Here is a 144,179-nt window from a genome sequence, read left to right on the forward strand (position 1 = left end):
CTTGAAATTTCCTGTTTTTCTGAGTGGGCAGTCAATACCCTGCATCTTCATTCACAGGCAGTCTGCAACTAGCTTTTCTGCATATGAACTTGAATGTGATACTGATGCTATAAATACGGTTTTTTCCCCCTTGCCTCCTTCTAGTTGGCAAGCTTTCTTAATTCATCTGGTGCAATGAAGTGCATAGGCTGTTTAAAGCTCCTGGGAAGAACTGTGATTTCTCTCTCTAAACACTGCCGGCAGGATCTTAGCAGCATCTAGCAAACTAGTGGCTAGTCTTAAGAAACCTTTTAGACAGATTATGCAATACTTTATTTTTGTACTTGTATGTTTGTTTAGAATTAAGATTCCTCTAAAGTGAGTTTTGATGAAATTCTGTCCATCCAAAAGAAAGTGACTACCTCTTGAGTGACAAGTGAACCCAATTAATCTATTAATGAACTCAGCAATGTAGATACTGCTGATATCCTTAGGGAGGGGAAAGGATAAAAGCCTGTAGGGGAAAGCAGGGGTGGCCAACGTAGCTCTCCAGATGTTTTTTGCCTACAACTCCCATCAGCCCCAGACATTGGCCATGCTGGCTGGGGCTGATGGGAGTTGTAGGCAAAAAAACATCTGGAGAGCTACCGTTGGCCATCCCTATATCTAAGAGAGGTTAGGCTTTTGTTGAGTTTTTGGAAAAAGTGCACAACTGATATAGCTTTGCAAAAGTGGAGAAACTTTATTTGAATATGCAAAATCCCCCCAAAAGGGGTAAACAAGGTATCCCTTTCCAGGCAAGTCAAAACAGTATTACCTTTCCACCCCCCCTTGAAGAAGCTTCTCTGTTTTTAACTGGAGCAAAACAAGCAGATGACCAGACTCTTTACCCATGCAGCCTTTCACATCACTGTATCTTCATGATGGAGCAGCTGTGCCTCTTGCACTCTGCCTATTATGCACCTCTTAAAGGCATAGGAGCCTTTGTAAAAACTCCACAATAAGGTCTGTTTATCAGTGACTATTTGTAACTTATGTTTCTTTATCTTTAGAAAGCCCAAAGCTGCTTCTATCAAATAGCTATTATTGTTAATATAGCACCATCAATGAGTGTGACAATTTACAAAGTAACCAAAATAATAAGGAATTTTCAGTTACATAAACATTTTTACAAAACAGAATTATGCAATTGCTACATAAAGCGGACTCCATAGAATATACAAAAAAATCTGAAAGATGCTATTTCGATCAAGCAAAAACCTGTCTGTTAACAGATTATTGCATGAAACTCTGCTGAATTTTTTTTTCCTTGCAGTTTCTCAGCCTGGCAGTCTTATCCAATACATGTTAACTCAGAAGTGAGCTGTACTTCAAATTTATCCTACATTAAACAATAGAGGGTGGTTCTCTCAGCATGTAAGTGAAACCTTGCATCCCCATCACTCTGAGGAATGATGAACGCTAGATATCCCACAGGAAGCACCAGCATTTAAAGGAAACTTCTCTTCTGGAGTACTATATCCAATTGATTACCAAACTCCAGAAATTTGTTGACATAACTGGTAATACCCCTCCTGGATCATTCTGTTAAGTGTTAAGTAGCATCTACATAGTTAGAGATATCATAGTAGCATCTTGAGTATTGACAAAACACTTTGGTTAAGAAATTATGTTCATGGTAGAGCTTGTTGACACTCCTAATGTCTTTAATATAGCTACAGCAGAAATTGATTCTTTTTTTGGACTTCTTCTGTGGTCGTTCGCAAGCACCAGTTGTTTCAACTCTGGGGTGACGTTGCTTTCACATTTTCATGGCAGACTTTTTATGGGGTGGTTTGCCACTGCCTTCCCCAGTGATTTACCCCCACAGCAAATTTTACTGACCTTGGAAGGATGGAAAGCTGAGTCAACCTTGAGTCAGCTACCTGAGCCCAGCTTTCACCGGGATCGAACTCAGGCCATGAGCAAAGCTTGGACTGCAGTAGTGCAACTTACCACTCTGCGCCATGGGGCTCCTATGGTCTTTAGCATTATTGAAGGGCAACTTGAAATACCATCAAAATGTGCTGGTAGTTATAGTTCAGAAGTAAATAACATTGAAGACAGCTGAACAAAGTTTGAGTCCAGTGGCACCTTTAAGGCCAACAAAGTTTTATTCATGGTATAAATGTTGATGTGCAAGCACACTTCATCAGATACATTGAAACAGTTTCTTCAGGCCTTGTTTATGGTGTGTGGGGGGGATGTTGCTATCAGGAAGGGCCACTAGAATTAAGATGCATAAGGGCTGGGTGATTATAGCTGAGATTGGTTGCAAGAAAGATCCTGATTGGCAGTAACTTAGCATACAAATACAAGACAGTGATTTACCATCCAGGTGCAGCACAGCAACCCTGTTAATGTCAGGGGTCCGCTCTGAACTGAGGCACTGGAGAGAAGGGATCTGTAACTTCGTGAGTTCTGCGATCAGCAGCCCAGGGGTCACCTCTTCTGCTGAATCACCCTCTTCACTCAAACTGCCTATTCTGTCAAGTGTTAGCAAGATTTGCAACCCAAATTCTGGAGGAGCTGACTTTGCAGAAGAAGCGGCCAGTGAAATTAGCAAGGCAGCAAATGTATTGCGGTATTTGAGCATCAACGAAAGTTTGGGGGAAGGAAGAAGGATGGATTATGAAGGGGGAGGGAAGGGAGTAAAGAAGCACGCCGCCTCGTTCCCTCGGCTTGTAACCCCTCCCCGTCTTTCATCAGCCAGCTTGTTTCCCAGATCCTCTTCAGCCAGCCCCCTGGATCGCAAACAAAAGATTCCCCACGCCAGTTAGTCGCTCTCCAGTTGGATGCAGCCTTTCCACCACCAGAGATTCACGTACCAAGGAGGCCAAGGAGAGGCAGGCAGGTTGCCGCTCCAATGGCCGGCAGTTACCAGCCCCTGAGGAAGCGTGACTTTGGGCATATGGCTCGGGAGCTGCCTCCTGGAGCGCACGGGTGGCGATATTTTCAAACAGCCTCGGCTCTTGGCAGCTGCCGCCTTCTGTCAGTCCTCCGCTCTCCATAATATCCTTCTTTCCCGAGGGGAGGGGAGGGGAGGGAAGCGGGCGCTCAGCCGCCAGTAATCGGTCCTCCTCCACCTCATGCAATCGCTCCCCTCCCCCCAATCAGCGCCTGCGCGCCTACGAACACCACTTTCCTTAGACATCCAATATTCTCGCTCTGAAATCCAGGCGAGGCAGGGGAAGTTCGGCGCGTCTCAAAAGCGGCCAGCCAGCTGCGAAGCAAGGAGGATGGCTGGGCACGGCAAGGCTGCCACCAACCGAGCGGATCCGGAGCCAAGGCGAGCGGAGAGACCAAACTCCCTTCGCTGCCCGGCCTCATCATCCAAGCGAAGGGAGCACAGATGACTTTTAGCGAGAGGATCAAAGTCAATTTAGAAAAAAAGAAAAGAAACAAGGAAGAAGCACGCGCGCGCACACGTCGCTTCCAACCCCGTTTCTCATCCCTTCTGCGCCCTGGCTCAGGTCTTCTTCCCTGGCGGGGCTTCTCCCCTCGTCTAGTCCCTTCACCTGCCAGTGCAGATGCCTCCTAGCAGGGGCTGGGGCGGGGGGAGGTGAGGAGAAATGGGATTGAGATGAGAAGGGCGCTTTCCTTCAGCCACCTCTCCAAAGGCTCCCGGCAGGTTCCCGCCAAAAGCCCAGCCGCTCTGGGAGGCGGCTTCACCGTACATTCGCTGGGGTCGCTACCCAGTGGAATCTCCCGGCCAGCCTTCCCGTCCCCTCCCCTCCCGCCCTCGTAGCTGTCAGCAGCAGCCGCCCTCCCTGCCGCCCCGCTTCCCAGGCGAGCCGGGGTGCTTCTGTGTTGGAAGGGAAGGGAACCGCTTCGACTGGCCGGCGGTCAGCGGCCGGGACTGAGAGGAGGAGGCCGGCGCCGCGGTGACAGCAGCCACGAGTGGCGCTCGAGCCGTTAGTCAGCAAGCCGGCAGCCAGCTCCTCCCCAGAGCCCGAGCAGCGGCGCAACGCCCAGGAGGAGGGAGTGGTGGGGCCACTTTTCACAAACTCCGGCCCGCGGAGCGAGGGGCTGTTGCTACTTGGGGGAGACCTGCGGCAGGAGAGGAGGAGAAAAGCGCCTGCGTGAGAGGCAGGAGGAGCCGCTGCTGCCCAGGGAAGCCGCGGAGGTGAGAGGAAACTCGCTGCGCGCGCCCCGCAGAGACTTTGCCGGGCTCTTGTCGGCGAAGAAGAAGAAGAAGAAAGGGGGGCTGCTGCTGCTGGACGTCGCTGGAGAAGGGAGGCAGGAGCCGGCGCCACAGAGAAGGAGGGGAGCTGCACTTGGGGCTCGCAAGCAGCAGCGGGAGGGCCCCTGGACAATGGCGGGCCGAAGTGGGAGCAGCGATGTGCTGCTCCTCTTCTTCTCCCCGGCCGGGCAGCCGGCTTGCTGAAGCGGGCCCGGAGCGTCCTGGGACCGGCGGCTGGCTGCGTCGCCCCTTCCCGCTGGCCGTCGAGCTGCGCGCCCCAGGTGTGTGGCGGGCTGGCCGGGCCATGGAGACGCCGGCGGAGAACCCGAGCAAGGCGGCGGAGTACCTCAAGGAGCTCAACAAGATCATCGAGACGCAGCAGGAGCTGCTGGAGAAGCAGAAGCTCCGGATTGATGAGCTCGAGCAGCAAGTGGCCAAGCTCTATCACGAGAACGCCCGGCTGCAGGACGAGCACCAGCGGCACCTGGCCACATGCAGCCTGCTGCTCCTGCAGCAGCAGGGAACCCTTCCCGCCCCGCCGCCGCCGCCGAGGGACGGCCAAGACAACGCCAAGGAGGAACAGTAAGCTGGCGGGGGCGGCAACCAGGTGGCCCCTTGGGACTAGGGCGGGGGCGGCGACACCGAGACAGCCCAGCGAAGGCTCCCGGAGCGGGGTAGATGGAATCCCAGCCCTGGAGCCGGCTTCTCGGTCCGGGGGGGGGGGGGGGGCGGGGAGCAAGAGGGGGGCTTGGGGCAGATCTCCGGGACGAGAGGCAGGAGGCAGCCAGGTTCTTCCGGTGGTTTACGGACTCCTACATCAAAACCCGCGTGACGTCCCTTCTCCCGAGGGCCGCTCTTTGCTCTCAGGGGCGATGTTTTCGCCTTTGGGTGCCTGGTGGGGGCGGGGGGGGGGGGGTGAGGAGAGACTCTTTTCTCCCTCGTATTCACGGAGAGGTAGTGGTTGAAAGCTGCGGGTTTCGCTTAATGCGGGTAGGTTTGTGGCTCAGCAGTTCGGTGGGGTTAAGAGTCGACGAGAGGTTGGCTTCTCGCAGAGCTTGCGCGCAGGACAGTGCTGGCGCTAGCGGGCACGGTTCCAGCAGGTGACTTCAGGGAAATGGGCTTGGGAAAGAAGTGTCACAGGACCTAGCTGGTGGCTTCTCTAGCGAAGGCGCTGGATCTGAGCTTGTAGCAGAGTGAAGAGGAACTGCTAAGAAAAGGGATAGAGAGCTGATCAGTACACATGGAAAAGGGTGTCCACTTGCCAAAACTGTGACTAGTTCAAGTTAAACTTGTTGATCTTCGGGAACCCCTTTGCTCTTAATCTCTGTGTCTATTTACAGAGTGCTTTAATCTTTAATTAATCATGTACTGCTTACTGCCTGTGTGGAGCTGCTTAACTGCATTACCGTTTAAAGTAAGGGCCATTTGGGAGTACTTACAGAACTACACCTGTTCACCTCCCCCCCCCCCATTTAACTTGGTAATTAGAAGTTAATGAATTACTTTAGATTGGCAAAACCAGTTTCTTTTAAGAGCACAGTTAAAGTAAGTTCTTCTTGTAAGGTGCTTCAAGAGGGGATAATAAAAGTTTCCTTCTTAGGTACACTTATTAGTTACTTGCAGTCAGTGTTCCCTCTAAGCTGAGTTAGCATGAACTAGCTCACAGATTTTTAGTCTCCAGCTCACACATTTTTGTCTTAGCTCGGAAAGGATGACCCCAGAACACAATAATTATGCAGCAACTCACAACTTTAATGCCAGCAGCTCACAGCTTTAATACCAGTAGCTCACAAAATAGAAGTTTTGCTCACATGACTCTGCAGCTTAGAGGGAACATTGCTTGCAGTAGGTGTAAAAGTCTGGCCTGTTTCTGGGGCTCTAACCTGATGTTTGATTAGGTTAATTGAAAGTTCTTAATTGACTAAAAAAGTTGGTCCTGATTGGGCTGTTCTTTGAAATGATCAGTTTAATGCAAACACTTACAAAAACCACCAAGGATGGCATCTTAGAAGAAGCAGTCCTCCTTTTATTATGTGTGGAGGGAATGCCTTTTTGCAAGGTGATGTCTTGAGTGCTTTTCCTCCTTTTAGAATGTATTCTCAAAAGAAGTATTGTTTTTACTCATATGCAAATATATGCAGGCTTAATTGGGCAAATAATGCAAGCTCATAAGATTAATCGACTAAAGTAGAAGGCTCTTGTATTTGTAAGAGAAATAGAATGAGTTGTGATTAGGTTTATATGTCTCCAGTGTGATGTTTTCTGTGCATTACTGAGACTGATGTGCCTCTTTTCAGTTATAATCACATGGAGTAATATTTGCTTTGTTGTACTGTAAACAAGCTAGTCCATGACAAACCTCTCTTTGTCTTCATCTTGGTAGTTATTTCCTGGATATTTTTTCCCTGTTTCATCTAGAAAACATTTGAATCTGAGCCTTCTGACTGGCACTGGTAGCTATAACTTAATTCCCAAAGCATACAACTTTGCCAGTTTTGTAGGACAGTATTTCCTACATGATTCCATTTGCATTGTGGCACCCAGCAGTGCATTCCCTTGTGCCCACTTTCTTTTTCCCCAAAGTAAAGAATCTGGCTTTCCTCTACCTAATTGGAGCAGTAATTTCTTTGCAAAACTCTTGGAGGCATCCCCAGGAAATACTTGTTTGAAAACAGCTGCCTCCATCTTAGAAAGATGCTTGGCAGGTTACCTCAGAGCACTGTGTGTTTGGCTACAGTACCCATGGATGAAGTTTTGTGGTTGCCTATGGCAGCCATTCTGTGGTGCTGCTGGTGCCCTCAAGTTCTCAGTAGTAGAGATTTTTGGCATAGGAGGTTCAATATAGTAGAGATTTTTGGCATAGGAAATTATAGCAAATAACTACTGCTACAAATTCTAATTTCTTGCAAAGATATTTGAGAATATACAGAGAGGTATTTTAAAATAATAAATTCTAAAGAATATTCTCAGGTCTGGTTTCTGGTCAGAGAGGACAGATTAGAATGGAGTAAGAAGTTTGTCTTGTATTCTTGATATGATATCTGAGAAATTAAGCTCTGTGTCTGGCAACCTGTTTGCTTAATCTCTACCTCATCAAATTCTTGCTTCCAATTTTCTGGAGGGTGTTGCTTTTTTCTTGTTGTTAAGGATGAACTTCCTCATATGGTCAGAAAACTATAACTTGGAAAGAATGTTGCCCCTACTTTTACAAAAGTAGACTTGGAATGTTTATCCAGCAATTGATTTGAAACATATTTTGGGGGAAATCCTTCCAAACAAGTCTCTAGACAAGTTGAAATTCCTCTTAAAACCAATGGATTTGAGGAAATATGTTGCTGTTTAGAAAACAATTCTCCTTTAATAAAAGAGAGTTCTGTACAGACCTTATTGACATAGCTTTAGATGCCCAATTAATTCAGTACCTAAAAATTCCTTGAATGCAGACTCAAAATGGGGCCTCTTTATGTTTTCAGATAGGTGCCTTCCATCCTCCATGCTCCTGCTGCACAAATAATGTACCAGAAATATCATAAATGTGTTGTGTTGTGATAGAGTATTTCTCTTGTCTCTCAAAGGAAGCAGTCTCTGAGCTACAGCCTTGATGACTGAGTCTTTTTAAGTCTCTTAAGTGGATTTGATGTTGGGATCAGAATTAATCTGGGATATTTATGGAATAGTTATAATCTTTCTGAGGTGTAGTCCAAAAGGCTCAGTGGGAAAGTTCAGACTTACCAGGCTTCTGCTGCCTTGCCCAACACGTAGAAGCTGAGCTAGATAGTGGTAGAGCTATCTCCTATAATCTGGATGTACAACTGTAAAGTGCCAAGGTCTCAAGCAGAAAATGCTGGTTTTCTTCTTGGCCTCAGCAAGCCATGTTCTTTCTTTCTGAGTCACCACAAATTGTCAGGAGCTGCCCCCTTGCTTACACCACCTTCAGGGAATGTGCCAGTCTACCTGAATGCATCTGTCTACCTAGGATATTTATACATTGCATCTATATTATAGTGAGTCCTGTTATATAAGAAGTATAGCAAGCTAGTCTAATAAAAGAAACATGGATTGTTAACTGCTCTTAAAATTGCATCCTGTGCCAATTACTATGGCCAGTATAGATAGTGGTTTGAGTGTTCAAGTTGGGAAGCCTGGATTCAAATCCTCACTCACACAAGACAAAGGAACAAGGGAATATACAAATATGTATTGAAAGTGAAATGCAAAATCTATTGGATAGATACCTCATAAGGAAAGATATTAAAACAGATACAAAATGTCATAAGTGGATACCAAGTAGATTAATATGTGATGAGGCTGGCTGATATTTTTGCAGTATTGGCCTCATTTATAGATTCTGTATGTTTATCATTTATAGAATCACAATGTCTGTATGAGATTAGGAATGCATCTAAAATTATCCAATTATGCTAATTTTGGGTCATGTTTTTTGTAAAAAAAATTTTTTTTTGTAGGGTATGAACTGCTATAGAAGGCAGCTAAGTACCAAATTCTGAATGTCATTCTTGAAGTCATTGGATGTCTTTCTTTCTACCCCACCTACCATACAAGGTGATTGAGATAAAAGGGTAGGAGGAAAACCATCCATGCCATCCAGAGCTCCTTGGAGGAAGGGTGGGCAAAAATGAGATGGAGAATCAAACATACGTTTGCTGCAAGGGGATTGACAGTGGCAGAGGGCAACTCTAGTAGTAACTAGAACACCAAAAACCTCTTGACTGAATTCTGTACTTGTTATTGTCTTGCTTTGCAAAGTCATTAAGATCATACATACCAGCATAAACATATTTCCTCAGTTACATTTCATTGTTGTTTGTTGGTTGACTGTGGCCCATTTTCTAAATCAGCTAACTTTCTTTTATGCTTTTTGCATGGAAATCTTTAAATGAATATGGTGTGAGCACAGTTGCTTATGCCTCTGCTTTCCTTTTGGTTGAGTTGATTTTGTCCTCCTCTTAGGTAAGCCATATAATGGTGCACATTGGTGTATGACCTTCTCTTTATGTAATGGAAAGTGGGTCTCAAAGTTAGTTTGCACATTGACATGTATCCTCCTAGCATTAGTGCACATGGTTCCTTATTCATCTTATGGCACAGGAAGTCTCACAATATACATATGTATGTAAAATCTCTTTAAAATGTAATTAGTTTGTGGAAAGGGGGTAATAATAGGACCTGTAGCTATTTTCTGTACCAGAGGAAATGCTGCAGACTTTGTGGTGAATGTGGTTGGCAGGGTGTGCATCATATGAAAGTGGCTGATGTTGCAGTTGGATGTTTGGAGCATATATAGCATCCTCATATGTGCAATATATGAAGAAGAGATTAGATTTATGCCCCAATTTCACTTTGAGTTTCAGAGTGGTTTACAATCTCCTTTTCCTTCCCCTTCACACAATAGACACCATGTGAGGTAGGCGAGGTTGAGAGAGCTCTGACAGAAACTGCTCTTTCAAGAACAGCTCTAACAAAAGTTGTGACTGGCCAAAGGTCATGCCAGCAGCTGCATGTGGATGATTGAGGAATCAAACCTGGTTTTCCCAGATCAGAGTCTGCAGGGCAAATGCCAGGCTTTTTGGCACCCTAGGTGAGGCCCCCCACCCCACCAGCCTCCCCCTCTGCTGGCAGCCCCCTGCCATCCTGCCCTGCTGTCCTGCCTGGCTGCGTCCTTCCTCCCCCACAGGCAAAGCCAGGCTGGAGCTCCAATGCCCCCTCTCCTGCGTGGCGGCTCCTGGTCTTGTGTGGCTCAGCCCCCAGCTACTGCTCACCAGGCAGGCAAGTGGATATCCTCTGGTGTGCCTCCTTCCCTGGCAGCTGCTGCTGCTGTGCCAGCAAGGAAGCCAAATGGGGCTGGGTGGGCTGTGCTGCACTGGGTCAAGTGATCAGTGGTTGGTCTTTCTCCACACTGGTTGTCTGCCCCTACCCCCACAAATCACATGGGGGCACTCAATTTGGCGCACTCCCAAGAGCTTCCATCCTAGGCAACGGCCTAAGGTCACCACTGGTTGCATTGGCACTGAGAGTCTTAACCAATACATGAAAATGAGCCACTGCTACAGTAAGGCAAATAAGTTTGTTCCATCTTTTCATACCTACTTATTTGTTACAATTAAGGAGCTAATGTACATGATTGCTGGGGATGAGTTTAGAATATGAACTAGCTGCTTGAACTCTTCTTCATAAAGACATGCTCCATGATTATAGGAAATGAAAAGGTCTGCTGACTGTGCCCCGATTCTCTGGAGAGGAAGAAAGAATAGTGTAGAGCAGGGGTGGCCAACAGTAGCTCTTCAGATGTTTTTTGCCTACAACTCCCATCAGCCCCAGCCATTGGCCATGCTGGCTGGAGCTGATGGAAGTTGTTAGCAAAACACATCTGGAGAGCTACCGTTGACCACCCCTGGTGTAGAGGTCCTTATTTTTAAAATATTTGCTAGTGTACTGTGCTATTATGTTTAATAAAATGGTTTTGAGTCATAATCTAGCCTGGTGAGTGCATGGTTCGACTTGCTGTCACAAGAATTCTGAAAAGAACCTACAGCAGTTTGGCCTGCTCAGCAGAGTTAAGTGCATATATGCACTGTGGCAGGAACTGCTGTATGCAGTATGCATCCTATAGGATAACCTAATGGCTATTAGCCATTAATCCACTGCTATCCTTAAGTACACAGCATTGTCATCAAATGTCCCACCATTAAAAAACAGCACTACTGGCAAGATAACTTCATTTATGGAGATATATTTATGCATACAACACTCAGATCTCTCACACACGTTCATTTGCTGCATTCCTGGGGGAGAAAACTAGGATTTTCTCCTCAGGACAGCATAAAACAACTTACCACTTGCTGTCAGAAACCATTGCAAGTTGGGAGGTGGGGTATTTGGGTAGTTCCTGTTTGCCTCTGAGATTGTCCTGTTTGCCCTTGGGAACACGGTGTCTGATAAGAGTAATTTAGGTAGCCTGTTGACTACAGAAGCTCATCCTTTGAGAACTAGTTAGTCTCTAAATGCCATTTCATTTCGTATTTGTATTACTCAGTGTGATTTAATAGCTTTTCAGAGGTCTTCAGCTCCATTCACTTAAACTGAACATGCACCTCCAAAATCCAAACGTGTTGAGAATCTTCTGCCAAACAAATGAAGCCAAGAGGTGCTCACTTTTGGCTAGAATTTAGTTAGGGATCCATGAAACGTAACTATAAAGAACTACAAGCAGTAGTGATAATTTATCTGATGTTGTATCATTTCAGCTCTTAAGTAGCTTTGGAGATATTTGACTGAAATATGATGTACTAAGTTAATAACTCTACCATTAAGTTTAGTTTAAAATCTCAAGCAACTTTTTGCACAAAATGTTTCAGCTAAATATTTCAAGCAACTGGTTTTCTTTATGTTAGGTTACAGTAATGTACTCATGAAGTGCTGCCTTTGAAAATGGGCCAGGAACTTGACTTTATCCAACATGCAGTGGCCAGGCTACTGTCAGGGGTAGGATACAGGGATTGTACCAGCTTGTGCTAAAAATATTGCCTGTTTATTTCTAGACACTATTCAAAGTGCTGATTCTTACCTTTAAAACCATATATGGCTTCTGCCATATTGTCCAGCCTGCCAGTCAGGATCTGTCTTATAATCCTTACTCTCTCTGCCCCTGCCATCAGAGGTGAGGCATATGGTAACCAGAGACAGGGTTCCCCCTGCCTCCCTTCGTAGCCCTTAGCTTATGGAATGCCTTTCCCATTGAGGCTTGCCTGGTGCCTATGCTGCTTTCTTCTAGGCACCAGCTCAAAATGTTTTTGTGTATCCCAGCTTTTATTTAATGGATTTTTTAGTACCATTATTGTCTGATCCCCACCGCCCCCCAAAAAACCCTGTTATTTTAAGCTGCTTTGTGTTTTTATGCTGTGGTTGGGTTCTTAATGCTGGAGTTTAATAAATAATTATCTGTGTTCAATTTTATTTTGTAATCCGCCTCAGGCAGATTCCCTGGTGAGGTAGCATAAATATTTGCTAACAAACAATAGAGTAAATGTGGTTCTATTGTCAGGCTTGGCTGTAAACAAAATTCATGTAATATCTTTTATTAGGACCAACCAAAATGACTAAAATGGATTTTATTTCTTGCTCTGGAGGTTGCATGGGAGCAAGTCAGGCAGAGTAGTTCAGTTAGAGGTCCAGAAGTCAGACAAGGCAGAGTTGGTAGCTTAGCAACTATCATATGGGTTGCATCTATGCTTAACAGCCTCTCTTGGCTGGTTATAGAGCCCCATGCCTAAGTGTCATGCTTGCAACCAGTTGCTCAGAGGTTGCTGAGCCCATTCATGGGAAGGACAGAATATAAATCTAAACAAGTAATTGTGCAACTACTCATGCCTCTGGCTGTGGCATCAGGCCAGGAGGTGTGTGCTTTGCTGTCTTGTTTGTAGCTCTGTTCTCAGCCTACGTGTCTGGTGCTCTAAGGGTGCAGGTAATACTGATGGGCTGAGAATGGCCAGCTGAGGTTCTCCTGCTGAATCAGGACAGGGTATCAGTGGCTCTGTGCCAGCCTGACAAGCCTGCAGTTCATTTTCTTGCTGGTCAGCTTCTGTTAACTCAAGGCTGGCTATAAGGGACTCTTCTTCTCCTGATAAGTCCTCACTATTGCTGAGCCCTGGCTGACTCATGACAATGTTCTTGGTCTTTCTGGATGTTAAATTGCTTAATATAATTAACTCGTGCTATCACCAGTTATAGCTGTTATGACTGATTGCTATGCTTATCTGTTTACTTCTGAGTTTTGCATAGAAATGTCGCATACCAGGATTTTTAGCAGTTCAGATTTTTTTCCCCCTTTCCTTTTCATGTACAAACATTTAGTTGCCTGAAGATTTCATTTCATGCAGCTGGCAAAATGGGTCCAAGCTCACAAGCATATGCTGCAATCGATTTCATAGTCTTTAAGTGCCAAAATGCTCCCCCTTTTAGGATGTGCCTTTTGTTTCCCTGCATTACATATGAACATATTAAACAGGTCTTTATTGGAGAACTGACATTAGTTTTTGAGGTAAGGTGAGTGGCTACTAAAACAAGATTTTCTCTGGGTCTCTTTCTGTATCTATTTGCTTGGTGCCAAAACTGTTGGAAGTACTTTTTAATACCTTTTTGAGCCTGCAAGGCACCATTGTAATTCTGATACAGAGTGGTGGGTGCAACCACAAAATAGCTCCACAGGAGGAAGAGCACAAAAGGTTGGCACGTGAGGTTGTGCATAACTCTGAGAGCAATGGTTCATTATTTCAGGCAGAAACTCCATTTAATGTTTTTTTTTAAAAAAAATTAACATATCAATTAAAAATATTTTCTTGTGTACACACAAAATAAGTATACACATTGAGCTCATAAAGAAACCCGGTCAGTTGGATCTGGTTGTGGACTGTAATAAAATTGAACTGAACACTAAGAAACTCACATCTAGCAGTATCTGTCTTCATTTTGCAACCATGTAACCTACCTAGGGTTGCCAAGTCTAACTCAGAAAATACGTGGAGACTTTGGGGGTGGAGCCAGGGGACTTTCCCATTACCTAAAATAAATAAATAAAAATACAGCAGTGCAATTCCCCAGAATACAGTCTTCATTTCTTCTTTCCCCGAGCAGCTGGCTCCCCCCTCCCCCCTCTCTCTTACACACACACAGAGCAGCCAAAATAAACACAGTTTGGAAGCACCCATTTTGTGGTCTCACTTGGGTAATTTACTCACCATGGAAGTTGTATGCTGTACACTCAACCAAGTTTTTCAGACTAACACAGGAAAACCAGAAGTTATCTCTACATTACTGTGCAAAGACTTCTAAAAGGCTGCAAAACAAACAGAGAGAGCTGGCTGCTTCCCTAATCCATTCCCTTTCTTCCAACAGCCACAGCTTGGCTTGCCCCCATTCAGCCTAGCTCCAGAGTTTAAAAGGCACACACACCTTTCAAGAAGCAAGCCCTTCCCAAGTCTTCTAAGCCTTCCGAGGTAGAAAGGCACATGGGGGCTGTGGGGGCTGAGGGTGGGAAGGAGCCTGCTAAACCAGGGAATTCCCCACTGGGACCAGGGGATTGGCAAGCCTGGTTTTGGTTATTTTTCCATTTTTTGTGGAGGGAAATATTAGAAAGTTTGTAAAATCTTAAGAGTTCAGCAAAATCCTCACGGGGGAGGGGGGTGTTGAACAGTGGAGTCCAGAAACAAGTATTTGTGGGACAGAGGGTAAGAAAGAAAGACCATAATAAAAATTAGAGGTACTAGAGCTCCACTTCTTTGAGCTCCTGTCCAAAATGTGGTCTGGGAGGCAGCCTCCTATAGGTCTTCAGAGTAGATTTTTCTCCTTAGCATTGAGAAAATCTTGAGATTTCTTTTTTCTGCTGCATGGAACATAAATGGATCCCAGCTCGTTATACCAACAAAAATATGCAAAATAAAAGGATCGGCATGACATACAAAAGCCTCCAAGTGATATAAGAAGAAAGGCAAAGGTGAGGGGAGAATAGCATGAGTTGCCAACTTCAGATTTAGGAATGGAAGGGCTGGAGGAATTGATCTTTGACTTAGAAGTGTTGTCTCTTTGCTGATATCCCTTCCCCAAAATGTGTCCTTCCAAGGAACTGCCCAAGTTAAAGTTGACAACCCTACCCTGAAGCATGTTAGCAATTTATATATCTTTCTGCAATGATAGGAATTTGGGTTTGATGTATGCATTCATAATACAGTACAATTGCTGTAATAGACCATTACAATAGAACATGTGAAGTATACAGAAACTAATAGAGAGCTTCAGTTCTTCAGTCTGCTTTGTTATCTCTCTGTTAATATAATGCATGGCCTTACTCTTTGACTGTCAGTGATGCTGATGGGAATGTGCACCTCACAAACTAATTTTATAAGCTTTAATAATTCTTCCACAAGTGCATTCTTAAAATTAATTTTAAGATATGGATTCATAATCTTCTAATTCATAAACCTCAGCTGAATCACAGAATAACAATATTACAAACATCTTTTCATAATTAGTGTTGCCTGACAACCAGCTGGAGGGTTTTGGGCGGGGGGCACGGACATTGTGATTAGTGTTGCCAGCCCCTGGTGGCAACTGGAGATCTCCTGCAATTACAATTGATCTCCAGATGACCAGTTGCCCTGGAGAAAATGGCTGCTTTGGATGGTGGATTCTATGGCATTATAACCCAAACACCACCATTTTCCCAGGCTCCACACCCAAAATCTCTAGGTATTTCCCAACCAAACTAAGTATGATGTTGGAAACATCACTACTGCTACAACCCCAAAGTGTCAATAGGTAACTCTAGAAATTACTGGACACTCTGCCTGCAGTGTATCAGCAGCAGAGGTGGAGTGCTTTCATTTTTCTCCCACCATTGCTTGAAGCAGCAACAGCCAACAGCAGTGATTGACAGGAGGCTTAGCCACCCTATTTTATAATTTTATAATAGGTTTTCAATACACTTAATGACAAAGTTACATTTTGATGAAGGGTGGTTGCCAGGTCCCCTCACCCATCCAGCAGGAGGATTTGGGGGGCATTCTGGGGGTAGGCAGGGATGTTGTGCAGGGACCCTCTGGTATTTGGGCGAAACTCTATGGTTTTTTCACCTCCAGAATCATAGAGTTTTCCCAAATACCGGAACATCCCCACCACAATGACATAACTTCTGGGTGATATCATAGCATCAGGGATGTTTAAGGGAGGGGTTCTCCCACTGGACATCTGGTCCATGGCAGAGAGGAGCCCCCAAAACCAGGAGACCCCCCCCCGAGACATTGGGGAAGGCACCTCTATTTTGAATTGTGTGCATTAATGTTGTTAATGTCCTGGTACGCATGAGATTTGGGAAGCTGTTGTGGATAGAGTTGTTCATTGTTTAAAGCATGTTCTACTTCCTACTAGAAGGTTCATATTTTGTCTGTTCTCTGAGTCTCTCTTGAAAAATAGGCTTAATTTACAATATTAGATCATTTTAGTTATTTAAAATATTTATAAACCCACCATTGTTCCAGACATCTGGGACCTAAGTTGGGTGGATGTGGGTGGGATGGTCATGAGATAACACATAGATCACAAGATGGCATACACACCACCCGCTATCAGAATGCTGTAGGAATGTCCCAGCTTTGGAGAGCTCAGGTGCCCTGCATAGTATTGTGGGGTTCCCTCAGTTATGATAAATGAGAATAGGCATAGAGACACAGTGAGTTGGCACAGAATGAAGGATGTTTATCAGTTTTCTTCTAATGAACTGAGTTATGAATAACTCATATATTTCTCTTGAATTTTTCTCTAAATGTGGTTTCTATGATACAACAACCTTCCACCTCTGAAATGAAACAATGTACTTGCTTGGGCCCTTTCTGTGGATGGAAAGGAGTGCCATTTTTGTATAATATCCCCTCCCACAGCAGACATCTGACCTCCCCAGGGGCGGCGCTCGGGTTTTTGCTGCCCCTGGCTGTCCACATAGCTATGCCTTCTCTCCCCCCCCCCCACCCACCCAGGGAGGCTGCTTGGTTCTTTTCATCCTCCTGGCTGCCAGGCGGGGGAAAGGGGCTGCTGTGCCTCACTCTGAGTCTGTCTCCCCTTGCAGGGGAGGCAGCTTCAGAGCGATGCCGCACCTCCTCCTTCCTCTGCCCAACTGCCGGGTAGGGGAAAGGGCAGCGGGACTGCCATGCTTTGCTCTGAGGCTGTCTCCCCTTGCAGGGCAGGCAGCTTCAGAGCGTTGCAGTTCTCCTCCGAGCCCATCTAGGAAACCGGGCTTGGAGGAGAGCACAAACTGGCATGCAGTTCCGCCGCTCTCAGCTTATGGGGTCGGCGAGCAGTGGGAAAGGGCACCCTGCAGGCGAGGTGGCACCTGAGGCAGCCGCCTATCTCACTGACTCCCACGTACCTGTCCTGGACCTCCCACAAACTGTTTCTGGGAGTCCCTTTCCCTCAAGAGCAGTATTTGGATCCACTGGATCCAACCCAATAATGGTACATTTAATAATACAAACCCAATAATTTGTACATTTAATAATAATACAAACATAAAGTTAGAACAAGAACATTTGACAGTAATTTCTGACTTTCCTGACTTCAGGCAGTGATGAAAGATCTTCCAGGACTGACTCTTATGACTCCTGATCCATGGCTTATTTACCAACAACTGACTATGTATGATCATTATAGGGCCAAACTCTGTTTCTCAGTTTTTCTTATGGTACCTTAAAACTGGGAAACTATTCAAAATAATCTGATGCTTGAGCCTTTTGTAGTGAGGTGCATCTATTGTTATTGCTCTTTGCTGGATCATTACTCCTAATGAAGACTTACTACAGCTCAACGTCTTCATTTGTTCATTGTAAGGTTAATTTTAAAGTCATTTACTTACTGCATTTGAACTTAGTGAAGCAGGACTGAAAGCAAGATGCTTGGCATATTGTCTGCCCACTGAGACGCCAAAACTGCCCCAGAGGGAACAGAGAGAAAGAATATTCACTATTAAAATCTCTGCAGGTCCTTCTCTGCATGAAAGAAAGCTTACAGATATTCAGCATTTGGGGTGGGGGGGAGTTTTTCAATTACTTGAACCATCACTGATTATTTAAAAGGAGAAATCAAGAGGCATGGGAAGATAGACCAATACAACCATATCAAATAAACTCTATGAAGTACCAGTCCTAGTGGGACTATAAACCTTTAATTTTTTAAAGAAGTTCTGAGGAATTTCTCTTCTACTCAGGGAAAGGGACATCACATGGCTCAGTAGCAGAACATCTTGGCATGCAGAAGGTCCCAAGTTTGATCCTTGGCATTTCCAGTTAAAGGATCTTGTAGTAGGTAAGGTGTGCCTGAGATTCTGGAGAGCCATTGCCAATCTGACTGGATAGTACTGACTGTGATGGACCAATGGTCTGGTTCAGTGTAAGGTAGCTTCATGTGTTCCTTACAAAAGGTATTCTTTCATGACTGGTTCACATAGCTAGTCTATGTTCTCTCCAATATAGGACCTTTTCCCAAAATGTGATGTTAGGCCCAAGTATCAAAAAATCAAAGCTGGGAGAGACAGAATTCCATTTTGAAGGTGCCATTTCTTGATCCAGCATTTGTCCCTCACCCCTACCCCTTCTAATCAACAGGAACCTTTCACTTTCTGAAACAGAGTTTAAATCCATGAGTTAGATTCAAAGGGTTCCTTCTACAGCTGGAACCAATCCCATGTTTTTGTGTCAGTTTGGGTTGCTGAAGGCAACCAGGCAGTGGGACTCGCCGACACAAGAAGGCCTAGGCCAGTGTCACAGTGGCAAGGGGCGTGACTGATTTAATCAGCACTCCACTAAAATCAATCCCCCTGTTACTGTTTCTGTATTCAAAATTTACCTTTCAGAAAATGGCTCATTAGGCATAGGGGTGGATTAAACAAAAATTGGTTTATTAAAACAAACTGGCAGGGTAGGGTATTGTTATATACATAGGTGTTTAGGATTGAACAAATGTAAACTTGCACACAAAACTTCTGCTGAGGTAAGATACAGTGTTTCCATTAAAGTTACTTAACTTTCTCTCAAGGTTTCACAAATGCCACGTTTTAACTTTTTATGACTGGACTATCTTTCTGGTTAACATTTCCTGTCACAGTATCACACACACATGAGTGCACTAAGCTTTGTTCATATGGGTATAAGACCTCCTTTTGGCACAATTGTTACTATCTGCCCCTTCAGATTAGTAACATGGGCTTTTGGGCATCTTTTGAGGACCTTGTACTGTCATCTCAAAATTTCTTTTCAAAGCCTGATCTGCCAGCCTTTCAGTCTTTTGCCCTTTTGGACACTAAGCTTCATAAAGGGACTATTTCCCCCCTTGAGATGTGCTTATTTGATTGACAAATTTCACTTCTCAGAGCAGTCTCTCACCAGAGTCTCTAATAGTTAAGAACTGCTTCATGGACTCTGAATTACACTCTACCTTGTGACTTTTTGGTCACACTTTTGAGAACATATCCAAAACACCTTGGCTGTCTTTAGTCAGTCTTCAAGTCCCCAACTCTGTAACTGACTTTTTCAACTGCCTAACTGCCACTCTCCTTTAACAGTTCAAAGCAGTCCACCAATGAGAGTGAGTTCTATTAACTGTTAATAAATGGTCCTTAGCATGCATATTGCTGCTGTTCATCACACATAGCAATACCATTTCTGGCATGCACCAGAAGTGATGCTGTCACATTGCCAAAAATGTGGGGACACTCTGGTATTTGGACAAAGAAATCAGTGGTAGAAGCCATTTTTGCTATAGAGGTTTTGCCCAAATACCAGAGCGTCTTCTGTCACTGGTGACACAATGATATCACTTCTGGTCAGTGTTCCCTCTAAGCTGAGTTAGTGTGAGCTAGCTCACAGTTTTTTAGTCTCTGGCTCACAGATATTTGTCTTAGCTGAGGAAAAATGCCCCCCAAGCAAAGTAATTTATGCAGTAGTTCACAATTTTATTGCCAGTAGCTCACAGTTTTATTGCCAGTAGCTCACAATTTTATTCTAGTAGCTCACAAAGTAGAATTTTTGCTTACAAGGCTCCACAGCTTAGAGGGAACACTGCTTCTGGTGTGTGCTGGAGATGAAGTTTATTCTTTTCTTCAGCTCTTGAGGAAGCAAAGGCCTTCCCCTTGTTGCTGGTAAATCCACTCACCAGCCAGTTGATCAGCAGTGAGGGGGCAATGCTCATGGGTGAGGGCCTGACCCTCTATAATGAACGCCATACTTTTATTTTTTTATTTTTAAAAAATCACTAATTTTCAAAAAGAATATCATTCATTATAGAGCACAAATAGAAAGCGGATCTCTGACAGTATTGAATCTACTGGTCTATGCCCAAACACACTCGTTATACCTTAACATAGCTCACTAAATATTACCAAAATAAACTACATCACTTATTATAACTAAGAACTCTGAAACTTGATTAATCTGCCTGCAATCTGGAATTTTTTGTGTGGCTACCATATTCTAGCATTTACATTTGATTTGATTTATTTGATTTTTAGCCCACCTATCCCACAAATGGACTCAGGCAGGGTACAATATATTCATAACAAATAAAATATACATACACATTTAATAACTGTCAACATTTAAAACCACAATCTTTTATACTGAGATGGTGACTAAAATTAATATCATATGTTTTAAGTGATCCAGTAGGCATAACTTTTCTTCAGCTATTAAGGGAGCGAGTCTACATGTATGATCACTTATAGAAAAAGTGAGGGAGACCTGATGGATAAATGATACCTGCTGCCTCATTCAAAAGCCTGTTAAGTAACATTTACATGCCTGTTTAGTAACAGCTGTCCTTGACCAGAGCCAGGGCTTTTTCGGCAGAACTTCATCAGGTGCTGCAGGGGCATGGATGTTACTTGACAGAGAGTTCCACCAGGCATATAAGGCAGAGATGTTCCATTAGTCTTTTGGTTGAGGACAGGAATGATACCATTTTATCTAGCTCTCCCTCCCCCTTAATTTCTCCCACATGCAGGGCAGTAATACATATTGTATTTATTTTGGCACTATTTGATGTTCTTTAACTTGCTTGTTTTATTCTTGGTTTTATATTGTATATTTTGTTATATTGGTGAGTTTTTTGTCAACCATCCTGAGCCCTGTAAACTCAGGGAAGCAGAGCCGAATTAAACCCTGTGGAGGCCCCTAGGCATTCAAAATCTTGGCCCCCCCCTCACAAATTATCTCCAAATATGTTTTTAATTTTACCAACAATTTTAATAAACCCACTTTATTACACAAAACAAACATTAACAATTATTAATGTTATTAAGCAAATTAACATAATTATCATTATTAAATATCATTTTTTTTAAATTTAACTTAACTTAAATATTACTAAACTAAATAACAAGATTATACAATAGCAAATTAAATAGAATATTATTAAACTAAATAACAAGAATTATTAAATATAATTTAATAATTATTTTGCCTTTTGTATTTTCCTGTCAAGGAATGAGGAAAATTTTAGCCTTCTTCTGTGCCTGCCTGCAGATCTAGGAATTAGGCAGTGACCTTTCATTTCATTATCTCCTCCCCCTGGCTAAGCCTTTGGAGAATATGACCGTGTTCATCTTTCCCCGGATTCCTGATCTGAAACAGAAGTCCCCCTAATAACACCCACCTCCCTTGTATCTCCAGTTGATGCAGTCAAGGCCCTAAATAACTGCCTGGCTGTTTTGGCTAAATGGCTAAGAGGGGTGGCCAAATTGTGGCTCGGGAGCCGCATGTGGCTCTTTCACACTTATTGTGTGACTCTTGAAGCCCCTACCACCCTGGTGGCTGACTTGGAGAAGGCATTTCTCTCTTGAAATCACTTCCCCAAGCCAAGCCAGTTGGCAGCTTGGAGAATGCATTTAAAGTTAAAGTTACTTTCTTTCCACCTCTCCCCTCATCCTCCCATCTATTTTTGTCCCTTCCTCTCTCCCTGTCTTGTAGCTCTCAAACATCTGATGTTCATGTCTTGTGGCTCTCAAACATCTGACATTTATTCTATGTGGCTCTTACATAAAGCAGGTTTGGCCACCCCTGCTAAAAGTGAACAACTGAAACTATACCCTGGAAAGACTGAAGTAATGCTGGCTGGGATGGTAGAGGTTCTGAAGGATATTATGCTCTCCACTTTCCATGGGGTTCAGCTGACTTAGAATCCTTGGGGTTATACCAGACCCAACATTTTTGATGAAATAAGTTAAAGCAGCTTCAAAAAACACTCCCTATCAACTTAGCCTAGCTAAATGACCTCCTACCCTGATACTACACACACACACACATGCAAAAACCTCACAGAAACCAGTTTGAAATTGGGAGTCCAGTGGCACTAGCAAAATTTATTCCACGGAAAACTTGGGTGAGTCAGTTCTTGTGTCAAGGCACAGGATTCCTCATGTGGTCTAGACCAGTGATCCCCAACCTTTGTGGCACCCGGGACCGGCACCAGGACTGGCACTCCCACCACAGCCCCAGGGCTGGCAGGATGGGGGCACCAAACATGGCGTTGCACAGCCTCCTCACCCCAACACCCCGTGGCTGTGCAGCCTCCCTGCCCCCTGCCACCGTGCAGCCTCACCCCCCCCCCCCGTGGCCATACAGCCTCACTGCCCCATCTCTCCTTGCAGCGCCTCCTCCACCCTCCATTTTTACAATTTTAAGGCCGGAGAAGCACCATCTTCCCTGGCTCTTTAAAGGCTGACACCCCGCCACTGTCGATTGGCAGGGAATACCTCTGCAGCAGCAGCAGTGGGCGAACTGCTGAAGAAGTGGTGGCAACCTTGTCTCCTTCCCGCTTCCTTCCCACATCCAGGAAGGAAGTGGAGAGGAGGCAAGGGTGACACCGCTTCTTTGGCGGGTTGCCGGCCACAGCTGTGAAAGTTTTCCCTGCCGATCGGCAGTGGGGGGTGGGTCAGCCCTTAAAGAGCCAGGGAAGGCAGCGCTTCACAGCACTGCAGGGGGGCGGGGCAGCCAGGCTTTGTGGCCCAGTTGCTAACAGGCCATGGACCTCTGGTCTAGACCTTGGGCTGGTTACATGCTCTCAGTGTAACCTACCTCACAAGATTGTTGTGAGGAGAATGATATACATTACTTTGGTTCCCTACTGGGCAGAAAGGTGGGATATATATGAAGTAAGCTAATAAATAAAATGATCTGCCCATCTTCAGTAAGAACCCTGCAGAGTAGTCACCTGTTAGTGACACTTTACAGATGGAGAAACAGAGGCACACAGAGACAAGATTTCCTCAATGAAATCATGGCTGACTGGGCTATGAAGTCAAGCAGAAGGTTGCTCCAACAACATCCACTTGCTGCCTGCCCGCCAAGATGATCTCAACCATCTCAGCTGGCTTTTTGGAAGGCTACAGACCATGGATGGATGCTCCCTGCAACTTGCCAGTGCCTCTGTCCCCCCTCCCCATTTTAGCAGACCAAATAACTTTCAGCCCAATTCTACGCACATCTAAGATGATCATAGATTGCTCTCCTCCTATCCTAAAGAGATTACTCCACAAATAAGAGTGCAGAGGACTGAAGACCAAAGCTGCCTCCCCCATCATTCAGAGTCAGCTCTTTTATTCCCCATCTTTAGGAGCTGCGTTTCTAATGGTGAGCAGCACAGCTTTCCTGGGCTCATATGAAATAGTTCCTAATTGGATATAAGCTACAATATATCATATTCATACTCTATGAACAGGCCCAGTGCTGGCGTTTCCAGCATCTTAGGCTGAAATCGCCCCCCCGCCCCCTTTTTTGTAAATATATTTTTCTCATGTCCCACCCCCCACCCCCCATTCTCGGCTTTCTCCCATTTTAAAGCGGGCAAGGGCTGGGAACCCCACCACCACCTTGCAAGGCTTGCAGAACCTTGGCAAGGGTGGGGAGACAGCGGGTGAGCTCAGAGCCACTGGCTTTGAGTGCGCTCACTCCCCGCTCCCCCCCCACCTCGCCAAAGGTCGAAGACAGCAAGTGCTCTGCCGGCTCTGAGTGCCTTCGCTGCCACGCCGCCTCCCCTGACTTTGCTGACGCTGGGTGGAGAGGTGGTGAGGTGAGGGGCCGAGGAGTTTCAGCGAGGTGGGGGGGGGGTGAGGAGCTGGCAGTGCAATTACAGCATGCCAAGCTGCCGCAAGGTTCACCCTCCTGCGCAGCGCAGCTGCATGAGGCACAGAGGTCTCTGGGGAGAGAAGAGCCGCACCCCCCCCCCCCCGGCACAATCACAGCATGCTGCACCCCTACCAGCTGCAAGGTATTCTTATTCTTCTAAGAATGTGCTGGAGGACACTTCTCCCCCCTCCTTTCTGAACCAGAAGGGGGAGGGGGAGCCAAGCCTTCTCCATTGCATTCTTAGAAGAAAAATGATAAGAAGCAAGCCGTCTCGCAGATGGTGGAGGTGTGGCATGCTATGATCATGCTGGGAGGGAGGCGGGAGCAGAAGGGCCAAGGTGCAGTCGATCATGCTGGGTGGGGGGGAGGCGGGAGGGGCCAGCCGATCACGCTGGGAGGGAGGGAGGCAGCCCACGGGAGCCGATGCCCTAGGTTGTCGCCTAGTTCACCGACTCCCACCTGCCGGCCCTATCTATGAATATGAGCGAGCCAGTTTGGTGTTGTGGGTCAGTGCGCGGACTCTTATCTGGGAGAACCGAGTTTGATTCCTCACTCCTCCACTTGTACCTGCTGAATGGCATTGGTTCAGTCATAGCTTTTGTAGGAAAGGGCAGCTGCTATAAGAGCTCTCTTAGCCCCACCTACCTCACAGGGGTCTATTGTGTGTGTGGGGGGGGGGAGATAAAGGAGATTGTAAACCACTCTGAGATTCAGAATATAAGGTGGGATATAAATCCAATATCTTCTTCTGTCTTCTTCCTCTATAACGTCTTCTATAATCAACAACTGCCTGCCCATGTGCCTTCTCCACTGTGGCCCTCACCTTATGGAAAGACCTGCCTAAGGAGGTCAGGAGGGCTCTCTCCTGGCTTTCCACAAATGATGCAAAACTGAATTATTCAAGATTGCTTTTCTATGCTGGCAATAGAGACACGCTGTACTAATTATTTCACAGAGTTACTTAGAAAATTATTGGGGGCTGTTATTATTGGGGGTTGAGTACTGTTCTACAATCACTCCCTGATTGAATCCCCAAATTTGAAAAGGAGACTACATTTAAGCAATATACCAAAGTTTCTCAAGCCCTCTTCGCAGGATTTCCCAAAGTGGAAATTACTCTCAGGTGAGCAAAGGAATTGTGGTCACCAGTCACCACAGCAGCTACAGCATCATTAGGGGAAGGATGGTGGCTCAGTGGTAGAGCATCTGCTTGGTAAGCAGAAGGTCCCAGGTTCAATCCCCGGCATCTCCAATGTGCTTGCTAACTGTGTTTATTTTGGCTGCTTTGTGAGTATGTGTATGTTCATTCACATTCATTTAGTGGAAGTGTAGTCAGCTGCTGGGGAATGAGGAAATTAAGACTGTATTCAGGGGAATTGTGGCAGGCTCTCTCAATTGCACAGCAAAGCTACAGAGCCAAGGTCCTCCATTGGCTGAAGCTGAAGAGGGAGGGGAGAAGAGGGGAAAAGCAAGAGGCTGCTTTGCTCAGCTGCATTGCATGGGAGAAATATAAAAATGGCAACTAAGGATGCAGGTGAGGGAAAAGGAAGCAGATGACTGGCACTTTGACAGGACAGATAGAAGCCCTGTGGGGGATGGATCAGGCCCATGGTGTGCAAATTTGACATTCCAATCTGATGTGTTTCCAGAATGCTCTAATGCAGGGGTCCCTGGGCCACGGACCTGAACTGGTTCATGGCCTGTTAGCAACCAGGCCACAAGGCAGAGGTGCCACACTGCCCCCTTTGCCTGCCCGGGACCCAGGCAGATGAAAGAGGCAGCATGGCCTCACTCTGAGGCTACCTTCCTTTGCAGCCTGCCACCCCTTCTGCCTGGGTCCTGGGCAGATGGAAGGGGAAGAACTCCTGTGATCTTCACCAACCCCTCATTTATAGATTCCCGCCAGTCATCTGATTGGCAGGGAGGGGGAGGCAGATTGGCTGCTTCTACCACCTGGATGCCTAGTGGGGAGGCAGCAGAAGCAGTCCCAGTCTCCCCCCCCATTTAAAGACCCCCATGGGATGGGGTGCAGGCGAGGATGCAGCCTGGGGCAACAAAACCCCAGTGCCATCCCCCACCACTACCAGCCCATGGAAAAATTGTTGTCCACAAAACCAGTCCCTGCTGCCAAAGCGGTTGGGAGCCACTGATCTAGTGGATGTTAAAATCTGGTCAGTAACTTAATGGAGGCTTTAGCAGGGATCTAGAATTCTAGGCTTCACTCAGGTCTTAGACAGGGTCGCTTCTAGGCAGGGCTTTTTTGGTAGAAAAAGCCCAGCAGGAACTCCTTTGCATATTAGGCCACACCCCTGACATCAGCATAGTTTCAGTGGGAACTCATTTGCATATTAGACCATGCCCCTGACACCAAGCCAGCCGAAACTGTGTTCCTGTGCATTCTGCTCAAAAAAGCCATGCTTCTAGGCATCTTCTCCTGCAATTTAACAGGGTACAGTCATTGGGTCCTTGGTTTGCCAGAGAGCTAAGGAACCTAAAAAGGGTTAGAAGATGCAAACTGAATTAGACAGAGTAATCCATAGAGCTCATTTAAAAGCTTTTGATTGCCATTGCATCTGCAGGATCTCTTACAACTCAATTATTCAAAATTGTGCATAACTTGGCAAAGAATGGTTGAACTGGAACCTGATACTGTTACACCTCAACTAACTTTTTATTGGGGAATATTAATATTTCTTAGCTCAAAATGGTGAGTCCATGAAAGGTGAGGTGAGCGAGGATCTCTGTCAATGTTTACGGAGATAGACCACTGAAAATCCTTTGGTTAATAATGGATTTTATTATAGGTATAGGTTTTCAAATAGTTACATCCCAATCAAACAGTTTCAAGCATACAAGAGGAATACAATGGTTAGCTGAATAAGTATGGATGAGGGAAGGTGATACAATACCTAGATCTTGCAGGGTAGGCTTAGTCAGAGGAAACACAAGGCCTCTGGAGGGAGATTTCTCTTGAGAAGAAGGGGGGTGAGGGTAGGAAGGGATGGAGGGAGGAGAGGATGGAGGAATTCCATTTTTTTCCTTTTTCTCTCTAATCTTGACAGGTGGGATTGCCTGTTTTCTAGGGTAAATTACGTCATGTCAAACAATTCAATTACCCAATGAGGAAGCAGAGTGTCACACCAGTGGAAAATCATATGTGGAATATCCAATCAGAGATCACTGTGTCATAGATCCATACCCCAATAGAAGAATTTTAATTACACTGGCCAAATGACTGTTTATGGCCATGTTTTTCCAAACTGATTGCTTTGAAGCTCCCCAAAAGTGATAGATTTTCTCCCTTAGTGTCAAACACGGATAGGCATCCATCAAGTGTTTAGGAGATTGGTTGACTTTGATAGCCTTAGCAATAATTAAAGAAAAATAGAAACTTTGTTCCCTGGCAGAAATGTGAGACCAGTTTACAGGTATACCACACATTCACAACAAGATGGCCACTTAACCTTTAGCCTTTGTGTTTCTGCTGTCTTGCCCTGAAGAATAACAGGACATATATATACAAGCCATTTATTTGTGTTGCAGGAGTCCTGGTAACCCTTATTTTTTATGTTTTGATAACAGGACTTAAAAGGTTTCCAAAAGAAGTGAAGGAACTTTTACAGCTCTGCCCACCATGTGTCCCTCTCTGGGCCTGGAATTCTTCATTTCCAGGAGCAGAAAGATGGATGCTTCTTAGCCATTCAGCATTTGGCCACTATGTCTGTCCATCCTGTTAACCAGACTTGACATCATTCCAGCCTGCCCGGGGCCTAGAAGGAATTGGATTTTTCTCCCTTATGCGCAAGAAAGACCATTCCAATTCAAATGGGCATTGCTGTGTCATATTAATATTCTAGGGTTACATTGCAATATCACATTCCAGGGGTGCATGGCTTGGGAATCAGTACAGGGTTGGCTTTCTGGATATCAATACTAGCTGTGATTATTTTGCTAGGTCCTTTGTAAATATCTCTTTTGGTTCACCTGTGAAATTGGTTTCCTAGGGCCAATTTGTGCATTAACTTTGTAGTATGGCTGCCTCTACAATACCATTCATCCACAGTTGGTTTCAGATATTGTCTTATTTGTATTGATTGTATTGATTATATGTTAGCAAAATCTACCCACCCACCCCTGGTAAGACTACTGATGCTAGCATCTGACTAACCATGTGATCAGGTTTAGCCAGCATAAGGGGTGGGCTATAGAGGCTTCTTGCCATTGTTTTCATGCCATTGAATTTATGTCAGCCAACTGCCAATGTTGATTACCAGCACTGTGATTGTGAAATGTACATTTCATATAATATGTCTTTCACATATTATCTTCTATAATGCATCTGTTGAATAGCTATGCTTGGCTGGGCTTTGCATTGCTCATTATTTAGCCCATGTAGTTTTAGAGTGAACTGGAATGTGCTCACAGGTGAGCCACAACCTCCCTTTTCACTTGGCCTTGAAACGCAGGTGATTATCTGAATTGCTGAAAATAATGGCTTGGAGTTTTATTCTCCTAGAAAGACACTGAGTTACTATGGGGTGGGTGGATTAGAATTGAGCACATAATAATTAAAATGCTTTTGTTGATGCTTTTGCATGCCTGGTGTTGCTGATGTCTTTAACTGCCATGTCTCGAGTATAAGTGTCTGGCCTTACCCTATGAGGTCAGTTCTAACAAAGAATATCTTGCTGTGAACATTAATTTTTTTCAGTAAAGTCCTTATTTGATTCAAATCAAAGAGGCTGGGTTGATGAGAACTGCACAGAACCTGACATGGGAAAGCTGGTGGCCACTGAAAGCGCCATGGTGCTGAGGGCATGAAGCTGAGTTGTAGGAGATGCTAAGGCTCCAGGCTGAGCTCCAAGGGGTTAGATCAGAGGGTGAGTGTCAATTGACACTGTGTAAATGACAACAGTTAATTTACAGAACCTGGTGGAATAGTTGGAAACTTTGATGACTTGTAATACTATTTTCATCTGCATTTTTAATGTGATGGATATCCTAAAATAAAGAATACTTGTCCGAAATGAAACAAATATTGAACGGAAAACCATCTGCTCCATCTGAAACTTTTATGCTATTATTAATAGCAAGAACTTAAAGTCTGTCATTTGGTCTGCTAGATACTATGCTTCATGGTGAAGATCTGCACGGGCTTGAAGCAACTCTGCCGCTTCCATCAGAGTGCTGTAAACTTATGTTATTTGATATTGAATAGACTTAATATTGTCATGCAACTTTCCCAGCAAGTACTACTCAATGGTTTCACAGTAAGTTTGGACACATTATATTTCAGCATCTACTACCATTGAACAAGGCCAGCAAATAGCGCAAAGGTGCTCTGTAGCACACCAAAAGAGGAAATAGCTTTGATGATGAAACGCTGTATCTGAAACTATTAGACTGAGTGAGAGTCTCAGAGTACAAATGAAGCTCTTTAGTTCAGTGTAAGTAGTCTTTCTTTTCTCCCTTCATGTTGGTGCCATTATCATAACCTTGACCATGGCAATCCTCCATATTGTTTTCTTTTAGCATTCTCAAGAAGAGGTTCATAAGCTCTTGTCCAGTTGATTCATGAACTGTCATGAATCCTAAGAAATGTTTTGCCTCCATCTTCATCCACAAATCTCACTGTAAACAATATCTTTTCAGAGTGACTTACATCAGGCATGCAATCTAATATGACAGTGTAATAGTTAGCTTTGTCCAACCTGTTATGTATATTTTAACCCTTTGTTGGCCATAAGGATAATCAGTTCATTCTCATTGGTTTTCCCACAGTAGTGATCAATACACTCCTTTAAAGATATACACTGCAAATTCTTGCACATTACCTCATCATGCTTGCCAAGCAGTTGTTCAAGAGCCAGAAGTTTCCCATTGTTGTCTGTGAAGAGCTTGTCCAAAGGTCCCCAGAATGCCAAGTTAGGTGGTGCCAAGAACACTGCAATGGCCATTAAGTGTTCAAGTTCATTCCTCCAATGCTGAATTTCTTGACATAATATGCTGGTATTATTATTATTAGGGTTGCCAGCTCTTATTATTATTATTAGGGTTGGAAGCACATGGAGATCCTCCAACAAGAGCAAGATATTAAGACTTTTGACGAAGTGGCAACATGAAACGAGTCTATGACTATTTACTCATAGAGTATCGTAACATAAAAATGAACTCTGTTGAATATGCTGTATCATAATACAAAAATGAGCTCTGTTGAAATTGTTATATAGCATTTTTATGGTTGTTAATTCTCTGTGTAAACGATATTTGTGAAATTCATAAGTATTTTTATTTAAAAAGTATTGTAGCCCATATATATCACAATTCTATTTTTTGTATTCAGCATGACATTTTCATAAATATAGCAGTTGCGCATGGTTATTTCAGTTCTATATATTGGAGCAATTTGTTATTTTCAGGGTTCAAAAGAAAAGCGGTAAAATTTTATGTGCATTTAAGCAACCCAGGAGATCATATGTAAGTTTTACAGTTCTGCAGCAGAATAACTTGAGGCAGCAGAAAAGTGTGGGGCTCAAAATGGAGCTCTAAAATTAGACTGAAAAAGAGAGACATAAGAGGATAAGGGCCTCAGAAAAGAAAATTCTGCAAAAGAAAATTCACAAAATCTCCCTCTTAAACTGAGAATACTTCAAGAGTTGATTCATTGAATCAACTAATTATCTGCTATAATATTGCTAGGCTACAGTACTGAACAGCTCTTCTTCCTAGCCTGCCCTGGAAAAGGAAGTGCTCTTACCTTTGGAAGGTAGGGTTGCAAATTCTGATTGAAGCTATTCCTGCATTTTTCCAACTTAGTGTAATGCTGGAAATTCCTGTAGTGAATGGCACTTAATATTCCAGTGCTTAAGATTCAGTAGGTTCCTGGAGATTCTAGACTCTTCTAGAAGATTGGCAACCCTAATAAGAGTGACACTGGTTTAAAAAAGAGAGAGAGAGGTGGAGGCAAAGACCTTAATAAAGGAGAGCAGCACAAAGAAACTGCAGCCCAGGAAGCTTTATTAGAATCCCAGAACTGAAGCAGGGAAAGAGCACTTAAAGAAAAGCAGCACAGGACAGTAGTTTTTTCTGGGTATTTTTCACAGAAATTGCTGGGAAAGGCTGAATAGGTGCTGTGGGGCCTATTACATTGCCAGGTTACAGTGCCTGGTTTTGCAATCTTGCATAAGCTACACGACTTCATAATATTACAAAACTGACCAAAGGAGGGATGCCAAAGGCACACTTGTTCCAGAACACTATTTATCATAGGGCTGGCCCTGGCCAGAGAATGTAAACTTTGAGTTATTGGTGCAGTGAGCATGGGCATCAGATACAGAAAAGTAACTTTCAAGTAGTAATCCACCCCACACAAAAACGCATGAATTTACTCTGGCTATATCTGCAAATTACTGGTTGTCAAATGTAGTGGTAGAATCAGATACAATTTGTGTTTTAAATGGAGAAAAAACTGTAACTTCACAGGCTTTATATCTTGAGTTCTAATAGCAGAAAATAATTGAGATTCCTGTTGAGATACAGACCTCCAAAAGTCATTTGGGATAAAATCTCTTAGCACAACAAGCTCAGACTTGCTTTTGAAAACACTAATCAAATCAACAAAACATGTCTGCCTCAAAGGAACCTATCTTTAGGGAGATAATTCTTTAAATGGCAGATGGTAAAAACAGCACATACATCAAAATATTTCAGACTTCTCTAGAAGTGAAAGAGCTTGATTTGTCCAGTAGCACCTTAAAGACCAACAAGATTTTTGGTTACAAGCAGGCCCAGTGCTATAGTTTCCAGCGCCCCAGGCCAGTTGCTGCTCACCCCTGATTAATTTTGTGTGCTCAAATGACATCATAATGATGTCACTGTTAGTCACCCCCCCTCCCGACTTTGCGGAGGCTACTTGAGGCTTGGGCAGCCTCCGCAAACTCCCAAAGGCAGCAGCAGGCACGCCCAGAGCACGCTCATTGTCCTTCCCAACTTTGTGGAGGTTGCCCAAGGCTCGGGCAACCTCCGCAAAGTCAGGACGGCAGCGGAGCATGGGGGGAGAGGGTGCCTCGTGGTGCCCTTAGGCCAAGTGGCGCCCGAGGTGGCCACCTATTTGGCCTACTCTCATGCGCCAGCCCTGAGTACAAGAGCTTTGACTCTTGAAAGCTTAAACTCTAACCCCTATCATGATTTCCAAATGGAGGGAGAGTAGGCATTTAAAAGGTGTGTGGCCTCTTTAAATGTGATGGCCATAACTCCCTTTGGAGTTCAGTCTTGCTTGTTACAACCTTGTTTCTGGCTGCATCCCAAAGTCTCCTGGCTCTGCTCCCAAAGTCCCCAGATATTTCTTGAGTTGGACCTGGCAACCCTATCCAAGAGTGACCTCTATGGCAGCTAATTCCCAGGTTTTTTTGTATGAGAACTCGTTTTTAACAGCAGCAGCAGCAGCAACAACAAAAACCACAGACCCCTATATGATTGTAATTGTTCCATTTTAAGTGATTAGTACTGCAAACTGTCTTGCATAGTAAAGACCATTTTGCCGGGGTGTCAAAACATGTGGCCCATGGGACACATCAGGCCCACACAGGGCTTAAATCCATTCCCTGGGCATCTTCCCTCTCCTGATTCCATTTCCAGGGCTGCTGCTACAGCCACATAGTAGCTTTCTTTTTCCCAGCTGTCTCATTGGTTCTTTGCTTCCTGTTTCCTGCCTCTTGCCTCTCTCCCCATCCCTCTGTCTGTCTGTCTCTCTCTCTCAAACACACACTTACACAGAGAACAAAAAAAATTGGAGTCCCATCGTGGCAGTTTACGATCAACAACATTTTATTCTAGATATAAGCTTTGGTGTGTAAGCACACTTCTTCTTGAGTGGGTGGGAGGGTGGGTAGATAAGCACACTGTATATTGAGGGATTAAAAAAAAAGATTGGATTTCTCTGTTACTTTCTGGATTTATTTTCTTTCAAAAAGACCCTGATTAGGAATTAGAACATTTGGATTGGTCGTATATTGGCGAGTGGAGTGATTTCAGATGCCGTATGATAATAGCATACATTAGTAATGAGACAGGAAAACTAGGTCTCAGTCCAGTCCAAGAGGATGCATTGTCTTTAGTTTCATTATCAATTTCACTTCAGCAGTCTCTCTTTCTAATCTCCCTTTAAAAGACCGTGGTAGCAGCACCACTGCTTTTAGGTCAGCAACTGAATGTTGTGGTTTCTAATGTCAGATTTATGTCTATTTTTTCTTTGCATCCTCCAGGACTGAATTCTGGATGGAACTGAGACCTAGGTTTCTTGTCTGCTATCTCCACACTTACTACCCCTCTACATATCACACCTAATCCAGTCAAGCCTGCTATTGTCATTCATCTACTATTGCCATTCAACATCTGAAATCAACTTTATAAAGTTTATATCTCCAGTAACGCATGTTACATTTTATGGTATGCATGGCCTGGCCCAACAAAATGACATTTATGTGAGATCTGACCCTCATAATGAGTTTGACACCTCTGGTTTACAGTTTGTGGCCCAACCAAGTGTTTATGGATTGCAGTGTTGAGATATGTTCATACACTGAAATAATGCATAGGAACTATTTCAAGTATGTTTCTATGTAGTAATGTGTCTCTAGGGTTGCTTACATCTTGGCTATTGGGACTGGCTTCTCTACAGTCTCTCCAAGCTGGGGTAGGATTGCATTTCTGGGGTCTCAGTTTACCAGCCCCTCCTGAATGTGGACACCTCTGTGTGCTGTGAGGGTGAAAGTGGCTGCAAAGGATGCTCATAATGGGAGGGGGGAATCTCCAGAGGTCTCAGAGCCTCCTAACCCTGGTCTGTTCTTGGGGCTCTCCACAGAGGCAAAAAAGTTGTTAGCATTGCCAAGAGGAATGCAACCCCCCACCCCAACACTTGTCCCTCTCTGTAGGCACCTGCACCCAACCATGTTGCTGCTGGAGGAAAGAGTGGTGGCTAGCAGAAGTAAAAAGGGATCAATTTCCACTCAGCAGGGAGAAGCAGAGGGGGAGCAGGAGGCCCCTCCAAGAAAGGTTCCCCACACTCAGGATCCTGTGTTTGGGACATCAAGGTGGGCTACCCTCCAAGAGATCAAAAGAGCTGCATGGCCCAGTAAGCAATCAACCTTTCTCTCTTGTGGAGGATGTAGCCTTTTGCCAGCTGCAGTGGTGATGACCAAGGCCTCTGATCCCACAGATGCTGATCCCCCGGAATACTTGGAACACAAGGTCATCATCTGGCCTGTCCTCTCTTGTATGGCCATGAGCCCTGAGTCTGTCTGACACCCAAACCCCAGCAAGGGAGAGGAGTTCACAATCAGCACAAAATGTGGGTCCTCAACTAAGGCACCCAATAGCTAAGCCCCATGGTTTGATGGGAGCAGAGAGACAGGGTGGTTCAGAGCCCTGAGTCTACCTAACACCCAAACCCAACAGGGATAGATATTAAATCAGGAATAAATGAAAGTGCTATGCTTTTAAAAAATTCCCTGGCCCTCTGTCTAACTGTCAACAGCCAACAGAGGAGAGGCTGTGGTGCATTCTGATCCCATAGAGCAGAATGAGAGCTCTGTTATTGGCAGTCAGCAGTGCCTGTTAAGCTTTGGAGGGCTCCAATTGATGTTCCAAGGCTAGAGAATTCTGCCCCTCCTGTTGCTTTGAAGTTCTGAAAACAGTTTAATTGAGTGGAGACAGTCTGTCTGGAAATGCATTGTTCATGAACTGCCCCAAACAGCACAGAAATTCATGAAATGTTCATGCCAGTTGCTCTTCCATGAACATTGCTTTGCAAAGTATGAACTGGCCAAAAAACAAAACAAAACACTTTTGTTCGTGAGCCAGTTCATGCCCATCCCTAGTGCTGATAATGTAGTGAATAATCTAGGAGGCAAAATAAATGCGAAGTCCAGTGGCACCTTAATAAGTAACAAAATTTAATCAGAATTCTGGGGCTTTCCAGGGTTTCCAAACCCATAGGCTGGGAACCACTATTCTGTGGCTTCATACCACTTCTAGGCAACCTCCTCAAACTTTGCCTTTGCCAGGGTTTGCCTGCAAATCTCCAGAAAATTAGGAAGAGGAGGAGATGGAGATTATTGGATTTAAACCCAGACCTTCACTGGGGGTCTCAGACCGGTTGGAGTCTCCTTTCCCTTCCTCTCTCCACAACAGACACCCTGTGAGGCAGGTAGGACTGATAGAGCTCTCAGAGAACTGTTCTTGAGAGAACAGCTCCACTGAGAACTTGTGACTGATCCAAGGTCACACCAGCAGCTGCATGTGAAGGCATGGAGAATCAAACCCGGTTCTCCCAGATTAGAGGCCACGCATTTAACCATTACACCAAACTGGCTCTCAATCTAGTGTTGGTGTGACCTTCTGGGGGTGACTCCTCCTCCTCCATACTTGCTGGGCTACCTTGGGGTGGTCAAGAGGGAGACTCTTCATTCTGGAGAAGCTCCTGGCTCCCTGGTGGCTCCCTGAAGCAGCATGGGCGTTCCCAGATATGTGGGAAGGGAAGCCAACAGACAGGCTCACAACAGAGTTGGGAGGCATGACTGCCGTGGAGGTGAGGGGGGAGGCAGAAACCTGTCCAAATTGGATGGGTTTACTGCCTTTTCATCTGTGGCTCTCCTGGTTTTCCAGACCTATAAGTTTGGAACCACTTTCCTCTGTGGCTTTACCTCCTTCCCTTCCCAAACTTTGCCTTCTCCAGGCTCTGCCCTCAAATCTCCAGGAATTTTTCAACCTGTTGTTGACAATCCTACCCTTAAGTCTTCCATAGAGAAGATGCAGTCCTTGCAGAGACGACAGCAGTGTTATTTAAAAATCTAGTTCACAGTTCTATTGAAGAGTGAAGAGGGCATTATTCCTACTTTCTGTTCAGACTTTTTCATTGCATTAATTCCTTTTTCTTGACTTTTGTTTAGTATATAATGCTTAACTGTCAGTCCTGTCACTTCTTAGTAGCTACTTATTCAAGAGGAGAAAACGTTTGGCTCAGTGTTCTGGTTTGGCTTATAGAGAGTTTATGTAAGTAACTTGAACAATGCATGAATAGCAAAACTGAAGTCATAATCAGCAGTTTATTTGCTCTAGCTTTAGTACTACTCCCATCTTATAAGGAGCAATAAAACAGATCATTTGCCATTGTAAAATTTTTGGATTATGCATACTGACCTTCTGTAAACACAGTTTTAAAGCAAACTTTCATTAAACCTAGCCAGCTGTCTTTCATGTAGATTTTAAAGGTGGGTGCTGTTGTGGGGTTGTTGTTTTTTTACACAATGTGAACTAATTAGTATTTTAGGCTGCAACCCTGCTAGGGTTAGATCTCATTGAATAAACTAGAACTTATATGTATAACTGAGTGCCAGTAGCTGAATTTAGTAATATAAAATGGTAGTTAGTAACTCAAACCAATTCATAAAAATAATATTACTATTCTATGCTCCCTCTGCTGGTTCATTAGTAATGTTCCACTATTTCAAAGATTTTGTTAAAATCTATCTTAATGAATCCAATCCAAACACAAAATCCATGTACAGTCCTATTAATTAATGCCAGCAGTGTGTGAGCTTTTGAGTTGTCTAGAACTCTTCATTGGGCTGGATGTAAAAAAATAGAGCAAGAAAGATGAGAGAAAAAGAAAGGCCATGATCTTGAGGCATAATAAGAAAGATCTTATTCCCATCTTGTCTTTTCACAATCTTGGAAGGAAAGTCAACCTAGCACATAAAAGAGTCAATGAAGAGTCCAGTAACATCTAAAAGACTAGCAAAATTTGTTCCAGTATAAGCTTTGAGCTGTCACAAGCACTTGAAGGTTTCGTGCAGGTTTCCCGACAGTCTTACGAGTGAAAGCCTTGTGAGAGAAGCTTTCTCTTGATGCTGTTTTTGTCCCAAATGACCGAGTTCCTTAGTACATTGTGGTGTTTTCTATTTAGGCACAGTCCTCTGGGAGCTGGTGCTAATTTGTACAATTTAATATGCTATGCTTCAAAGAGGAAAACACTACCTCCATCCAGGGGCAATAAATATCTATCATCTGAGAATGCTGGAGGTTAAACTTTTGATGTTCAGTAGGAGCCAAGAGCTGTATGCTTAATATGCCTGGAAATTAAGGAACCAAGGTTACAGGAGTTTTGCTGGTTGATCAAGTTAATACTATTAACTTTGTTAGGGTATAGTAGGGAGTCAGATTCAGGCTGTATGTAATTTAGAATGAGATTTTTTAACAACTAATGGAAAGCTAGTCACATTAGGACATTAATTTGATAGTTACTTTCATTGGTTTCAATTATAAGGAAAGGAAAGGTCCCCTGTGCAAGCACCAGGTGTTTCCAACTCTGGGGTGACGTTGCTTTCACATTTTCACGGCAGACTTTTTACGGGGTGGTTTGCCATTGCCTTCTCCAGTCATCTACACTGTCCCCCCAGCAAGCCGGGTACTCATTTTACTGACCTCAGAAGGATGGAAGGCTGAGTCAACCTCGAGCCGGCTACCTGAAAACCCAGCTTCCACCGGGGATCGAACTCAGGTTGTGAGCAGAGCTTAGGACTGCAGTACTGCAGCTTTAACACTCTGCACCACGGGGCTCTTACTATCAGTTATAAACTCCCCCAGAAATGCAGTTTCCTCTTCCCTCACCCAGTTGGGATGACATTCTTAGGAACTGCACAAGGCTTACAAACCCAAAAAAATTAATTAAGGATTGTTTTGCACATCTTATTTAAATAGTCACCCTTCTACATTTGTTTCCTTTAAAAAGTGCCACAGATACTGCTTTTGTCATATGAGGGGGTTAGCCCTCAATGTATATTTTTTAGGTGTAGCTCTCAGACTTTGCTGCAAACCTGAGTTTTTAAGAAAATCTATCTTGTCTGTCCATAGCCCCAGTCTCTGGATTTAAATATTCACACATGGTGCTGTGCCCAAAATTAAATATATTGACTATCTGGGGATCTGCAAAGATTTGTTGGGAAATCTGATTTTCCCTTTTATCTCCATTCTCCACTATTTCCTCTTTCCCTTTTCTGACAGCCTCCATATCTTCTCCCCCTTTCTACTTCCCACTCACCAGCCAGCCTACTTTTGATCTGCCCCCATCTTCAGCTGTATTTATTATTTCATTCATACCACATCTTTCTCCACAATGGGGCTGCAAAGCAGGTTACAGCATTTTCCTTTCCTCCACTTTATTCTCACAACAACCGTGTAAGGTAAATTAGGTTGAGAATAAATAACTGTCTCAAGGTTACCCAGTGAACTACCACAGCAAATTTAAGGTTCAGTATTGGGTGTCCCAGGTCCTGGTCTGAAACTCTAAGCACTGTACCACATTGGGTTTTTGGGGTGGTGGTGGCTACTGCTGTTACGGTAGCAAGCAGTGAGATCTGGGTGAGTCATGCAAGTTGGGTGGCAGCAAGCGGCTTGGTGGTTGCTGCCAATCCTGGCTCTGATGAGCTCTCCCTCAAAGGTTAAAACAATCCAGGAAAAGATCCTCCTCCTGCCTTTTCTGGACAGAAACTGAGGCCCCAAAGGCTGGCAATGCTGTTATAGTTGCCTAGCAATGGCCATTGAGGATCTTCATTGCTTGAAGGTATAAGTGCTGCTTCTATTATTTGTGTGTTGGTGGGGGGGGGAGGCTAATCCTCTGATTGATTTTTTTAAAAAAAAGATTTCAGATTATTCAGCAACCCTGTGGATTTTCTCAGGTTTGTAGAAAGATCTACATAGTCTGTTCATAGCTCCAGTCTCTGGATTTAACTATCCACAGATTTGGCTATGCTGAGAATTAGATGTATTGATAGATAATGTGGACAGAATCAGCATCAAACTAAGTCAAGATTTTGTAATAACTACTTATGGACCATAACTGGTAAAAGTCTCATATGTGGGAAATCACAAATAGGCCTTTGGATGGATTATCAACTGTTTTAGTACAGTTACAATCAAGATGAACTATAATGTTTTAACAGCAAATGAGGGAAATGAAAAGGAAAATACTGACTGCAGCAGTAAATGTGGAAGTTGGTGACTTTGCTGGGAAATAAATCTAAGCAGCATACCCATATTTCAGCCTCATAGAGTACTTAAGGAAAGGAACACTTTGTATGTGGTGGTTTTATCTTAATTTCTTAGTCCCTCAAAGAAATACTACAGTTCTGTGTGAGAAATGTTTTCTTTTTGGGTGGGTGGCTGGGAGGATGGAATATAAAACGTTCTGCAGCTTGTGCCTTTGAACCACAAATAGTTTGATTTTCAAATCTGAATGTAATGGAAAATAGAACAGTCCCTATGTGCTATATTCTTTACTTCAAAAGTGAATTAATCTTCATTTTTAAAATTTTCATAATTCTGTGGTGATGCCTTCTTCACAGCAATACACCAACTTCAAAACAATAGGTGATTTGGGTGTGTGAAATTAATACTATTCTGAATGATATCCTTTAGCAACAGGAAAAACTTAATAGTTATACTTCATGGAAACCTTATATGTCAAGGTGGAAACCTCTACAGTGTAATACAACACTGAACCAATATTTTCCAATATTGATGTAAAACATTTTTCTATGTTTGAAATGTTGGTAGACTTTATTAAATGAAAATTCCTTAAGAAATTACTAACATAAGCTACAAAAGGGCAACATTTTATGGTTCATTGCTGGCATGTTTCTCATTGTGGTTACATCAGTAGAATATATAATATGGCAAATTTTGCAATCTCTGTTCCTCAGTCAATATACCTTCAAAATGTTGCTTCCTTCTAATATCCATTGCAGCTGATGTTGACTAGTAATGTATTTACAGCTTGCCTAACAGACCATGGTCTATGATCATGTTCCCATATTTATAGTACTTGCTTAGCAGACCATGTCTATGAAAATGTTCCTATAATAATCATTCATAAACTGTATTCTTCTACTGATTTGCTGGATTGTTTTCAGTGTATTCACAGTTGAAATATTTCTCCATTGTAATTTACACTTCATGCCATACCTACAGGGCTCCACAGAGTATTTGATTAGCTTATGCTTGGCAATTCATAATCTTTTCAAAACACCTTGGGTGTGCATTACTTTATCCAGCATGGTTGGTGCTGCAGCATGCCCAATAATAATTGTTGTTTCTTTTGGCCGTTATATTATATAAGCAAATATTTCCAGAAATACTATGCATGTTTTATGCAAAATAGATATTGGTAGATATTTGCACTGTGTTCTTAAATGTTTAATTGTTTGGAAGATAATATTAGTTTCACACAGATTTTTAGTTAATTCTAATTATTTCTTGTATTGATTATTATGCAGCATTCAACTCAGCTATTGATATTTTCTGTTCCTGTTGCAGTCATATATCTCTTTCTCTGTATTGTTCTGTTAATTGATTTCCCCCTTTCTTCTCATATTTGCTTTATGTTTCTTGCATTTTTAGAATTGTACCAACAGTCTTGTTCTTGTCTGTATTTCTTCTTTCATTATGCTTTTCCATAGGCCTCTTGATCTGAAGAGAGCAGTCTTACACCTAATATTCTTCCCCACCTGAACCCTTTCCACTCTGAAACTTCCTATAATTTGATTGCCTTTTCATCCAACATTCTATCTGCTGTTGCTTCAGCCACCTCCTAGTTTCAGAGGGTAGCCATGCTGGTCTGCAGTAGAACTAGATTCATGTCCAGTAGCGCCTTAGAGACCGACAAACTTTTGGGGGTATAAATTTTTGAGTCAAAACTCCTTTGACTGATTTAAGGGAGCTTTGGCTCATGAAAGTTTTTACCTCCAAAATCTTGTTGGTCTCTAAGGTGCTATTCCTCACCTGGGTAGCTTAGGTTACCTGATCTCATCAGATCTTGGAAGCTAAGCAGGTTTGGTCCTAACTAGTATTTGGATGGGAGATAGGGTTGCCTGGTCTGACTCAGGAAATATCTGGGGACTTTGGGGGTGGAGCCAGGAGCAAGGTTGTGACAAGCACATTTGAACTTCAAAGGGAGTTCTGGCCATCACATTTAAAAATACCACATTCCTTTTAAATTCCTTTATTCCATTGGAAATAATGGAGGATGGGGGCACCTTCTTTTGGAGATCATCTTGAAACTTGCAAGGGGGTTAAGGAGAGACACGAGATGCTATGCTGAAAATTTGGTGCCTCTATAAAAAAAAAGCTTCCCCCAGAGCTCCAGATACCCACAGCTTTATTCTCCATTATACCCAATGGGGAATGATCTCCTTAAGGTATAACAGAGTGCCTAGCAGACTTTAAATCCCCCACCCACTTTCTGATAACCCTGAAGTGGGAGGAGAATCTCCAAACCAGAGGATCCTCTGCCCCCAACTGAGGATTTATGGCAACCAAAGTGAGACTTACGGATGAAAGTGGAAAGGGAAAAAGCGACACTTCCATGTATGCTGTCTAAGATGAGGTCTTAAAGAAATAAAGACATTAAACACCAATTAGCAAAATATCTTAATTTTCTTAATTGTGCATTTTATGAACAATGAAACTAAACAATAAATAAATAAAGCTGGAAAAGAACAGATCCTAATAAATACTTCAGTTCAAGAATAGTTCAACAGGTAAGACTGTTTTTCTTTTTCTTAGGTCAGCCGTCCACATTCCTGATGTGCAAAAGTGAAGCGACCAATGAAACCTTGTAACCTGATTGGGAAGTGTAAGAGAGTGAAAACCTTGACTGGTTGGGCATGCATTAAAGCTTGGAGAAAGCCCAGTGGGCGAAAATGAGGTTTAAACTCCTGGGAAGCCTGTTCAGCTTGAGCTTGCATAAGAAAACTTTGAATTATTGTACACCAGAGAATTTCCCGGATGGAAGTATGCTGTCTTCGTGTTTCGTTGTCTGCTTCACTTTTGCACATTGGGAATGAAGACAACTGACCTCAGAGAAAGAAAAATGGACTTACCCAGGCCTCTGATTCAGTGGGAGCTCACAGGAGCACAGCTCCTGAACCTTTCTGAGAGTTCCACCTCGTCCATTGAATAGTATTGCAGCCGCATAACAATCCCTGGATGAGCTCCACCAACTATTTTTCTACAAAATAACCCCCAATTAAGGAAGTTAAGATATTTTGCTAATTGGTACTTAATGTTTTTATTTCTTTAAGACCTCAATTTAGACAGCGTACACAGAAGCGTCATTTTTTTCCCCTTTCCACCCAACTGAGGATTGGCAACCCTAAGGAAATACTAGGGTCATAATGTGAAGGGAGGCAACTACCTTTGAATGTCTCTTGTTTTGAAAACCCTGTGGGTCACCATAAGTCAGCTGTGACTTGATGGCAAAAAAAGTGCTACTAGACTCAGATCTAGCATTTCCTAATGGTTTCTTCATCTTTAATTTCCCTGATTGATCCTCCTTCCTTTTGATTTTATTTGCTTTCTTACCTTTTACCTTTAGCCTACAGAAAGGATGGCTTTAAATGAGCAATAATAAGTAGATTTACTCAGGAAGCAAGTCCCATGTAATTCAATGTGATTTATCCAAAGAATCAAATCCTATTGAATTATCTACTGACTGAATGTTATTTGCTCAACTTATGTGATACTAGCTGGCTACATATGTTTCATTGTAGGATAAGTTTGTCCTGTCACCACTGCTTTGTTTCTTTCCTCACATTTGACTCTAATATTCAACTCACCTTACACACTTATCTCTGAATGTGCAATATTGTAGTGGTTAAACGAAGTAGACTCTATCTGGATAATCAGGTTTGATTCCCCATTCCTCCATATGAAACCTGCTGGGTGATCTTGTGCCAGTCACAGTTCTCTCATAACTCTCAGTCCCATCTACCTCACAAAGTGCTTGTTGTGGAGAGAGGAAGGGAATGTGATAGTAAGCTGCTCTGAGACTCCTTGAGGTAAAAAAAAAAGTGAGGTATAAAAAACCCTTCCTTCCTTCCTTCCTTCCTTCCTTCCTTCCTTCCTTCCTTCCTTCCTTCCTTCCTTCCTTCCTTCCTTCCTTCCTTCCTTCCTTCCTTCCTTCCTTCCTTCCTTCCTTCCTTCCTTCCTTCCTTCCCATCCAATAATTTTTTCTTAAAATTTTACTTCTGTGTTGATATTTCACCTGATCTAAAATAAAGTCATTTCAGTAGTACATATTTTGTACAGAAGAAAAACATGGTGTATGTTCTATTGCTATTGACTGGTGTAATCCTATTACTTTATATCTCACTTGGCTTCTTATAGAGACAGAAATGCTTTTATCCTTCTGTTGTTGTTGTGTTAAGAATTTTTTAGTTCTTGCTGATTCTGCCAATGAGAACTAAGAATCTTGCTCATCTACTTATTTCAGTTTTCTTTGATATTCAGCTTGGAATCTGACAGCAATGAACCGATAAGTTAGACTGCTGGGAAGAAAATGAAAACGGTTGTCATGATACTGCAATAGTATTCAGGCTTATTTACTCAACACTTTCTTGACTCTTAAAAATAACATTTCCCTTTTTTTAAAAAGATAGCAGGGGAAAATATTTTGGGTGGCCTTCCTTTTGGCTGTTTGTACACATATGTAAATGGTGCTTGGGTGTTTCTGGCTTAAATTATTTTATTTATTTATTTATTTTATTTGTAATTTGTATCCCGCCCTTCCCACCAAGTGGCTCAGGGCGGCTTACAGCATATAAAATCTAACATAAAATATAAAAGTTTAAACATTTAATACATTTTACTTGATTAAAATTTAAACAGTTCACACAATTTACATAGTTAAAATATTAAAACATACAGCAATCTTATAAAACTACACTCGATTTCAGATTTCAGTGCCGGTTAGTTGTAAGCCTGCTGGAAGAGGGCTGTCTTACAGGCCCTGCGGAATTGAGCAAGATCCCGCAGGGATATGCCTCACTAGGATATGCCTCACTTTGTAACTATAGTGGCATCAAGACATCACAACAATCTGTGACTTATTGAAATCCCTGCTTGGTGTACAAATCCTGGTTAGTCTACGAGACATGTATGGTGAGTAGCAAACAGGGTTGAATGAGAAGTTTCAAATGGCACAGGAGCAAGCCAGGTTAAGCCTGTGCTACAGAAGCCACTTGGCTTATCCTGCCCAGCAGCACCAAGAGTGGGTACCAACTTGCTCATTGCTGTCTCCTGAACTGTTGCCATTGTTGGTGCCACTGGGCAGTTCCTGCTATGCTGGCTGAGATTCTGTGTCTTAGTTCTGCTTGCCGGTGACCATCCAAGGGTGATGGCTCACCAGGAACTCTCTCTATAAATTAAATGGCCAGTTTACTGTGGCAGAAAATTAACTAAGGTTTATGAGTGAACTGTTGTCTGTTATTTATGGTCAGAGTTTATTCATAAATCTTAGTTGATCTACTGCTTACCTCCTTTCATGCTTCCCAGCAATATTCCTGGATGCCACCCCAAGCTACCTTGTATTGCCTGACACCCATCCATTCATTATCTGTCTGTCTGCCTGCCATCCATCCATCTCTGTCATTTCCTTTTGAAGCAGGCTCAGGGCGGGTTACAATGTACAGTTTCATAAAATGAACCATACCTAGAATTGCATCAATAAAAACCACAGTGAATACATTAAGATGTCATCACATTGCCCGGGATCTGTTTCAGGTTTTGTAAGTCAGGTCTGATAAGTGGGTTTCCAGGTTGTCAGCCAGAGAGCAAAGCAGTTTTCATGGCAGCATAAGCCAATAGTTGGAACAGGAGGAGCTGATCATAGAGGATGTCTGCTGCCTCAACTAAAAGTCTGATGGAACAGCTCCATTATATGGGCCCTGCAGAACTGTAGGAAGTTCTGCAGGGTCCGGATCTCTATGGGAAGCTGATTCCGCCAGACTAGAGCCAGGGCCAAAAAGGCCCTGGCCCTGGTTGAGGCTAGACAGGTGTCTTTTGGTCTAGGGATTACCAGCAGATGTCGGCCAGCCAATCATAAGACCCTTCAGGGTACATAAGGGGGAGAGGCAGTCCTATAGGTATTTAAGGTCACAGGGCCTTAAAGGTTAGAACCAACACCTTGAAATGGATCTGAAACTCTTATCAGCAGCCAATGCAGTCTGCACAGCACCGGATGAGTGTGTGCCCACAAAGGCGTCAGAGACAATGGGCACATTACTGCATTCTGCACTAGCTGCAGCTTCCAGATCAGGTACAAGGGTAGAGTGTAGAGTGAGTTGCAATAGTCTAATCTGGAAGTGACCATTGCATGGATCACTGTAGCCGTGGGAGGAGAGAAAAGGCTGAATTGGCAACTGCTATGACCAGGGCCTCCATCAATAGCAAGGGATCCACTATCACACTTAGGCTCTGAACCCTGGACACTGGGATCAATGATGCCCCATCCAAGGCCAGGAGCTGGAAGTGCACTATATAGATCTCTTCACTTGTTGGTCAGCTACAATTAATATACAAGGGAAGGCTGGGGAAGTCCCCACAGTAAGTTAGTTTCCTCCTTGCTCTCAGATAAGTACTAACCCAACTTTCCTCTTTGTCTAACAACATCACTTCATTTCCTGATCTTTTACCATTCTCATCTACTTTCTTTCTTGCCATTTCTTCCCTACTGTTGTTTTCTTTCAGGGAAATAAAAGCTTTGGGGGGGGGGGAATGATTGTGAAGTCACTTGCTGTCTCCTGGGATAGAGTTTGAAAGGCAGTTCTTGTTGTAGGAAGGAAGATATGGCAATAAGTGACTTGTGAATGGCTTTGGATTGTAACAGCATTTGTGTAGAGGAAATTCTGTTGCCTATGTTGGCACATTGAATAAAGTCATAAGGTTAAAAAACAAGATCATTTGTCCCACTGTCTTGTTAATTTTTCCTTGACTTTACAGTTCTCCTTAGTAAGTCACTGCTAGCTGGGGAAGGGATCATACTGACAGAAAACTGATACCCAAATTCAGCTGTAACAGCTGGACTTTTTCTAGTGTTTTGTGGACCCAGGAGGCCTTATACACATACACTGGCCCATAGTAGTGGACCACTGGTAGTGTCTGTACTCATTGGACCAATTGGTAGTGTCTGTACAGTATCTCAGGCAGAAAAAGATATTTCCCAAAAGGTGGCAATTCCAACTTAACACAGGTAAACATAGGTAAAAATTCTATGTACAGTTTGCATGTGGTCTACCATAGAATTTTATCTTTACTCATTTTTGGATCCAGACAACACAGCTTCCAAGTACTGGAAGTTTAAAATGGTTGCATAGCATGCTGTTTTTTGTGTGAGGGCTATTTATGATGAATTTTCATACTTAATATTATTACCAACCTGCATAAGAAGTGGCTGTGCCGATTTGACAAACTGAGATTATTGGGCAACTCTGTGTAGAGAGAACTCTAAACACAGCTGAATTTAAAATGACCACCTGATGGCTAGTGAATGGAATGCTGTTGGTGGAGTGTGTGCAGGTATAATATATAAAAATCTGCTTCTGGGTTCTTGCATTTGCAATAATTGTGTTCTTTGAGATTTTAAAAATTGAAGTGTTGTTTATAAATCTCCTAAATAAATGCATATGATGTTAGTATGTCATCCATAGAAATAAATTAATTATATAGAAAAAGGGGCATTTTATAGTGCCAAACTGATTCCAAGGTCTGAATTAATTCATTGCATTAAACGTTGAGGCTGTACATTGTTCCTTTGTGTTTATCTCTTTGGAAGGGGGTTCCTTGTCTTATGTTTCCCCATATATCGTCAAGAATTTAGTATTAGAATTTATCTATGACAAGCCATGTATACCTATGATTGAAGAGCTTTTCAACATCTCCCGCCTGCAGTGTTCAACTATAAGGAGGTAGAGGTGATGGATTTATACCCCTCCCTTCACTTGAAGTCTCAGAGTGTTTTACAATCTCCTTTCCTTTCCCCTCCCCACTACAGACACCCTGTGAAGTAGGTGGGGCTGAGAGAGCTCTATGAGAACTGCTCTTGAGAGGAACAGCTGTGAATGAACTTGTGACTGACTCAAGGTTGAACAAGCAGGTACATGTGGAGGAGTGGGAAATTAAACCCAGTTCTCTCAGATTAGAGTCCTCACTTTTCACCACTACACCAAACTGATTCTCTTTGGGGAGGAGGTTTCTCTTCTTATGTTTCCCCATATATTGTCAAGAATTTAGTAATAGAATTTATCTATGACAAGGCACTTTAAAAAGGAGCACAGCAGTTGTATTTTATGTAATTTACTTATTCATTTTACTATATGCTGCTTAATGCTGATTATTATATTGCTTGATAGTATTGCATGAGACCTTATTTGTAAACTCTCGGCTTGGCTTCGCGAACGAAGATTTAAGAAGGGTGCAATAGTCCACGTTTGCTGCAGGCTCGCTGGTGGCTGACAAGACCAATGTGGGACAGGCAGGTCCGGCCACAGCGGCTGCAGGGAAAAGTCTGATTTAGGGTTGGTCCTGTAGCAGTGCGATTCTTCCTCAATCTCCTTTTGTCCTCAAGACCAGCTATGCGTGCGTTCTCAAAGGAAGAGACAGCCTGGTGGATGGTGTGTCTCCATGCTTTGCGATCTGAGGCTAGGTCAGACCACTGGTGATGGTTGATGTGACAGGTGCTAAGGGATTTCTTCAAGGAGTCCTTGTACCTCTTCTTTGGTGCCCCTCTATTTCGATGACCGGTGGAGAGTTCGCCATACAGGGCAATCTTGGGAAGGCGGTGGTTTTCCATCCTAGAAATATGCCCTGCCCAGCGCAGCTGCGTCTTCAACAGCAGTGCCTCAATGCTGGTAACCTCCGCCCGCTTGAGGACTTCAGTGTTGGTCACAAAGTCACTCCAGTGGATGTTGAGGATGGTGCGAAGGCAGCGCTGATGAAAGCGCTCAAGGAGTCGCAGGTGATGACGGTATAAAACCCACGATTCAGAGCCGTAGATGAGGGTTGTCATCACAACCGCTTTGTAAACATTGATCTTTGTGCCTTTTTTCAGATGCTTGTTGCTCCACACTCTTTTGTGCAGTCGGCCAAATGCACGGTTTGCCTTTGCCAGCCTGTTGTCAATCTCCTTGTCGATCTTGGCATCTGAGGAGATGATGCACCCCAGGTAGCTGAACTGCTGGCTGTCTTCAGAACTGATTCACCCACAGTGATGCAGGGGGGGTGATAATCTTCCTGGGGTGCAGGCTGGTGGAGAACTTCTGTCTTCTTCAGACTAACTTCTAGGCCGAATAGCTTGGCAGCCTCTGCAAAGCAGGACGTCATATGCTGCAGAGCTGATACCGAGTGGGAGAGACCTTATTTGTAAACTACTGGTATGATTAACCATGCATTCTTTTTAGAAAACATTCTAAAAAATTTTTTTATTGGACTACATGCTCAAATGCCCAGACCTGAATAGTTCAGGCAAGCCTGATTTTATCAGTTCTCAGAAACTAAGCAGAGTCAGCCCTGGTTAATATTTTGATAGGAGAAAGTGTTGCTAGTCCCCAGGTCCCAGCAGGGGATCCCCTGGTTTGGGGGGTTTCTCCCCATTGTGGACCAGCAGGCTGGCAGGGGGAACCCCTCCCCTAAACAGGGACATTGCAGAGCAATGGGTAGAAACCCCCCGAACCAGGGGATGTGATGACATTACCCAGAAATTACATCATTGCATTGGGGACATTGTGCAGAAAATGCTCTGTTTTTTGGGCAAACTCTATGGTTTAAGTCCAATATAACCATAGATTCCCCGTCCCCCAAAAAACCCAGAGCTTCTCTCTGCATGACATCTCCATCAAACTCCCGGAATGCCCTCTAAATCCCCCTGCTGGATTGGCAAGGGAACCTGGCAACCCTAATGGGAGACAACCAAGGAATACCAGGGTTGCTACATAGATGCAAGCAATGGCAAACTTATCTCTGAGTGTCTCTTGCTTTGAAAACCCTAGGGGGTTGTCATATGTCAGCTGTGATTTGAAGGCAAAGAAAAAATACCCCTGCTCATACAGGTGAATGGCTAAGCCAAAGACATATAATTTCTAAGAACTGCAAAGAGTTGTTATCAACTCTCTTCTTCAAACCATTTAATGAAGTTGCAAAGATGTTTTGGTAGTTGCTCCATAGTTAATGTCCTGCATTTCTCTGGCTCTTGAGCATCTCTCAGATGCACTGCTAAACTCATGCCAGGGTTTTGATGTTCTCAATAATCAGTATAAAATGTTTCCAGTATAATATATTTTGATTTGATTTCCCCCCCTCTGTTTCATGTAAAAGTTATGTGCCAAGAGTTCTTAACATTGGCTTAACATTCAAATAAATGGGGGGGGGGGAGAGCAAAACTGTAGCAAGAACAGTTAGAATTTTAACATTGTTTAGTGTAAGTTATCTCAGTCATTCAGCGGGATGACAGACAGGCTTGTGCCAAGTGCTTGGCAGTCATGACTGCTGATTTCAGTGTAATAATGGTGAATAACAAGAGCAAGCTGGCAAGACTTTCAGCCTCAGCAGTTGCAGACAGCATATAGTTCTCTTTATGACAGACAGTTTAGATGGGTAATGGATATCTTGGGATGTGATAGGATTTTGAAATCCCATGCAGATAAAAGGACAAATGTTGTTGATATATAAAGTAGTAATTTAAATGCTGCTGGGCACGAAACATCAATTTGCTAGTAATTGAGAAGACCTCAAGAGTGATGTTTGATTAGCTAAGAACAATCAAATTTGTATTACTTTTGGCAAAAACAAGAAGGACAGAATGTGTGATTGCTCCTTCAAAAATAAAACTTGCTTTTGCTTGGAATTGTATCAGATTGCTAAATACCAGAGTTGTTCTGAATTTTCGTAAAATAGATAGTAGAAATAATATAATAATAATAATAATAATAAAATTTTATTTATACCCCGCCCTCCCCGCCAAGGCAGGCTCAGGACGGCTTACAGAATGTGGCAAAAGCCATATTGAACAATAAAACAGTTATACAGTTATACATTTCAATACATTAAAAATTTAGCATTAAGTTTACATAATGTAAAAAATCTAAAATCAATCTAAAATAATCTCATCTTATCTTATTGCAGTCTTGGTTATGTTGATGTTAGTGATGGCATGGTGTTTGTTTCAGGTTCCATCTTGGAAGGCTAGCCGGAAGAGGGCGGTTTTGCACGCCCCACGGAATTGGCTAATGTCCCGTAGGGCCCGCACCTCTTCCAGCAGCTGGTTCCACCATTGGGGTGCTTTTATAGAGAAGGCCTGCTCTCTCGTTATTTTTAGTTTGGCCTCCTTTGGCCCAGGTATTTCCAGCAGGTTTTGCGAGCTGGATCGCAGTGCTCTCTGGGGAACATATGGAGAGAGGCGATCCCTAAGGTAAACAGGTCCTCAGCCATATAGGGCTTTAAAGGTAATAACCAGCACCTTGTAACGAACTCGGTAAATAACTGGCAGCCAATGCAGCTCCTGCAGCCCAGCCCGCACATGTTCCCACCGAGGTAGGCCCAGTAGCAGTCTGGCTGCTGCATTCTGCACTAGCTGCAGTCAAAGCATTCTTATCAAGAAAATGACAGCCCTCCTTTATCATTACTGGACCATCGCCTGATATTACATGGGATCCTACCCTGGCACAGCAGCTGAGGATCCAACCTTTTTGTTGCATAGCACTGGCATTGCTGAGTATGTCTATACAGCTTTTTGTACCACTGGGGATAGACCCAGTTTTGTGCAGTGCTTAAGAGCGATAGGACTCTAATCTGGAGAACCAGGTTCGATCCCCCGCTCTTCCACATGAAGCCAGCTGAGTGACTTTGAGTCAGTCACATTTCTCTCAGCCTCACCAACATCATCTCTCAACAATAGCCTGTGTGTCCAAATTACTTTCAATAATGAATTGCTTTCATGGCACATTGGCTAAAAGATAGCTCTGCCAAGATTGGTAGGGAATGAATTCAGCATCAGATCTGTAGATTCAGCCACAAGATAGAAAAAATACATTGGAGAAGCTTGCACCTTTGAATCAAATTGCAGATAATGGAAAAGAAGTTTGACGAATAAGTGATAGGTAGGCTTTTTATTGTTTAAATCATTCATACATGCATCCATACTGGTACAATTTTTAGCATCCCAATTAGTTTGGGCACCTTAAGGGCAGATGTTGATGGCACATTACTTAAATAGCTGAAGTTCTTTAGAAATTTTATATCCCATTGCGGTTTTTATAATGCTTAACAGAAAAAAGGTAACTAGTCTGTGTTACCTGTCAAATAATAAGTGGTTAGAGTTTCAGACTAGGATCTGGGAGACCATGGTTCTAATTCCCACTCTGCCATGGAAGCTTGTTGGGTGACCTTGGGCCAGTCACACACTCTCAGCTGAAGCTTCTTCACAGGGTTGTTGTGAGGATATAATGGAGGAAATGAGAATGATGTAAGCAACTTTGGGTATCCATTAGGGAGAAAGGTAGAGTGTAAATAGCTTAAATAAATAACTTTTTATAAAATTCTGAAAGAGTAAAAAGTATTCTGAACTTGTTTGGTTTCCAGCTTTGTCCCTGGAACAAACAGGAATTAATTATTCAGATTAATAAATGGAAGTAGGGAGATTGTGTGTTTGTTTGAAGAGTAACATTATAAACCATGTGCTATACCAGGGGTGGCCAAACTTATTTAATGTAAGAGCCACATAGAATAAATGTCAGATGTTTGAGAGCCACAAGACATGAATGTCAGATGTTTGAGAGCCACAGGAAGGAAGGAAGGAAGGAAGGAAGGAAGGAAGGAAGGAAGGAAGGAAGGAAGGAAGGAAGGAAGGAAGGAAGGAAGATAGATGGAAGAGCGAGGAGAGAGGGAGAGGTGAAAAGAAAGTACATATAACTATAAATGCATTATCCAAGCCACTGGCTGGCATGGCTTGGGGAAGTGATTTAAAGAGAGAAATGTCTTCTCCAAGCTGGTCAATGGCTAGTGGGGGCTTCAAGAACCACACAATATGTGTGAAAGAGCCGCATGTGGCTCCCAAGGTGCAATTTGGCCACCCCTGTGCTATCCGAAAACAATTTTCTATCTTTAAAATAACTAAAGCAGAATTATAGTACCTCTTCCAATTATTTTAGGAGTATTGTTTTGTGGCTTTTTTTGGTTATGGTATTGACAACTTCTCAATTTGCTGTACACTGGTACCTGTAGGCATATATAAGGTATGCTTTTAAAATCTCAGGACACTCAAATAGTGGCAGTTTTTAAAAATGCAAATATTGCTGTCTGGCTAAAGTCATGCTGTTGTGGAGCAAAGCCAAGATTATGTCCAGGAGGTGAGGCAGAACCAGATGCCAGGAAAAGGAGGATGCTGGTATGTAAATGAAGCAGTTCACTAAATTTTATACTGCACTTTATATAAAAGTTGCCATCTATTTCACCAGCTGTGCCTACAGCTTTTTGCATACGATTTGTTGGTTTTGAAACTTGTCTTGTGTGGCGAGTCTGTCTTCTATTATGGTGCCATCTTCTCCACAACACACCCCAAAAGTAGGATCTGGAGGTTGGCTAAATATGAAACGGCATGGAAGAATTTGTTAAAAATGTTTTTTGAACCTTGTCTTCAAACTCTGTGAAAAATACCCAGCTAGAATTTTCCAAAAGTACTAAAGAATCTCTTAGGCAAGAACAAATGTGCCACTCATAATTGCTTGGATTACTACTATATATATATATATATCGGCTTGGCTTCGCGAACGAAGATTTAAGAAGGGTGCAATAGTCCACGTCTGCTGCAGGCTCGCTGGTGGCTGACAAGACCAATGCGGGACAGGCAGGTCCGGCCACAGTGGCTGCAGGGAAAAGTCTGATCTAGGGTTGGTGCTGTAGCAGTGCGATTCTTCCTCAATCTTCTTTTGTCCTCAAGACCAGCTATGCGTGCGTTCTCAAAAGAAGAGACAGCCTGGTGGATGGTGTGCCTCCATGCTTTGCGATCTGAGGCTAGGTCAGACCACTGGTGATGGTTGATGCGACAGGTGCCAAGGGATTTCTTCAAGGAGTCCTTGTACCTCTTCTTTGGTGCCCCTCTATTTTGATGGCCGGTGGAGAGTTCGCCATACAGGGCAATCTTGGGAAGGCGGTGATTTTCCATCCTAGAAATATGCCCTGTCCAGCGCAGCTGCGTGTTCAACAGCAGTGCCTCGATGCTGGTAACCTCCGCCCGCTTGAGAACTTCAGTGTTGGTCACAAAGTCACTCCAGTGGATGTTGAGGATGGTGCGAAGGCAGCGCTGATGAAAGCGCTCAAGGAGTCTCAGGTGATGACGGTATAAAACCCACGATTCGGAGCCGTAGATGAGGGTTGTCATCACAACCGCTTTGTAAACATTGATCTTTGTGCCTTTTTTCAGATGCTTGTTGCTCCACACTCTTTTGTGCAGTCGGCCAAAGGCACGGTTTGCCTTTACCAGCCTGTTCTCAATCTCCTTGTCGATCTTAGCATCTGAGGAGATGATGCACCCCAGGTAGCTGAACTGCTGGACTGTCTTCAGAACTGATTCACCCACAGTGATGCAGGGAGGGTGATAATCTTCCTGGGGTGCAGGCTGGTGGAGAACTTCTGTCTTCTTCAGACTAACTTCTAGGCCGAATAGCTTGGCAGCCTCTGCAAAGCAGGACATCATATGCTGCAGAGCTGATACCGAGTGAGAGACGAGTGCAGCATCATCAGCAAACAGTAGCTCTCGGATGAGTTTTTCCATTGTCTTGGAGTGGGCCTTTAGTCGCCTCAGGTTGAACAGGCTGCCATCGGTGCGATAGCGGATGTAGACACCATCGTCATCATCTAGATCTACTGTGGCTCTTTGAAGCATCATGCTAAAGAAGATCGTAAAGAGAGTTGGCGTGAGAACGCAGCCTTGCTTTACACCTGTGCCTATTGGGAAGGGCTCCGAGAGGTCGTTGCAGTGTCTGACTTGGCCTCGCTGGTCTTCGTGTAGCTGGATGATCATGCTGAGGAACCTTGGGGGACATCCTAAACGTTCCAAGATTTGCCACAGGCCTTTCCTGCTAACGGTATCGAAAGCTTTGGTAAGGTCGACAAAAGTCACATACAGAGCCTTGTTCTGTTCCCTGCATTTCTCTTGGAGCTGCCTGAGAACAAATACCATGTCGGTGGTGCTCCTGTTAGCTCTGAAGCCGCACTGGCTCTCTGGGAGGAGTTCTTCTGCAATGGCGGGCACCAGTCTGTTCAGGAGTATTCTGGCAAGGATTTTGCCTGCGATGGAGAGCAGGGTTATCCCCCAGTAGTTGGAGCAGTCTGACCTTTATATATATATAAAAAATGTGATGTGCAGTTGCTCAGAATTTATTATTTTATTTATTACTTTAATTTTCTATCTCTCTCCACAAGCGAACTCAGGGTGGCTAACAGACAATTCAAAACAATTTGGGGGAGGGACGGTGGCTCAGTGGTAGAGCATCTTCTTGGGAAGCAGAAGGTCCCAGGTTCAATCCCTGGCATCTCCAAAAAAGGGTCCAGGCAAATAGGAGTGAAAAACCTCAGCTTGAGACCCTGGAGAGCCGCTGCCAGTCTGAGAAGACAATACTGACTTTGATGGACCAAAGGTCTGATTCAGTATAAGGCAGCTTCATATGTTCATATGTTCAATTTAAGATTATAATTTAAATCAATAGAATAACAAAATACATTTCATGTTACTGCTGAAAACTTTTTTGTGATTTCAGTTTGCTCTTGTATTTGCAAAAAGTGTGTTTACCCCAGAGTTGTTTCTGTTCTCTTACGTATTTAGTTCTGCACAGAGTGCAGCTGTTGCAGTTTGTTCTATTTCTTTGCATCTCTCCCCATGTTGCCATTGCAGACATGCATATTGATAAAATACTGCCACACAAAACACTGTATCAATGCATTTTTGATATTCATATTAACATCATACAGAAAGAATATCAAAGCAGTCATAATACAATCACATTTAATACTTTTAGCCAGTACATAATGATGTTGCAAGATTTACTAAAAGCTGCAGTAAGTTGCTGTAAAATGTGCATGTTGAGCTTTTCATGAAATATTCAGAAACAAAAAGTAACAATTGAGAACTAATAACAACACCGGTTCTACTTGTACACATGAAGCTGTCTTATACTGAATCAAACTATCAGTCCATCACTGTCAGTATTGTTTAGTGGCTCTCCAGGGATTCAAGAGGAGGTCTGTCACATCATCTACTCCCTGATATTATTAACTGGTAATACTGAGAACTGAAGCTGGGACTTTCTGCATGCCTAGCAGATGCTCTACCAGTAAGTCATGACCCCCCTCCTTCCACTTCAGAAATAAGACCACAGTATTGAGAATGTCAAAGTTTGGGGATAAATTTGGATGAGAACTTTGGAAACATCCTGTATAAAAAGTAAACTTGAAGAATGAAGATAACAAATGGTATTTCATAGGCTGTAGGGCTGCCACATAGAAATTACTCTTATTATACTACTGGAAGGTTTAATTCATAATGGATGGGTTAAGAAATGAGATTCTTGGGTATATTGCAAATATGTTGCAACTTGGCTATGCTTCTATCAGAAGTGGGAGACTTTAAAATTTTTTTTAATACACAGACCATTTCTCTAGACTTCTTAAGAGAAAGAGAACTGTCCAGAAATCTACTTTATCATCTACTGCTTTGCTCTGTGTAGATTAAAATGCAGCACCATAATTAATTCATAATGGAATGTAGAGCAGAAAAAAACATACTCCAGAATTTTTTGGAATGCTGTAAGGTTTCTCACGGAAGCAACCTGCAAAAATCCACCTTGAATTTTACCGCTAGCATAAACATACCAGAGCTCCACTCAGAGGTTGCTTGATTCAACCGAATATTTTTTAAAATGTTAGTGTCTTAAATAGAAAATAGTAGATCTCAATCCATTTTAAGATAAGGCAATGTTAATCAGGGCGACAAATGGAGTAAGAAGCAAAGAGAATGAAGACAAACATCTATAATGTGTAGATAGATTCAGGTGGGTAGCCATGTTGGTCTGAAGCAACAGAACAAAGTTTGAGTCCAGTAACACCTTTAAGACCAACAAAGTTTAATTCTGGGTATAAGCTTCGGTGTGCATGCACACTTCTTCAGATACATTGAAACAGACTTTGCCAATCGTTATATATAGGTAGAAAGAGGGTAGGGAAGGGGGTTAGTTGCCAGGAAGGGCTAATTGAAGTCAAGGTGCATAAGTAATTGAGCAATAAGTATAGCTAAGACTGGATTAAAGCAATTGGTAAAACCTGTGAATAGCAACAAATTAGCCTACAGATAAAACAGTCAACAAACAAATGTGAGTAGTTGTGGGAGGATCATGCGTTCAGCATACCACCTGGTTCAGCTATATTCTGCAACGTCTACAGACACAAGAGCACAAGATCCTTACATCCGTGTTCAACTTTATTTCTGCTCCCTCAGATAAATCTATTCCTAATAATTGCTGAGTTTGTATTAGTTTCTGTAGACTATGAAGACACGACCTCCTGGTAACTGGGCAGATGTTTCCTGTTTGGGTGACTTCAGTGTGATTGCAGCATGTTTAAAAATAAAGGAACCTTGCTGAGAAAGAGAAGGTTTCTTCTCCTCTGAGCAGGCTTTAGCTCTTGGAACACGTGTCAAGTGATCATTCCTACAAGTAGTGAGTGACTTAGTATGGTGTAGTGAGATAAGAACCCAATATCACTGTTAAGCCCTGGGGGTTCCATTGTCCTGACTGTTGTAATAACTTGTAATTCAGCACTCTCGCATTCTAGTATGTTTCTCAAATTCCTGTGCAATAAAAGAGCTACTTTGAGGTCCTCTGTTGCGTGTCCTTGGAGGTTGAAATGTTCTCCTGTAGGTTCTCAGTTTTGTAATTCTTGGTGTCAGATTGTGTCCATTTATCCTTTAGTATGGGGTTTGACCTGTTTGCCCTATGTAGAAAACAGAAGGGCATTGTTGGTATTTGATGACATATACAAAGTTAGAAGATGAGCAAGTGAAAGAATCTGAGATGATGTAGTTGATATTGTTAGGTTCAGTGATTGTGCTGTCTGGGTGTATCACACCAATTAAGAATGTAAGACTGAGGCCAGTCTTGAGAGCATAGAGAAGTGATATTGCATTAATTGCTGTAATAAGCAGATCTGTCTTTCATCAAGCTGCCCTGAAATGGTTTCAGCTAGCCTCTTTTAAGATGGAAACTCCTTTCAGTATTGAAGAGCTGATACTGATTGTGATGCTGTATATCCAACTATATCCAACTCTTGTGTCTGTTTGAAATTAACGAGCTGTGATAAGCATTGCTATGCAGTCCAATTAAAGGAACATTGAAAGCTGAGAAGATATTTAAAAACCTAAGGCTCTTGAAAAGCACCTTAAGAAGCATCTTGAAATCCAAGGATTTTGAAAAGCATCTTAAGAAGCATCTTTGCATATATTTACAGAGACAGAGCAGAAGTACTTCGCACTTTCAGTAAATGCTAGTATCTGAATACATTGCGATCTAAGCATTTTATACTATTTGGTTTACAATATTTGAATGTTTTGTGTTCAGTTTTCTTCTTATATAGGTACGTAAAATGTGGTATAACTAGAAAGCGTACAAAGACTAGAGTAATAATAAGTGTTTATTACATAGTCTTTTTTAGAAATAAATAATAAAGTTTTGGTTTTTGATACTCTATTACTAGTAATTTTCACTGTGATATTTTTTTATTCATGGATTCTTTTCATCCTCAATACTCCTTAGCATCTTGCTATTGTCTGGGTGTATGTGGCAGAAAAGTTGGCATCTGGGTTTGCAAGCTCGGGTACCAGTGTCCATGTTCAAATTAGATGTTGTATTATTGTGGATGAAGAGCTGATTAAGTTTGGAGGGTTATCTGTGGGCAAGAAAAGGTTTGCTCCCCAGAACTTGTGAAAGAGAACTGTCATTAACCAGTAGAGATTGTAAGCTGCTGCTGATGCATTGAACTGTTTTAATTTGAGAGCTGTATGTGACCACTAGTGGTGTTCTGTTACTGGTGTTCTGTTATTGGTTTTCTCTGGGTATCATTCTGGCTTTATTAATCTGTTTCTTGTCAGTTTAACGTTTTATTAAGTTTTCATATAAGCAGAAATAAAGGGCAAAGGGGATAAAAGGATATAGAAAAGAAATAGTACATAGACAGAAAAATAGTCCATTCTGCATGACCATATGTCATTCACCATACAGAAGACCATAACATCTTTCCATATTTTCAGCATAAAATCTCAATGCTCAGTGTTATATACATATTGTTAACTCTTGCTCCTACTTTCTTAATTTGGATCATAGTCTCAATATACATACAATATTGCATAATAGCAGTAAGTAAAAAAAAAATTATATTTCACATCAGACAATCTTAATCAGAAAATTAGCTACAAGTGTCAAACCAAATATATAATGGCTCCCAATTTTTCCTTGTTTCTTCTTTAGATTTGTCACTCAGTAGTGAAGATATCATTGCTGATACTGATACTAAATTCACTGGGTGAATTTAACTCAAGAGGATCACTACATCTATTATTGTGGGCATAGGGGACTGGAATGCCAAAGCGGGAAGTCAAAAGGTAACTGGAACAACTGACAAGTTTGGCCTTGGAGAACAAAATGAAACCGGGCAAAAGCTAATAGAGTTTTGTCAAGAGAACAAGCTGGTCATAGCGAACACCCTCTTCCAACAACCTAAAAGGCGACTCTACATATGGACATCACCTGATGGGCAACACAGAAATCAGATTGATTATATACTCTGCAGTCAAAGATGGAGAAGCACGTTACAGTCAGCAAAAACAAGACCTGGAGCTGACTGCGGCTCAGATCATGAGCTACTCATTGCAAAATTCAGGCTTAAACTGAAGAAAACTGGGGAAGCCATTAGGCCATTCAGGTTTGTTTGTTTTTTTAAAAAAAATAAATAATAAAAAGCTTTATTAATATAAAGTTCAAGATACAAGTATGAAAATGCATCGGCAGATGTGTAGTATGTACCCATATACAGCGGGAAGATGGATATAAACAAAGTTAGTTATTAAAATACAGGTTACAACAACAGTTGACATGACATCAGTATAGCATGATATGGGTCATTAGGATTTTTGCTGTCCTTTGAGACCTTGTCAATAAAGGGACGCCATTTACACACAAAGTCCAGAGAAGCAGATTGGGAGGTGTTACGAGGATCTAAATCATGAGTGAGTTTATCTAAGACAAAGTAGTCCCACAGCTTTAGCCACCATGCCTGCCTTGATGGAGGATTTTGCTGTTTCCAAACCGAGGCGATTGCAAATTTGGCCACCACAATCATATGTGAAATTAAATCCTCTGTTTGTGTAGGAATACGCGAAGTGCCTGTATGATTCAGGAGAGCATATTCCGGCGTGAATGGGGGAGAAAATGAGGTGAGGTCATGTACTTCTTGGTAGATTAGTCTCCAGAAATTATTTATGATGGGGCATAGCCACCAGGAGTGAAAAAATGTGCCTCTGTGACCGCAGTTCTTAAAACAAAGGGGAGAAATTGAGCAGGAGTGTGATAACTTATACCAACGTGTGAGAACTTTAATGGCTTGAAGTTGTACATTCATTGCTTTTGTTTTATATATGATGGAGTTCCAGATGGCCAGCCATTGCTCTTTGGCTAGTTCAATACCCAGATCTCGGTGCCAGGCCCCTTGATAGGAGTGTGGTTTCATGTCAATGGAGTGGAGTAGTAATTTGTAAATTCTCGATATCAAGCCTTTAATTGGGGTTGAATCGCTGAATAGAAGTTTTTCAAAATCACCAAGAAGGATTCGCAAGGGAGGACTAAAGAGGTGAGTATCCAGTAAATGCTTGAGTTGCAGGTATTCAAACCATGGAAGTCAGAGTTTGCCTCTAAGGTCACTTTATCTTTTAATATCCCTTCAGACAGGACATCAACAAAGCGAGTCAGCCTCAGCCGTCTCCATTTTATGAAGGCCATTCAGGTTTGACCTTGATCACATCCCTTATGAATATACAGTGGAGGTGAAGAATAGATTTAAGGGACCAGAGTTGATAGACAGACTGCCTGAAGAACTATTGATGGAGGTTCATGACATTGCACAGAAGGCAGCAACCAGCACCATCCCAAAGAAAAAGAAATGCAAGAAAGCAAAGTGGCTGTCTGATGAGGCTTTACAAATAGCTGAGGAAAGAAGGAAAGCAAAAGGCAAAGGTGAAAAAGAAAGATTCACCCAACTGAATGCAGATTTCCAAAGAACAGCAAGGAGAGATAAGGAGACCTTCCTGAAGGAACAATGCAAAGCAATAGAGGAAAATAATAGAACGGGAAGGACAAGAGATCTTTTCAAGAAAATTGGAGAAATCAAGGGAACGTTTCGTGCAAAGATGACCATGATAAAGGATAAAAACGGTAGGGACCTAACAGAAGCAGAAGAGATCAGGAAGAGGTGGCAAGAATACACAGAAGAATTATACAAGAAAGATCTCAATGTACATGACAACCATGACAGTGAAATCGCTGACCTTGAGCCAGACATTCTGGAGTGTGAAGTCAAATGGGTCTTAGAAAGCATTACTAAGAACAAAGCGAGCGGAGATGACGATATCCCAATTGAGCTTTTCAAAGTCTTAAAAGATGATGCTGTTAAAGTTATGCATACATTATGTCAACAAATCTGGAAAACGCAACAGTGGCCACGGGATTGAAAAAGATCAGTTTATATTCCAATCCCAAAGAAGGGTCATGCCAAGGAATGTTCAAACTATTGCACCATTGCACTCATTTCACATGCCAGCAAGGTTATGTTAAAGATCCTACAAGCTAGGCTTCAGCAGTATGTCAATCGGGAACTACCAGAAGTTCAAGTTGGGTTTTGGAGAGGTAGAGGAACTAGAGATCAAATTGCCAACATTCGATGGATTATGGAGAAACCACGGGAGTATCAGAAAAACGTCTATTTCTGTTTCATTGACTACGCGAAAGCCTTTGATTGTGTGGATCACAACAAACTGTGGCAAGTCCTTAAGGAGATGGGAATACCAGACCACCTCACATGTCTCCTGAGAAACCTGTATAAGGATCAAGAAGCAACTGTCAGAAAGGGATATGGAACAACTGATTGGTTTAGAATAGGAAAAGGAGTTTGACAAGGATGTATATTGTCATCCTGCTTATTTAATTTATATGCAGAGTACATCATGTGGAATGCTGGCCTGGATGAAGCACAAACTAGAATTAAGATTGCCGGGAAAAACATCAACAACCTCAGATATGCAGATGACACCACTCTAATGGCAGAAAGTGAGGAGGACCTAAAGAACCTCTTGTTGAGGGTGAAAGAGGAGAGCACAAAAGTAGGCTTGAAACTCAACATCAAAAAAACTAAGATCATGGCATCCAACCCCATCACACCTTGGCAAATAGAAGGGGAAGGTATGGAAGTAGTGACAGACTTCACATTTCTGGGGTCCAAGATCACTGCAGATGGTGACTGTAGCCATGAAATTAAAAGACGTTTGCTCCTTGGGAGGACAGCTATGGCGAACCTGGGCAGTATAATAAACAGTAGAGACATCATCCTGCCAACAAAAGTCTGTATAGTCAAAGCAATGGTATTACCAGTAGTGATGTATGGCTGTGAGAGCTGGACCATAAGGAGGAGAAGAATAGATGCTTTTGAGCTGTAGTGCTGGAGAAGAATCTTGAGAGTCCCATGGACTGCAAGAAGATCAAATCAGTCAGTCCTAAGGGAAATCAACCCAGACTGTTCACTGGAAGGTCAGATGCTGAAGCTGAAGCTCAAATACTTTGGCCACCAAATGAGAAGGGAGCACTCACTGGAAAAGATCCTGATTCTGGGAAGGACAGAAGGCAAAAGAAGAAGGGGACGGCAAAAGATGAGATGACTGGACAGCGTTACTGATGTAACAAACATTAATTTGAGCAGACTTTGGAGGATGGTGGAAGACAGGAGGGCCTGGCATGACTTTGTTCATGGGGTCACAAGCTTCGGACTCGACTGTGCGACTGAACAACAACAACAAAAGTGAAGATAAGTAGTCCATCTCAGCTGTCTCCAGTATTTTCCCAACTAGCTCATACTTTGGAGGCACTAGTTGTAGTTTCCATTTTTGCGCAAACAAAATTCTGGCTGCTGTGTTAAGATGTGCCATTAAATGCCTTGTCTCTTTTGTATATTCATTGAAGTATATGTTAAATAAAAATAACTCGGGTTCAAATTGAATCTGTTTTTTCAATATATTCTGTAGCAGATCTTGCACCATCTTCCAATAGCTTTTGGTTCTCTTATAGGTCCACCACATATGATAAAAAGACCCAACATGGGTCATACATTTCCAACATTTATTTGACATATTAACATACATTTTCAATAAAGAAAGACCAGCATTTTAGCAGCATCTAAAATGTACAAACTATTCAAGCGAATGGATAAGATACTGACAACTTGCAGTGATTTTACTCATGATTTGGAAGCCACCTTAAGCTGTTGTCCATCAGCCCCTTCTATTAATGGATGAGTCTATTATAGTTCAGGGTGAAAATCAAGAACTTCAAGATACTCCACAAGAACCTGGATCGCCAAAGGAGATGAGGACAACACAAGCTGTCATTCATCGGTCCTTTTCATTGATGGATGAGTTTACCACAGCCTGGGGTGAAAACCAAGATCGGTCAACTCCATCACAAGAACCTACGAATGACCTGAGGGGTGCTGACAATTGCTGTGTCCATTATGATGTCAATAACTTTTTAGAACAACTTACTGTAGTTTGACTCCTAGACTCACCTCTCCCAGCTACAATTAAAATCATGTCATGGAATATTGCAGGGTGGAGGAGTAGGTCTAGGGATGATGATTTTTTAGAATACATTTTCAATAATTTTGGGGGGGTTATATACCATCTATAAAACATCTTATACATATTTTCTTTAAATGCTGTTGCCTTAGTCAATTTAATGTTAAATTTCCACATTGCTTCCCACTCATCTAAAGTGATATTACGACCAATGTTCTTAGCCCATTGTATCATACAATCTTTTATGGTCTCGCCTTGCATTCTCATCTGCAGAAAGTATGAGTATATTTTTGCAAATCAATTTCTCCTGGGACCCCAGAAGAATCTTATCAAATACATATTGTTCCACACTGAAACCTGTTGTTTTTATCTTTAACGTATCTAGATTCCAGTTGGATTCTTGACCACCAACTCATATCAATATTCATGCCCTCCAATTCTTGCCTGGATTTCAACTGATTGTCTTGTTTCAACAAGTCTTCATAAGTACAGATCTTATTTTGTGTTAGAAGATTTAGTTGTGTAAAGGCTTCAATTGGAGAAACCCATCTTGGTTATCTTCTGGTAAATTTTTGGCTTCAATCATGCCCGTGTCGAGTAAAAGGATTTCCGTATCCAATGATTTTTAAAATAAGAGTGCCCTTCCCATCTTTGATACCAAAGGTTCACATGCCAGCCTAGAGTAAGATCATAGCCTTCTACAGATAGCTGTCTTTTATCTTTCAATAATACCCAATCTCTTACCCAGGTGAGTACACAGGCTTTATAGTATAGCTGCCAATCTGGAGATCCATACTTGCTCTTGTTTTAGCGCTTTTAATTTGATTCTTGGTCTTTTCTTCCTCCAATTAAACCTTGAAACCATCTTGTTCCATTCTTGAAAGAAGGTACTTGATAATAGAACCGAAATGGTTTGAAATAGAGACAACAGTCTTGGCAAAATATTCATTTTTACTTGGCTATTCTTCCCATTAATTATATTTTCAGGTCTTCCCACTTCTCTAAATCTTTTTTGATCTCTCTAAGTGGTTTATCATAGTTATCTGTTTTTAAACTGCTACATCTATTTGAGATATAAATTCCCAAATACTTCACTTTATTCTCATATGAGAATCCTGATTTTTGTTGAAATAGATATATTTGTTCTGTATTCATATTTTTGGCTAAGAACTTCGTTTTTCCATAATTTATCTTCAGTCCTGCCCATTGGCTGAACTGATTGATCTTATTCATCAAAAAGTCAATAGAGTCCAGTGGTTGATCTAGGATAAACACCAGATCATCTGCAAGCACTCTCAGTTTATGTTGTTCCCCTTTGATCATAGTGCCTTTGATATTTGAGTGTTCTCTAATTTGATTATTCAGTGTCTCCAAACATAAAATAAAAAGCAATGGTGATAGCGGACATCCTTGCCTGGTCCCCTTTCTAATAGTAATTGCTTCTGATAATTCTCTATTCTGGAAAGAGTATATGGCTTGTATCATTTTTAAATAGCTCTCACCACAATCCACCATACTCAACTGTTGTAGCATAAACTACCGGCTCACATTGTCAAAGGCCTTCTCAGCATCAAGACAGACTAATGCTAATTGTTTCCCTGGGTGACTTTTATAATATTTCAGTAAGTTGCATATTGCTCTAACATTGCCCTTCAAGTAGCTTCTTGGAAGAAATCCTGCTTGATCTTGATGTATAAAAGACGATAAAACTTTCTTCATACATTAGGCCAAAATTGAAACAAAAATCTTATAATTCGCATTCAACAGCGAAATTGGCCTATAATTTTTTTTATATCTTTCAGATCTGCCCCTTCCTTAGGGATCAGTAACATAGTAACCTCTTGCCATGAGTTAGGTATAGCCGCACCTTTTTGAATCTTTTCTATAAGATGTTTGCAAGGCATCAGCAGCTTATCTTCAAAAGTTTTATAAAATTCTTCCGGAAGAGCATCTGGTCTTGGGGCCTTACCATTTTTTTGAGTTACAGTTGCTTCCCCTAGTTCTTGTATCATTATTGAATTGTTTAAAATTTTCCGTTGATCTTCTCTGAATTTATTCAGTGTGCTCTGTTGGATGTACCCCTTCATTTCTTCCACTGGCATCTGTTTAGGTTGATATAATTTCCTATAAAATTGTTCCACTACTTGACGTATTTCTTGTCTTTTATATCGCTCTATGTTGTTTTCATCCCTCAATCCTGTTATACTTCTTTTAGCATTGTCTTTGCTCAATCTATATGCCAGCCATCTTCCCGGCTTATTAGCAAACTCAAAGTAGTTTTGTCTGGCAAATTTTAATTTTTTCTCTACTTCTTCTGCCAAGATCAGATTAAGTTGATGCTGTAATTTTTTTTTTTATTTTGTTCTTAAATTCCAACTTTGTGGGCTGTAATTTTAAATTCTTTTCCGCCTTTTCTGTTTGGTTCATTAGATTTTGAAACATTTCAGTTCTTTCTTTCTTTTTCTTGGCATTAAATCTGATTGCTTGTCCTCTAAAATAGGCTTTGGCTGTATCCCACACCATTTGTATTTTCACCTCTTGTGTTATATTTTGATGAAAAAATAAATCCCATTTCCAGTTTAGCTTCCTGTAAAAAGTTCTTATGTTTTAGTATTTGGGTATTTAATCTCCATCTCCTTCTTCTTTGGGTTCCCTTAAGTTTTACCGTCACTGGGTTGTGGTCAGAAATCACTCTTGGATGAATCTCAGTCTCTGTTAAATCTTTCATCAACCCCACAGATAGCCAACACATATCAATTCTTGACCATGATTGATGTTTAGAAGAATAAATTGTAAAATTTCTTGAGTTTGGATATCTTGTTCTCCAAGCATCTATTATCTCCAATTCTTCAGCTAATTTCAGACAGCTTGCTGGCAGTTGAGTCCCTTTAACTTTAGTGTGTTTAGACATCTGCTTATCTAGTTGCGTATCAAAGACCACATTAAAATATCCTATTATGCAACAGTCTGTACAATCAAAGCTTGTTAGTTTATGACTCAACTCATTGAAAAATTTATCTTGATGATCATTTGGGGCATAGATATCTGCTAAAAGGATTTTTCCCCTTCGATAGTAATTTCCACTAATAGAATTCTTCCATTATTCAATGCAAACAGCAATTGTGGATTATATTTGTCAGTTACATAAGTTGCCAGACTTCTCTTCATTTTGTTGGTGTCATCCTTCTCACTATTGCTGTCTTTCCCATCAAATTTCTGTTTCTTGACCATCTGTTTCTTGACCATCAGGTTGATGTTTTAGTTCCAAAAATGTTTGTTGTAGAGCCCTCAGGTGAGAATCTCTGTCTGTAGGACTGGAATGGATGCAGCTGTAGTGTAGAACCTGGCTGTATACAATGGATTGTTTGGTATGTTTAGGATGGTAGCTGGAGGCACGTAGAGGTGTTGGTTGGTTAGTAGGTTTCTGGTATAAGGTGGTATCTTATGCATCCATTACGTATTCTTACAATAATGTCCAGAAAATGTATTACTTGCATAGATTGGTTCATTGTCAGGTTTTCAGGTTAGTGGTGGAGTGAAAATCACTGATTCTTGGTGGAATATGTCCAGGCCTTCTTTACCATGTGTCCAGATAATAAAGATTTCATCAGTGTATCACAAGTATAAGAGAGGTATATGTGGGTAGGTGATTAGGGTAGGTGTTTAGGAAGCACTGGTCCAAGTTGGCCATAAAAATGTTAGTATACTGTGGGGCCATGCGAGTGCCCATGTCTGTACCATTGATCTGGAGGAACAAGTTGTCATCAGATTTGAAGTAATTATGGGTAAGGGCGCAGTTTGGTGGCATCGGCTGTGGTGTTGTCAGAAATAATGTTCCTTAGGGTCTGTAATTCATTTTTGGGTGGAATATTGGTATAAAGAGATTCCACATCCATGGAAGGCTGTTCAAAGCTTGTATTTTCCTCAGATAGTATGTGATGTCATGGACATAACTAGGAGCATTGATGGCATAGGTTCTTAGAACAGAGTTGGTGTATCCAGATGCCTCCATGATGATAGTGCCTATGTCTGAAACAATGGGTCATTCTGTATTGCCAGGTTTGTGTATTTTGAGTACAAGATGTAAGGTACGTGGTCAAGGTTCCTATTGTGTGTCTGAAAGGATTTGTTCCTGAATGTGCAAGGGTAATGCCTTTGTAATCTTGTTTACTTCTATTTTGTATTCCTGTGTGGGATCTGACTACAGTTGTTTGTAAAAAGCATTACTTGAGAGTTGTCTTTGAGCCTCCTGCATGGAGTCTGATCTATTCATGATGACGGCTCCACCTTTGTCTGCCTCTTTTATTATAATATCTGGATTTTTCCTGAGACTGTCAATGGCCTTCCTTTCAGCATGGTTGAGACATGATTCGATTCTACAGCAAAAGTATTCAATATAGAGGTCCAGAGTGGCATTGTGACTCTCAGGAGGGGATCCATGCCAAGTCTTTCATTTTGATGGCAGTTGGTGGTCAGTATCTTGTTCATTGGTGAGTTGGAGGGATGGTAGTTGTTCTCTGGTGGATTGTGTGATAGTATGTTGTAAAGTTGCTGGCTGTTTGTTCTTGTTCATTCTTGAATATGCTGAAATACTCCTTCAGGTGTAGATGGAAGAAGAAGACTTCCCCAAAGAATTTAATCATCTGTGTGGATTTAGTTGGGCAGAATGATAGTCCACACAAAAGAACTGATTCCTCTGCTGAGCTGAGTCTGTGCTGTGAAAGGTTGATAATATTGGTTGGAGGAGTTCTTGTTTTTATGATTAGCAGCCTGTTCAGATACTTTCATCCTTTGATCACCATGAATATGACAGAAGTAGTATGATCCACTTTGAAGAACTGATGAAATAATTTTGAGTATTATTCCTTAGGAAATATGTTTTCCAAACACTTGAACTTATTATAGCATAGCACAAATGTTTGGGAAAAGTTTCCTACATTATGGTTACTAGCCTATATTAGGGTCATTGCTGTGCTTTGATTTCTCAGTGGCAGCCTTTTTTAAAACAATGTCTTTTTCAGTCAGTGTGTAGATGAAAGTGTGTCTCCTTGCCACTAATGCATTTAATAAAAGTGTATGAAGTGCACATGAAGGAATAATATTCAGTGTCAAAGGTAGCCCAGCTGCAATATGAGAATGCAATGAGGACTGCAACTGCCATCTTCTATGTAGCATGTCCGCTACTACCCAATAGCTTAGATTCTAGCCTTAGCAGTGACCTCAGGAGATCGTGGATGAGCTATAATTGTAATCTGGGAATTCCTAAGGTAAAGTAAACACAAGTAATGGATCTACTGTAGTAAGTTGTTAAGATTCATAGATTTAAACAAATCATCAGCTGCTGTACATTTTGAACTGATTTTAAATGCCTGGATTTTTGAGGGGGGCAGTTTATGATGCTATGGAATCCTTAAAAGTAAACAGCAGTGCTTCTGCAATATCTGAATTATTTTTATTTATTTACTTTACTTACTTAATCACCCAATCCCAGTAAGGCAGGCTCTGAGCAATGTACATAATGTATAATAAAAAACAATACATAAGCTAAAACAGTATATTACATTAAAAAATTTAATTTTTTTTTTACAGTGGCGTCCTGTGAGTATTTTGTGTAAGCTCTGGATTCCAGGATGTTATATTGATTGCTGGGGGGTGGGGGTGTGACTGACTTACAGAGTGTTTTTGTGGGGGGTGAGGAAAAAAGGGGCCAGCCAAGGTAAACGCTGCCCTCAACCAAAGGCCTGGCAGAACATCTCTGCCTTAAAGGTCCTGTGAATTGCGTAAGATCCCACAGGGCCCTGATGTCATTTGGCAGAGAGTTCCACCAGGTTGGGGCAGGTGGATCACCAGCAAATTGCTGTTAGTGGAGCACAATGCTCTTCAGGAGCATACCGGAGGAGATGGTCCTGCAGATATGTTGGTCTCAGATTGCTCAAGGCCTTAAAGATCAGAACTAAAAACCTTGAACTTGACTCAGTACTCCACTGGAGCCAGTGTAGCTGGTGCAGCACTGGTTGTATATGTGCCATCCATGGTTTTTCTGTCAGGACTTGTGCTGCCATGTTCTGAACCTGCTGGAGTTTCTGGATCAGTCTCAAGGGCTGGCCAGGTGTAGAGCAAGTTACAGTCTATTTTGAGGTGATCTTTGCTAGGATTACTGTGACTAGGTAAGAGCAAGACAGGAAAGGAGCCAGTCACCGAGTCTGGCAGAGATGGAAAAAATGCCAGTTTGGCTGTATGTGTGACCTGGGCCTCCATAGAGAAGGAGGTGCCCAGAGTCATGCCCAGACTCTGACAGATGGTGCTGGTATCAGCAATGGCCTTTCCAGAGCCAGGAGATTGATCTCTGATCATAATCCAGAATCCCTCAGCTACAGAACCTCTGTTTTGATGGATTCACCTTCAACCTGCTCTTCCGTAGCCCATCCCTTCACAGCCTCAAAATTCTCAGCCAAATTTGGGACAGTGGCCACCCCCACCCAATAAACAGGTACAGCTGGTGTCATCAGCATATTTATGACACCCTAGCCAAACCTCCTTGCCAGCTGGGTGAGAGGGCACATATAGATGTTGAATAATATCAGGGAGAGGAGCATTTAAAGTTGATGTTTATATTTCCTATGGAATATAAGGAAAATTAATCAATCCTCAGAGCAAGCGGCACTGCAGTTCTGAAATACTTGAAATAGCATTTAAAGTTGCTTATGTCAAGGGACGGATTTTCCCATGTTCTTAAATAAATACCCTTACACCCACTGGAAAATTTCCGCAAATTTATGCCCAAAAGTTTTATTTCTTTGCCTTCCCCTTTCTGCTGCAGCTGAGATTGCCACCCAAACGCTATTTCCTAGGTCCCCTGTACGCAAAGTGTTGTATTTTAGTGGGTAGTTTGGGCTGTAATGAAGGGGGAGTAAAAAAATTGTGCTCCATTGTTGGAAATTCTTCTATCCATGGAAAAGTTGGGGTGGATTCAAACATTTAGCTACATAACATGCTTCAACCTTGATAACAGCATTCAAAAAGGTGCAAGATGGTGTCAGCTGTCTCTTCTGATCCTGACTTTTTGTTTTCTTAGTTTACTTTTGATTCATAGTCATTGTACTTTGAAGGACAGAGGCTATATTAAGGAGGACTTGCTTTCCTGAGGATGGTTAGACTGCTTTTGAGGTGCTATTGTTTACTATCTGTCATGTCAAGATAAAAAATAATGCTGTAGGTCAAGCCCAGATACTCAGACACAACCTTTTGATAACCAACCTTGCTAATGGCTTGGTTTTAGGGTTGTCGTGCCCTCTCTGTCTATGGAGGCCCAGGTGGTGGCCACTGCCAAATCCAGGTTTTACTATATTAGGCGGATAAGGCAGTTGGCTTCATACCTGGAGCGCAGCAACTTAGCCACAGTAATCCATGTGACAGTCACCTCAAGAATAGACTACTATAATGCCCCTCTATATGGGGCTGCCCTTGACATGAACCTGAAAGCTGCAACTAATGCAGAATGCTGCAGCCAGGTTGCACATCCTTTACGGGACCACATCCAACCTGCACTTGAAACGTTGCACTGGTTGCCTGTGGCATTCCAGGCCTCACTTCAAGGTGTTGGTGATGACCTTCAAAGCCCTATATGGCCTGGGACCTGCCTACCTCTGTAACCGCTTTTACCCACATGAGCCTCAGAGAGCACTACAATCAAGTTTTCAAAACCTTTTAATGATCCCCGGGCTGAAGATGTTTGGCTGGTCACCATAGGCAAGGACCTTTTTGGTGGTGGCCCCTACCCTCTGGAATGCTCCTCCCTGAAAACATCAGGGCACTGCAGGACTTGCCACAATTCCGCAAGGCCTGTAAGAAAGTTCTGTTTAAACAGCTTTTTAACAACTAATGGAGGCATCCAGTACTTCACCACCCCCACAAGCATTAATATCTATCGAGACCCTAGACAGAAAAATAAGGTGCTTAATAACATCTAATGACACTACAGCAAACAGTGCTAACCAAGAATTAACAACACTATCTAGGGACTAAAACTGTATATGTTAAGATGTTTTTAATGATTTTTTAAATGATTTTACTGTAATATTTACTCCTGTGTGTTTTGACTGTTGTTAGCTGCCCTGAGCCCGATAGGGGAGGGCAGGATAGAAATATAATAAAATAATAAAATAGCCAGAAACCCTCAGGAAAAATCTGGGGGTGGGCCTGAAGTGCTGGTGGCATGCTAGCGCCTGGACATCACTTTCAGTAAAAACCAGAAGTGCTGTAATTAAACACAGTAACATTTGCAAAAAAGTAAATTCTTCGGTTATATAATACAGTTTTTATAAATGCTACTGCATCCATTGTCTCATTCCTAGTTTTACAAGGAGTGGTGTCAGCTTGCACTTCACCCTTTCCCCATTTTCTTCCACCACTACTTAAGGCACAGGGAGACAAAGAACTGTAGCGGGAGGGCTGACGTTTCTGCTTGTAGCCACAGAGGCTTAGGGCTCCCAGTAGGGTGACCATAATGTCTGAAGGCCAGCCAGGGACACTGGGGGGGGGGGGTGCGTGCGCGCGGAGCGTGCGAGCCGCCGGAAACAGGAAGTGACGTCACTTCCGGTGACGGCACTTCCGGTGATGTCATGCCACCACCGGAAACAGGAAGTGGCATCACTTCCTGTGACATCATTTCCCCCCCCCGCGTCACCTGCCGGAAACAGGAAGTGACTTCACAGCACTTCCTGTGACGTCCCCAAAAATCCCCCAAATATCACCGCCGGAAACAATTTTGTTCTCAAATCCTGGTATACTTCATCAGTATATGGGTATAAGGCACTTTCTCAACTGTGCTGCATAATGCAGCCTATTTATTTTGTCCTGTTGGCTCTGTTGGCTCTATCTGCGCCACCTTCATCACTTTCGGGTGTGGATCCCCCAGTGGGGTGGTCTTCCCGACTCCCTCCGCTGACTGTTTCTGATAGCCCTGCGCCCCCTCTTTCATTTGATATGTGTCCCGTGCGGGTGCCACCCTCCCGCCGGGAGATGCCGCAAAATGAGCCCCCTTGAGGCTTATGGCGGCAGGGCCTCGGGGGAAGCGAGCTAGACTGCTGTTCTTTTGAGGGGTTATAGAGTGTTTCGAGCCCGTCCCCTGTGGCATCGGTCCCATCGTTGTGGGACCCAGGGGGCCGGCGCAGCGGCACGCCGAAGCAGCCTGTCACTAATAACACCGGTCAAGATGCAGGACAGGAACCTGGAAGTGACCGACAGGCTGCTTCAGCGTGCCGCTGCGCCGGCCCCCTGGGCCCCACAATGATGGGACCGATGCCACAGGGACGGGCTCGAAACACTCTATAACCCCTCAAAAGAACAGCAGTCTAGCTCGCTTCCCCCGAGCCCTGCCGCCATAAGCCTCAAGGGGGCTCATTTGCGGGCATTCTCCCGCGGGAGGGTGGCACCCGCACGGGAAACATATCAAATGAAAGAGGGGGCGCAGGGCTATCAGAAACAGCGGCGGAGGAGTCGGGAGCCCACCCCACTGGGGGATCCACACCCCGAAAGGTGATGAAGGTGGCGCAGATAGAGCCAACAGAGCAACAGGACAAAATAAATAGGCTGCATTATGCAGCACAGTTGAGAAAGTGCCTTATCCCATATACTGATGAAGTAAATACAGGATCTGAGAACAAAATTGCACTAGGAAGACACAAACACAAAGCTCCTTACACTGAATCAGTGCTTGGGTCACCAAAGTCAGTATTGTCTACTCCAGTCACAAACACAAAGCTCCCTTACACTGAATCAGTGCTTGGGTCCACCAAAGTCAGTATTGTCACATAAGAGAAGCCCTGTTGATCAGGCCAGTGGCCCATCCAGTCCAACACTCTGCGTCACATAAGAACATAAGAGAAGCCCTGTTGGATCAGGCCAGTGGCCCATCCAGTCCAACACTCTGTGTCACATAAGAACATGAGAGAAGCCCTGATGGATCAGGGCCAGTGGCCCATCCAGTCCAACACTCTGCGTCACATAACAAATAAGAGAAGCCCTGTTGGATCAGGCAGTGGCCCCTCCAGTCCAACACTCTGCGTCACATAACAACATAAGAGAAGCCCTGTTGGATCAGGCCAGTGCCCATCCAGTCCAACACTCTGCGTCACATAACAACATAAGAGAAGCCCTGTTGGATCAGGCCAGTGGCCCATCCAGTCCACACACTCTGCGTCACAATAAGAACATAAGAGAAGCCCTGTTGGATCAGGCAGTGGCCCATCCAGTCCAACACTCTGTGTCACATAAGAACATAAGGAGGGGAGGGAGGGAAGGAAGGAAGGAAGGGAGAAAGGGAGGGAGGGAAGAAGGGAAGAAAGGAAAGGAGGGAGGGAAGGAAGGGGAGGGAAGGAAGGAAGGAGGGAAGGAAGGAAGGAAGGAAGGAAGGAAGGAAAGGAGGAAGGAAGGGAAGGGGGGGAGGGAAGGAAGGAAGGAAGGAAGGAGAAAGGAAGGGAAGGGAGGAGGGAGGGAAGGAAGGAAGGCATGGGGAGGGAGGGAAGGAAGGAAGAAAGGAAGGGAGGGAGGAGGGAGGGAAGGAAGGAAGGAAGGGAAGGAGAGGGAAGGGAAGGGAAGAAGAAAGGAAGGAAGGGAGGAGGGAGGGAAGGAAGGAAGGGAAGGGAGTGAGGGAAGGAAGGAAGGAAGAAAGGAAGGAAGGAAGTGGAGGGAGGGAGGAGGGAAGGGAAGAAAGGAAGGCCGCCCCCCCGCCCCCCCCGCTTTCGGCCCCCTTACCTTATTCCAGGGCGGCGGAGTCCAGCGGCGGGGAGTCCTCCGGCGGCGGCCTCGCGGCGAGGGAGGGAGGCTGCAGGCGCTGGCCTCTGGAGGCCTCCAGGGGACCAGCGCCGGCTGCTCCGCGGCTTCCCCGCGGCCTCCGCTGGTCCCTGGAGGTCCTCCAGAGACTCTGGAGGGCCTCCAGGGACCAGCGGAGGCCGCGGGGAAGCCTTCGCTGGCTGGCGCTGGTCCCGGAAGGCCTTCCAGAGGCTCTGGAAGGCCTTCCGGCACCAGCGCCGGGTGCCCCGCGGCCTCCCCGCGGCCTCCGCTGGTCCCTGGAGGCCCTCCAGAGACTCTGGAGGGCCTCCAGGGACCAGCGGAGGCCGCGGGGAAGCCTTCGCTGGCCGGCGCTGGTCCCGGAAGGCCTTCCAGAGGCTCTGGAAGGCCTTCCGGGACCAGCGCCGGGGTGCCCCGCGGCCTCCCCCGCGGCCTCCGCTGGTCCCTGGAGGCCCTCCAGAGACTCTGGAGGGCCTCCAGGGACCAGCGGAGGCCGCGGGGAAGCCTTCGCTGGCCGGCGCTGGTTATAATCATTTTTAAATCTTATAATCATTTTTAAATCTTATCCCTTCTGGTCATAATAGCATGAATATGTGTATGAAAGGTGGCTATAGAGAACATTTGTGTCACTTATATGAAAAACTATTATGAACTGAACTCATTTTGGGCAGGAGCTCACAGGAGCGGAGCTCTGGAACCTCTAAATTTTATTGTGCTCTTTCTTTCTCCCCCCCCCCCCCCCCCCCCCCAAATACTGGCTTCTGAGCTCCATTGTTCAAACCCCCTGGGAGAATTTTGCTGAACTCTAAGATTTGACAAACTTTCTAATATTTTCCCCCACAAAAAAATGGGGAAATAATCAAAACTATGCTGTATTTTTTCTATGCTGTATTTTAATTTGATATGCTTGTTTGATTTTTGGGTTTTTATTGTGTTTGTAATCCACCCTGAGCCCGTCATGGTATAAAATCTACTAAAATAAATAAATAAAAACATATAAAGCAGACAGATGAAAATCTTCATCATGCCACTGTGGCCACATAGGTGAAAGTAATTTTAAAAGTCTCATGAGAGTAAGGTTTTATTATGACAATTTTAATTCAAGAAGTATTTTAAGGTACATGTTCGAGTTGATATAATTTTAGTGCACCTTCCGGTGATGTCAAGGTTGTGTGGCATATGCAAATTAGTTTGTGCTAATGAGCTCCAGCACCTCTTTTTCTACAAAATGACCCCTGATTATGAACCTTACTGATTGGTAAAGTTGACATTATGTGACTTGCTTCATCAGTCAGCATTGAAGACTTCAGACTAATTTCATTATTTAAATGTATAAAGCAGTTTATGTGGATCTGCAATTGTGATAGTCTTTAAAAAACAAGCTTTTAGGTTGCATAACACAGTACCTCTACATTTCTGAAACTTCAGAACTAAAATTGTTAACACACTGTTAGCAAGCATGTATTGAGAATGAGACAAGTGATTTACAAACAGGATATTTAAAGCATTTTAAGTACTACTATTCAAAGGTTAATGCTATTATTCGTTGCTTTTTATCACTAAAAGTGTGCAGACTCTAATAAGATTATGAGATTATTACATGACTTCTTTGCCTGACTACAATCAGAACTTTAATGTTATATAATATTCACAATAAGCAATTAATGTGGTGAAAATTAAGATTGTTTCAGTAGCTTAATACTGTTTTGAGCCTTCTATAATAATGTTGCTGGCTTAGTGCCTAAAAATTCACATTTTATAAAACACATATGAAGTGGAGTTCTGTCTAAGTAAGACCTAATTTACTTTTATGTACTTTTCTTATGGAGACAAGTAAGAATTTTATGGACTTGGGATTCCCCCCACCTCCCCTTTTCCTTAGGAGAAATGCTCATTCTTACTAACTTGAGCTAGAAATGCTGCCAGTTTGCTGCAGGCTATTTTGCCACTTCTGTAACCTTGTGTGGAACAATGTAAACATAGCACAAAAACCTTACTAAGTATATTAACAAGTCTAGCTGATCAGTCCATAAGGTTACCATTTCTGGACATGCTTGTGTGGACACAAAATGTGCTTTATTCTACTATTTCATTATACAGCTTGTTATATTTCAGTTTATTTTAAAAGAGATGTGCATATGTCATGGTGGGGAGGAGACTTGCAAGATGTAACAATGGTGTTGTGACATCAGCATTCTGCAAATAATTCCCCCTTGGAAATGGATAGCGGTGGAACTACTTGTACAGCTGGAGCAGTGCCATACTAATAAATGAGAAGGAATGCAAACAACAAAGCAGCAGTCAGTTCGCTTGTTAGAGATGGCAGCAGATATGAAACCTAGATAGAATACATGCCATAGCAGTCCATGACTGAGCTCAGGGGATATATATCTGCTGTTGATGGCTGTAAGCAGTATTAACTACGTATGTCTAAAAATAGAATACATAGCCATGGAAAGAAGAGCCTGTTTTGTCAGTGACTCAGGTGCTCTGCAGGGAGTGTATATTAAAAGTAAGCATTTTCACTGAGATTTTTCTACCATGGTACACATTATCTGAAAAGGATAAACAATGACAGTGTACACTGGAGAGTCTGAACAGGGTAGGGTGTGTCCTTCCAAATACATCACAAACAGTACCATAAAAAAGGTACTGCATTGATTTTACCTCAATCTCTAGGGAGTGTGATAGAAAGGGTGGAAGCAGAGCTGGGTGATAAGCAAAACTAGAGTGAAGGAGAGAAAGCAGAACTGGGAGACCTCTCTTCTCCTGCCTTTGTGCCCTCTTATATGAACTTGGGGCAAATTATCTTGCTGCCCCCCCCCCACCTTAGGCCTCCTGTCTTGTTCAGTCATAGTTAGAGATAGACACAAATTTAACCATGAAGCAAAATTCATCACGAATTTTGCCCTGTCCATGGTTTGAGAACAGAAGTTTGTGATGAGTCTAACATCATGAACTTTCACAAATTTTCAAAGCAGTGCTTGCTTTGGCCAATTCACAGGGGTTTAAGGGGACTCTGAGTGAGAGGTACTGTTTCCCTTTCAACTGGGTTTTGTGGGGCTGAACTGCATTTTTCCTGTTCATTTCCATCCCTGGGCATAGTAGCCTAAAAGAGGATTTTCTGAAACACTTAAGCTAGTCTTCCCATGGAACTGCAGCCTCATTGGCTGCAGTCTGTAAAAGGAAAGTCATATAAAGTAACTGTGGAGATGCATGTAATGTAACATCCTAAGTTGCAACAAAATGGAGATAACAGTTTGGGAAGAGAGGACAATAGCAGAAAGGAAGCATATACATTTAACTTAGAGTCTTATGGAATAAAGATTAAGAATTTGTGCAAAAGACTTCACAGATAAGGTGGTTTTTGAGGGTTGAGATGAACGAAAAATAATAAAATAAAAAGTGAGGGTCGCATTTAAGAAATGTAGAGGAATGTGATATAGAAAGATAAGTAGTGGCAAGACCATGGAGATACCCACAGATCAATTCTCTATTATACCCTATGGGAATAGGGTATAATGGAGTGCCCAGCAGACATTTCCGTCCCCCCTCCTGCTTTCTGATGTTCCTGAAATGGAGGGAGGGCCTCCAAACCAGAGGATTCCCTTTTCCCCAACTGCGGATTGGCAACCCTAGTGCCATCTAGCAGTATAGTTGTTTCATAGCGTAGCTTGTGTTGGTGTGCAGTAAAATAGATTTGAGTCCAGTCGCACCTTATAGCCCAGGGATGGTCAAACTGGCTCGGAAGCCACATGTGGCTCGTTCTTGCATATTGTGTGGCTCTTAAAGCTCACATTGCACTGTCAGCTGGCTTGGAGAAGGCTTTTCTCTCTTTAAATCACTTCTCCAAGCTAAATCAGCTGGCAGCTTGGAAAATGCATTTAAAGTTAAAGTTGCTTTCTTTCCATGTCTCCGACATCTATTTTCCTTCCTTCCTCCCTCTCTCCCAAAATCTGACATTTAAGAAAGTTTGGCCACCTCATTATAGACCAAAGGAGCACTACTGGACTTGAATCTAACTAGTAATAAGGGTTTACATATCTAGAATCTATGTGTTGTGACATAGTTGGTGGGTTCAGTACAAAATCTAAAAGAGAAGTGTATCATTAATATTTGGAGTGCCACTCCATTGTTCACTCAGTTGTACATGTGTACATCAAAAACATTTCCCGCACCTCTGAAAAAAAAAAATCCTTTCAAGTGAAACTGGGGAAACTGCTTATTATTGAAATTTTGCAGGGCCACACAATGCCAAATTATCTTGCTTTAGGAGCCACAGCTGGCTTATGGATAGTTGTCTATCTCTGATAAAGACTACCTTTTCCTTTGTAATGCATCATTAATGTGCAACTTCTGAATACAGGCACATATTAAATGTTATTTACCACAGCCAATAATTGTTGAGGACTTATGGGGGCTATAAATATTGCCTGCAGAAGCCCTTGATGAATCTTCAAACTAATGCTAACTTGTGGAGGTACAAATGTTAATTAAATTGTGACAGATCAGATTTTAAGGTTATGAATATGAGTCTTTTCACATACAGTATATATTTACTGAAATCCATGAATTCTGATTACTAATTCCATAACTGTTCAATAAGATAAATTGGTTTGTTTCCCTATCTGGTCACTGTTTCATAATTATTAAGGCTTCCTCCTGGTTTTATTAAGATTTCAAGGCTGTTTCACAAATGGAAGTTGTTTAATTACTGCAGCAGAGAAGTACCTTACTACAGTGTTCTGCATCTTAAAATATAAAATAGTTCCACTAATTCTGAACAATAGACTTTATCCTTAGAATACTTCACGAAACAACATTAAGCTCTGGGAGCTGTTCCAGGGATCTACATTGTAACTGAATAATGAGCTCTATTATCCTTATGTTTTGGAATACATTGTTGGTCACCATAACAGTTTGCACAAGTAAGGTTTATTGCACTTTTTTTGCAGGATATCATTAGGAGAAGGGCTTTGGAACAATGCTAATAATGATGATGTTGGAAAATGTAGCTACTTGTAGGGTTGTCAGGTTCAATCTTCTCCCCAGCAGGGGGATTTGGGGAGTGTTCCAGGAGGGGGCATGGCCACCCTCAATGTGATGACATCATGTAGAGTGATGCCATCATGCCCCCAATGCAGCTTGCACTCGCACCCCCTGTTTTCCAACCATTTAAAGGGACCTTCCCTTTAAATGGTTGGTGAGAAATTGGGGACTGCCAGCTCCTGCTTGCAAGAGGCAAAAACCATCTCTTGCAAGGAAGGAGCGGGCAGTCCCTGCTTGGAAAGAGTAGGTGCTGCAGGCTCCCACCTCTTGCAAGTGGGGGAACCAGTGACACCTGCTTGAAAAAAGGTGACCTGCACTCTTGCCTTGCAAGAGGTGAAAATAACTTCTTGCAAGGGAGGAACCAGCATCACATGCTTGTAAAGAGCAGGCACTGTGAGCTCCTACCCTGCAAAAGGTGAAAATCGCCTCTTGCAAGGTGAGAGCCAGAAGCCATGCTTGGAAAATTGGGCACTGCATGCTTGTGCCCTGCAAGAGGCAAAAATCGCCTCTTGCAAGAGCCAGCGACACCCGCTCTTTTCAAGCAGAGTCCCAGACAACTGTTGGGGGCAGGGCTTCCCCCACTACCTAGCTGGCTGGTGTTGGAGGAGAGCCCTAAAAATTGGGGAACCCCCACTGCCACCTGGAGATTGGCATCTTTAACTGCTTAATAAATATGCCCTCTGCCATTGGACTGCACTTTGGAGCAATGGAAAGCCCTTTGATTCTCTGTTCTGAGAGTCAGGGATAATATTTGGATGAACTAAACAATGCTGAATGGTATGTACATGACAACTTCTTGCTAGGAGAGTATTAAGATGCCCTCTATATAGATAGTATCTGCTTGTTGAAAAATATCAGATTACACATGTCAGATGTTCTGGCAAATGTTGAAGAAGTGCTGTGTCATGGTCCTTTGTGCTATGTCATGGATCACTTAGCATGTCAAATGAGGAGGAGGAGGAAGATTAAGATTTTTATACCCCACTTTTGTCTACTCTAAGAAGTCTCAAAACAGCTTACAATTATCTTGCCTTTCTTTCCCCACAACAGGTACCTTTTGACTTAGGTGGGGCTGAGAGAGTGATTTTAGTGTATTGTGGCATTAAGTATACTACTGGCAGAGCAGGCTGATACAGCTGTAGGCTAAGATGATTATACAAATAGGTCTATATTTTAACAGAACACATAGATGGTTCCACATTTCATCCATCTCCTCATTCAAAACTAATTACTTTGATATGCAGTTACTGTTTTTTAAAACCTTGAATCCTCTTAACTACTGACACAGATGCAAAAGAATGATTGAATGATGGCACTATCATTTCCTCCACTAAATGCTCTAACAATGAGAATCCAAGCAACTATTATTTTTCTTCTCTTAATGAGTTCTCTTAAATAGTTCACTGCAATAATTACGAAGGATTCTTCATAGAAAAAATATATAATGAGATTTATGAAATACATTTTATAGCACTTCAAACAATTACCATGTAAATTTTCCCTAATCTACCAAGCATGTCCATTTGTGAAATGGCATCAAGATCTTCAATCCAAATGAGAAAAAATGCCTTGAGGCGTAATCAGGTACTGGTGTCTGCCTAAGGTAGCTGTAGCTGTTTGGATTTCAGAGGCTTAGATTCTCCCATCTTTGAGGAACTAGGAGAATGTGCCTTTGTATTAGTTAACTGTAGTATTCTTTAACAACCTCAGATGGAATGTTAAATACACTATATATTTTTAAAGTAGCTTCTAGACATTTTTATTGAATAGGTGCTAATAACTGTATTAAATAATATGTTTCATAAACATAGTGAATCATTCTTACAACAATGTACTCATAATTGATAACTTTTAAATGGAAAATGGCACCTTTACAACTAACCTGTGAATTGATTTAATTAGCCATGTTCAGTGCCTAACTGACACTATGAAGCATTAAACATTAACTTGGAACCAGTGACCATTTTATTTTGAAAAATGGTGAAACTGTCATGGCCACTTTTCCTTAAGACTCTTTACAATTAACTGTAGGAAAGCTTACTGAGAGCTCTCAGCAGAGTTCAAAATGTATTTTATAGATAAATGCTGGGCTTTCTTTATATAGAAAAAGCCTAGCGGGAACTCATTTGCATATTAGGTCACACTCCCTGACATCACCATTGTTTCACATAGGGGTTTTTTTGTGGGAAAAGTCCTTCAGGAACTCATTTGCACATTAGGCCAAACCCCCTGATGTCAAACCAGCCAAAACTGCGTTCCTGCTAAAAAACAAAAAAGCCCTAGATAAATGCCTAGATCTCTTATCATTGTGCCATCTTCTATTTCAGCTGTAGTTCTGCTTGAAGTCTTGTTCTTTCCATGCTGCTAGGTTTACAAGTTGAAACAATTGAGGAAAGTAAGTTGCAAAATTTTCCTGTTGCTTTAATCCAGGGAATACTCTTTAAGATAAGTGATGCTGTTAAACTCCACTCACAGCAGGGAACGTACAGTTTGTTTAACGCCTGGATGGTGGCAGGCTTTCCTTGTGTGGTGATTTCAGAATTGTCATTATGGTGGATATCTAGCATGCATGAAAGCTTCAAGCCAGGATGTCTCTAAATGTGAGCCTTCCTGAAGGCTCTAGAATTGCCAGAACTGCAAGTTTCCTGTGCTAAAACTAGACTTGTAACAGGAAACAAATACTAAATGTGGGTGTTGTTGTTTGGGGTAGCACCAGTAGGCACTAATATATTTTTGGTGGGAAAAGCTCCTACTCAATATGGTGCCACTGAATATTTGGAGGTAGCAGAGAAGCCACAGAAATGTTTATGTATTGGCCTGCAAATGCTTGGTAGCCTTTAAAGGTGGCCACACTGAGGTAAAACAGAGATGGTGTTTCTGAGAGATGCCCTCTCCAAACCATGATATAAACTTGTCCTCCTTAAATACCAAGGAGGAGATTAACACAAGAAATCACTTTTTTGGGGGGGGGGGGGAGATAAGGCAGTATTAATAATCAAGTGTGCACAAATGTAACTTCTTGATAAGATAAATAAATATATGAAGATATATCTTCTTTGTACTATTTCAGCGTGGAGTTAGCTAGAAACTACAAGAATATTTCCTGAATGACAAATTTTTCTAACACACTAAAAATATATTTGAGCTTTAAAACCTACAGACCTCAGCCTGCCAGAGTTGCAGAATACAACTCAAGAAATATCTGAGGGCTTTGAGGGTGGAGCCAGGAGAATTTGGGGGCGGAGCCAGGAGCAAGGGTGTGGCAAACACAATTGAACTCCAAAGGGAATTCTGGCCATCGAATTTAAAGGGAGCATGCTTCTTTAAAGGGACAATGACTCCCTAAGGGCTCAAAGTAGTCCTTATAATTAGGGATGTGCAAAAAAAAAAAAAAATCGGAATTGCACGGATCCGGAAATATACGGGGAGGGGGGGGGAATTCGGAATCCCGTATACTTCTGAATACCGTATTCAGAATAGCCGCATATACGGTAGATATGTGGCTATTTCCGAATATACGGCCCCATTATACACATTCCACCATTATACCCTATGGGCCATTGAAATCAATGGCAACATAGGGCATAATTAGAGGCTACTGGGGGGCAGGGGGTTTGAGGGAGAGACCCCAAAACTGCAGGGAACCTGCAGGGCACTCTCCCCTACAAAACCCCCAAGTTCCAAAAAGATTGGGCCAGGGGGTCCCTGTCTTTGGGCTCCCCAAAAGGCCCATTGCCAACAATGATGGGAAAAGCCCAATTAGCCCCTTCCCCCACTACAATTGCTGTGGGGAAAGTGGCTCTGGCCAAAGGGGGGTTTGAGGGAGAGGCCCCAAAACTGCAGGGCAGCTTCAGGGGACTCCCCAGCATGAAACCCCCCTGGCCCAAAAAGACTGCACCCATCTGTGGGCACCCCAAAAGGAACACTGCTGCCAATGGTGAGAAAAAAACAATTAGAACCACTTCCTCACTGTAATTGTCGTGGGAAAAGTGGCTCTGGGGAGCAGGAGATTTTGAGGAGAGCCCCCCAAACTACTGTGCAGCTTCAGGGCACTGTCCCACACAAAAGCCACAAGGCCAAAAAAAATTGGACCAGGGGGTCCAGTTCCTGGGGCACCCAAAGCCAAACCTAACTTCACACCAGAGAATCTCTATAGGACCCAAATGCACTACATCCCTCTACTCTATGAACCCTGCAGTGCAGGCCTGGAACCAATATAAACCCAGTTGCCAACATCACCGTCACACAAAACATAATCTGCTCAAGAGCAGACCTGGCTGCAGCAAACCCAGATACCAGCTCTCCAGCCCTGCCCCAAAGAACGCAGGGAGAGCAGGCCAAGCACAACAAGCATGCTGGCTCTGGGTCTCTCACCCAGGTGCCAGCTTCCCTGCCACAGAACACACAATCTATAGATGCCAGCTCTCCAGCCCTGCCCCAAACAACACAACTCTCAAACAAGAGAAGTGTTGGACCACCACACCTAGCTCCACATCATTCTGTATCTGACACAAAGCAAGAAGAATTTTGACTTACCTTGAGTAATGGATGGTAGGCTGGTCCAGGCTCTTTTGCATTACCCACGGTGCACCATGAGGAGGCGAGCCAGAATTGCACCCCAAATGAGGAAGATCAGTGGGAGGGCCTCAGACTGTGTGAGAGGAAGGCAACCATTCCTTCTATCTCAGCTCAGCAGTAACACAGCAGCATCACTGTCCCATTAGAGGGACCTCAGCATTGGTATGACTGCTGGCTGCCTGTCATCTTCACTGGCAGCGCCCTCTTTCTTCCTCCTTCCCCTGAAAAAACACCTGGGTTATCCTGGCTGAGCCTGTGGGTGCTGTCGGTTACAGTTGGGGGCTGCAATGGCCCTTTCAGTAGGCATGTGTGGATCGGGGACTGGAGAAATTTGGATTGCTTTGGAGGTTTTAAACCAGCATTCACTTTTGGTTTGGGGAGGGATGGGGGCGGGATGCACTGACAATCGATTTGTGAGTGAGTTTTTTGGCTGTCTTTGGACTATAGTCTATTTTTAGTGGAAGAGCGTTTTACAACCACCTTCCAAGCGTGGGCCAAGAGAGGATGCAGGCACAAGTAGGTGCTCACTTCATTCACTCTCAAAGTCTACGTTCGAGGAGCCGAACAGAGGCAAGTTGACCTTCAGGAAGGCCAACTGCTCAACTGTCCAGGGTTGCAGGAGATTGCGATGTGGGCAGACAATGTTGCCCATATGTGAAAAGACGCGCTCGATCTGCACGCTTGTCGGTAGGCATGAGAGGAACGCCTTGGCCACGGAGGAGAGGGCCGGCCAGACCTCCTCCTTCGTGACCCAGTAGTCCAAAGGAGATGCTTCCTGCGGCTCGAGGGGCTCAAAAAGATAGTCCCTCACCATCGCAGCACCCATCTTCGCTCTCAGTGCCCTACCTCTCCTAGAGGGGCCAACGACCCGCCCGCTAAATGTCACCTCAGCACTCTTCGTGGTGTGAGTCTGGTGGGAAACACTGCCTAGCTGGGGAGGTTGGGGATGAACAACAGCAGTGGAAGTGGCAGATGAGCTGCTTCCACCCCCCTCCTCCTCAACTACTGGCACTGGGCCCTTCCTGACTCAGGAACGCACGACCTTCTGGGAGAGCTCGTCTCACCAGCAATTGAGAGCTCGTCTCACCAGCAATCGAGCTTGTTGGCCCGCTCGGCGACTGTGCCCTTAAGGCGCGGGTCTAACATGGTCGCCATTATGTAGACCTTATCCTGGGTGAATGCCTGAAAGCGGGCCTCAAGCCCTTCCTGCAGCCTAACAACCAGGGTGCGCACCACTGAAAGAATGTCTGCACGGCCTTGAGCTGGCACTAGAAATGAGGCCAGGTCCTCACGGGCCATCTGGACCATGGGGACGACCAGTGCGATGCTTGCCGTGTCAGACGAGAGTATTTCTGTGTAGGTCTTGAAGGGCCCAAGAACCTACACAGTCTGAGAAATGACCACCCAATTCTCTTGGGTGAGACGGTTCTCATCCCGAAAGACCCTCGTCTCAGAAACAAAGGCATCCAGGGCTGCTCTCTGCTCCACCATGCACTCCAGCATGGCACAGGTGGAGTTCCAGCGTGTGCTGATGTCACTGATCAGGCAGTGCCCTGGCACGCCTGTCAGTGTCTGTTTCTCACGCAGCCGATAAGAGTCCGTATTGCTGCATGAGAAGTGACCCGTGATGTGCCGACATTTCTGGAGCAGAAGTCGGTACTCATGGGTCGCGGCTAGATACAGACGATCCAGGTTTTTCATCTGGCCCAATGCATCCTTAACCATGAGGTGGAGAAGGTGGGCCATGCAAGGAAGGCGTTTTAGGCCCTGACGCTGGACAGCCGCCTTGATGTTGGAACCACCATCAGTCACCACGAAGCCCGTGGCGACGCCCCTGCCTACCCAGCCCTCTAACTGCCATGAGAGGATGGCTCTGAGAGTGTCCTCCATGTGCGGTGCGTTGACTGCTTTAGTGTGCTTCAGGGCCCAGCAATAGCTGGCCCGGCGGCCCAGCCTGTCACTACTGCCACCCCCACCCTGCAGCTCTCTGGGTTGCCACCAATGTGCAGTCAGGGAGAGATACCTCTCGAACGCATGTTGAGGTGAAATGAACAGTCCCCCTGGCAGCACGGGACAAATGCTCCTTCGTCACAGATCTCGTCGCCCTGAAAACAGCTGGCACAATGGTCCTGCTAAGGGTGGTTCTAGCAGGAGCTTTGTACCAGAGCGCCAGGTACTCGAGCAACCCTAGCACCCCAGGATTCTCGACCACTGAAAATGGAAGCCCATGGGCAATCGACCTGGCAAGGTTCCAGGCGATCACCCTCCTGCTGTACCTGATTCCCCTTCTTGGCACAGAGGTGCCAACCCTACCAAACATCTCAGGCAGAGATGCCTGGCATCCCTGTTCTCCCACAGAATGCTCCTGGAGAGCAGAGGTAGTCGCGATGGGACGGACCTCCTGGCTGGGTGGTGTTGGCCGCAACACAGCACCAGCCTGCTTCTCCCCCTTAAGAAGCACCCCCGGGTGGTGCCTCCGCAGGTGATTCTGCATCCTTCCCAGAGTCAGGTGGGCAAGATCCCGCCCACGACTGATCCGGGCCCTGCACAGCTTGCACTGTGCATAGCGTGGATCCTCCATAAGTTGGAAATGCTTCCAGACTTAGGAGGTAAACGGATGCCCAAACTGACTGGCAGGTTGGATGTCCGGAGCCACCTCCTTTGAGGTGCTCGGGGCAGACACATCGTGTCTTGGGGTGGGAGGAGGGGCTGGGCCGCCGGTGGGAAGTGGGCGGAGATGGAGGCACCTCGTGTGTCTCCATCTCTTCCCCCTCCACTCCATGCGGCCTCCCCTCTTGGCCATCCCCTGAAGGACTGCTGGTGCCCGAAGGAACCGAAGAAGGGGGCTGGCCCTCCTCAACCAGCTTCTCCTCCAGCTCCTGCACGACACTCTGCACCCTCCTTGGGGTGATTGTTTTGGACAGAAAACTGTCCCCAAAGCTCATCTCCAAGGAGGGCTGCTCTTGCTGCCCCTCCTCTGGCTGCTGAGGCTGAGCAACATCAGCTGGAGGAGAGACTGCCCGAGCAGAAAACCCCTGTGCAGTGCCAGCACCTAATGGCACCTCTGCTGGGGGCGCCCCAGCAGCAGCCTCGATGAAGGGCCCAAGGTGGGCCTTCTTCTTCATCACACTCGGCTGTGGAGTGGCCCCACGCACAGGTGGGGGGGAGACCTGGGTCCTCCCCCTCCCTTCCCCTCTAGTCTTCTCCTTGGCCTTGCCCCCAAGGCCCCTCTTCTGCTGCCTGTCACTCATTTCACCCTTGGCCAGTCTCACAGAACCTGAACTGAGAGTGGGGGTTTTTAGAAACCTAACTCACTGCACTGTACCCTGAACCAACAGGTGCCCTGACTTCAAAATTTGTTTGTTTTTTTGGTCCCTAACCTGTCCCTCTTTGGGTTGGGGTAGTAGTAGTCTGGTAAAGTTTAGGAGACTAGGCGACCCTGCCTCTACATGGCTACAGTTTTTAAAAGGCTACCTTGAGATGAAGGCAATCCTTGTTATATCCTCCTAGTTAAACTTCTCCTAACTAGATCCTGAGACAAACCTGATTTCCTTGCAAACTAACTTGAGAGAAGCTGTGGTTTACCTTATGGAAATCTGATGCACCGGCTTTTAGTGGCTGAAAGCAAGATGCACTGATGCAACCCTAGTCTCTTTAAAAGGAAGCCTGATGTGGCCTAGTAGTCACGCTGCCTTTTATGAGAAACCTAAAATCTTTTTAAATCACCCCTATCTGGCCTATTTGAATTTTGAAAGGAGATAAAGCCCTAAACTGGATTAATTTTTTAAAAAATTTCAAAAAACACAATCCCTAAAAACACCTTTATTAGTGGGGCAGCCTATTTAGTGGCCCTAGCCAAACCAAAAGCACACTCAGACTCCAAAAATCACTCTATAAAAACATGAAAGTGACTCAGGCCACACAGCCCACACACACCCTCACCAACGCCCACACCAAGCAGAGGTAATTAAAAAAAACCAAAACAAAACCAGCACAATCAGAAAAGGCCAAGCAACTCAACTGTTAAAAAAGTGGCCTTTTCACCAAAAAGAAAGCTCAGGCCAAATCAGTCAACAACACCCCCCCCCAAAAAAAAAAAAACAGGAAAAGGGACAACAGAAGGCCAAGCAACTCAGCTGTTAAAAAGTGGCCTTTTCACCAATAAGAAACCTCAGGCCAAATCAGTCAACAACACTCCCCCCCTAAAACCAGAACCAGGAAAAGGGGGACAAAGGTGGCCTTTTAAACAATGAAAATTAGGCCAAACAGCACCCCCCCCCCCAAGAACCAGAAGAGAAAAGGAACAGCAGCATAACACAGCAGCAACAAATCAAACACTGAATACTTTTAAAACAGTAAAAAACTTAACTTTTAACAATACAGGAACTTTGCCAACCCCTCCCCCCCAAAAAACCCTTCACCCTAGCCCCAAGAAATCCAAGCCACCCAAATCAGAAAAAGTAAAAGGACACTGCACTTTTAAAAGTCCTCTCACTAAATTAAGATATGGGCAAATTGGCAAAAAACCCCCCCACCCCAGGCCCCCTCCCCAAGCAGAAACCCCTAATCCCCTAACCCCAAATAAGCTACCCCACCACCACCACGACCCAAATCTGGATAAGTAAAGGGACTCTGAGTCTTAAAAAGTCCTTTTACCAACTAAAATAAAAACAAGAACCCCAGGACTGTCTTACCTTTGAAGTCTTCTCTACTCCAGGCAAGTCTGGTGAGGCTGAGAGAGCAGCAGCAGCTGAAGCCAAGGACCAGCCAGCACAGCACAATCTCTTTCGGAACACACACCACACACCACCACAGCAGCAATGGAGGAGTCCAGCCAGGCAGACTCCTTAAAAAGGTTCTCTGGCCCTACAGACAGCAGTTTCAAAAAATAGCACTGCTCTCTGATTGGCCAGACAAAAGATCAAAAGAACAACAATGTTGCAATGGCTGGGCCATCAGCTACACAACAGCCCTGCAAAGCATGCATTTGCAATGCATTTTGCAAATGCATGCTTTGGATTGGCTGCTGGGGCTCCTCTTCCCCCTCCCCCTCTCCCTGATCCCAGGGAGGCTATGGGAGAGGCGGGAAAAGGCTACCAAAGGCAGGAAAGTAGGCAAGCAGCTCCCCTGAAGCCCCTTTCCCGCCTTTTGCATTGAATTCCGTATACTTCCGAATATATATACGGAAGTATACGGTGAGCCGTATTCAGCTGCCGCATAATGGGCCCCAGTTGGAATCGGCTGCGAATCTATTCCGAATGCAGCCGAATCAGTGGTGATTCGGCGGCTGATTCGGTTCGGCCGAACCAAATGCACACCCCTACTTATAACCTCTGACCCAACTCCCTGCAGGTGTGCATCTAGCAGTACCCATTCCTGCTGCTTAGATACATCCCTGATTCCTAATCAGTTGAGGGTCACTTCCCTCATCTCCCTAGTTTGTTGCCATTGGAGCCTTCCTCGAAGACTATGGTCGGTAATTATCACCCTGTTTGTACATCCTTATGTTACCTCTATATATTTCTCTCTATTTTTATTAGGTCTATATGTATGTTATGTGTATCTATTATCTTGTATGTGTATTCTATATTTTTCTGTAATAAAATCATAATTGTTTTACTTAATTAGTGTCCTCTGTAAATTTAGTAATAATTTCTGGAAGTCAAATCCTGTATACATAGATTCTAGGACCTTTTAAGCCAAAGTTGCCCACCTGTCAATTCCCCAGCCTCTTTTGAGGGCATTTTGGCTTACACAATCACCTTTGATCTGTGCCCGAAGAGGCATATAGACCCAGGCAATATAACAACAATACGTTTATTGTAAGTGCTCAAAACAACAAGTGATTTTTATTATTAGTGCAAGGTAGCTAAAGGTAGAAACAGTAAAAGTAATGCAAATAAAATAACAGCCCTTCCCTTAATGGCAACAGACTCACCACTCCTTGGATAGGGATCTCTTCCAGCTGCAACGTCACTCTAGCTCAGCATTTATAGAGAGAACACTTCCCTGTCTGTAGCTAGCCTTTTTATGCTAGCTTTTAATTGGTTTTTATGCTTTTATCTTTTCCACCCCTCTAGTTTTCACTGGGCAAGTTGTCTCTTTTAAACTTCTGACTATCCAGTCACAGAGGCATCCTGGGAAATGTAGGCCTATTACTACCCCAATTCAGGTCACACTAGGCCTAGGATCATGACAGTGAGTTTTAAACCAGTCTCTAGATCACCTCACTAACCCAGCTCAACCTTCACCTGAAGGGATTGTAAGGGAGAGCCAAATCCCTAGCCTGGCTAAATGACTTATTGATCCTATCTGCCCAAGTGACTATTAAACCCTTTTTTTCCTTTCCACTCATTCCCATTCCTTTCTCCCAGCGAAGGTTCTGAGGGCTCTGATTTGCTGTTTCTGTGCTTTTGTATCGCACCAGCTGGCAGCACAAGAAAAAAACTGTGTCCTTCATAGTGAAGTCTAGAACTTCAGCAGCAAGTTAAACAAAATTTCTGTCTGTCTTAAATTAACTCTGGACCTACTGATTGCATGTCTGTCTTAGGGTTGCCAGGTCTACTTACCTATAACTGACAAAAAAATCACAGTGGTAGAAACAAACAACTAGAAAGATATACTGTGAGTAAAAGATGTCCAAGATATTTTCTGGAGTACTCTTCCTCCATTGCTGGTCTCTGTATTGGGATATTGACTATCGTAACATCCTTTGCCCATCTGTCATGGGCAGTCCTTAAAGTATGCTGGTCCCAAGCTATAGAGGACTTTCATGTTCAACACCCTTACTTTGAACTAAGCTTCCCAATCCCCAGGTCTCAGCGGAGGATCCCCTGGTTTTGCAGTCAGCTGGCCAGCAGGGGAAGCCGCGTCCCAACAGCCACCATGTGCCTTTCCACTTCAGAAGGCTAGAAGAAGTTTGGAAACTGCTTGTTTTTTTTTAGAAGGAGCCTGGCTGAATGGGGCGAGCTGGCAGCACAACATGGCTGCTCCAGTGAACTGCTAGAAAGGAAGGGAACCAGCACAACAAATGGAGAGTTTGTTTTACATTCCTTTCAGAAGTAATTTGTGCAGTAAAAAGAGAGTATGTAAAGAGTACAACAACAACCTTTATTGGCATAACAATCAGCAAGGGAGAAAACATATATTACCCCAACATTTGAAACATTCCTTCCCTCTTAGAGGCACATCACAGATATTTAGCTACAGTCTTAATAATCTCAGGGTTATGAGTGGACAATAGAGAGTCTTACCAAGAGTAAAGAGTAAACTAGAACCTTTGGTTTCCCTGTGTTAGTTTGAAGAACTTGTTTGAATATATAGCAGATGGTTACATTCAACAACTCTGAGTTAATTGCCCCAGTCAGATCACAAAAGTGTGGGATTGTAAACTGTTTATTTTGGCTGCTGTGTGTATGTGTGAGAGAGAGAGAGACAGAGAGGAGAGGAAGGACATACAGCTGCTGGGGAATGAGGAAAAGAAGACTGTATGTAGGGGAACTGCACTGCTGTATTTTTATTTATTTTAGGGAAGGTCAAATTCTCCTGGCTCCACCCCCAAAGTCCCCAGATATTTTCTGAGTTAGACTTGGCAACCCTACCTTGAACCAGGCTCAGAAGCAAACTGTGATGGCCAAGACTGGAGTGATACAGTCCTACTGCAATTGCTATCCTGACTGCAGCAGTCTATAACAATTAAAGTTTCCAAACCGTTTTCAAGGGCAGACCCACATGATGCACATTGCAGTAATCTAATCTAAAGATTGCCAAGGCATGCACCAGAGTAAGTATATCTTTTTTGCCCAGAAAGACTGCAGCTGGTTTACTAGTTTTGGTCCAGTTTCCTATATTGCATATTTTGTACTATGTCATGCTGTCATAGGAATCCAGACCCTGATTTTGCAGATAATCTTGATGTTACTGAACTACATTTTAATTAGTTGCTATCAGAGTGTAGAACCTGATTTGCTTAATGAGAGCAGGAGATTGAAAAAGTTGTCAGCTTCTTGAAGGACCAAGGATTCTTGATTATTGTCACCTATAAGAAAGTGTTTAAATAGGAGCTGGATTGTAGTGGGGAGAGTTTGTAGTCCAGTCTAATAATTTCTGACATTTAAGTTTTAAAAGGAAGTATTTTAAGTGATATTTGTTGTCTGAATAACATGAGAAGTTGTAAAATGTTCTTTGTTTTTGAAATCATGTGTGGCTGTTGTTCAGTAAAACGGGATCTTCAAAAATCATGATTGTCTGGTTTGCAAACAGATTTCCTCCATTATCAAATGCATGTGAATGGATGGAACACAAATAGATTGGAAAATGGCTTGATGAAGTCTGAGTAATACTAGGTATTCCAGATATTAAATTTTATAACAGCTATGAAGGTTGCACTAACCCTATGCTAAGGCACTGTTTCTCTAGATATTTCTATGATGTTGCCAACTCAGTTGCTAGGTTTCAGTAGCGTAAACGGAAAACTTATATCCAGAGCAACTTGTTTACCTTTTGACTTTTCAGTTCATCAAGAGATAATTACTTTCTTCCTGTTGTGTTCATGGTTTATTATAGCAAAGAATGCCAGATTGAGCATTTTCTGATTAGCAGCAATTGGTTGGATTTGGCTTCTATGGCTAAAGCTCAGGCTTCCAAGTCCCCAAGCTGGTCATTAATAAGTAGCAAAGGGCAAGTCAGAGGTGTGCAATTAAAATTACTACATGGGTTGCTAATGAGTTTTTGTCAAATTCAAAGCCACCATTTGAAGTAGTATTTGTGGGGTAGGAGTATGCACACCCACACACACCATTGCACACTTAAAAGGTTTCAGGTTAAGGAGAATATTATTGACAAATAAATAGGAAGGGAAGAACAAGGTCATTGTGAGGGATTAATTAAGAGCGAATAATTGACTTGACTAATTCAGAGGCATGAACATGGGTTATTAATACCCAAGCACTAGAATTTAATATTTGCTCTTTATTAGGGTTCCTGACAGTGGTCGCTTCCTGCCTCCTCCATTAAAATTACAATGGGGAGAAAAAATTCAGGAAAACTGTCTAAGTAGGCAGATCCAAATGTCTCTGTGATAGCAAAAGCTGGTAGACCTAGCTTCTTACTCCAACTCATGCTTTCCTTACTGGAGTTGAAGTAAGGCGGTATGAAGGAAGTTGGAGTTGGCCCAACTTTGAGGAATCTAGGAAAGGGAAAGATGTGAAGTAAACAGAGAGAAAGACAGCTAAGGAATGAAAAAAAGACAGACGACTTGATGGATAGATAGATGAGGAGGCCAAGATATAAAGGAAACAGGGGTCTTGAAAGGGGAAGAATGAAAGATAAATTAATGAAGGGGAACTGGGATTCCTGGAGGGATGCATTTGACAGGTTATATTAAATTAATTATGCTAAAGAAATACCAGTGTGTGATCCCATTTCTTTTCAAAAGTAAAGATCAGGTATAACTGTTAAAAAAATGTTTTGCAATGGACTGGGCCGTCCTCGAACACAGCTACTTAGCTCAATGTTTCTATAGAAGATTTGCCTGAATGAAAATACATCACAAGCACAAAAGTTTATTACAAAGGATGTAGATGTCATTTTGCTCCACCAAATCTAACACTTATAGCAAATTGTTTCACCCCTGCTGCAAAAAATATATCACTGGAAGCCTGAGTGAATAGGAAGTTGGGGAGGAAAGCTGTCAAGGACTGCCTCCTGTACGTTGGAGGAGACAAAAAAAATGACATCTACACACCAGAAGCTGTGTGGGGGCTGCATTTAACTTTGTCACTAGGCAGATTTCAGTTCTGTGTGAACTAGAATGAAAACTAATTGACTTGGCAAAGTTTCTTGTTACTGAGTCTTGTACTGTGATGGGGGGGGGGAGAGCATTTATTAAAACTTTGCAATATTGTGAGAAAATATAAATGCTAACTCAGCTTGTTAGAATACTAAATACAAACTAGGCTTTCCAAACCTCCCGCTCTGGCGGGAGACTTCTGGGTTCGCAGCCTCATCTCCCGCTCTTCAAAACTCTGGAAGCGGGGGTGGAGGGGGGGGAGAACATACCTTTAGGCTTCATGTTGTAGAGCTCCTGAGCCGTTTGCAAAATGTCTGCCCCTTTAAGGCTGGGCAGGAAGCAGGAAGCAGAAAGGGCTTCTGAGAACGGCCCCTCCCTTTCTCTGTTTTCGTTTTCACAGGAAGTAGAGTTGTCCGGAGGAAGATCTGGTAAGTGTGTGTGTGTGAGAGGGAGGGGGCAGGGGATTCCCTAGTTTGGAGGCCCTCCCCTCCTTTAGAAAGCGTGGGGGGGGAGGGAAATGTCTACTAGGCACTCTATTATTCCCTATGGAGAACGATTCCCTTAGGGAATAATAGGAAATTGATCCGTGGGTATTGGGGGCTCTGTGGGGGCTATTTTTTGAGGTAGAGGCACCAAATTTTTAGTATAGCATCTAGTGCCTCTCCCCAAAATACCCCCCAAGTTTCAAAATGATTGGACCAGAGGGTCCAATTCTATGAGCCCCAAAATATGGTGCCCCTATCCTTAATTATTTCCTATGGAAGAAAGGCATTTTAAAAGGTGTGCTGTCTCTTTAAATGTGATGGCAAGAACTCCCTTGGAGTTCAATTATGCTTGTCACATCCTTGTTCTTGGCTCCACCCCCAAAGTCTCCTGGCTCCACCCCCAGTCCCCAGATTTTTCTTTAATTGGACTTGGCAACCCTAATACAAACCATTAAAACAAGCATTAATGTATCAGCGTGAATTCACCATGTGAGACCCAAAAATGTTGACGAGAATAGCAAATTAGCTTATCTGACAATAAGTAGAGATTATCTATGCACTTGGCTCAAAATCATGCACTTTTATGTTTTTTTAAAAAGTCTGCGGCTGCTTCTATTCCCTCAGTCCCTGCATAAACTCTCTGATTTCGCCTACTTGAGTAATACTTACCTAGCAGGGGAGACAGGATGATTCTGTTGTAACAAAGTAGCACATGTAGTGATGGCTTCTCTACCTTTATCCAAAATCATAAATTACCAGCAATTGCCAGCTAATGATAAGGGAAAAAACCTTCTTGTAGAATTATAAAGTGGCTTGTATTTGTTGTACATGTACAGCAGTTGTGCATTGCTGCCTGGGAATCAGGTACAGGACAGGAAATGTTGTTGCCTTGGCAGGCATGCAATTTTTTTGTTTTTGTATTTATATGTGCATTTATAATGGTAGCAGTATTTAGTTGATAGATCATCGTATAGTAATATTACATTGCACAGACTCATCCTGCAGAACATTTTCTAATGGTTTAAGCCCTGTTTACAGCTAGGTCTGCAACTGAGAGTGGTTGGTAGACATGTTTTGTCCAACTTTAAGTAGTGTGCCTGCTGCAGCATTTAATTGAAAGATGGGATCTGTTTTTAGTTGTCTATGCTCTAACCTTATTCAGATTGTACTGTTGAAATGCTTTTTGAGGGCTATTGGAATGTTTCAGCTAATGCAAAATCAAATGTGGATGGGCACTAGTTAGTTCATATCAGCAGAGGTCATTTCTAGAAAAAGAGGTGTCGGAGCTCATTAGCACAACTTATTTGCATATGCCACACATCCCTGACATCACTAGAAGGTGTACTAAATTATATCAGCTCAGCATCTACCTTAAAATGCTTCTTCAATTCTTATTGTCATAATTAAACCTTACTCCCATTATATTTTAAAAATTACTTTGTGCTGTGTGGCCACAGTGGCATGATGAAGATTTCCATCTGTCTGCTTTATACGCAGGGCTTTTTTTGAGCAGGAACGCAGTTCCAGCTGGCTTGGTGTCGGGGTTTGGCCTAATATGCAAATCAGTTCCTGCTGAGCTTTTCCTACAAAAATGCCCTGCACAAAACAATGGTGATGTCAGAGGGTGGCCTAATGTGCAAATGAGTTCCTGCTGGACTTTTTCTACAGAAAAAGTCCTGTTTATATGTATTGGTTATTTTCCCATTTTTGTGGGGGAAAGTATTAGAAAGTTTGTCAGAACTCAGCAAAACTCTCACAGAGGGGTTGAACAATGGAACCCAGAAGCAAGTATTTGGGGGAGGCGTTAAGGAAGTAAGAGTATAATAAAATTTAGGGGTTCCGAAGCTCTTCTCCTGCCCAAAATGAGACTTGCATATCAATATTAAAAGAATGACTGTGATTGCTCTACTTTGTCCAGCAGGACAAAGGAACCCTTGGTTGAGGAAGTACATAGGGAGAGGAATCTGGGTGCATGTTGTTGCAGTTATAACCTCTTTAGTGCATAGAACAAATTATCTCATTGAGCATCTTTGGATGAAGACTTGTGGGCATCAAAAACTCTTCCAAATGGCATTTATGTTGCTGGGATATATTCTAAAAACTTGTATCAATTTTAATTGTATATGAAGCATATCACATGTCACATATCACTTTTGTGATATATCCAAGAAATGATTATTGTTAGTCAGAAGGTTGACTAACTAGAATATTATTTATTATTATCCAGTCACATGGTATCTTCTGCTTTTTGTGTGTACCTTACTGAGCTCCACCATGGAAGGTTGCCCACCACAGCTGGCAACCTGGACACCTTAATGGTTATGGGTCTTCTGCAATCATATTGCAAGGAGAAGAAGGGATGTTTCCATAAAGAAATCTTCTTGTGTGCACACAGAACTGTTTTGTAGTGGAAGAGAATTTGGATTTCAGCCACTGCATAAGATCCAAGAGGTGAAGAAGTCAAAGGTTATTAACTTATTGTTACCAACAGGAGACATTTAACTTCTATTGTGACCTTTTCTGAGGTTTATTCAAGGTGAAGTTACAAGCCTTTATTGGCATATAAGCTTTATTCATTCACCAAATTTTGCCAGTGCTTAAGAAGGGTCAGAGTGTTACAAGCACTAAATAATATAGGCATTGCTGATACTATTGAAACGCTAGCCTGTTTTGTATTACAAAACCTTATATTTCTATAGACTGAATTTGCTTGAAAAAAAATCACTCCACTCTAGTCCTAAGTATAGATCATGGGTCCCCACTCTTTTTGAGCCCATGGGAACCTTTGGAATACTGCCACAAGAGGCTGAGTCAACCATAAAATGGCTGCCATGGGAGGTGGTGCCAACCACAAAATGCTAGGAGATAAGGGCTACCATAACTTAGTTTGGAACAAACCATGAATTGGCCAATTCATGCATGAATCGCAGTTTGTGGTTTGGTTCATGCTCATATTTACTTTTGACTACAAGAAAGTAGTATTTTTGGAGAACAAAGAATGCAGATGGTGACATACTTTAAATAGTGAATCACAGTAATCCAGCATGGAACAGTATTTATACCAGGGGTGGCCAAACTGTGACTCTTTCACAAATATTGTGTGGTTCTCGAAGCCCCCACCACCCCGTCGGCCAGCTTGGAGAAGGCATTTGTCTGTTTAAATCACTTCTCCAAGTAAAGCCACCCAGAGGCTTGGAGAATGCATTTAAAGTTAGTTGCTTTCTTTTCACCTCTCTGTCCTTCCCTCCCCCGTAACTGGGCTGAATCTTGGTGGTTTGTTTGATTCATTTTTGCAGTTCATTTCCCCAGACAGCCTGGTGCTGATTCAATCAATTCGTAGGCAATGCTGGGAGTGGACTTGTGGGAGTCCTAGAAGCACCATAGCAGTTATCCATAGCTTGATTGGCAGCTTGAGGAGCCAGTCATGGAGCTCCCATTCTGCAGCACCAAAAGTTGTCATGACAGCTGAAACTGAGCTTTCCTGGGGTCACCTGCTGGGGGTGGGGTGTGCTATAACTAAAGACATTCCAAATCTAGTCTCCACCAGACTTGAGGCCAAGTGGAGGGAGAGCCTGCTGAAGACTCTTGGTTTTATACTGCCTGAACCAAACAAACCAACAAAACACAAACCAGGTCAAAGATCAGATGAATCATAAAACAAAATGAAACACCATTTCCCTCGGTTCATGCCCATCCCTAGTCAAAAGTTGTGCTATCATTGCTCTTAAATGGGGCAATCCAAGAAACTTCTGCTCAGAAGTAAATCCTTCTGTATCCTTAGGTTTGCAGCCATAGTTCTCCCAAAAAGGAACATAATTGCCTAAAGGCTCATTTAAATTTTCCTTATCTTGTTTTTTTATTACAAACAAGTGCTTCAAGAATCCTCAGTCTGCTTGGTCAGTCTACACTAGTAGATGTCAAATAGTTTTACAAACTATCAACTTTTTTAAAAATCAGGCTTCACCAGTAGCCTGCTAATGTTCTTCATGTGGAACTGTGAAGATAGTTTCAGTACATGACAGTTTGCTGTCACCTCTGTTTGACAGAATTATGTTAGTTTGCCAGCTGTAGTTTAAGGATTCTGAGTTTCTACCAAAATCTTAATGAGTCTTCTGTGTCACTGCTGTAGAAATTGAATTTACCAGTCTACCAAACACGAAAAAAGAAGGGAAAAGAAAACTTAGCCAAATTGTAAAGAACAAATAACAAACCAGTGAAGGAGGATATATTTAATAAATCCACTAGAAATACCATTAATATATTATGTACATTAACAAAACCTTATCCAGTTAAGATGACATCACTCCAATTCATTGTACAAATGACTGCCAAACGCATTTCAAGCAAAAGTTGCCTTCATCAATGTGTGTGTATTTGGGGAGGGGGGTGGAATTTAGGTGGAATATGTGTACAGTCAATTTATGTATTCTGCTGATGAGGTAAAGCAGCTCAGTGCACCATCTGGAAAATAAATACAGGTTTACAAAAATTAAGAAACCTGACTGTAGAATTGGTATCTTCTGATAAATCAGAGTCTTCAGAATGACTCCACCTAGTTTATACTAAATTCCCTGAAATCTGAAAATGTATTGATAGATTGAACAGCACCATGTTAAACAAATAATAATGTATATAAATACATACATTTAAATAACACAGATATCTGATCAGCCATACAGTGCTCTCAATGTCAATACACAGATAGTTAACTATTCACAAACAGTGCTACGATTGATGATTAAGCAAGATTTCGAAACCTATATACACCAAGACTCTGAAATAGGATTGCCAGGTTCAACTGGGAATATATCTAGAGACTTTGGGGGTGGAGCCAGGAGACTTTCCCATTCCCTAAAATAAATGGGAATACAGCACTGCAGTTCCCCCAAATACAATCTTCATTTCCCCAGCAGCTGCACTTCCTCTAAATTAAATGAATACACACACTCACAAAGCAGCCAAAATAAACACAAACAGTTTGCAAGTACACACTTCTGTGATCTCACTGGAGCATTTTATTCATGGGAGTTGCTGAATATAACCAACTTTTCTGCTGTATTTCAACCAACTTTTTAAGACTAACACAAGAAAATGAAAGGGATCATTCTTAGGGGGTGGAGTTTTCTCCATCCCATAATCAGGTTAGTTAACTCCATTTTACTACAACAGCACTTTTGAAATGAATGCAAAGCAGAAGGACTGTGCTGCCTTCTTTTTCCTTCTCACATGCTTCGCACATTCAGGGGGAAGAGCCACATGGCTCTGCCTGCTTGCCCTGCCCATGCAGCACCCCTCCCACTGAGATTTAAAGGCAAACATGCAGTCCAAAAAGCAAGCAGTTTACAAGGTTCTTTTAAACCTGCTCAGATATGAAGGTACATCATGGCTTTTGGGGTGGGACTTTCCCCACTGGCCAGCTGGCTGGTGGCAGGGAAGAGCCTGCAAAACCAGGGTATCTCCCACTGGGACCTGAGGGTTGGCAAGCCTACTCTGAAACTAGAAGCACTTGTGCATGGGATCACCCAGCTGTAATTATTCCTAGACTTCCATCCAGATATCCATTTTTTCTTCAAGTGAAAGAAAAAATATGCATACCAAGTGGAATGCTTGACAGATGTTACATGATGGATGTTCAGTCTTTTTGTTTACATATTGATATAAATGTAGGTATACACATTATAATTTCATACATATTTTAATGGTTTTACCAGTCTACCCCCCTGCACAAAAATCAGAATACAGTATGAGGATCTGAAGTTTAATCACAACATGAGTTACAACTGCTCTTGTATTTTACAAGGTACCAAAAACTAGAATATTTTAATTCACTTATCAGCTGAATGACTTCTGTTTTTCTTCCATACAAAAGTAGTTTGTTTTTTCAAAGGCTAACATTTTCAAGCATCTTCACACTGATGGGTCATATCTTGGCTGCTGTAGAGTAGAAGCTAAAAAAATGAACTTGAATTGGAAAACTCACCATGAACTCCCTAGTGGCTTTACACAAAACATTGTTTTCAAAGAATTTATATCAGATGCAAGATTTTCTGGGGACTTCTGATTCCTATATCTCAGTTTCTTAGTTAGTACATCACACTTGCTTACTAGAAAAACTATTTGTTAATGATATTCACTTAGTAATAAGGTAACATTTTAAATATATAAATACAAGCATTTATAGTAGGGAATCGAAGTTCTATGAGCCATCTATCCAAGAGGATTTATTCTAAATCACCTACCAGCTGGGTTGACATCTTGTCTAATCCTGTCTTTTCAGTGCTTGTGAATTGGGTATAATTGCCTTTTGTACCTACTTAGATTATTGGGTGTTATGGTTTCACTTGACACATATCTCCATATGCCACCATTGTATCTCTAAAATAACTCAAAATCTTTCTCAAAATTCCAGGTTTATATACCAGTTTGGGTGTTCAGTATTTTTTTTCATTGTTTCAATATTTTCTAAGAGTTTTGTTTGAAAAATAATTCACTGATTGTTTTAAACCTAAAAGCTCTTTGATAATTAAGAGATTTGGGGCATGGATGATAGAAGTGCTGTTTAATCTTCACTATTGTCTATGGATTATTGATGCAGTTAAGCCATTATGGCTAAGTCTAAACCTTTTAAATTCACAAACCTAAGACTAAGAATATAAATTTGGACCTACTATTTGAAACAAAGTAACTTCATATGGTTTGCCATACTTTAAAGGTATTTTTTTTTATTTGCAAGCATAAATAGCATTAAGTTAATGCAGCTTCAGATAGTACTTTGGTACAAACTTATAATTATTTGAGCATTTTGGAGCAGCTCTTCTGCTGAGCAAAAATTTTGTTATGGGAACTTATACTAGTTCTCTCTTTTATATTTATAATATTTTACATATTAAAAAATAAATAGATTTGAGATGGTGGAGGTAGGTTCTTTTCTTGCCAGCAAGCAGGACAAGAGGCAGCCAAAATCAGTTCCTCTTGTGATCGAATTAATTATACATTGTTTTAAAAAATCTATATGCCGTGGTATTTGAAAGTTATCAATCCTAGAAACTGGGAATTTTCCAGATCTGTTTCTGAAAAGGTGGGAAGCCATGCAGTTGTGCAAAAAACTATAGAAATAAAAAGTCGTGGCTGGGATTGTTACAGGCGATGGAAGCTGATGGCTATTTTAATAATGGAAGACTTGAACCCTTCTAGAAATAAGCTACAGCTTCAGGTTGTATACATACAATGTTATGTTGAGCAAGCTAATTAAGTGAATCAACACTTTGCTACCTTTTGAGAACAGCATGGAGGGGAAAGTGTGAGTCTAGAAAGAGAGGTTTTACCCCACAGTTATCCCGGGGTATTTGAATGTAGCAATAACCAGAGATAAATGCAAGGTAAATAACCTCAAGTTGAACTCAGAGAAAAACCAGGTTGAGGTTGGTCCACGTGTGGAAAGGGCCTTAAGAGTTGGATTCAGAGGTTGTCTTTTGCCAAGAGAAAGCACTTTTCTCTGCAGAATGGAACTTTTCTGCCTTGTCCTTCTGGCAACACTCCACTGAGTTCCCCCAAATGCTGCTTCTGGGCATGAAGAATTCTTTTAAGAACAGCATGGAGGACAAAGTGAGGGTCTGGAAAGAGAGAAGGAATTTGTAAAAAATAAAATAAAAACCCTTTTTCCTCTGTGGGCTGAAAAAGGCCTTTCAATTCAACCTCAATAGGTTTACTGTGGAGGGTTGCCAAGTGCAATTTAAGAAATATCTGGGGACTTTGGGAGTGGAACCAGGAGCAAGGGTGCAACAAGCATAATTGAACTCCAAAGGGAGTTCTGGCCATCACATTTAAAGGGACTGCATACCTTTTAAATGCCTTCCTTCCGTTGGAAATAATAAAGGATAGGGGCACCTTCTTTTGGGGCTCACAGAATTGGACCCCCTGGTCAAATCCTTTTCAAACTTGGAGGCTATTTTGAGGAGAGGTACTGGATGCTATGTGCAAATTTGGTGCCTCTACCTCAAAAAACAGCTCCCCCCAGAGCCCCATGGAGCAATTATCCATTATACCCCTATGGGAATTGGTCTCCATAGGGAATAATGGAGTGCCCAGCAGACATTTCCCTCCCCCCACCTGCTTTCTGATGACCCTGAAGCGGGGGGGGGGGGAATGACCTCCAAACTGGGAATCCTCTGCCCACAACTGGGGATTGGCAACCCTATTACTGTGGCATAAATTTTCATGAATGAGACTTCTTGCTGACTGCAGAAATTTATACCATATTAAGTCATGAGTATTTCAAGTGCAGTTCCTTTGTCATTTTGTTAATATAGCCAGACTAGATAGGGAAGATCAAGAGCATGAGACTGATAAATGTGTCAGATAACAAATTTCTTACTGCCATTTAAATGTGTATTAAAATATCTGGAGGAGAATTTTTATCACAAACTGTTGGCTGAATTTAAGAACATAAGAGTAGCCATGTTAGATCAGGCCAATGGTCCATCCAGTCCAACACTCTGTGTCACACAGTGGCAAAAAATTTTTATATGTACACACACACTGTGGCTAATAGCCACTGATGGACCTCTGCTCCATATTTTTATCTAAACCCCTCTTGAAGCTCGCTATGCTTGTGGCCGCCACCACCTCCTGTGGCAGTGAATTCCACATGTTAATCACCCTTTGGGTGAAGAAGTACTTCCTTTTATCCATTTAACCTGTCTGCTCAGCAATTTCATCGAATGCCCACGAGTTCTTGTATTGTGAGAAAGGGAGAAAAGTACTACTTCTTTCTCTACTTTCTCCATTCCATGCATTATCTTGTAAACCTCTATCATATCACCCCGCAGTCATCCCGCAGGGATGTAGCCAGAAAATTCCAGGTCAGGGGGCACTGGGAAATCCTGTGGGGTTTGGTAGGGGAACCAGTGGGGGAGGAGATACAGAAAAATGAGAGAGCTGGAAGCTGCTGACAGAATGGCTCCTCCACCCACAGCCAGCAGAAGAGGAAGAGGACCTGGCTTCAAGAGGCTAGAGACTAACATCCACTCCTCAACTCCCTTCCCACTGCCTTTGTGACTCTACTGGCTTCCCTGTCTACATGAGTCAGGGGGAAATCTCTGACTCTCTCTCTCTCTTTTGTATTTTGCAGGGGGGTGGGTTGCAATTTTATTTTTCTTTATTTTGCATTTTAAAAAATATTTATTTTCTGCCTGGGAAAAAAAGAAAATGAGACCAAAGCTTCACTACTGTGCCTTGGGTTATTTTGGAAACCCCACATGCATCTTACATTTTTTTATTTTTATTTTTAAAAAATCAGTGGTGTGACATTGCTCCCAAATGTTACCTGTGGCTACAGGCCTTCAACAGGATTTGCAGGTACCCTTAATTTTCCACCATATATCCCCCCTATGTAATATCAGAGACACCAGTACAGGGAGAACTGTGTACTTCAAATATGACAGTTTTTCCCTGAGAAGTTGTGGTTATTGGATAAAATTCAGAAGTAGGCCTTCTGCCTACTTTACACTGTGGCTATAAGGTTTAATAACACCCCTAGTTCTTTCCTATCACTCAGTGAAAGTGGACTGGATTTAAAAGGGTAGAACTCAGAACTTTGCATACATCCGTAATGTATGCCTTTCCTTCTCTCTGGTGGATTTAATGGAGCAAATATACAATAGAAATTAATAACATACTACTCCAAAATGAATAAGGTTGATTCCACACAAGGGTTTTGGTCCATGGTGGTCATGTTGCTAGTACAGCTGTTGGTCAGTTTGCACTTTCAACAAAGATTCCACACGGCACAGGATGATTTAGTTTTTCAGCATTATTAGCCATGGTTTCCCTTTCATACCAATTGTGGATCGATTTTCCACACACCCTATCCTGCTGTTGTCAGACCACCATCTTGATTCTCCTATCTTTTTTTTTTTTTTTTAACTTTTTGGTGATGAGTAGCACTTCTCAATAATAGCACAATACTACACCCTATCCATTCTTCAGGTTCTGGTCCCTGGAAAGTTGCCCTACAACTGTACTCTTGCATGGGAAAAAGAAAGAAAAATGCCAATACTGACAAACACTGCTGCTTGTGCCCCTGAGCTATTGTGCTGTTTTGCCAAACTGTTTTTAAAAAACAAAACAAAACACTACAGCCAACACTGTAATGCAAAACAGGAGCTGCCCTTCCCCCAGACTACTTTCTTAGTGTTCCAACAGCCATGCTTCTGTCCTTCATCATTCCCTTCCCTCTGTACTGTGGGAGAGAGGGAAAGGCCTAATATTGATACACACTGCCATTGGGACTGTAGCAGAGTTATTTTGTTCTTCCAAGGAAATTTTTCTTTTTCTTTTAAAAATGACAGTTTTAGCAGTCCCAAAATGCAGCTTTCCTCTTTCCCTGCAGTTCCAAGTGTAGTAATAGCATTACTGATTTTCTGTCCCTCCTCAATTTCAGGCAGTACACTGTGAAAATGTAGAGGAAGGAGAAATTTCCTTTCACACAAAAAACGAAGGGTGCATCTTCCATTCTGGACACATGAAAAAGATTATCCAACTAATCTTATGTGGGAAATTCTTCCAGATTTAAAAAACAGTGCAGAAAAGAAAGGTTGTCATGATAAATGGAGGACAGCAATGGAGGAGAATGTCATGTGGAAACAAAAAAAAAAAATGCAGAAGTTTCTGAAATAGAGAAAAACCTCCATATGGAATCAGCCCAAGTAATAAGAATTCATTGTTAATGCACTGGATGATTGTGTTATTATTGTAGTAGTAGTAGTTGTTGTTATTTCAACTTAATGGAATGCCCCATCCCCATCCCAGCTAGTGTCAGGCCCTGGGTGATGTACAGCACAAGAACAAAATTAATACATTTAAATCAATAAAACGAAAGAAATTATAAACCCCAATGGGATCTCATTTAAAATGCTATTCAGATTCCCAATTGTTCTATCAGAGGTGAGGGGAGCAGGGAGGTGAGCAGGGAGAAAAGGTGCCAGCATGGCAACCGTCACTGTCCTTATGCAAAGGCTTGGTGGAACATCTCTGCCTTACAGGCCCTGCAAAGCTGTAAAAGATCACGCGGGGCCCTGATGTCTTCTGAGAGAGTGTTCCACCAAGTCAGGGCCAGGACTGAAAAAGGCCCTCATCAAGCCGGACCTCTTTAGGATCAGGATCACCAGCAGGTTCTGGCCAGTGGAGCATAATGTCCTTCCAGGGACATAGTGGAGGAGGCAGTACTGTAGATATGTTGGTCTCAGACTGCTCAAGGCCTTAAAGGTCATAACCAGAACCTTGAATCTGACCCAATATTCAGCCAGAAGCTAGTGCAGCTGGCGCAGCGCAGGTAGAATATGTGCCATCTGTCATGTTCCTGTCAGGACTTGTGCTGCTGCATTCTGAACCCATTGAAGCTTCTGAATCAGGCCATCATAGAGCGAGTTACAGTAGTCTAGTCTGAAGGTGACCATCATAATTTAAGATGAACCACCCTGCTATTTGAAATACTGGGAATCTTTTAACAGCTGCTGGAATGAATTGGACCAGACAGGAGAAAAATGTTATAAGGGGGAGATTTGGAGAAACAAGAAACATAATTTCAGATGACAGATTTGAGAAGATAGTTTTATGTAGAAATTTGGTTTTTTAAAAACCAAAAATCCTTTGTATGTGTTTTCACTGGGCATGGAGGAACTTACCTGTGGTAGTGGAAGATTCCAGAGAAAGACACAGCAATGTGGCTTCTGGCACACACTAAAATTGATATCAATGCATTGCAAGGGACACTCTGGTATTTGGGCAAAAACCTGTGCTCAGATACCAGAGCATCCGTAGCAATGCACTGACATCACTTCCAGGCACATGGAAGTGATGTTAGCACTAGCTGACAATGCCACTGGCTGGCTGATTAGTGGAAGGGGATTCCCACCCCTAATTGGGGCCTGGTAGTCCTATATATTTATAAGCACAGTAAACTTTTAGAATGTATCTATTTAGCAGGGGAGTAAATTCATTTCATAAGTTGAGAAGCAGGGAGATTTAGCAACCCATGCTTAACTAGGGTTATTAACCACTAGCTGGCAACTAGCATGAGTCTGAGGGCAGCTTGTAGACAATGGCATGACCACTTCCAGGGAAAATCAGAAATGATATCATGCCTCCCTATACTGAGTTTCTAGCAGTTCCTATAGCAAAATGACATGCCATCACCCAATTCCCTTCCCCCTTATTATTCTCCTACTAGCTGCATGAGTGGCATCAGGAAACAGGAGTTTGGCGGGGAAATGACAAATATGTGCTTCATACTTCTCTCAAATTTCTAATTTTACTGCAGTCATTAAAATGAGTATTCGCTTTGGCAATGTATTAAAAACAGCATGATTTCAAATTAATTCAGAAGCCTCATTGCAACTGAGAATGTTTGTTTTTCAGAGTATTCTTTGTGAAGGTAATTTGTAACATACTCTTCTTCAGAGCTCTCTGGAATTTAAAATAGGCTGAGAGGGGGGAATCTTAATTATTCTGAATGTATTACTGAATGAAAAACTAGTAAAACCTTATTGTGGATTTGGAGGGGTGGTGGTGCAGAATTTTAACATAAATTGGTAGCCCCATGTAGCAGCATTTAAGTTTTTTTAAGGTCATGCATCTACTTGATAACATGTAGTCTGACCTTAAAATGATAGTAGTAACAAGGTGCAGGGATTTCCTATGATTGGGCTGGAGTCTTTGTAATATTATAGAGAATGCCTGAAAAGGAAACATGGAACACAGAAAGGCTGAATAGAAAACATGGTTGAAGCAGAATTTACTGAAATTGATTCCATCAAAGATAGAGGTCCTGTATTTAGGCCACAGGGGATTGGGATTAGGAATTAGGTTCCCAGACTTTGATGGGGCTCCACTGGTGCTGGCATCAGGGGTGAGGAGCCTGGGAGTGTTTCTGGATGCCTTACTGACTGTGGAGGCCCAGGCCACCACCACTGCCAGCTCTGTCCTTTTTAGGGTTGCCAATCCCCAGGTGGGGGCAGGGGATTCCCTGGTTTGGAGGCCCTTCTCCCACTTCAGAGTCATCAGAAAGTGGGGGGAGGGGAGGGAAATGTCTGCTGGGAACTCTTATTCCCTACGGAGACTTATCCTCATAGGAAATAATGGAGAATTGATCCGCGGGTATCTGAGGCTCAGGGGGGGCTGTTTTTTGAGGTAGAGGCACCAAATTTTCCGTGTAATGTTCAGTTCCTCTCCCCAAAGTACCCCCCAAGTTTCAAAAAGATTGGACCATGAGTTCCAATACTATGAGCCCCAAAAGAAGGTGCCCCTATCCTTCATTTACAATGAAGGGAAAGGATTTAAAAGGTGTGCTGTCCCTTTAAATGTGATGGCCAGAACTTTCTTGGAGTTCAGTGATGCTTTGTTACACCCTTGCTCCTGGCTCCACCCCCAAAGTCCCCAGATATTTCTTGATTTGGACTTGGCAACCCTAGTCCTTTTCCATCTGGGATGGATCAAGCAATTGGTCCTGTGTCTCGCCCCCTGTGACCTAGCTACAGTGACCCATGCAATGGTCACTTCTAGGTGGGATTATTGTTACTCTCTCTGTGTGGGGCTGCCCTTGACTCTGCTCCAGAAACAGCAGATGGTGCAGAACACAGTAGCACAGGCGTTGACCGTCATCTGTGCGAACACAGATCCACCCTGTGCTGCATGAATTGCATTGATTGCCTATTGAGTACTAGATCAGAGTCAAGATGCTGGTGCTTACTGTCAAAGCCCTTTTTGGCTAGGGGCCAGCATATCTTCAAGACTTCCTCTCCCCATGTGGGCCCTGCAGGACCATATGATCAGGGAACCAGAATCTCTTGGTGATCCCCGGACCCAGGGATCTCTGATTACCTTCAACTTGGGCCAGAGCTTTTTCAGCTCTGCCCCCCCCCCCCCGGCCTGGTGGGATGAGCTTTAATTAGAGATCAGGGCCCTGTGGGACTTATTACAGTTCTGTAGGGCTTGTAAACTGGAGCCAACAGGCCTCTGTTTGAGGCAGAAAATATCTCCTTGTTATTAGGCCTCCTCCTAGGGCCCCAAATGATCATCTGCATCTGTTAGCGCTGACTGTTGTTGCTGAATTTTCGATGTTATGGTTTTAACTTTCATTGACATGTGATGGAACCCACTCTGAGCCTGCTTGTGGGATGGGTGGGATACAAATCCGATAAAATAAAATCCTCTAATGCCGAAGAACTAAAGCTTATGGAGAAAACAATCTTTCTCCAAAATGTGGGTAAACTGCATGTAGTTACAGATTTCCTTCTGTACTTTTATGCAGTATTGTTCTTTCTAGGAACTATTAGGTTTAATTCTATTGCTGTTGGAAGTAAAAAGGAAGTAGTCAAGCAAATTTATATGTTTAGTATCCCCTCTTCAAAAATCTGAAGACAAGGATGCTTGTGTTCTGTGTCACTAATAATGTATACAGTTTTAATATTTCATGAATGAAGGTAGCATCCAGTGGAGAAAATGAAAGATCATTTGCCTGATTCTGTCAAAAGGCTGCATCAGCATTCTATTTTTATCTAGAAAATTTAGAGCTATGTTGATTTGAATGATGCTAGTCTCCATATTTCACCAATTATAAATGTAAGAAGAAAGAGGATGTTCTCACCATACTGAACAACATATCATTTGAACTGCAGTTAGGGCAAAACAAAAGCCCCCCTGTCATATATACATATCCTTTTGTATCTTTGTGCTTGCTCTTAGCTTCTAAAATTTCGTATTGCTGCTTGTCTATGTTCCAACAGTAACTGTGAAAGCCATAATTGTTTAACATTTATTTTAGGTTTGACCGTATTGAAACTTTTATCATCTTTTCAGAAGCAAAGTTTATTTGAAGAGTCAGGGTAATTAGATTCGTCAACATTTTTTACCATGGCCCTTGTGCTAAGTACTGGAAAGGAAGGAGACAAGTATATTGTATAATATGCTAACAGTATGCTCAGGCTGAGACTAATGTTTTTAATGGCAGACATGTGCAGTGTAGTTGTTCAGTAGTATCCATAAGGTCTTTATGAAAGATCAACAATGTGATAGTATCACTTAAGATTATTGATTCAGTTAGGCAGGCTTCTGTAGACATTAATGAGATGCATATCCACAACTACATCCAATTATGGATTGCACCTATCTGCACTGCATGCTTTCAGTTTGCATTTGGACATACATCTGGTCCAGATTTTGGTGTAATGAGCAGTGAATAAATTCCTTGTTGTGAATGACTAGATCTGGATTGGAATGTATATCTTGTAGGGTTTTCACTACACTATATTGTTAAGTTTCCCTTTATTAATTTCTTGCTAGTATAAATAAGATATCTTTATGTATTTCATTACTAACAGTTTCAACTTTGATAAAACTTTGATAAAATAGCAACAAATAGTTATGGACATGCAAACCAGCCTTTGCTGCTATTTTTGAATTAGTGTTCTAATTTTTTGCTTTTTTTACAGGTCTGAAGTGGACAGCTCAAGAAGTATAAGGTATGTGTTATCATTTTCCCCTCTTAGATAGCCTTTGTGGAACTATATAAATGAAATCATATATTTTGGTTTTTTGTTTGGATAGTGGAACCTTCAAAATGAGAAGGTTCTACTATTAATGAAGTGTGTGTGTGTATATACACGCACGTGCACACACATTTCATTAATATTTCAAAAACAATGAACTTACTTGTGTTCCTTAATTAAAATACAATATACTCTGGCATGCTCTTAAAAAGCTGTACCTAATTCTATGATAGCATTAAAATGTGTGTGTGTATATATATGGAGGGGGAGAGGGAGAAGAGTGTGCATGTGTTGTTGGAACATTATTGAAAACTTAACCGTCTTTTAATCATGTGCAAAAAGGTAGTTTGCCCTTGAACAAAGCCAAGTTTCTAAATTCTAGGTGTTAATAGCCAAGTTTGTAAAGCTAATTGGAGGATGGGGGATTGCTTGGTAGCAAGGCATAAAGATAGTATCCTAACGCAGATGCCAAATAAGAAAGAGCTGTGTGATTCTAACCAACAAATATATTATGACATAAACTTTCAGAAGCTGAAACCTACTTCATGAAGTACTCTGGCTCAAAAAAGCTTAAGCAACAAAGCATTTGTTAATTTTTAAAGACTCTATTATCTTTCGCATTTACTTTGACAATAGCAATTAGATTAACATGGCCACCAATCTGTAATTTGTCAACATGAACAACAGTTCTCTCTGTGATTATACTGAAATCTCTAGCCATCTTTAAAAAATAATTTTTTGATCCTTGATTTTATTGTATTTACTTGTGGCTCAAATTGTGTGTTGGTCTTTTGTCAGAACAGTAAATTGTAATCGTGGAATTCAGTATTAGAAGATACTTCAGATTTGGCTCTCTGCAATACTCAAATTTTTCCTCATAGCAGATTCACCATGATTTGCTCATTCTATTATCAGGTTACTTTGGTTACCTACTTCCACCTTCATTAGGTGTTTTTGTTTCCAGAGTGGATAAAACTAGTTCTTTTATTATTACATCCAGTAGTAAATGCAATCTGCTTATCTCCCTAGTCTTTGACTGTGATTAATTTCTTGTTAGAGATTTTTATAAACTATGTGTACATTGCAACCTGGATTTCAATAGGGCTTGTTAAAGGTGATGTAGCTAGTCAGTTGATTATTCCCTTATCTTTTTTAAAAAAAACCCTCATATTTATGAAAATAAATAGTAAAAAATTAGTTGGGTTAGAAACGTTTTAATGTTGTATTTATATTTTTACATTAAAGTAACTTTTAACAAGATACATAACTGTAGATAGTTGGCCCTCCATGTGTAGTTTTCTGTGAAACATTTAGGCTTAGGGTTGCCAAGTCTAATTCAGAAAATATCTGGGGACTTTGGGGGTGGAGCCAGGAGACTTTGGAGTGGAGCCAGACTTTCCCATTTACAAAATAAATATATAAAAATACAGCAATGCAGTTCACCTGAATAGTCATCATTTCCTCATCGCCCAATAGCTGCAATTCTAGTAAATGGAAGTGAATACACATAAAGCAGCCAAAATGCACAGAGTTTGCAAGCTCACATTTCACTGGGGCTTTACTCACAGGAACGGCTGTTCTTCAGGTTAACACTGGCAAACAAAAAGAGAGAGAGGTGGAGTTCTCCTCCATCCCATAAACAGGTTCCTATACAAAGATTCTGAAAACAATGCAAAACAAGCACAGACACACACACTCTTACTGGCTCCTCTACAAAGATGTCTGAAAAGTACAAGGGCTATGCTGCTCTCTTTCTCTCCCCCCTCCTTCTCTCTCTCTCTCACACATACACTCACTTACTTGCTCTGAACCAAAAGCAAAACAAACTGAGGGACTCTGGTCTCTGATGAAGCTCTGCTACTGACCCTTCTGCATGAAGTACTTCCTGCTCTTATTTAAAGACACACACACACACACACATGTTTTAAAACTGGACCTGTTTGCAGGTTTCTAAACCTGCTGGAGATCTAGAGGTACATGGTGACTGTGGGGGCAGGGCTTCCCCTACCAGCCAGCTGGCTGGGGGCAGGGTGAAGCCTGTAAAACCGGGGGATCCCCCGCTGGGAACTGGGGATTGGGAAGCCTATTTAACAGATGTATATTATGAAGTGATAAAAACATACCAGTTTGATGAAGTTTTAATTGGCAAACCCATTCAGTATAGATTGAGATAGCAACAAGAACTTGTTACAGGTGGTTATAATATCTGCAAAAGTATAATGGTATTTACTCTAGTTATACAGTGTTGTTTTCTACATCTAAATAAGCTTAACTTTGGTAGCCAATACTCATAGATATACAGTTAACCAATCACACAGCCTTATGAAATGGTAGTGTGTTCAGATGTTTATAAATGCAAATTCTATGGGAGCTGAATCACTTGATTTCATCTACATTGTATTCTGCAACATTTTCCAAATCTGACAGGCAATAATGAAAGCAAGTAGAATGCATGTAATTGTATTTGGTGTTTGCACAGGGGACTACTTTTACCTTTTTATTGTATTTCAGCAAGATACAAGTGATTTTGATCATAGGGGAGGGTGTTAGAGTAGAGTGGGAAAACAAAACACCAAGACATGACTGGAGAGAAAACAGGCCATAACTGAGTACAACCATACAATCACATAGGGATGAATTCAGCATGGGGTGACCTGCCTGCCACCTGATATCACCCCATTCCTCCAGCCCGCTTGCCAGGGGAGTGAACCTGGAGTGGTAAGCCCCAGGATCTCACATGGGTGCAAGCCACTGCATTGTTCCCTTGCCATCTGGTGTGAGAGCCATCTGAAAGCCCCATGCTGGGCATGCTGCCGTATGGCTCCACCCCAAAAATGGAGGAGGCAGGCACGCAGGCACAACCTCCTGCCTATGTGGATCTGGCCCAATGCCCATACTGCTTATCCAACTGTGACAAAAAACCTAAAGGTACCAAACACATTTTTCTGTGATACATCCAAAGTGAAACCTAATCAAGTTGAAACCACCTGACTAAATAGGAGGAGGCAGATCAGAATTTAGGCTCAAAACTCCAGGTCTACCAGGAGATGTGCCCCCCCATGCTACCTTTCCAGGTTGATGGGAAATTCCTAAGGTATCAATACAGGTCTCTGAGGGAGAGGCCTTTCCTCCTGGGAACCATTGTTGCCAATCTCAAGGTGAACTCTGGCAATCTCTCAGAATTACAACTGCTATCTAGATAGATGGCAGAGATCAGCACCCCTGGAGCTGTGGAGGTGGGGGGAGTGAATGCCTTCACTTGGGTGGCTGGGAAGACAGCAAGGCTGGGTGAGAGAGGAGCACTCACAGAGAGGCCTTTCGAAAAGAGCCTTGCAAAAACATGACAAGTGGTGGCCAAATTTTCATTATCAGCAAGGTCAGACTTAGATGTTTTCAAGTTACAGACCTCTTTAAACAATTGATGCTGGGCAAGATTCTGCTGATGAGTAGTGGCAGAGGAAGAGGCTGTCTTTGCTGCCGTCATTGCCTCCCTAGACTTGCAAATGGGCTCTTTGTATCAATTGAAGTTAAAATAAATGTTTCATGTTTATAATCATTACATGAATAAAAATGGCAACGAACTTGTAAAACTCCAATTTTCACACGGGGGATCACTGCTGAAACCCTCCCACTAATATTGCACATTGCTGAAGGCTCTTCTGTGTGCTATTCATTTACTTTACAGCTACCTGTCTCCATCAATTTAAAAGGTAAAAAGGGTTTATTCCTGATGTATTAGAAAAGGCATCATTGTCACACCATAGATCATAAAGAGCTCAAAATATACCTTAGTAGCTGTAGTGTGACAAAAAGTAGGCTGTGCACTGCACGATGTCTTACAGTTGAGGTTTTGACAGTACTGTGTGTGTGCGTGTGTATATCCATTCTAAGATTTAACTTCTAGAGGCCATGGGAAGAAAGTTGAACTTGGCAATTATGGCAACCCACACTAAAAAGTCTGAGGCATTCTGAACAGCAAAAGCAGGGATGAAATAGATGGGTATGTAATAGAAATGGTTGGAGCATTTCCTTTGCATCATGTTTTGCAGCAAGTAATTCTTTTTTAGGTTGGAAGTCAAAATTAATAATGTAAAGTAATCAATAAAGTGTATAAGTAATATAAATGTCCATGTGAAATGCAGATTTTTATTTCTGTTTACAAATGGCTGCCTAAAATTCACAGATTTTCATTCATTCTGCTATAGTAAATTTCATCCATTATTTCTGTCTCACCACAGTCATTAGCTATATATACTCTTTTACTAGAGGCATCTGATAAATAATGCAGTTTACTAGAGTAATAATCAAGTTTCTTATTAAGAATAAAGATCATGCTAATGTTTCTGAGTAAAGGGAACATAATGCAGAAGGCTTGATAGCAGGCCATTTTTATTTGCCCTGTAGCTTGTGGCTAAATTATTATGAACTCCTGTAAAGGAAGTAGAAACTAATGACTCTGAAGCAAAAAAGAATGTAGCTGAGAAAAGAGATACAAAGCGCTATAAGAATAGCTTTAATTTTAAAAGAAAAACTGATAAATCTTGTTTATAGACAGGAAAGGCTGCCAAGTATTAGTTTATCAAAAGCAAGCTGACAAGAAAGGTTCAAAAGATACACTTTTCTCTGGCAATATGAAAAACCATAACTTGGTCCTTGACTGATGTTACTGTTATTGGGAAAGTTGTATCAACATAAACATTTTTCTATGAGTAAAAGAGTTCCAATTGGTAGGAGCTTTGGAGAGTAGGACATGATAATTCCAAGAGCTGCCTGAGGTCACTTCTGGATTCTCCCCAGAAGTGATGTTGCAGCACACAAAATGCCAGCTATATAAACCAGAATAAACCAGAATTGTTCAGGAGGGTATTTTTGTATAAAGGCAGTAGGACTTATGCTATGATACAATGGTTCAAGAAGATAATTTAAGAAAGGAAACAGAACTGTGGGGTACACTACTGCATATATATTTGTTGCCATATGATTTTGCTACATTGTTACCTACCTGAAAGGTTAATTCCATTTTTCAGTATTGTTATGTCTAATACTTCTGATTTGTTTTCAGATTTCTGTAATCCTAGACCTGTTGCTTCCTTTATCAGATTTCTTATAGAGTTGCCAGTCCCCAGTTGGGGAAAGGAGATCCTCTGGTTTGGAGGCCCTCCCCCTGCTTCAGGGTTATCAGAAAGTGGGGAGGAATGTCTTCTGGGCACTCCATTATACCCTGTGGAGAACCAATACATGGATATCTGAGGCTCTGGGGGAGCTGTTTTTTAAGGCAGAGGCACCAAATTTTCAGCATAGCATCTGGTGCCTCTCCTCAAAACTCCCCCATATTTCAAAAAAATTGGACCAGAGGGCCCAATTCTATGAGCCCCAAAAGAAGGTACCCCATTCTCCAATAGAGGGAAGGCATTTAAAAGGAGTGCAGTCCCTTTAAATGTGACTGCCAGAACTCCCTTCAGAGTTCAGTTGTGTTTGTCACAACCTTGCTCCTGGCTCCACCCCCAGTGTCTGCTGGTTCTACCCCCAAAGTCCCCAGATATTTCCTGAGTTCAGCCTGAAAAACCTTAGATTGAACTGACTTGCATTGTGTAACCCATGTTAAATCGCAATGAGAAAGGCAGGCTACAAATAAAGAAAATAATTTAAATCTCTCACACTCCCAAATCTTATAAGTCTTAAAAACAAATGGGAAAGTTTTGACCTTTATTACTTTTTCAGCTGAATCATTTTTTTCTAAGCATATTGATATGTCATTAGCAGATCTGCTGTATAGAATGAGTGAAGTGTAGGAGTCAGTGGATATGAACAAGAATGGGAAAGGGGACTGGATACCGGAAGTGGGGATCTCCTTATATTTGGGGGAATATTAGCTCTTAGGATACTTTGGCTAGCAAAAGGCAATAATAAGGGATCTTTACACAAATTGTCTACCAGGATTTTTCCTTAGAGAACTCTCAGAATTAACCAGACGGTTGCTTAAGCAAGGGAGATTGTTTTATTAATAGAAAATAATAAAATAATGCACACATACAGAAAAAAGATTCACAGTGGAAACAGACACACAAGTTTAACAGAAAACACAGAGGTGGAAGGGATTATAGCAGGGGGAATTATATCTTTCTATCTAGAAGAGGCCTCAGGTCCCAGGATGAAGGAAAGATTACCAGCATCTTGAGTGTGTGGTATGGATCCAGGAATACCCAACACGGACAAAACTTTGAGTGCTATTTTTATAGAGAAAAATGTATTATAGAGATTATTATAGAGAAAACCTGAGGCAGGGTGATATGACTGCCCCATGGAACAATGTGGTGAAAGGATTACTGGAAGTAAAACAATGTGTTGGGGAATGCTAAATGGGGGTCCTGGGAATAGACAAAGATGTTGTCATATTTGCATCTATGTAAATGGAGGGGTTTCTGGGTGTAAACAGGAACTGTCAATGTTTCTGTTGGAATGTTGCTTGGAGTGTGAGAATTTAATAATCCCCTACTGATCCTTGATTGCTGGAGAGAAAAGGCTGCCCAGTTGTGGGGATGGACCATTGATTAAGGTAACTGGATTAGGAAGGGAGGAATGAAGGTATTGAGGTTGTGATAAGGAGTAATTTCTCCTTTTCTGTGGGCTCCATAATGCAGAAAGATACCTCTTTTGTTTAGGGGGGTGGGGGCTGTAGCTGGAGATTCCATAGAACAGGGTATCCCAACCCCAGTCCATAGACCAGTGCCACTTCGTGGTCTGTTAGCTACCGGGTCATGAGGCAGAGGTGCCGCACCGCCCCTTTTGCCTTCCCAGGACCCAGGTGGATGAAAGAGGCAGCACAGCCTCAGAGCAAGGCAGGGCAGACCTGCTGCCCCTTCCGCCCACTCAGGACCCCAGTGGATGAAAGAGGCAGTGCGACCTCACTCTGAAGCTTGCAGGGAAGGCAGCCTCGGAGTGAGGCAGTCCTGCTGCCCGTTCCACCAACCCAGGACCTGGGCAGACGAAGAGGCAGCACAGCCTTGCTCCGAAGCTGCCTCCCCAGCTGCTTGGCGGAGGTCTTTAAATGGAAGGGGAAGGCAAATTGTCCACTTCTGCTGCCTGGTCGCCTAATGGGGAAGCAGCAGAAGCAGTTCCAGTGTCCTGCCATGTAAAGACCCCATGCGAGCAGGTATGGGGCACGGGCATAGGGGCAGACTGGGCTGCAAAAGCCCCAGTGCCACCCCCCCACACACACAAGTCCAAGGACAATTGCCTTCCACAAAACCAGTTCCCTGGTGCCAAAAAGGTTGGGAGCCACTACCCTAGAACCACCTCCCAAAACAACAAGTACAAGCTTGTGTTTATATGCCAGGAACCTTTTTTTTTTTTTGGCCCTACGCCATCTTAATTTATACTGTACACATCCAGGTCCCCTTCTTGCTTACTTTTAACCCAAGCATGATTGACACTTGTACTTTGTGAAGGCTGATGAGGGACATCTTTTTCCCAGTGTGCCCTTTGCAGAAGTCCATAGGGGGGCTAACTACTGGAAGAAAAAACTATATGTAAATGTTTGCATATACCTAACTTCAGTCAGGACTATGTAGAGAGAGAGAGGGGCAATTTTGTGTACACTTGTCTGCTTTAAAAAGCATTCTCCTTTGTTAACTTTCTAGGGATCACTACAAAAAGGAATAAAAAATATTTACCTGTTGAAAAGTGTTTATCATACCCTTTCTTATCAGCAAATATCTCTATGTGGCCAAACCAGCTTTTAGAATGTCTTACTTATACGCTTTGATTATCCTTAGCTGTGATGTTGGTAGCCAGATCATATTCACTGTATGGTCTCTGAAGTCATAATGGCAAAGGAGAAACAAACCCTATGTGTAGGGAAAATTTTAATAGTAAGATGAAATGTGGGATATCCTAATTGGGATAATGTAATCTTGTACTGAAAATAACAAATGGAGTATAGTGCATCTCTAGCCAAATTTCTTGGAATATTCAGTTACATTTTTCTCACTAAGTCAATAACTTAAATTCTTGTAAGTGCACCTGAGAAGATGACTAAGCATTTTCTGTGTTTTGGTTGACTGAATATGAAGGCACTTCATGCTGCTTAAGAATCTGAGCATTCATGTGTGAAATAAAGAGCTGTATTACATAGGTCAAATATGGGTAATTCTTAGAAAATATTTTTATTAAAAATTATCTTGAGAAAAGGAGATACGCCATGTCATGTCATTGCACAAAACGTTTTTAATATAAATAACCTTGTGGATGGTATAGAGAGTTCTTTTAGATGTTCATATATATTTTGACCTGAAATTTCTGGAAGTATCTGAATATTGAATGTTTACAAACTTTTGACAGATTGGATCTGAAAAACTGACTTGTTCTTGATCCTTGCAAAATTCTTCTTTGAGTCAACAGTTTTTATCACTTACCCAGCTGAGAGAACTTCAAATGAGCCCTGTCTCAAACAAAAAGATGTTTCATTAGCCATTTAAATATTGCAGACATTATTATAATAAAGTGTAATGTCACTCTTCAATTTATGTTAAACTACATGCATATTATACTTAAAAATAAAAATGAGTTCAGATGGTCTGGGAGACAGTAAATGTCTCCTTGAGAAATGGTGTGGTTACTCCTGCCTTGAAGCATGCAGTGGTACGTCCACTCCTAAAGAAATGTATTCTGGACCCAGGATTGTTAAATAACTACCATTCATTCTCAAAAATACAATTCCTAAACAAGTTGATTGAACAAGTGGTCGCTGGTCAACTCCAGAGATTCCTGGATGAAGCAGATTGTTTAGATCCACTTCAGTCTGATTTCAGGCCTGATTATGGGACTGAAACAACCTTGGTGACCATGGTGGATGATATGCACTGGGAGATGGACAGGGGGATTGCGACCCTGTTAGTTCTCCTAGATTTCCCAACAGCTTTCAATATCATCAATCATGATATCCTTCTGGATCGCCTTTTTGCACTATTTTGCGGTGGTTCCAGTTCTACCTTGAGGGTAGCTATAAAAGTGTGGTGCTGGGGACTGCTACTCTGCCCCTTGGGCTTTGGTCTGTGAGATTCCCCAAGTTTCCATCTTGTCCCCCAGCTTTTCAACACCTCTGTGAAGCTATGGGGCATTGCCATCTGCAGATTTGGGCTGAGTTGCCACCAATATGCAGATGACAGCTGTCTCACACTGCCAGCGGATCCCAGGGATGCTGTGGAACAGTGAATAGGTTCCTGAAGGCAGTTTTGGAATGGATGAAGGTTAACAAGCTGACAAATCCTGACAAAACAAAGGTGCTACTGGTGGGGGGAGTTTCTGACCTGGAAAATGGGTGCAGAATACAACAAAATTAGTCAATATATCTCTGAATACAATCACTGATCAATACTATCTCAATCAATTAGACAATATCACCACTCAAGCCTCCCTTCTCACTAGACCCTCCCTCCCACTAGTAAGGCTAAAAAACTTTCGATGGGTGGGAAGATACTCCCCATTCTCCACCAATATTGTCCAATCAGTTAATCAAGGTTAGTTTGAAAAAAGAATCACAACTACCCCAATAGATGATATAATCTACTGGTCTTTGAAAGCAACAATCTGGACAGCTTGCAAGATGTTGGATTCCAGTGGGATCGCCAGTTCACTGTCTTTCAGCCAAATCCCTATCAGGCCCCTTGGAAAGGCAGTCAAGGCCCAACCATTGCTGAAGGTGGTCATCCAGAAAGACATGTTTGCACAGAGGCTGCTGGATAGAACTAATTCCCCTAAGGCAGTGGTGGGATTCAAATAAATTAACAACAGGTTCTATGTTGTTGGGTGATGGAGGGGAAGTGGGCAGGGGAAGGAGGAGACTGGAGCCGGCAGTGAACGGAGTCTTAGCTTCGGCAGCCCTGTGTGGTGCTGGCGGCGGCAGCGGCAGCAGCAGCAAACAGCAGCCAGACAAGCAGGTGCCCCACGTCCGCACTAGACACGCGGTCGGGCGCGCACGCACTGAAGGAGAATGGGGTGGGGGGGGAGAAAGGCGAGGGCGAAGCCAAACCAGCGGTCTGAGGAAAGCGCGCGCGTGAGAGGATGCCGAATGCTTTGGCGAAGCAGCTGCTTCGTCAGGCACACGTGTAGTGTGTGGCCTAATATGCAAAGGAGCTCCTGCTAGAATTCCACCCCTGCTTGACAGACCTATAACCATAGCTTGTTATTGCTATTTAGTCTCTGCTTGTGTCAAAACATCTATATGAACTGTTAACTTCCATTTCTATGTATATGAGGAAGTGTGCCTGCACAAAAGCTCATATCTTACCTAAACGTTGCAGGGGCCTTTAAAGGTGCCCCTGCCTGCACTCAACATTTGACCAGACCAAAGAATCCGACTTGGCATAAAGAAGCTTGAGGAATTCGTGATGAGAGAGAGAGATTGTCGAGGAGGTCCCGGAGAAGCGCAGTCCCTTCCGCTGTCCTGCAGAGAGGCATCTCTTGCTCCTGGCATCTGCCGGGCACGTGGCGGCGGCAGGCCCTGCTGCAAGCACTTTTTGCATACAGCTGAGCTGGCGCACAAACCCAGGCCAGGCGAAGGGCCTGCTGCGGCATGCCCTCCATCCGCGCAAGGAGGCAAACGTTTCCTGCCACCGGCCGCGCCGCTCTCGCTCCGCCTCGGCCAGGGGGGAAAACAACAAACAGTCACATTCTGGAAGGATAAAAAATCCCCGGCAACCCAGTCGGGCGGGGGAGGGGAGGGGGCCACCAGCCAAGGAGACGGAGACTGCCTTGCAGGCCTGCCCTTTCCCCCGGGCAGGCAGACCAGAGAGAGGCCGGCCAGCCAGCCAGCCGGGGCCACGCTGCCTTCTGCCCTTTGCGGTAAGCCAGAGAAGCCCCTCGCCAGGCAGGTCGGTGCACATGGATTCTCTTTGGGGTTGCGCAGCGGGATCTCCAAGAGCCCAGAGGGAAAGGGACCCCAAGGCAGCATTCTACCCTCCCTCCCCGCTTACTTCCAAGGGTCCCACTTTTATGTTGTTGGGTGATGGAGGGGAAGTGGGCGGGGGAAGGAGGAGACTGGAGCCGGCAGTGAACGGAAAGGAGTCTTAGTTTCGGCAGCCCTGTGTGGCACTGGCGGCGGCGGCGGCAGCAGCAGCAGCAAACAGCAGCCAGACAAGCAGGTGCCCCACGCGCCGCACTAGACATGCGCATGCGCGCGGGCTGACGGGTGCGTGCGCACTGAAGGAGAATGGGGGGGGAGAGAAAGGCGAGGGCGAAGCCAAACCAGCGGTCTAAGGAAAGCACGCGTGTGAGAGGATGCCGAATTCTTTGGCGAAGCAGCTGCTTCGTCAGGCACACATGTAGTGCACACTTGGTGGCCGCAAGTTGGGGCTCAGGGTGAAGCTCACACAAAAAAGTAATAAAAATTAACAGCAGGCGCCCGGCCAACAAACGGTTCTGCCGAACCGATAGCACATTAGGTATCGGTTCGACAGAACCGGTGCGAACCGGCTGAATCCCACCACTGCCCTAAGGGTTCCTGATAGTTGGGTATGTCCAGTCAGGCCATCCTTCTTGTGCCACTCTGGCCAAGCGAAGGGGAGTGACATTGTATATTCCCTTTCCTTGTACTCTATTCACTGCGACTATGTTGGTTGTTGAAATTTATATGTCCGGTCTTTTGTTTTAATATATTTTATTCAAGTTTTAGGAAAAGGGGGTAAGGGATGCAGAAGGAAAAAAAGAAAAGGAACCAAAAGGTTAAAAAAATCCTTTTAATTTCTGCATCTTTTGGATTATAAAATAATAATCTAGTCTAAATAAAGTTGTAGATTATCAGTTACTATAAATGATTTGCTATTTTACATTTAAACATTCCGGCATAGAGGGATGAAATACACTGTGCAATATGTAAAGCACATAGATCAAATTGAAATGTTAAGCCAATCATACAAAAAGTGTTGGAAAAAATCATACCCTTTACCTCACAGATTTTTTTACTTACTATGATGCAACCAGGAGTTGGAAAAGAGGATAGACATATAGTAATACACGTTATAGTTGCAGCTAGAATACTTTATGCAGCCTATTGGAAGCAAACTAGGGTGCCTACAAGAGAAGAATTAATTGAAAAAAATTTAGAGATTGCAGAACTGGACATTTTGACTGACAATAAATGGTAAACTTAAGAAATATATACGAAATGGGAAAAATTCTGTGACTGTTTATAAATGTAAAGTATGGATATAATATGAACTGTGGGAAAAATAGACATATATAATTATTAGTTGTAAATGTTATAGAACTTTCCAAACTGGAAAATAATTTAGTTGTTCTTTTCTTCTTTTTGAGATAATTTGATTTTAATAAATGAAGATTGGATGATTTCTTCTCAATTAAGTTATAATAAGATAACCAGTAATTGCTCATTTCTACCTCTGTACGTGAATATATATTGTGGAATGCAGTGACCGATTTCGTTTTTGGATAACTGATGTTAAGTGATGAGATGTGTTTATATATATATATAGGTCATTTTGTAAATGATGTGAGAAATAAGAAAAAAATTAAAATTTATTTGTTTAAAAAAAAAAAGCCAAATAAAAAGGTTTCCAGAGATTTTCTGCATCTTCTGCTGACTTGCCCTTTTAAGCAGAGTGAAAGTGTGTCCATTTCCGCTGTCTCCAGGATCTTATCGATTAAGTCTTGCTTCTTTGGAGCTTCTTGATGCTTCCACTGCTGTGCAACCAAAATTCTTGCTGCATTTATGATATATAATGTCAAATGTCTATTCTGCTTCGGATAGTCTGTTGGAAGTATGTTCAATAAAAAGAGTTCTGGTTTAACAAGTTTGTGTTTTCAATATCTTTTGTAACAGTTCGTATACCATAATCCAATATTTCTTAATAACACCACAAGTCCACCATGTATGATAGAAAGTGTCCATCTGGGAGATACATTTCCAGCACTTATTAGAAACTGTAGTATACGTTTAGAAAGTTTATCAGGAGGTATATACCATCTATAAAATATTTTATACACATTTTCTTTAAAGGCTACAGCACTAGTAAGTTTTATATGAGATTTCCATAGCATCTCCCAAACCACCATTTCAGTTATATGTCCCAGTCTTTACATCCAATCACATCCTAGCCTCCTGCTCACTACCATTAGGGTGCCAGAGGCCCCTAAAAAGCTCCAATAGAGCTGGGGGTGAGAGTCTGCAATGGCAGCCCACAGTCCCATTGGAAAGACCATCAAAACAGGTATCAAAAATGACATAGCTTAAGGAAGAGGGAGTATTGGGACACATTTGCAGAGTGGCGTGACAGGCCAATATTCTGGCCGCCTCAGGACAGCAGGGGGTCCTCAACAGTCGACTGTCCTTCTTCCAGTTGCATCACGCCCTCCAAAACACTGGAGGTGCCATGGCCAAGGGGAGGTCAGAATGGAGGTGTCAATTGTCAGTCATTCCTAGGACAAAGGTTCATTGTTTGTAAGTTATTGCGTACCTGTATGTGCTGCCCAGGTGTCAGAGCCTTTCAATGCAGGTTCTACTTAAAAAGCAGTTTCATAAGAAGTCATAGTGTTTGTAAAATAATTTGTAATATTGATGGTGATAACTCAGTGGAGACAGTCTGTTGTGTGTTTATACTGGTTAACTTGTTACTGAGGGTTTCCTTATATTGTTTTTGCAAATCACAAAATGGCTGCTGCAGGAGGCAGAACCAATCACAAAGTATCAGGGTTATACATCAGTGTAATGCTAACTCTTCAGTATTCCAGGCAGCAGCTCTGCTTAACAGGATGCCTATGCAATGAGCAAAATATTTAAAAAATATTTTCTTACATATACACACTTTATCTTCAGTCATTCAGTGATGATTCGTGTGCTGTGGTGGTACTTGCTTCCAAAGCATTTTTTTTTAAATCTGCACAGCCAATCTCTAGTGCCCAGACAGAAACCCTGCTGGGCAAAAGACCCCCATTTGGCCCTGCTGACTTCCTGAAAACACTTGGAGGTCACCATGACACCTGTGGGCACCACATTGGGGATCCAGCCTAGATCATAACCCAGACAAAATTAAGTTTTTAAGATCCCAGCTATTTCAGAAGATGTCGTAACCATTGATTTGCCCCTCTTCCATTTAAGTCAACACCAGTGAACATTTAATTTTTGCCTTGATCATGAACCTAGTGCATAAAACTGGAGTAAGCAGATGAATAATCTGTGAAATAAATAAAATTTACTTTAGTGGCAAAATAAATATACAGTGGGAAATTTTTAAGGTTTAATTTAGATTTAACTTAAGGTTATATGACGCTTAAAACATTTCTACCATATAAAAATTAAAACTGTAAGTGCATCCACATTTTACCACTCCTTTAAGTAAGATTTCCTTTCTATTTTTCCCTTGAGCAAGCTCAGATCATTGGCTATACAGCTGAGTGCTTTCTCTGTAGCAGCCTCATGCACTTGGATGGCCTGCACCTTATTTACTTTCCTTTAGGAAAGTTGTTTAGGAAACCTTTAAACAGAGATGTTGATCTTCTGTATTTTTGCTCTCTGTTTAGATTTTGATATATTATGTGGTGTAACAAAAAACAGTGCAGAAATACTGCAGTCAAGTAAAATGTAATGCTGTTTTTATATTCAAACATCCAATATCTTAAAAACGAATTCCATCAGAAGTGAAAAAAGAAAAGCAATGTCTGTCTGAATTCTTACACAGTTATTGCATTCAAGAAAAAGCCAGAAATGTCTTGCTGCTATGTTTGGCCCCAAAAAACATTTGAGATAGATTTGAAAGGTTCAGTTTAATTAAAATGGTCTAAAGCATTTTTGAGGAAAGTCAAAAGGTTTTTTTTTAAAAAAAAAAGCTGCATTTTTCTCAGGATTTTTTTACATCACTAAGTTTGTTGTATAGTCTTACAAACAACAAGTGATGGGCACAAACCCAGAGAATGCAGTTCAGATAATGATTTGTCATGCTGGCTGGGGCTGATGGGAGTTGTAGGCAAAAAACATCTGGAGAGCTACCGTTGGCCACCCCTGCAATATACTAAACAATATACTAACCCTAACCCTATATTTAATAGTTTTATATTCCTCTAGAAAGGTGTCTTTCACTAGCATAAAATGAAATAGATTGTACAACAGTTACTGAGAACATTTTATTAGCATCTATAAAGAGCTATGATTTCTTGGATTTCACCTCACTAAAGCATCAATATGAAAACGCTATCTCAGAGAGTCTGTTTTCATTTTGTTATCCCAGTAATTTTTAAATATATACAAAACTAAGTTTGATTTAGTTTATAGTAAAAGTCTATTGAAAGTGGAGGCTTGTGCAGCTCATTAAACATGTTTTATTGCTGTGACATAAAATATTATATAGGAGTGAATGTATGAGGATGAAGTGACCTGTATTGTAGAATTTTAAGGAACCTAAAGTCTTCAAGAAAGATGTATCTGCAGAGAACACATTCATATTCTCGTGTTCTTTGTTGAGTACTGAATTTAGCGTTCATGATGACTTTGCATGTTTCTGAGCTACCGCAGGAAACCACAGGATACCTGGACGGACCTGTACTGCTTGAAGGAATCAATGAGCAGTTGTGGCAGGAAACTTGACCACAATGATTTGGTATGGACTAAGGGGTGTTTCTTTGGATGTTTTATAAGTGGGGTCTTGGCCTTGCCATTTTTTCTTTTGTAGTATGTAGTCAATAAAGCATGTCTTGTGTTGAACTCGCTGCATCAAACTCACTATTTAACACTGGTGACTAGGATGGGATCCTGCTGAGTCAGCCTATCACTCAGCTACACTACACACACCACACATCGAGCTCCAGTGCCCTGTGCATCATGGCTGGGATCATGGCTATTGCTCCAGGAAATCATCTGCCAGAGTTCAGCCTCGCTCGCCCAGACCTGTGGGAAACATTGGTGGACTGGCTGAAGTACTACATCCTCCTGCACAAGATGGAGGACAAGACAGATCAGAAGGCGCTCCTACTCAGTTTGTGTGGCATTGACACCCTGAAACTCGTTAAGTACTTCATCACCCCGACCACACTCGAAGCTCCCTCGTATGAGGACCCGATCCAGGCGGTGACCAGCCATTTGGCACCACAGCCAACCCACTTGGCACACAGACACAAGTTCTACACTCAACAACAGAAGGCCACCGAGATGTCGGTGGACTGCCTAGCCGAACTGAGAGGCCTCGCCCTGTGCTGCGAATTCCAGTACCTGGACAAGGCTCTCCTGGACTGTTTCACTGTGGGAATCAGGGACGAGAAACTGTGACATAAGCTCCTCACAATGGATGACTTCACCCTGAAGCAGGCACTCTGCCTGGCCACACATTTGAACAGGTGCATAGTTCCCACCCCGCAGTGTCGGCACATCAGGCCACTGTGTCCTTCACCTCTGATGGTTCCAATGGTGAGGAGACGCATCAGCTCCGCTGCCTGCCTCACTGCAAGAGCCATCTGATGGTCCCGACAGGTCCCACGGACAAGTCTACACTGGTCACCTATGCCAGCTGTGGGAATCCACATAAGTGCCACACATGCCAGTTCTGGAATGCCACATGTTGAAACTGTGGCAAGGTGGGCCACATTGCCAGGGCCTGCTGGGCCAAGGTGAACAGAAGATGCCAGGCGACCCACCACAAGTCAGCAGAGCTGCACACCACTGCCGCCAACAGCCTACAGGTACTGAATCTGCCCCAAGACACCCCTGACAAAATTAAAGTGAATGTTTTAATTGATGGGGACCCCTGCAGAATGGAAATAGACTCAGAGGCCTCCATCAATTATCTTGGAGGACACCCTTAAAAAACTTTGCCCAACTGGTGGCCCACCACTACAACCAGCAGGGTTTGTGCTGAGGGACTTCCAAAAGAACCCTGTACACATTAAGGGGTAGGGCAGATTCGGTGTTCAGTTTAAGCACTTCGATGGCATGCTGGACTTGGGGGGGGGGGGCAAGCTCACCAGTCTACTAGGGCTGACCTGGTTCATGCCTCTGAGAATAAAGGCCATCAGGGTAAATCAGGTGCAGCCGCCAAGCTTCACGCACATATGTGAAGAGTTCCCTGACATCTTTGACAGGGCTCTTGGCTGCTACACAGGACCACTGGTCTCCTTGCACCTCAACCGAGTGATCCAGCCCATAAGGCTGAGGACTCAGCGCATCCTGTTTGTGCTGAAACCAAAAATTGAGGCCAAATTAGACCACCTTGTGGACTGGGGGTCTTGGAACCTGTACCACATGCCCTCTGGGAAACCCCAATTGTTATGCCGGTTAAGCCCAACGGGGACGTTCGCATGTGCACAGACTACAGGTGCACCATAAATAAAGCACTCTACAACCACGAATACCTGGTTCCTGTCTTCAGCCACATCCTGGCATCCCTAGTGGGCTCAAAAAAAATTGGGAAGCTGGACCTAGCCCAGGCTTACCAGCAGCTTCCAGTAGACGACTGGACCTCTGAGGCCCAGACAATCGTCACCCTCCCAGGGAGCTTTTAGAGTGAAGCAACTGCAATCTGGGATGAGTGTCACCCTGGGAATTTTCAAGCCCCCACACCAGGCTCCAAGGCAGAGCTCCAGACATTTTGGGGGCTCCTGAACTTTTACCATTCGTTCTTGCCCCACAAAGCAGCCCTGGCAGAGCCGCTCCACCGCCTCTTAGACAAGAAGGCCCTGTGGGTCCGGGGAAAGAAACAAGCGGCCATGTTCCTGAATACATTGATTGCCCCAGCTTGAGAGCTTTACTGTAGCTCATAAGCTCAATTTTGAGACAACCATCTTATAAGTCTACATTCTTGTGTATTGTCTCAATATGGCAAGAATTGTCACGTAGTCAATGGTATGGCTATTGTGTCCAAAACACTTTAATTCAAAGACACTTTAAACAGATGACTGTGATTTCAAGTGAATTCTGTAAATTTAATTTCATTTACAAAAAATAACTGAAAGACTGGTAAGGAAGGGTTTAGAAAAATGTAGTATTGTTAAAATGAATAAATAATGTTCTTTGGGATGGTAACAGAAGATACTTTAATGGGAAAGCTGGAAATTGACTGATATATCGTAACTGTCTTCTCCTTGCAGACAGGTCCTAGCAAAACAAGATTTCTCAAACCTTTACTCCTATTCCAAGAGACAGCTCTTCAAAGTATAAGAGACCAACAAAAATCTTTAGTCATATTCTTAGAACCATTCATGTTTCAAAAATATGAATTCAGTTTTCTTCCCTTAACTCAATCCCTGGTAAATAAATAGTGAATGGTGATTATAAATAGCTTTATCAAGGCAATGCTTAGAAATATTAAATCTGAGATCTCATAAACAAGAGTCATATTTGTAATCAGTCCTTTTTCAATTCAATATATTGTTGAAACCATAAAGGTTGTTTTGTTGGACTAGACTGACATTCAGTCTAGCATAGCACACAGTCGAGCATAGTGTACAAGTGTACAGCATATCCAAAGAATGCAGGCAGAGCTTGAAAAGCAATGGTTGAGGTTTCTCTCTGTGTGGCAATTACAACAGAGGAAGGGAAATAATGGTGGGGGAGATTTAAAGATGAAGAGTGGAAAGTATGTTGCCTGATCCAGCAGTTTCAACATAGAGGTTCTGAAGTAGTAGTCAAGAGTCTGGAGAGAAAGAAGGGGTGTTTATTCATTGATTTAAATTCTGGGGAAGCAATCCTGTGGAGGAACTGACCCTTTTACACTACTACATCTTGTCCTTTAATGGTGGAAGAGCAGTCTAGGATGGAGAACTGAATCCTCTTTGCCCCATGCTTGGATGCCACCACCTGGGCATTTACTGTTGGAGCTGAATCCTGTGCTACATTTTTGGATCCTCTCTTCTACTGGGCCAAATATTTAGAATTTTGCCTGTGATTCAGGATTTGGGTTGCCCTGTGAATACAGAATTTTTAGGAATCTTGTTATTACTGGAGGGATAGTCAGAATCTTGGCTTTTACTGGTGGTTTTGAATTTTTCCTTTGTGGAAGCTGTTTGTAGGAAAAGGTATCCAGTGACCCAATGTGGAAAAAAATGAAAAGGTATCAGGTGAGGTAATGAAGTGGGTGAGATGAATCTGTTGGATGATCTCCTCAAGGCAAGCCGCTAGTGGCTACATGGTCAACCAGCAAAAATAATAACTAGGTGAAGGATCAAATCAACAGAATTTTGAAAAAAAGAAAACAGAAAGAGGAAATGAGTAAGACCAAACTAAGCATTAGGCAGTTTCCATAAGAGCAGCCGAGTAGCCGAGTCCTGCTGGAACACTGCCCAGCCCAGCTGTTAAAACAAACTGCTCCATGGCCAACTAAAAAAAACCACTTTAAAATATCATTAGCCTGCAAGGCTAGAAAGGATTAACAATTTATCCCACTAAAAGACCAAGTAGAACAGTCTAAAACCAAATAAAACCAAGTAAAATATGCTTGTAGATAGGAGCACGAGCAGTAGATTCCTTGTCTGTCCACCAGACATCACCCTGTGTGGGATGCTTAAATTACTTGGATGACAATTATGACTAATGCCTGCTAACAGAAAGCTAGATGATGGCTTGGGCCTTATTGATCTGATTTCCTTAATGGGCATATAAGGTTGATAATTGTCCTACAGAGCCAGTTTGGTGTAGTGGTTAAGTGTGCGGATTCTTATCTGGAAGAACCGAGTTTGATTCCCCACTCCTCCACTTGCACCTGCTAGCATGGCCTTGGGTCAGCCATAGCTCTGGCAGAGGTTGACCTTGAAAGGGCAGCTGCTGTGAGAGCCCTCTCCAGCCCTACCCACCTCACAGGGTGTCTGTTGTGGGGGAGGAAGGTAAAGGAGATTGTAAGCCGCTCTGAGACTCTTCGGAGTGGAGGGCAGGATATAAATCCAATTTCTTCTTCATCATCATCTACAAACCTCATTTGTTCGTCATAGCCTGAATTTTAATGAGTCTTCTGGAAGCTACAGAATAGAAGCATTGTCAAGCTGTGTCTGAGCTCCCAGGAGAATCTGGGTACAGCCTTGTGTTTTAGTCCAATCTTAAATTATCAGTTTTATTATCAAATAGTTTTACCATACTGTAATTCAGGCTGCATGAGGCCAAGAGGTCATAGAGGAAAGGCTCAAAAGCACATCTCCCAACCCAGGTCTCTTTGTGGGGGTAATACTTCCTTGTTTCACTCACCATGTTTAAGTCCTCCTCTGAAGCCCTGTATCAAATCAGCAGGTGAGTCTGACATCATACATAAGTTTTTAAGAGGATATTTGCCTCTCTTTTTTAAACAGTTTTAGGGAGGGGTGTTCTTGGAAATTTGAGGTGTTCCACTGGGTTTATAGAACCCTTTTGTTAGCTCTATAGCACACCTTTATTGGCATAACCAAAAGAAATATAGAGACTTGTCAGCCAAACAACAATCCAGTATATCTGTTCAAAGCATGAAAGGCTGAAATAAGATTAAGAATCACAATAACACCTGCTTAGAATAATTTTTGACAAGTTCAGCCAAGAATTTGGCAACAGCTCTTGTGATATCAGTTATGTTGTCATTTAGTAGGAAATGGCAATCAATCTTATTTTCTTGCAGGGGCGTAGCTAGGGCTTTCGGGGCCCGGGGCCCAAGATTTATGTGGGCCCCCCTACGCGCGTGCACGCCGCCGGAAACAGGAAGTGACGTCACTTCCGGTGACGTCATGCCACCGCCGGAAGCAGGAAGTGACATCACTTCCTGTGACATCATTTTCCCCCACGCCACCTGCCGGAAACGGGAAGTGACATCACTTCCTGTGACATCATCCCCCCGCGCCACCTGCCGGAAGCAGGAAGTGACATCACTTCCTGTGGCATCACTTCCCCCAAATGACATCATTTCCCCCAAATGCCACTGCCGGAAACAGGAAGTGACTTCACAGCACTTCCTGTGACGTCCCCCAAAATCCCCCAAATATCACCGCCGGAAACAATTTTGTTCTCAAATCCTGTATATACTTCATCAGTATATGGGATAAGGCACTTTCTCAACTGTGCTGCATAATGCAGCCTATTTATTTTGTCCTGTTTGCTCTGTTGGCTCTATCTGCGCCACCTTCATCATTTTCGGGGTGTGGATCCCCCAGTGGGGTGGGCTCCCGACTCCCTCCGCCGGCTGTTTCTGATAGCCCTGCGCCCCCTCTTTCATTTGATATGTGTCCCGTGCGGGTGCCACCCTCCCGCCGGGAGATGCCGCAAAATGAGCCCCCTTGAGGCTTATGGCGGCAGGGCTCGGGGGAAGCGAGCTAGACTGCTGTTCTTTTGAGGGGTTATAGAGTGTTTCGAGCCCGTCCCTGTGGCATCGGTCCCATCATTGTGGGACCCAGGGGGGCGGCGCAGCGACCCGCCGAAGCAGCCTGTCACTAATAACACAGGTCAAGATGCAGGACAGGAACCCGGAAGTGACCGACAGGCTGCTTCAGCGGGCCGCTGCGCCGCCCCCCTGGGTCCCACAATGATGGGACCGATGCCACAGGGACGGGCTCGAAACACTCTATAACCCCTCAAAAGAACAGCAGTCTAGCTCGCTTCCCCTGAGCCCTGCCGCCATAAGCCTCAAGGGGGCTCATTTTGCGGCATCTCCCGGCGGGAGGGTGGCACCCGCACGGGACACATATCAAATGAAAGAGGGGGCGCAGGGCTATCAGAAACAGCCGGAGGAGGGAGTTGGGAGACCACCCCACTGGGGGATCCACACCCCGAAAGTGATGAAGGTGGCGCAGATAGAGCCAACAGAGCCAACAGGACAAAATAAATAGGCTGCATTATGCAGCACAGTTGAGAAAGTGCCTTATCCCATATACTGATGAAGTAAATAGAGGATCTGAGAACAAAATTGCACCAGAAGACACAAACACAAAGCTCCCTTACACTGAATCAGTGCTTGGGTCCACCAAAGTCAGTATTGTCCACTCCAGTCACAAACACAAAGCTCCCTTACACTGAATCAGTGCTTGGGTCCACCAAAGTCAGTATTGTCACATAAGAACATAAGAGAAGCCCTGTTGGATCAGGCCAGTGGCCCATCCAGTCCAACACTCTGCGTCACATAAGAACATAAGAGAAGCCCTGTTGGATCAGGCCAGTGGCCCATCCAGTCCAACACTCTGCATCACATAAGAACATAAGAGAAGCCCTGTTGGATCAGGCCAGTGGCCCATCCAGTCCAACACTCTGCGTCACATAAGAACATAAGAGAAGCCCTGTTGGATCAGGCCAGTGGCCCATCCAGTCCAACACTCTGCATCACATAAGAACATAAGAGAAGCCCTGTTGGATCAGGCCAGTGGCCAATCCAGTCCAACACTCTGTGTCACATAAGAACATAAGAGAAGCCCTGTTGGATCAGGCCAGTGGCCCATTCAGTCCAACACTCTGTGTCACATAAGAACATAAGGAGGGAGGGAGCGAGGGAGGGAAGGAAGGAAGGAAGGAGGGAGGGAAGGGAAGGAAGGAAGGAAGAGAGGAGGGAGGGAAGGAAGGGAGGAGGGAGGGAAAGGAGGAGGGAGGGAAGGAAGGAAGGGAGGAGGGAGGGAAGGAAGGGAGGAGGGAGGGAGGGAGGGAAGGAAGGGAGGAGGGAGGGAAGGAAGGAAGAAGGAAGGAAGGAGGAGGGAAGGAGGGAAGGAAGAAAGGAGGGAAGGAAGGAAGGAAGGCCGCCCCCTCCCGCCAGCCCCCCCCCGTTTTCGGCCCCCTCCCTCCCTGCCTGCCCTCCTTACCTGCTTCCAGGGCGGCGGCGAGGCCGGCGGCGGCGGCGAGGCGGCAAGTCCGGCGGCAAGGCCGCTGGAGGGCCTCCAGCGACCAGCGCTGGCTTCTCCAACACCCTCCCCGGCCTCCGCCTGCACTGGAGGCCTGCGCGCGGGGCCCTGCGGCGGTCGCGGAGCCGGGGAAGCGTCGGAGAGGCCGGCACTGGTCGCTGGAGGCCCTCCAGCGACCAGCGCCGGCCTCTCCGCCGCTTCTCCGGCCTCCGCCACCGCCGCCGGGCCCCGCGCGCGGGCAGGGAAGGCGGCGAGTGCAGCCGGCTTCTGAGGGGCCCCTTGGCATTGCCCCAGACCCACCAGACCTGGGGCGACCCACCCCCCCTCCTTACGCCACTGTTTTCTTGATTATAAGATGGTAAGGAAAGACTATCTAATAGAACTTTCCAGAGATTAGTATACAGTTGGCAGTTCAATAAAATATGCAGAATGGAATCTGGCAAGCTTGACCCACATTGATAATGTCTCTTGAAGAAATCTCCCATAGAGAACATTGGAGGGAAATGCATTCATCCTAGCCAGCATAAAAGCTCTCCAATGTTGCGGGTTATCAAGTTCAGATAAATTATAAGAGAACAAGTATAAGATCGGACAGAATTTATGAGATTCTAGGTCTAAGAGTCTCTGTTTAATAAATCTAAAATTATAAGATTCATCAGATGAAAATAGATCATCAATTGCAATTCCCATGTGTTTGAGCTTCGACATGATTTCATCTAGCCAAGCAGCATTATAAGGGTCTGTTTTTAAGTAGCTGAGCAGGCTAGCTGGCTCAGCCCTATAATATATTCATAACCAATATTTAAAAGTTAGAGTCCAAGTTTTTGTTTCAATCAGAGATTGGCCTGTTTCTGAACAGATTACAAAATAAGAAATATAATTGGGGATTCCTAAAACTTGTTGCAGAAATGCAGCCTGGATATTTTCTGTTTTCTGGTTCAGAGCATTAATCCACAGAGGGATACCATACAAAATTTGTGATAGCGTTTTAGCATTAAAAGCTCGGATTGCAGCAGGCAAACTTTGATTACCTTTTTTAATAATAAAATTGTTTAATTTGAGATGAAGAACACCTAGCTATATTTATTGTTCTGCCATGGTGAACTGCCCATTTAAGATTGTAATTGAAGGTTATGCCCAAATATTTAAAACAGTTGGATTGCTCAATTTCCTGCTTGCCTATATACCATTTTTGTGATCGCCTTTAGAAAAGACAATGACCTTAGATTTAGAATAGTTTATAGCAAATGAGTTAAGATGCCAAAGGTGTTAAAAGCATTCAGGTATCTCTGTAGGCCAACTGTTGTGCAGGAAAGGATAGTTGTATCATCAGCATACAATACTATTGGGACTGAGAGATCATTTAACTTAGCTGTGTGCCCATTTATGGATCTAAGATATTGTGCCATACCATTTAAGAAAATATTTAGGCTAACACACACCCTTGTTTAACTCCTTTATGAACTGGGGTTTTTTTGTTTGTTAAATGCCCTTTAGATGAGTATTTTACCTGACAAGTCATATTTGTATGTAGATTCTTTAACAGACGAAGGTCTTTATTAACACCAGCACCTTTTTTTGGGTCTGGAAACAAACTGGGAGCCAGTGTCAGTGGACCAAGACTGGAAAGACAACCTTAATTTGAGTGTTGAAGTCTGCCAGGACAACCAGCCTAGGAGGTCTTCAGCACTCTACCCAACTACCTTTGTAAACTCGGGCAAGGAGGCTATTAGGCAGCAGGGTGGGTGGTAGTCTTGCCTCTGAATCCAGTCTTGCCTCTGAATCCTCGAATTAGGTACACAGCCTCAAAACTAGAATTATCCTGGATGGAGCCCCATGTCTAGTCAATAGAGTCCCTATAGACAACAACAAAAACAACACTTCTCTGCCCATGAGACCTATTCTGATGTATCACCAGGATGGATGCTGTTTTCCTGTGACTGAACTGGTGTTTAACAACAGAGTTTATAGTGTGGAGGGTTGTTGATTTGGTTACCAATATCATGTCAGATGGAAGAAAAGTCAGAAAGAGCAATAGCGTAGATATCTGTTGTCCCTTTTTACCCGGCTAGTTCTTCTCTCAGCTCTTATATCTCCCCCTATCCCATACACTATGAATTGTGGCACCACCTCTCACCTTATTCTGCACCCCCAATGCATCTCTCTCATTAGCAGGCAAACCAAAGGACCAGTAGATAATGAAACAATGAGACAGCAACAGGCAGGGCTCGCTAAACTCAAATCTAGATCCCCCTCTCATCTGGGTCTGGGTAAATAACAAACATACCACTCCTCTTTTGTGCATTGTGTAGGGAGTGATTTGTCGTGTGGGCAGCCAAGCCCCATGGGGTTCCAGGAGTTTGCAGGCTGGTGCAGCCACCATGTTTTGGATGTCAGAGTGGGCTCTGTTGTGCTGTCCCAGTAGTAGAGATGCTACTACTGGGAGGAAGATCTGCAACATAACCTCGGAGCTTCCAGTGGGGCTGATATTGACCTTTTCAGTCACAGGTCGATTAGATTCTTTCATTTTAAACTTTAAATAAGCATATGAGGCATAGCATGGTATTTCCTTCCATATAAATTATGAATTCCTTTGTTCAATTATCATGAATTTTGCAGGGGTCTTTACTGTACGAGGAGAACTATTCACATTTAAATTTGGTGCCATTAACTTAAAAAAAAAACTGCCCTAGACTCATGGATTAATTCCTCCATAGAAATTAACAGTCTAGAAATTCCAGAATCAAAACAAAAGAAAATAGAATCCTGGAATCCTGGGATGGTACCAAGACATCCAGAAGTCTGAGGTAACAAAAACAATTCTCCCGAATACAAAATTAATTTTTCTCAGGTGCACACCCCCGGTACTTTTTAAAATTGTTTGTGACCACCATGAGGAAGTTCTTGCAATGTCCCGTTCCTGCAATTTTACCAGAGATGAATAAAAAACCTCATAAAGCCCTTGATCTTAAAAAGACAGAAAAGATCATATGGGAAGAGACAGTGACATCTATATTTTGCCCCAATATACAAAATATGTAGGTACTACAGATTCTGAGCAATCCACAGTGCCTGAACTTCAATAACTTAGAAAGATATAACTCTGTTTAGGAAGATGCTGCCAGTAACTTTTCTCATTATGTACTGCCTGAATTAATTTCATAACTGCTACTAATGTACATGATACATTGATATATGTACAAATCCCAAAATGCTCCTGGAAATTTTCATTTTTATTATCTATTTTATTAATTTTTTGTATTTATTTTCTCTTCTATATTTTAGAAGTGTTTTTTAAATTTTAAAATCAGCATTTCTGTCTCTACCCTGGGTGATTTGAATTTATGATATTTTCACTTGGCGAGAATTCCAAGATGTACCTTAACTTTTAAAATATTGTTTCTGGGCTCCCAGAAACTTTTGGTGTATTAGTGACATTTTACTGTCCTTGATTCTAGCTTAATTTACAAGATCTGTTATTACCCTGATAGTGAATACTTCTCTTTTTTCTTCTTACCATAATTTCTGACATCCATGAACATGAAATCAGACTCCAGTAATAGTTGGCGAGATGTTGCTATTCCTACACGGAAAACTCTAGAGTAATAGTGGATATGAAAATTCAGTTTCCCTGATATTGAGATCAAATTCTGTGCTGGAAGAGGGATTAAAGCTGTCATAACACCTTTACATAGATCTATGGTGTGAAAAGATTTGTAAAAGTTTGTGCAGTTCATCACCCAGTATACATAGATATTTTGGACCTTAGGATGTATTGTTGTTGTTCAGTCGCACAGTCGAGTCCGACTCTTTGCGATCCCATAGACAAAGTCATGCCAGGCCCTCCTGTCTTCCACCATCCTCCAAAGTCTGCTCAAATTCATGTTTGTTACATCAGTTACACTGTCCAGCCATCTCATCTTTTGCCGTCCCCTTCTTCTTTTGCCTTCTGTCCTTTCCAGAATCAGGATCTTTTCCAGTGAGTGCTCCCTTCTCATTTGGTGGCCAAGGTATTTGAGCGTCAGCTTCAGCATCTGACCTTCCAGTGAACAGTCTGGGTTGATTTCCCTTAGGACTGACTGATTTGATCTTGCAGTCCATGGGACTCTCAAGATTCTTCTCCAGCACTACAGCTCAAAAGCATCTATTCTTCTGCGCTTGGCCTTCCTTATGGTCCAGTTCTCACAGCCATAAATTACTACTGGGAATACCATTGCTTTAACTATATGGACTTTCGTTGGCAGGGTGATGTCTCTACTTTTTATTATACTGCCCAGGTTCACCATAGCTGTCCTCCCAAGGAGCAAACGTCTTTTAATTTCATGGCTACAGTCACCATCTGCAGTGATCTTGGATCCCAGAAATGTGAAGTCTGTCACTACTTCCATGACTTCCCTTTCTATTTGCCAAGGTTTGATGGGGCCAGATGCCATGATCTTAGCTTTTTTTGATGTTGAGTTTCAAGCCTACTTTTGTGCTCTCCTCTTTCACCCTCAACAAGAGGTTCTTTAGGTCATTCTCACTTTCTGCTACTAGAGTAGTGTCATCTCCATATCTGAGGTTGTTGATGTTTTTCCCGGCAATCTTAATTCTGGCTTGTGCTTCTTCCAGACCAGCATTCCGTATGATGTATTCTGTGTATAAGTTAAATAAGCAGGGTGACAATATACATCCTTGTTGAACTCCTTTTCCTATTCTAAACCAATCAGTTGTTCCATATCCCATTCTGACAATTGCTTCTTGACCCTTATACAGGTTTCTCAGGAGACATGTGAGGTGGTCTGGTACTCCCATCTCTTTAAGGACTTGCCACAGTTCGTTGTGAGCCACGCAATCAAATGAAGCATAGTCAATGAAGCAGAAATAGATGTTTTTCTGATACTCCCGTGCTTTCTCCATAATCCATCGAATGTTGGCAATTTGATCTCTAGTTCCTCTACCTCTCCAGCTTGAACTTCTGGTAGTTCCCGATCTACATACTGCTGAAGCCTAGCTTGTAGGATCTTTAACATGATCTTGCTGGCATGTGAAATGAGTGCAATGGTGCAATAGTTTGAACATTCCTTGGCATGACCCTTCTTTGGGATTGGAATATAAACTGATCTTTTCCAATCCTGTGGCCACTGTTGTGTTTTTCAAATTTGTTGACCTAATGTGTGCATTACTTTAACAGCATCATCTTTTAGGACTTTGAACAGCTCAACTGGAATACCATCATCTCTGCTCGCTTTGTTGTTAGTAATGCTTTCTAAAGCCCATTTGACTTCACTCTCCAGGATTTCTGGCTCAAGGTCATCAATTTCACTGTCATGGTTGTCCGGGACATTGAGATCCTTCTTGTATAATTCTTCTGTGTATTCTTACCACCTCTTCCTGATTTCTTCTGCTGCTGTTAGGTCCCTACCATTTTTGTCCTTTATCATGGCCATCTTTGCACGAAACTTTCCCTTGATTTCTCCAATTTTCTTGAATAGATCTCTTGTCCTTAGCATTCTATTATTTTCCTCTATTGCTTTGCACTGTTCCTTCAGGAAGACCTCCTTATTTCTCCTTGCTGTTCTCTGCAAATCTGCATTCATTTGGGTGAATCTTTCCTTTTCACTTTTGCCTTTCGCTTTCCTCAGCTATTTGTAAAGCTTCATCAGACAGCCACTTTGCTTTCTTGCATTTCTTTTTCTTTGGGATGGTGCTGGTTGCTGCCTTCTGTACAATGTCACGAACCTCCGTCCATAGTTCTTCAGGCACTCTATCAACTCTCGTTCTTTAAACCTATTCTTCACCCTCACTGTATATTTATAAGGGATCTGATCAAGGTCAAACCTGAATGGCCTAATGGCTTCCCCAGTTTTCTTCAGTTTAAGCCTGAATTTTGCAATGAGTAGCTCATGATCTGAGCCGCAGTCAGCTCCAGGACTTGTTTTTTCTGTCTGTAGGGAGCTTCTCCATCTTTGACTGCAGAGTATATAATCAATCTGATTTCTGTGTTGCCCATCAGAAGAAGAAGAAGATGATGATATTGGATTTATATCCCGCCCTCCACTCCGAAGAGTCTCAGAGCGGCTCACAATCTCCTTTACCTTCCTCCTCCACAACAGACACCCTGTGAGGTGGGTGGGGCTTCAGAGGGCTCTCACAGCAGCTGCCCTTTCAAGGACAACCTCTGCCAGAGCTATGGCTGACCCAAGGCCATGCTAGCAGGCGCAAGTGGAGGAGTGGGGAATCAAACCCGGTTCTCCCAGATAAGAGTCCGCACCCTTAATCATTACACCAAACTGGCTCTCCACGTGTAGAGTCGCCTTTTAGGTTGTTGGAAGAGGGTGTTCACTATAACCAACTTGTTCTCTTGACAAAAGGCTATTAGCCTTTGCCCAGCTTCATTTTGTTCTCCAAGGCCAAACTTGTTCGTTTTTCCGGTCACCTTTTGACTTCCTACTTTGGCATTCCAGTCCCCTATGATGAGGACATCTTTTTTGGTGTTAATTCTAGAAGGTGTTGTAGATCTTTATAGAACTGGTCCCCTTCAGCCTCTTCTGCATCAGTGGTAGGGGCATAGACTTGGATTACTGTGATATTGAATGGTTTGCCTTGGATACGGACCGAGATCATTCTGTCATTTTTGAGATTGTATCCCATTACTGCCTTCCTCACTATAAAGGCCACACCATTTCTTCTATGAGACTCTTGCCCACAATAATAGATGTAGTGATACTCTGAGTTAAATTCACCCATTCCTGTCCATTTTAGTTCACTGATTCCCAAGACGTCGATGTTCAGTCTTGCCATCTCTTGTTTGACTACATCTAGCTTACCTTGATTCATAGATCTTACATTCCACATTCCGATGCGGTATTGTTCTTTGCAGCATCGGACTGTTCTTTCACCATCAGACACATCCACAGCTGAGCATCCTTTCGGCTTTGGCCCAGCCGCTTCACTCTTTCTGTGGTTACTTGAACGCTCTTCCCCAGTAGCATATTGGGCACCTTCTGACCTGAGGGGCTCATCTTCCAGTGCCATATCTTTAGCCTTTTGTTTCTGTTCATGCGGTTTTCTTGGCAAGGATACTGGAGTGGTTTGCCATTTCCTTCTCCAGTGGATCACATTTAGTCTGGGTTCTCAGCTGTGGCCTGTCCATCTTGGGTGGCCCTGCATGGCATAGCCCACAGCCTCATTGAACCACGCAAGCCCTCTCGCCACGACATGGCAGAGGTCAACTAACATGGTAAATGTGCTGGAGAGGCTTCTTATCAAAACTGATGGAATGATCATATCATGTGGAAGTTAATTCCATAAATTTTAATTACACATCATGTGAAGAAGTATTTAAATTTGTCTTCCATCAGTCTATAGCCAGTCAATTTTATTGCAGGGACTCTAGTGTTCTGGGAGAATGAGGAAAAAAAAAGATTATTATTGCACCATCTCCATATCATGCATAATTTTATAAATTGTTGATACCTTCTTAAGAGTGTCTGTGTGGAATACAGCCTCTCATCATTTTGCTTCTCCTTTTTGCCTTGCTACCCCGCAATGAAGACACAAGATAACAATATTGGATTTAACTAGGTTACCCAAGGGAGAAAGAGGGTAGAAAGGGAAATAAAGAAATGGGTGGAAGAAAGGAAAATGAAATGGAGGAAAGAAAGGATAATAAAGGTAAATAAAGGGGAGAAGAAAGGGAAATAAAGGGAAATAAAGAAATGGGGGGATTATTTAAGCAGGTCTACGGCATTTTATTTTAATTATTTAAGCAGGTCTATGGCATATCATTAAATGTGCTAACATATTTTAATGGGCGGGCTGTGCTAGGCAGCCTGGCAATGGTGGCCTTTGTTGAGCTGACCCACCCTGACCCCAAACTGCATCTTCTGCTGGCCTTGTTTATTATTGCCTGTACACAATGTGTTGAGAGGTGGCCAGTACCATCCCCTTCCCCATATGCATCACACAACCACTACCAGGTTCTGAAGGATGTTGCTCAACACCGAGGGCACTCCTTCCCATCCACACCCTACTACACAGACAGTGATGTGCTGTTCCAGACCCACCCGTCATCACTGTTGATGCCTCACGGTGCTTACCAATCAACCCTACCTGTTGTGATCAGCCTACCCCATCCCCACCAAACTAGTTATGGCCTAAACCAGGGGTGAGGAACTTTTTTTCTACCAAGGGCCATATGGATATGTATAATATTATTCGCGGGCCATAAAAATTATCAACTTAAAAAACAGTGCTCCTCCAAGGGAGAATGATTCAGGCCAGCAAAATTAATACAAATAATTGTTTTTCTATTTGAAGTCATGTGGGGAGAGCCTAATCTAGTATGCGCACGCACGTGCACACACACACGGCCCTAGGCAAATGCATAGGTCCAGGGCTTTTTTGTAGAAAAAGCCCAGCAGGAATTCAGTAGCATATTAGACCACATCCCCTAATATTAGCATATTAGGTCACACACTCGTTAGTATATTAGGCCACACCATCTGGGACAATCAAGTGCAAATTGAACTGGTGGTAGCTGGCTCCCATCCCCCATCCCTGCCACACCTCCCTCCCTTCATGCGGAAACTGCAGCTGCTCCCAGCAGACCTTTAAAGGCACCCACATAGCCCAGCAGCAGTCCTTCACAATGCCCACCACTCAGGCGCCACAGAGAGAGAGAGAGAGAAAGGAAAGGGAGAAAGAGGGTAGAAAGGGAAATAAAGAAATGGGTGGAAGAAAGGAAAATGAAATGGAGGAAAGAAAGGGTAGTAAAGGTAAACAAAGGGGAGAAGAAATGGAAAGAAAGGGAAACAAAGAAATGGGGGAAAGAAATGGAAAGAAAGAAATGAGGGGGAAACTTACCTGCACATTGATAGTAACTTTTCCAGGCCTTGCAGCAATTGTGGCTGGCCAGCCAGGCCCCAGGGATGCTTACAGTATATTTGGGCCCTGTGATCCCTGCTTGGCCCTGGGAAGGCTGTTGCACAGCGCGGCTGGGCCCCATGATCCTCACTGGCCAGCCAGGCCCTAGGGAGGCTGCCACATGGTTCAGTTTGGCCCAGCAATCCCCGAGGGCCACACCAAGTGACCTCAAGGACCATACACAGGTGTGTGACCTAATATGCCAAGGACCTCGGGGTAAGGGAGTTTAAATAGACCAGGCCTATTTAAACTCCTTTACCCCAGCATCAAGAAGCAGGCAAAAAAGCCTCCTGAACAGCCAAACAGAAGAGACCCCACCCCACCCCCCAATTCCTGCTTGGTCTCAAAGGCAACTGGGTAATCAATCCCATGATTCTAAGAGGAGGGTTGGTGGATCAGCAGCCAGCAGAAAAGCCTGTATGGTGGAGGCATGAACAGAATATATGAGACCAAATCACTCCTCCTGATTAGTTGCTTCAATAACCCCATAAGATCTTGTGCCTTTCTTGACTCTAGGGGACCAAGGGAAACCAATCCTCAACATTAATGCCATGAATTCTATTTTGCATCAATTTCAGCTTTACGGCTTCTATTTTCTGTTCACCAGAACTGTATATAGCAGGAGTGGCCAACGGTAGCTCTTCAGATGTTTTTTGCCTACAACTTCCATCAGCCCCAGCATGGCCAATGGCTGGGGCTGATGGGAGTTGTAGGCAAAAAACATCTGGAGAGATACCGTTGGCCACCCCTGGTATATAGTATTTCAAATATAACTATGGCATAGATTCATATAAAGGCATTTTGATCCTGGGCATTTTATTTTTGATTCCTAGCATATTATTTGCTTTTTCAAAAATAGATATTATTTTCCTGTTTATTGTAAGTATTGACAATTATAATTATCTCTTTGAAATTCTGGTAGTCAGTTTTTTAAGTACTACAAATATACACAGCATAGAAGGACACTGTGACCCAGTATGTATTCAAAGAATATTAAAAAGATAACAGAGTCTTTATTGTTGTTCAGAAAATAGATTTATGCTCTGTAAAATGAGACCTCTAGGGCTTGCCATGTAAATTAATAGTGATATGATTCACTGTCTATAGCTAAATATAAATATGAAGAGAACCCATGGATATTAGCTGCCTGTCCATGCATATAAAGTTAATGATTCTTAGAATGTGCTGACTTCAACGCTATTACTTGCTATCCAGCTCAGAAAGGAAGGAAAGCAACTGATTTTTATGTGGTACTAATTGTCACTCCCCCCTCCGCAGTGGCCTAAATACATCTAGAGCTCTAGATTTCTTCTGGGTGCCATTTACACTTAAGGACAGAACCTCAGGTGACTATCAGATATCCATGAAGGAGACTTAGGATCTGTCGCCTTTGCTGTTGCAGACGGCAAAACAAGAGTTTACAGAATCCTTTACTGGCCTGTTTCTTGATGATTAGGGTAAGAAAATTTCTATTTTATAGTCTAAATGGCCTCCTTATGCTGTTGAACCAAAGCCAAACTAGGTAGCTGCCATGTACGTGACTAGTGATTAATGCATTTTTGAAAAAGAAAAACTGGTCAGTTTTGCTGTAAAACGAATATTTCACATGGGCATTTTTTTGGTTAAGAAACTGTTTGAAGTGAAGTAAAAACAGATAGAAACTAAACTCCCATTTACAATTTATCATGATTAAAATGTTGACTAAGTGTTCAATTAGTTATTTTTAAAGCCTGTAAGATTTACTGGATAGATGAGCATGTCAAGCATCCTTGTGGAAATCTCATGATTTTCTGCCTGTGTTTTACCAATCCGTAATTTGATAAATAATTGTAAGTAGAGTTCTTGAGTGGTAGACAGAAAGTATGGTATTATTATGTCAGTGTAAACAAAAAAAGTGAAATAACTGCCCAAAGAGGCATAGTCCCACCAATCATTTGTCATGCCCCTCCAATTGGCACTAGGGGTTGTGAAATCTGTCACAAGTCTTCTGCCAATAAGAGAGGGAATTTACTTCTCTTCTTCCACCTCCCTCTCAGGCTTTGCCAAGGAGGAAGAGATTCTCCTTCCCTCCTCCCTCCCAAGCTTTCCCTTTACACTTTGCTTCCTGCACAAAGTAGTTCCTCCTGTTGTGATCTGAAGCATGTGACACAGTCCCTTTCCCACCTTAGCTCATAGAATCATAGAGTTGAAAGGGACCTCCAGGCTCATCTAGTCCAATCTCCTGCACAATGCAGGTCATGCCAGTTATGGATTTCTCTGATCTGTAATTGCACATTAAAAGCTTGGGGCGGGGCCTGTATTTTAGCCCAGGTAGGAAGTGTCAAAGATGGTTAGAATCAGAAAGGGAGGGTGGCAGCATGAGTTTCACAAGTGAACTTATTACCATTTTACAGTTTGTGTTGGTGTCCATGCAGCTGTTTTGGCCCTCAGAAACACTTAGGAAGGGAAAAGAGTTCTGTACCACAAACCCATAGTGGATCAGGGCATAACAGCATTTTAAAATCATTGTAAAATGGTGATAATGAATTGGTGCTGGCAACAATTTTGCCTTCTCTTTTAACTGGGCTCAGAGGGAGGGGGGAGTCAATCTCTGTATTTTTAGAGGGAAGCTGCTTCAGTTTCTCCTCATCTGCATGAAGCAAAAAACCCCAGCCTTCCCATGCATGCCAGGCAGGCTATAGCTGTGAAGGATACATGTGTGTGCACATACTCTCAGAGTTGCCAACTCCATGTTTGGAAATTCCTGGAGATTTGGGGGATGGAGGCTGGGGAAGGTGGAGGAGGGACATTAATCAGGTAGAATACCATAGAATATTATCCTCTGAAATAGCCATTTTTTCCAGTGGAAATGATCTCTCTAGTCTGCTTATCAGTTGGAATTCTGGGAGATCTCCAGACCCCACCAGGAGGTTGCATTCCTGCGTAACTGCCAAAGCTGTCCTTAACTCTTCCTATAGCAAGTTATGTGTTGCCAAACGAGAAAAGAGTTTTAGGCTTTTTTGTGGGGGTGAGTTCCATGGAGGATGGTGTTGTGAATCAAAGGGGCCATCTATCCAAGAAAATGCAACTTCTTCTGTAATCACTGTTAGCAAAGCTTCATTTCATGCTCATTGGAAGAAAGAGACACTTTTATGCTGATAACATCAGTGGGGGGATTCCTATCTGGCACGCTGCAACCCAGGAAAGTAGAACTGAGACAACAAGGGGGTGGGGATCTTCCTGCATTTATAAAACTCTTTCATCATGTTTAAATAAAGGAAGGGGATATTTGGTTTTAAACAAAATGGACCAACATTTAACCTTCTCTGTAGAATAATTTATTGTAGAGACTTTGCACTACATCATAGCTCAGTCATAATAAAGCAAATAGATAATGATGTGCTCACCAACACTGTATTCATCCCCCCTCCCCCAAATAAAAAAAAATTCTGACTACAGGCCTGAATTTATGTGACTTATTGTGTAACTTGAAAATGATAACAGTGAATCTCAATGAAATTAAAATACCTGTTCTCTCCAAAATCATCCTACTGGGAAAGAGTTACCATACTTGAGAGGTATACATCCACTGTATTTTAATGTACTTTTGTTTTAGTATTTGAACAGAGTAGACTCCAGCT

General features: G+C 42.9%; 1 protein-coding gene across 1 annotated transcript; it reads left to right on the forward strand.

The window, feature by feature from the left end:
* The first annotated feature begins 4,492 nt into the window (after nucleotides 1–4,492).
* LOC132572022 (IQ motif and SEC7 domain-containing protein 3-like) lies at nucleotides 4,493–115,771 on the forward strand. Its single transcript, XM_060238812.1, has 3 exons — nucleotides 4,493–4,783; nucleotides 108,826–108,855; nucleotides 115,681–115,771. Exons 1-3 carry the CDS (start codon nucleotides 4,506–4,508, stop codon nucleotides 115,769–115,771), a joined length of 399 nt encoding a protein of 132 aa, XP_060094795.1. The 5' UTR covers nucleotides 4,493–4,505.
* The last annotated feature ends 28,408 nt before the right edge of the window (nucleotides 115,772–144,179 follow it).

The sequence above is a fragment of the Heteronotia binoei genome, chromosome 5 (assembly GCF_032191835.1).
Source record: "Heteronotia binoei isolate CCM8104 ecotype False Entrance Well chromosome 5, APGP_CSIRO_Hbin_v1, whole genome shotgun sequence".
Classification (NCBI taxonomy): Eukaryota; Metazoa; Chordata; class Lepidosauria; order Squamata; family Gekkonidae; genus Heteronotia; species Heteronotia binoei.

Coding starts and splice junctions, on each gene's coding strand:
- LOC132572022 (XM_060238812.1), top strand. CDS start 4,506: ATGGAGACGCCGGCGGAGAACCCGAGCAAGGCGGCGGAGTACCTCAAG. Junction 4,784..108,825: donor GACAACGCCAAGGAGGAACA/GTAAGCTGGCGG, acceptor CTTTTTTTACAG/GTCTGAAGTGGACAGCTCAA. Junction 108,856..115,680: donor GACAGCTCAAGAAGTATAAG/GTATGTGTTATC, acceptor TTGCCTTCCCAG/GACCCAGGTGGATGAAAGAG.